This window comes from Macaca fascicularis, chromosome 7 (genome assembly GCF_037993035.2).
Source record: "Macaca fascicularis isolate 582-1 chromosome 7, T2T-MFA8v1.1".
NCBI lineage: Eukaryota > Metazoa > Chordata > Mammalia > Primates > Cercopithecidae > Macaca > Macaca fascicularis.
The window spans coordinates 24,562,068-24,693,750 of NC_088381.1; the positions used below are offsets into that span (position 1 = coordinate 24,562,068).

The 131,683-nt window shown below is 38.2% G+C and overlaps 2 protein-coding genes across 5 annotated transcripts; one reads left to right on the plus strand and one right to left on the minus strand.

Annotated features, from left to right (window-relative positions):
• Positions 1-55,109: 55,109 nt before the first annotated feature.
• SLC24A5 (solute carrier family 24 member 5) lies at positions 55,110-87,982 on the plus strand. The gene is made up of 10 exons (XM_065547583.2): positions 55,110-55,444; positions 57,941-58,134; positions 63,919-64,068; positions 64,756-64,935; positions 76,978-77,270; positions 77,609-77,709; positions 79,384-79,664; positions 81,683-81,889; positions 83,816-83,917; positions 84,704-87,982. Exons 1-10 carry the CDS (start codon positions 55,110-55,112, stop codon positions 85,024-85,026), a joined length of 2,166 nt encoding a protein of 721 aa, XP_065403655.1. The 3' UTR covers positions 85,027-87,982.
• On the minus strand, positions 82,783-120,922 carry MYEF2 (myelin expression factor 2). 4 transcript variants are annotated; one of them, XM_005559474.5, is made up of 17 exons: positions 120,646-120,922; positions 111,181-111,389; positions 109,897-109,949; positions 108,676-108,683; positions 108,488-108,581; positions 102,363-102,554; positions 101,493-101,646; positions 100,887-100,936; positions 100,705-100,768; positions 96,485-96,586; positions 94,929-94,979; positions 94,567-94,635; positions 94,162-94,260; positions 93,794-93,865; positions 91,862-92,070; positions 91,731-91,782; positions 82,783-85,746 (listed from the first exon to the last, which is right to left on the minus strand). In XM_005559474.5, exons 1-17 carry the CDS (start codon positions 120,804-120,806, stop codon positions 85,583-85,585), a joined length of 1,803 nt encoding a protein of 600 aa, XP_005559531.3. In that variant the 5' UTR covers positions 120,807-120,922; the 3' UTR covers positions 82,783-85,582. The 4 variants fall into 4 exon arrangements, with proteins under 4 accessions (XP_005559531.3, XP_005559534.3, XP_073851856.1 ...); XM_005559477.5 differs by lacking the exon at positions 93,794-93,865; XM_073995755.1 differs by lacking the exons at positions 93,794-93,865; positions 108,676-108,683; positions 109,897-109,949; positions 111,181-111,389; positions 120,646-120,922 and having other exon boundaries at positions 108,488-108,582.
• Between the last annotated feature and the right edge of the window lie 10,761 nt (positions 120,923-131,683).

Sequence of the window (131,683 nt, forward strand, 5' to 3'; positions counted from 1 at the left end):
AAGTGATTGAAAGTGGAAGCTTTATGGGGTGATGAAACTGCTCTGTGTCCTGATTGTGATGGTCGTTACACAATCTATACATTTACTGTGTGTTTTAGTTAAAAAAAATAAAATTAATTTTTAACGTATTCAATTTATTCAATAAATACTTAAGTGCCCTCTCTCTTTGAGAAATTAATTGGGATTCCAGCCCTCAAAGTGCTGAAAAACAACAGACAAGAGACAAGAAAATAAATAATCCCAATACACTATGTTTGTCTGCATGGCAAGAAGCTGTGAAAATATGTGGCAGGAGAGTCTAACTCTACCTTGAGCATGGTTTGGGCAGAGAGTGCACCCTAGAGAAAGTGACTGGAAAATTGAATAGTAGTTTTCTAGTTTGGAGAAGCAAGCAAGTGAAACATATTAGAAGGTGTTCCAAATAAAAATGCAAGATAAGGAAACTGAGGCTTGGAGAAGCTGAGCAGCTTACTCAAGATTCTGTACATCTGAAATCGTTCTAAAATCAAAAGTTTATTTAAAAAAAAAAAAAAAGTGTGAGTCAGAGAAACGAACCAACAGCCTACAGCTGAGAGCCATGGAATTATTCCCAGACCTCAATCCTTAGGATATTGACATTTGCCCAGCTGGATTTCAGAATTGCTATTTCTGAAATACCAGTAACTTCTTTATGTCTCCTATGTTCCCTCCTTTTGAATAAGAATGACTATAGCAATTCTCCTATGTTTGTCCTGCCATTGTATGTTGGGTGTGGAGAGCAAGTAGTAATTTGTTTCTGTAGTTTCATAGGTGAAGAACTGTCGTTGAGGGGCTGTATTTAAGGAATGACATCTGAGAAGCCTCATTTTCTCCTATATCTGATTAGATAACAAGATTCTGAATTTCAAGGTCACACTTTAATGGGATGAAACTTCGGAGGAGTCATGATCAGGAATGAATGTATTTTGCTTGTGGGAATGATGTGAATCAGAGGCCAGAGACAAGACTATATAGTCCACCTCCATGATGCCCCCAAGGAACCCACATTTTGTTATTCATACTCTTGTGTAGTCCTCTTCACACTGTACCAGTGTTGATATATATAGTATGCTACCTCCAAGATAGAAGACATAACTTCCATCTTGGGCACTCTTTTGCTCACTCTGGAGGAAGCCAGCGCTGTTCTGTGTGAGCAGCCACTGCAGAGGCTAGCATGGCAAGGAACTAAAGCCTCCACCAACAGCCATGTTCATGATTTTGGATGTAGACCCTCCAACCCAACTGAGTTTCAGATGACTGCATCCCTGGATGTCATCTTAACTGCAGCGCTATGAGTTCCTGTCATGATAACCTAAACAACTCACTTCCTCTTTCCTGGCTCATTGAAACTGCGAGATAATAAATGTTTGTTTTTTCAGGCTGCTACGTTTGGGGTCATTTGTTACAAAAATAGATCATTAAAACACTCACTCTCTATTGCAATCTAAACTCAGCCCTTTGCAAGCAACTCTGAGACTAAGGTGAGCAACTAAGTGCAAGGAAGAAGAGAAAGCTGAGTCAATAACAAATTAGCTGGGAACAGGTAAGGAGGGTAGCAAGGATACACTTAAAGAGAGACTTTCAGCAAATCGTGGATAAGGATCAATCTGTCTGAAGAATCATAATACAAACCTTGTTATAAATTAGGAGCCAGAGAATTCCAAACTGTTTTCCAGAGCTAAAGAGTCCAGTAGAAGGTAGCAGGTAAATTAAATGTAAATAAACGGATACCTCTCCAGTTCTCAAGCTCTAGGCTAATTGAAAACAGCAATAAATTTTTGAGAATAGGATCTTCATCACTGTCAGGGTGAAAACGGAATTCAATTCAAGCCAACAAATATTTAGTGGTCACCGTTTCTGCTGCAGAGGAAGTGCCTGGTGCACTAAGACAGAAATTGGATCATGAGTGGTGTTGCTGAAGAGCATTTAATCACGCCGCAGAACTGCCCCTCACATTGATAATAAAAGTTAGCACCTGGGCACATATACCTGATCACTATAGTCAGGATTAAAAAGATAGAAGTAGGACAAAAAGAGGACAGACAATGGGGGAAGCCAGAATTCAGAAGACCTCAGAAAAAACAGAGACAGAAAGATGTTTCCTATGAAGATGTAGTGCAAGGAAAACCATCAAGATCCTTGAAACAGTGTTTAGGAGGGTTGACTCTAGTGTCTCCAAGAGAAAAAGGTAATAGTTTTATTATCACCATCATCATCATCATCACCGCCACCACCATGATCATCATCACCGCAAACGTTAAATATTCATCTATGTTCTACCAGGTGTTGCTCTAAATGGGTTTCATGAATTAATTTATTTAATCCTCACAATAACCCTATGAGATTAGCTGCAATTATTTTCCTCATTTAAAAATCACTGAAGCATAAAGGCTAAGAAAATGTGTCGAAATCATGGAACTGATAAATGGCAACACTAGGATTCAAATCCAAGCTTTCTAACCCCACAACTGATGCTATGTTGCCTCTCAGCGTGTCAATGTGGGCCACTGGCCTGTGTCCCTGACCACCTGCCCGTCAGAGTGTGAGCTTACATTTTCACCAGAGAAAGCCAAAAGCGAAAGAGTAAAATGGGAAGCAAAAGCTGTGGATCTGTTTTTTCTGCTCAGCAATTCTGAGTGAGATACGTGTGAAGTCCCATATTAAAAATGCCTCTGAGGTCAGCCATGCATGGCCGGCTGCCACAGGACACCCCTGTCCCACTGGCATCTAAAGTTCGCCCCTCCCCATCCTGGGACTCCAGTGAAAAGAAATCTCTTAGAGTGCACCCTTTTCTCAGGCCTCGCTGGGAGACCTGCCATTTGAACTCTGTCCAGACACCCAGGCTTGCCAAGCTGCTCAGACCAATGGCTTTCAGATTGCAATACTTAAGAATTAAAGAATCTTTACTTTTTAAGCTCCATCCCATGCAGGATATCTTGAATAAATAACGTTATAATAATACATATAAGAGAATTGATCATAAAGCAAACTTTATACCTGCATGTATAAACTGATACTAAGAAAAGCAGAAATATAATTACTACTAATAATAAAATAAGTAAAACACAGAATAGGTAACCTGGAAATGTAATAACATATATATATATATATATATATATATATATATATATATATAATCACTCCGCGGAACTGCCCCTCACATTGATAATAAAAGTTAGCACCTGGGCACATATATATATATATATTTGATCTTTTGGCTTCTTGTTTAGGTGATGGTAAAAAGAAATGTTTTTAAATTCTCTTATGTTAGTTATACATTTGTTCTAGTGACCTTAAGGAAGCCTGAAATGGTGCTTCTTTTATCATCGTCTCCTCAATGCTCCAAGTATATGCTGCAGTGCATCCTTACCTCTGTAATTTCATATGTCACCTGCTTGTCTCTTGCGTCAGCCCCCCTCTTAGGTCAGGGGTGGGTAAATATTGTGGGCTTTGTGGTTCATGTCCTCTCTGCCCCAAGTATTCAACTTGGCTGTTGTTGCTCCAAAGCAGCCACAGACAATACATAAAAGAGTAAGCTTGACTGTGTTCCTGTAATACTTTATTTATAAACATTGAAATTTGAATTTCATGTAATTTTCAGATGTTAGGAAATATTATTCTTTTGTGGTTTTGCTCAACCATTTAAAAATGTAAAAGCCCTTCTTAGCTCATAGTTATACAAAAACAGGAAGGGTATGGGACTCGTCTCATGGGCCATACCCTGCTGCCTGCTGACCCTTGCCTTAGACTCTAAGCTGTTTACAGGCTGGAAAAGGTTCTCATTCATCCTGGCACCTTCAGTGCCAAATGTAGTGTCTGTGTCAGAGCAGGAGCTCAATATTCATATCTTAAATAGCAGAATAAAGTAGGTTATAATTCTCCTTTGTGAAGACCTGGGTGAGGATCGCTTAGTTCTTTGCCAATTTAGTTTTTTTTTTTTTAATTCCTATGTTTCTAATAATTGCACCCTAACTTCCACCTCATTTTTGTTATACAGCTTATACCAACATTTGTTTCTTGCCTTTGTAATTGGCTTCTGGTTCATCTTCCTGTTTATTTGCAGAGAATACTTGCTGCTGTACTTCAACTTAGTGTCATTCAGTTTGGACCTAGTGGCTGTATTCTTATGGCCACCTGTGCAGATGTTCTCAGGTAATCTTGTTTTCAAAGATGCATGTGTGTATAATTGGATATTTTAGCCTGGTGGTTCCAGGTCTTAGGGGCCCACCATGAGCAGTGGGAGGTGCCGCCACTATCCTTACATGAACTGATGTCCTTAAACTTATATGGGGTGAGAAGACCAGATACAGACAGGTCAGGTAAAGACGTGATTGCAGGGAGAGGCAATGGAGCTTGAGAAGGTGAATTGTAAGAATTGACTATCTGTACATTGTGATGCTCAAGCAACCTGCACCCTGTGTGCTGGAAAAGGAGCACATTCACAGGAATGATGTAGATCAGTAGCCCCAGGGAACATGGTACCATTCCAGGGGCACCAACATCACATCTTGACAGATTTTCAGCCTCACCAGCGTTGATGCTTTTGACATGCAGACAGGGAAATGGGAGCAAAACTTCAGCTCATAACAGCTACTCTCCACATTAAGGCCCAAGTCTACAGAGCTCTAGCTTGGCTGGCAGAGCAACAGGCAATGACCATAGTTCATCAGCACACTCATGGGAGACACGTAAGCGTTCCCAGGAATACTCAGGGTCAGAGTTTCAGTAACACTTAGTTTCCTAAGTATATATGATCACCTATGTGCATGATTGTGAGCTGTCAGAATATCAACCATAGCACTTGCCTGGTAATACAATAGCTACTCCATCAACATTTGTTGGCAGAGTCACTGAATTCCATCTATGGGCTAGTATTTTGTCTGTTTAATTTATATTGTATCCACCACTAAAACCATGCCTGGCATAACAATGGTACTCAATAAGCATTTGGTGAATGAATTAAAGTCAAGTTTGTGCTTTTCCAGTTTATTTTATTGTTTTCTATAAATGTGATTTATTGAGAATACTTTTTAAAGATGTAAGTAAATTAACAAATCAAGGGAAAAATATTTTTTCCTATTTCCTGATTTATACTTGAAAACATGTGACCACTCTTCCTAATGTCATGCCTATGATCCACTTTCCTTTGAACCTGCAGCTACCATTATCCCCTTGTACAGGAGCTTATAAATTAGACCAGCCTGCTGTGGATAACAGTGCTGACGATGTTTGAATATCCGTTTAATAGCAACTAGTGCTGGCATTTTCTTAATGTGTTTTCTCTTGTAATTCTGACAGCTTTATGAATGCTCCAGTAACTTTCAGCTAAATCATCGCAGAGTTTCAATTTCCATCTTTAAGCCCCACAGATAGATTCGTAACCATATTATGCTAATAAATAACTGCATTTTGGGTGGATGGTGGAAAATGATCTAAACGAATGATAATAATGCAGGTCCTTAAGCCTGAGCTGGGCCTCATTCACTTATTTCCCCTTCGGTGATCAAAGGCATATTAACCAATTAAAAATAAAATTGGTAAATGGTGCTGACATGATTTCATTCTAGCTGTTTACTCTAGAAAGGAGAACATTTCCGGTGAGTCACTGCTCTCCAGGCAGCCTACCACCGTCGAAAGCATGGGGGGAGAGTGGCAGGAATACGTGGGCGGCTGTGTTTCTCAGTGACAGAAAGAAAAAAGGGACTCTCTGCAGTTATTGTTTAGGGAGGTGACTTCACATTTATGGCCCTGGCTACCCTGTGTCTTAATATCTCCCTTTAAAAAAAAAAGAACTCTGACCCTTGTGGGTGCCTTGAAGTATTCTTAAAAAATTCTTAGATGTGTATTATTTACTAGGCTGCCTTCCGTTTATTTTAGAGACACTTGCTTTAAAATGCACTTTTTTATTCCACAGCACTTCAGTGTTTTGGAGCTCTCAGCGTCTCAAATGTCCAATGGGATCAACTCGAAGTTTTCTATTTTTAAGGGATAAAACAACAACAACGACAAGAAGAAACAACAAAGCTTGTTATGAACAACAAAATGTCACATGGATGACTTTCATGAGGATCTTGGATTCCCAGCCTCAGAGTCTATCAGGAAAGCTTTTGACAGGGTTTCAGAATATACTGTGCTTAGTAAAATGAATTTAATCTATCCATCCAGTAAATTACATAACCTCTTTTGTTCCAAGTGCAGTTTACTTACAGAGACTTGCTACACCCTCCAGTCTCCTCACACTGAATCTAGTCAAACCCTGCTCTGCTATTTAAAACGCCACCAGTCCATCAACAAAGATTTATTGAACCTCCAGGGGCACATTCTCGTGCCAGCAAAGAATGCATCTTCAGCGTTGTGGATTGAATAGTGGCCCCTCAAATGATGTTCCTGTTTCCTAATCCCTGGAACCTGTGAATGTGACCTTATTTGGACAAATAAGGTCCAAATTGAATTAAGCTAAGGAGATTGAATTAAGCTAAGGAGCTCAGAAATCATCCTGGACTTAACGTGGGCTCTAAATCCAGTGGCAGGTGTCCTTATAAGAAAAAAGGCAGAGGGAGAGTTCAGACACTGAGACACGCAGGTCAGACAGCCACGTAGACATGGAGGCAGAGATTAGGATTATGCAGTCTTCAGCCAAGGAATGCCTGGAACTACTGGGAACTTAAAGAGACAAGGAAGGATTCTTCCTTGAAGGACTTCAGAGAGAAGAATGTGGTGCAGAAACACCTGGATTTCACCTTCGATCTCCAAAACTGTGAGAAAAGAAATTTCTGTTGTTTTAAGCCACAGATTTGTTACATCAGCTCTAGGGAATGAAAGCCATCAGGTACCAAGTTCAACACCTCATGCTTGGAGATATGTCTGAGATTTGACTCTCCTGGGTTTATTGAAATATATTTTGTTTTGAAAATCAACTCTCCAACTCCAACAACCGTCACCCTACCATGCCCTGCCAAAAAGGAAAAAAAAAAAAAAATCTATTCTTATATTGACTTTAATCATACTAACACATAATGTTACCAAGAGAATTACTGGTAATTTACTGCTGATAATTAAATTGATTAATTGTTCCTCTTACTCTTGGGTGTTCCTTCTTGTCTTCTTATTTAGAATGAAAAAGATCCAGTTGTCATAATAGTTCCAGTTGCTCTTTGAAAGAGAGGGAAGAGCTAGAATGATGAAATAAAAGAGGACAAAAGACTAACTTTGGCCTGGTCCTGGCCTTAACTATTTGAGTTTCCATGAATATATTTTTGAAACTTGGTGATTTCTGTATATTTCCACATATGTCTTGTCACCCACACATTTCATTGTTTCTAAACAGACTTCATAAGGAAAGAAGTGAGATTTCCACCTCTGGGACACTGAGTAATTAAAGTCCTCTTCTCAAGGATATGTTATTGCCAAAAATCAAAGCCCAGCAGTCATGTTTCTGGGCTGGAATGGAGAAATTGCCTCATCAATGACCTATTGACAATTGATTAACAAACTGAGGTGGTTTCTAGGCCCAAAAAGAAACCCAGAATACTGTATAACTAAAAACAACTAAACCACAACTTCTAAACCACTCAATTAGATTTCCAACTGTTATTCTTGACTTCATTAACAAAACAAAACAAAATATTAGCTATAAACAAGGCTCTGCTCAGCCTACACTCTTTGGACAAGACCATGTAACATTCCCCAAGCATGCCCCATGTTCTTGGCCTCCTCACCTTTACTCTCCCAGTTACTCTCACCAGGAACACTCCCCTACTTACCCTACATCTGCCCCTCAGTTCCTTTCCCCACTGAGACCTCCTTTCCATCCCTTAGCTCTTGTTTTGTGTCCCCTTCCTTATTTGGACCCTGTGGTTCTTTTTGGCTCCTCTGATCATCCTCAAACACTGGGATTCCTTGGGGGCTTAAGGCTAGAGAGTGGAGCAGGGGCAGTCTCTTACTCACACCCCATGTTAGGGGCAAGAGAAATAGCTGTGGAGTAAAACAAAGACAAACAAAGCCACTGAGCTATCCGCACAGGGAGGACATGAACCTGGACCCCTTTTCCCTCATCCACACTTTGGGGAGGATACTGAATTAAACATTTGACCATCTCTGATTTTCTTTGCAAAGAAAATAGTGTGGGCCAGCCTGGGGTCTCCTCTAAAGTCCTTTTCCATTTGGAGCAAGGATTGTGTTTTGTTTGCCTTTGTTCCTCTATTTCTTATTCTTACATGAGATACATAGTAAACACTAATAAACGTGTGGGAATACTGAACTAACCTTTCCAGGCCACAGGAATTCCTATATAGAAGCACAGAATGACTTTTTGATACCTCAGCTGTCTTTAATATCCACTCCCCCAAAAATGTCCCCGTCAAGTTGTCAAATCCTGCAGTCTCCCTCAGGACACCCTTGATCTCTCATCTTTTCATTTCTATTCACACTGCCACCATCCTTTTCCTCCCAAGATGTTATGTTGATGGTTTTCCTGGTCTAGAAGGTGTGATTTAGCTTCCTAAAGCATAATTTGTTGTCACATTCACTCATCTGTCTACTAAAGATAGACTCCAGTGGTTCCTACCAGACCAAGTCAACTCAAAGCCCCTTGCCTGTTGGCTAAGGCCTTCCATAGACTTGCCTTGGCCAATTGTTTCAGACTTTTTACTCACTATTCTTTTTCAGAAACCCCAGGCCCTAACCAAACGGAACATTGTTCACTTCCTGAACATGCCAGAAGCTTCCCATCTCCCTACCTCTGCTCCAGCTGGCTCACTGCCCAGTCCTCACCTCCCCTTTCTGGCCACAGGGCCCACCTGTCCTTCAAGGCCAACCACAGGGCTGTCTCTACCTTGAGACCTCCCCAGATGCTGCAGCCGAGGAAGATTTTCTGATCCTTTCATATGTTCTGGATAGCATCTAGACAACTTTTAATTTTCTTATATGAGGGTTGTCTGATCCTATTTAAGAGCCATTCTCTGGGATGGGCCCGCCCAAGCCCAGGCACTGTGTAAGCCATGGCTTGTCTCCTCACTTCACTTGACCTTGTTCCCAACAGCTCCACTCCAAGGCCCCAGGCAAGGTATGTGCTCAGTGAATACTCACTGAATGAAAGAATACATTAAAGTGTAAGTCATACATCTGTTCCTGCACAAAACAGCTTTGATGATCGGCGAAGGAATAGACTCTATACCAAAAAAAGTTAATGACTAGTCCTAAAGGATAGCACCATCACCTGTGCCTTCCCCCTGCCCTCTCCCTGCCCTGGCAGAAAGGACCATGTGGGAGTCCAGAGGACCTTCCCCAGTCATGGCTCCAGGCCTTGGGGGCTTCCCTGCACCACGACAGGGTGCTGAATATCACACTTCAAAAGTCACAATGCATCCTCCCCTGCAACCACTGCCAGCCTTTCATGCTCACCCTTGTTGTAGCAGAGGACAGAGCGAGGCAAGGGTGTCGGGGAGGAAGGCAGGATCTGCTAACAAAGGAGGTCAAACGACCGACCTCAGAGCACGTGTGGTGAGCCCCAGGGGTGGCAAACCCAGCAATGAGAAACACCAGGAATGTCTTCCACTTGGCCAGTTCCTGTGTCTCCAGGGAGGCCTGCCATTTGGGGCTAGGCTCTGGCCCCAAGCTTTGTCTCTGACCTCTGTGTCACCATGGGGCATCTGTGAGTCCAGACTCACAGAACTCTCTCCCACCAGTGGTGAGGGCCACAGTGCCTCAAGTGGAGGGCTGTGCCCAGGAGGCCTGGTTGGGACAGCCAGACTAAAGAGGGTGGTTACGTGGGACTGTTTCAATCCCTGAGCAAAGGCAGCGGGGAAGGGACCCACATCCTGTGTGGGCAGTGATGGTGGAGAGAGTAAAGTGGCAACAGAACCATTCGGGGGAACCGGGCCAGACACAGGGAGAGAGCTTGAACAAGACGTGGAGGGAGGAGGGTCTGCCATGTGACGCAGGCCCAGTAGGTATCAGAGGCTGTGAGGGTAAACACAGTATCTGACCACCGAGGGAATAAGATCGTCTCCTCACTCACAGCCCAGTCATCCCTGGATGAGGAAACACCAGCTGGTCACACAAATCGAAGCTCCCTAGTTTCTCACAACTGGAATCCAGTTTCCAGCTGAAAGGAGATTTCAGGTTGGCTAGGAGACAGGCCTATGGAGAAGTCGCCATCACTAGCTCTGCCGCATGAGAAAAGCTGCCGGATGAGGGGGCACAGGTGGAGAAGGTCTGGCAGAAGGTAAAATGTGTAACATTAGTATATGGCCAGTCTAGGGAGGGCTCACCCGTGGGAGGGGAAGACAGTTTTCGGGCAGCGGGGATAGCTGGGCACAGCCAGGGCACAGGGAAGTCCACGTGTACTCGGAAGACACAGCAATTCCTCACACAAATGTGAGAAAATAGAGGCCTTTCTGGTGGCAGAGTTAGATGTGGCCAGTGGGCAGAGTAGCTGAGAAGAGGCACAGTGGGCCTAAGTGATGGAAGTTTCATCCTAAATTGGATGCCTGAGGAACCATAGACCAGATTTCAGACCTGCTCAGGGCATTTAGTAAAATACAGACTCCCAGGCTCCTACCACAGAGATCTTGATTCAATAGATCTGGGGTTGGGTCTAAGACCTATAAATACCTAGAAGCTTTTGATAGGAAAGAGTCTGGATATATGAGGCCAGGTCAGAAAGCCATCACAGAAAATACAGCAATAGTAGTGGCATTCCTAATAATAATAACTACTAACACCGTCTACTGAACGCAGACTGTGTGCCAAGCACCGTTGTAAACAGGTTAGTGTTACTCATTCGATCCACGCATTAGCCCTATAATTCCCATTTTACAGAGGAGAAAATGGAGGCACAGTGGGGTAAGGCCCTTACCCAAGGAGGACTAGCAGCATCAGATGTGACCCTAGCAAATCTGTCTCCAAAGCCCATGCTTTGAACCCCTTTCTGTTCTGGGAGTTATTCTGCTCCTTGGGGCTGGAGGCCTCTGGCATGACGAGGCCAGGCTTATGCCCTCTCCTTGCAGTGCTCTCCACATTAGCTCACTTCATCCTCTCACTCCCACCCGGCAGGTAGACGAGGAGATCCAGGCTCAGGGAAGTCAGTGGTTGGTCCAGTCACATAGGTGGGAGGTGGTGGAGCCGGACAGCGTCCTCTCCTCTGCTCTACCTTCCCTGTCTATTTGCTGAGGAAAACTAACGCTTCTGCTGGAGAATGTGCAATTTTTTCTTTCTGATGTTAATCTAAATAGGTCCCTTATCTCCTTAGGCCAATTGATTGCACAGGCCTGACAGCAAACAGTCCCAGAATTAAGCAACCAGAATCAAGAGATCAAACCAAACCTTACTTAACTGGGTCAGACACTTCTCCAGTTTCTTAGCTCTCATTTTTATGGTTTCTCCCTCTAGGGCTTCTTGACGATTTCTTCCCATTCAAATATGTCCTGCTGAAATCCTTGGTTTTTCCCTTGGGTTCCTTCCCCTTGTCTCTAAGCTGGATGTTCTCATCTGCTGGCCTCACCCCCACGTCACCATAAGGAATTTTAAACGGAGAGGTAATTCCCTCGGGAATTCAAAATGATCCTCAGTTTATCTTCAGAGCAGCTGTGGAATGAAGGGAGCAACCCAGGGCTTGGGACCAAAAACCCAGTGTTGGGAGCCTGTATAGTGAAAAAGTCGTATCTCAACGCGTCAGGCAAAATGGAAATGCCAACATAAGGGTTGAATAAAACGATGAGTTATATACATTCTCTGTAAGTAGTAAAGCACCATGCAAACACAAGCTATCATTTTCTATAGTCCAACGATCCTCTACAGGGCCAGGCTAGTTTATCAAAAATTAAAACGCTCTTGCTTCTGGGTGGGATATATATGTTGTCTAACCACCTTGCACCTGCCAAGAGAAGGTCACTGGAGTCTAAGTTGAAAGGTCTTACCCGGTGCTCCAGCTGAGGGTCAGAAACCATCTCAACAGTGGAGCAGACCAGAAGGAGACTTTCAAGTACCTTTCTCACAGTTAACCAGTCCTTGAATAGTTAGAGGAGGCTGGGAGGAGTATCATTCTGACCACAAATACGGTAAACTAGAAGACAGATATATTGCTAGGAGAATCTCAAGCCTATCCCCTCCAACAAAGAGATAGGACAAATCCCCCCATTTCATTCCAGTGGCATGTGGGATGCAAAGCCAGAGCACGAATTATGACACTGCTCGGAGCTCCAGCCACTAAACATCAGCACAGGCGGCAATTGGAAAACACCTGTGCCCAGTATGGGTGATGTTTTCGAATGTTTATTAGGCTGGTCTAGGGCTGTTGTTTGCTTCCTAAGAGCAAAATTGTCTCATGAAGTTCTCTGCAATTGCACATATGAGTTCAGAATATGAATATTAATGAAATAAAATGATACACCTTCCACTAAAACTTTATTTGTAGGTTTTATTTTCTGCTTACAGGAACATTGATATTGGTGCTTAGGTCTTTGCTGCATTTAAAGTGCCTCTTTAAAAATCTCATTTGGAGTGAATATTCCATTAATGTTTTGTAGTGTTTGGCTTTGTTCCTTCGTGTCTTGGTTGTGTGCCTCCCCACTTCAAAGGAGGAACAGAAAAAGGGAAAAAGGCAGGCAGAATTCTACCTACTGAGAAGACAATGTACACATTATCAGCCAACAGGACAGAATGAAATGGACAAAGCTCTACCAGATAAATTCTTGTTATGGCAAAGGTGAATCTTGTAGAAAATTTTTATTCTCCCCATGCCCCCCTCCCACTACTAAAAAACAATTCTTTATTTTTAATTATTTTCCATATTTATAAATATGTCTTGTTCCAGAATGAACTTTAGGTAGCTTCAAAGAGTTATTTTGATTAGTTTATTTTGGTAGCTGATGAAACGATCTTTCGAAGTTCACAAATCTTTGGCCAAATGGCTCAAGCTCCTTGGGAGCGGGGTAGGCTGTGAAGTCTCCTCTCAAACCAGTTTTGGTAACCCAGGTCAGACTTGTTCAAGAGCTCCTAAAAATAAAACTGAAATTTGTCTGGAGTTATCCCAGCATTCAGATACAATACTCCATCAACCAGAATCTTTAAGGGAAACCTAATCATGTTGATATGGTTTGGCTGTGTCCCCACCCAAATCTCATCTTGACCTGTAGCTCCCATAATTCCCACATGTCGTGGGAGGGACCCAGTGGGAGGTAACTGAATGATGGGGGCAGGTCTTCTTGTACCGTTCTTGTGATAGTGAGTAAGTCTCACAAGATCTGATGGTTTTATGAAGGGCAGTTCCCCTGCACACGCTCTCTTGTCTGCCACCATGTAAGACATGACTTTGCTCCTCATTCATCTTCCACCATGATTGTGAGGCCTCCCCAGTCATGTGGAACAGTGAGTCAATTGAACCTCTTTCCCTTATAAATTACCCAGTTTCAGATATAACTTTATTAGTAGCATGAGAATAGACTAATACACATGTATTTGTCAGTTCTTTTCACCAGAACTCTTTGGAGGGTTGGGTAGTCTCTCACTAAGCACGTTCTTGCAAGCCCGCAAAGGCAAGAGCTTTAATGGAAGCTGTGCCCTCCCTGAAAGCTATTTGCAAAAAGCCAGGGCAGAGGGGGCAAGAGCTCTCTGCTTCAGGAGGCAGAACATCCTCGCCATGCTCCTGGAGCAGAGAAAAGCCTTGCTCCATCCCCAGCCCTCAAAGGAGTCCATAGGAGCCCCAAGTACACAACCGAGATCTGATGCTTCTAGCTAGCCATACTATACAGTTCTACAGAGAGAAGAAAATGCCCTGGCAGACAGGTTCACACCAGGGTACACTTTGAAGTCAAGGTAGCAGAAATTTTTTCCCTAAGTTCCAATCCTAATAGTTTCACTGAGTACCGGAGTCAATTTGTTTATGCTGCACACTTTCCACTGAGAAGCAGAGAGAAGGTTCAAAGGTAATTCAGTAATAGGCTGGGAGACAGACATGGCTGGTAGCAGTTTCTGCTACTCAGCATGACCATCTTCACAAGTAGCCCAGTCCCTCGGCTAGTCAGAATGTAAAAACCATATGAACCAAAGTTAATAACTTAAAATTGTTGAGAGTGAGGTTCTCGAGGCCACCTCTGTTGCCTCCCTGGACCTTTCAGACATGCTATTGTGTTCTTTTCTATTGCAAAGCCTGTCTAGTGGTGGAGCGGGGAGGTGGAGGCCAGTCACAGAGGAGCTCACTCTCCGGGGGTTCTTCCCCCAGGCACTAGCATACGGTTTCCATGACAAGAGGGACTTGTCTGTGTTGTTCAGAACTAGACCGTGAATAATAGTAGGGTTCTGGCACATAGTAAGCGAGTACTAATATCTGCTGAATAAATGAGTGACTGGAATCTACTATCAAGAGTAACCTAAAAAAAAAACAAAAAACAAACAAACAAAAAAAACAAAAACAAAAAAAAACTGCTCCAGCATACCTTCTGTGGATTCATTTATGATTTTGGACGGAAAATTCCAAGGGCCAGATGATAGAAATCAAGGGAGGCGTGAGTTTGTAGGAGCTGAAATGAACAACCTGAGACAGCCCAGCTGGGCCACCAACTGTGGGTGGCAGTGAGCAAGTAAAGCGAAAGCCACATGGGGTCACCAGGGGAACCCTTATGCATCCGCAATCCCAGGATCTAGGCTCTAGAAGGGAATGTCAAGGTCATCTCCTCCACGCTGTCTCTCAATAGCAGGACTCTGTTTCTGCAGGATTCCTCACAGTAGAATAGGATGCAACAAAGTCCTCGAGGCAGTGTTAAGGCTGCAAATACATAGTAAATGACTGCCGGCCCTACTCCCTGCCTGCCCCACAAATCCTTTCATTTAGGAGTAATATCAGAGGGATGTTGTTGGTGGGATATTTGATTTATTCATTCAGTGAATACTTACTGAGTCCAAGTATTCTAAGGATACAAACATGATAAAAACCTAAGTTCTAGCCTCCAGGACGGAGACAGCACTTGTTTTTGTAAAGCTCATCACAGCTTACAAAGTACTTTATTCTATCATATGGCCACATTCAAAGTTGCTAGCAAAACTGCTTTGAGGTATAGTCTGTTGAACAAACTTCTTTAAGATGGGATTTGGGGGTAGAGAGAGAGTGGCTTCCTCCTGGTGTTCCAAACCTTAATCACCCATTGTACCTCAAAGTTCCCAGAGAAAGGGCAGCAATCATTAGTCATACTCTATCCCCAAGTTCCTCCTTTTTGCCTTAATCCTTTGGATCAATAATATAATTACTGCTCTTGTCTGAAGGTCTTAAAATTTCTATTTTTCTTGTTGATTGCCAGTCAATTTTTAAAGTTTATTTTTAGCTTAATGATTTTTGTAGAGAGATTTTCTTGTTCACTGGAGATTTTTGGTTTTATGGATTTAAAGAAGCAAAGTAATATCATTTTACTTGATTTTCTTTTGTGGCTTACAAATCTTAACTTGACAGTGTTTGCCAAAGGTGAGCTTCTTTGAGTGTATCTGTTCCAATAACTTGTATTTCCTTGAAGTTATGAGAGATAGCTACAAAGAATAGAATTCAGTTCTGAAATAATAAGTTGGGAGTTTGAGAAAATGAGGGCAGTTCCAGGAGTAAGTATGGACATAGATGTCATGAGGAGGATTAAGGCATAGTAGGAAAAACACAGTTTGGTTTGACTCCCAACTTTGTGACCTTGGGTAGGTCATATACCTCTGCTGAATATATTTCTCATTTGCTCAGTAAGAAAATGATGCCAGCCTGTATTAGTCCATTTTCATGCTGCTAATAAAGACATACCAGAGACTGGGCAATTTACAAAAGAAAGAGGTTTAATTTGACTTACAGTTCCGTGTGGCTAGGGAAGCCTCACAATCATGGCAGAAGGCAAGGAAGAGCAAGTCATGTCTTACATGGATGGCAGCAGGCAAAGAGAGAGAGCTTGTGTAGGGGAACTCCTCTTTTTAAAACCATCAATCTCATGAGACTTAATTCACTATCATCAGAACAGCTCGGGAAAGATTTGCCCCTGTGATTCAATTACCTCCCACTGGGTCCCTCTCACAACATGTGGGAATTCAAGATGAGATTTGGGTGGGGACACAGCCAAACCATATCACAGACTAACAGGGGTGTTTTAGGATAGGATTCTCAGTATTGTATGAAGCACTGGATGTCTTGCTAGCAGTGGCTCTCACAGCAGGGAACTGTGTGGCATGTGAGAACAAGCTGCATGGATGGTGTACCAGGCCCTGATGTTCATGGAAAGGCTTTCTTCATGGGGTTATTGGTATCCCCAGCTGTGGTCATCCTAATGTGAACAAGCCTCTGGCATTTCATGAAGACTGAGGCGAGGATGTTATGTAGAGGGCCTTGAGGTTTATCTTAGCTTCAGAGAACTCATAAGAACCTTAAAGACCAAGAAGCTTATATTAGTCTGTTTTGTGTTGCTATAAAGGAATACCTGATACTGGATAATTTCTAAAGAAAAGAGGTTCATTTGGCTCACAGTTCTGCAGGCTGTACAAGCATGGCACCAGCATCTGATCAGCTTCTGGTGAGGCCTCAGGAAACTTACAATCAAAGCAGAAGTTGAAGGGCGAGCAGGTGTGGCACATGGCAAGAGAGGGAGAAAGAAGGGAGGTCTCAGAGTCTTTTTATGAGACAACCAGACCTCATGTGAACTTATTACTGCAGGGAGAGCACCAAGCCATTCACCAGGGATCTGCCCCCATGACCCAAACAACCCGCCTCCAACACTGGGGATTATATTTCCACATGAGATTTGGTGGCAGGAAACATCCAAACTACATCAAAGCCCACTAGGTAAGTAAGGTCAGCTGTCTGCAGAAGGGCTGGAACCTGACATTGAACTCATGTGACCCAGAGCTGTTTCCACTTTGTGTGCCTGCTCCCTTCTCTTCCTCAGCCTCCAAACCAGGTGAGAAGGCGGAACTGCCTCCCAGATCTACATTTGCCTCTGATGTTTTAAGCGCCCCATGTGGGCTGTCAGCTCACACAACTCCCACGGAAACCTCTCAGCACATTTTGGGAAAATCCAGGGAGCACGGTCTATACTGACAACTATAACAGGGATTTTCACCAACCCTCACATTGCACTTGGCCCTGCTTGGCATGAAAGTCAGTTTGAGTTCAACCTACTGCTGCTGGCTGCTTCTTAGCTCCCACGTAACTATGCCAGGGCCCTGCTTCTGGTTCTGGGATGCTCCTCCCCATCCCAGTCCCAGGCCAAAGCACCCTTTCCACAGTGCCTTCACCCCCAGCCACGAATTTACCCTGGGAATTCTTCAAATAGAATCTCTTCCAATTTTCCCAGTTGTGACAAGTCTGAATATATTTTGGAAAGAGGTTTCTTTATTTTTTTTTCATTTTGCTCCAACCTTCTCTTTGGACACCAGGAAGTTTTTTTTTTTTTTTTTTTTTTTTTCCTTCTCCTGAAGACATCTGAGTAGGTTGAGGATTTACTCACCTCTTCCCAGCCCCAATCTTTACAGTCTTTTTTTTTTTTTTAACTTATTCACATTTCCTGCTCTTGTCTTCCAGATTATAATTATCTCACCATCTCAAAAAAACCAGGTCTAGGAAATTCTGGGTAGAATTTTCTTGTATTTTTAACACCTGATGTTAAAGCCTTTTTTTAATTTATAACACCACCTTTGACCTTTCACTTCCCCATCACTTATCTTCAGCATCTTTTCATCTTAGGATGCCTGGAGACACAATGGGAGACCTGTCAATCAGATGTAGTCAGGCACAATGCAAACCACTTTACTTCAGGGAGCAGATTCTAGAAGGGAAAACTCTATGTACATGACAGTACATAAATCACAGTTCTTCATTACCTGAAAGCATGGGCTTTGAGTCTATTTTATCCTCATGTTCTACTCTTATTTCCACCTTCTCCCAGCCTGTCCCCCACTCCATTCTCCTATAACCACCTCTCTATCCTCAGCCACAGCATAGCATCTGTCATAACTCTGTAGGTCAGTGGGGTGTGCAGTCCTCCCCATCTGGTTTTTCTGTGTCTTATTAAATTGAGGCTACGCTGCACTCTAAGTCACCCTGCTGTTGGGAGGAGAGATACTTACCTTGTTCTCTTCAGACTCCTTCCTGGGTTCCTTCAAACTCTAGATGTTCAGCCTCCTCTCCACCCTCCAAACTGTTCATCTTGTCTCCTGCAGACATCCTTTGTCTTGTGATCACTCTTGATCATCCCCGCAGGCATAGTTACATCAACTGGCTTTCAGCTCCCAGCCTCTCAAAAATGCCTTTCTTATTCTTTGTCTCTGCCCCACTTTAGGGAGGACATTTTTTTCTCCGGCCCATAATCGAGGTCAGGGCCGGCACATAGGCGCTTTGAGCCTATTTCGAAAAGTGGCCCCTCTGGGAAGGCAGAGTCTTGGCAAGAGGAACAAGGACTGGATTTCAAGCTATACCTTCCACCAGTATAGGCATCTAACCTACATCACTACACACAGAAGTCCTGCCCAAGACAAAGACTTTGAATTTTAGACAAGAAAGAGATAGTAGAAAGTGGAGTCCTCAAGAAGTTGAGTTATTTTCCCAAAGTAATATGTCAGTTAAGGGGCTGACACAGAACTAAAACCTATGGCTCATGAATCCCAGTCCGGGGCTTGAGTATCTGCAAACACAGGTGATAAGCCTTCTCTCCCTGCATTGCTAGCCATCAATTTGCATGCTAAACTCACATTTAAATTAACTGAGGTTGGCTGGGTGTGGTGGCTCACACCTGTAATCCTAGCACTTTGGGAGGCCAAGGTGAGTGGATCACTTGAGCTCAGGAGTTCAAGACCAGCCTGGGCAACACGGTGAAACCCCATCTCTACTAAAAATACAAAAATTAGCTGGGCATGGTGGTGCACGCATGTAATCCCAGCTACTCAGGAAACTGAGGCACAAGAATTGCTTGAACCTGGGAAGCAGAGCTTGCAGTAAGCCAAGATCATGCCATTGCACTCTAGCCTGGGCAACAGAGCCAGACCTTGTCTCAAAAAATAAAATAAAATTAATTAATTAACTGAGGTCTCTGTCACTGTCAGATTCAAGTATACTTAGCAGAAAAAGTTGAGGAGTGGAATTTCCAAGATTCCCATATATAGATTACACCCACCACATCTCTGGGCCAGCCCAACTAATCCCCATGGAATAATTCTGAGGAAGGGAGTTTTCGTTTTGTTTTGTTTTTGTACCGGAGGAAGAGAGAGGAAAATGAAGAAAGAAAGGGGGAAATGGAAGAATAGAGAGGAATGAATTTTCATTTCCTTTTTGAGTTAATTTTGTTATAAATATAAAACAACCTCCCATTTATTTTAACCCAATTTAGTATCAATTTGCTGTTAGGAAAACAAATATCTGAACTGATATCGCTCTATGTTCTTTTCCTAAGTCAAAACATCTGTCTTTGTTTTGAGGTTTGGGATTTTTTTTTCTTGTTTTTCTTTTTCCTTTCTTTTTTTATGGTCCTCAAGACAGCCACCCCAATGCCACAGTGTCATTAACCCAGCTGCAGCTTTGATTCTGCGGGCTCTTTACTGCAGCTCCCACAGCTGTTGCCAGCTCATCATCCTACCCTGCAGAGAGGTCAGCGGAAGCCATAACTCATGGGCTGTGGCATCTGAAGAGATACTAGGGAGCCATCATCCAGGCTTTCAGAATGGGCAAGAAATCTAAATGCTGAGAACTTTGCTGTGGCCAGGAATCAGAAAGGAGTATGCCTCTTGACCGTGTCGCTTGAGGAATCTCCTTTCCAATGGCCCAATAGAAAGAGGAAGGCTGAGGTATCTTTACAGCTGGAAAACTGGATTCTCTTAATACAAATCACAGGAGCACCTGCTGGGTACCCAGTACCGTGCTGGCTGCTCTACCCACATTATCGCTCATTATTTTCCTTATTGTCTTAAGATGAGGCTAAGAGAAAGAAAGTGGTTTACCTCCAGTCACATCACCAACAAGAGATAGTTTCACCTAAGGTGAACTTGTTAGAGGTGAATTAAGGCTGAAAAGGACCGAGAAAGGGGGGTGGGTCATTAGGAAATGAAAGACAAGAAGAAAAGAGGGAAAATGATTCCACTCACCATTAGGTTAGAGTTAGGTGCTGAGACATCAGTCCTTTAATAACTTGAACTTGACTTCCATTTTGTTCCCCGGTGCCCAGTTGAGATTCAAATGTCCCATGGCTCTTTTTGAAATCAAACTCTGGTGTGGCATCGGGTCAACTGAAGTCAAACAGCTACCGCTGTGCCCATGGCTTGCTCCTTAGAACCAAAATTGTTCACATCTACTGTGTCCAGTGTTGCACTAGCATTTCAGCTCCTTTCTCCTTCCCACTCTTCAGGGAAGAGATCATTTCTCATTTGGGAACTGTTGCCTTTTAGCCTGAGGTTTTATTCCAAATTGATTTAGATCTCTCTGGCCACCCAGGACAGAAAGGTGAACTCCTTATTTTTAGCTCACCCAGACCATCCACTCACTTTGCAGTAATATTGTCCTCTGGGTCTGTGCTAAGGGATCACTTAAGAAAATGCTGCTTCAGTAATGAAGCCCTTTGATAAGAATTTAAGATGGATCCTTATTATAACTAACTTGACCTCATAGCCCATAAAATGGTGGTAAGATTTCAATAGAGCCCTAATTCTTTCTGTAAAAGGAAAACAAGAAGCAATTAGAAAAGAAAATAGTCTTGTTTATCTCCTAGATTCCAACAAAGACACTACGTAAGTCAAGTATCAGGACAGGATTACCAACCGATTCACTGATCCTGGGAGTACTTATTGACTCTCTGGCATGCACAAAGTTTTCTAATGAAAACATCAGGAGATTACAGTCATGATGAACGGAAACCCTTAAGGGAAGTTTGAAGAAAAATATCTCGTCCTTACTAGGCTTTTTGGGGGGTGTTAATTTTGCTGAGTAGGCTTTTTACCCTTGCTGGAGAGAGATTGGAGAGGAAAGGAGATGAGGAAGTGGGCAAACATACTGCCCCATGTAGAAATTTGACTGTCTTGCTATATGATTTATGATAGACCTTCACTTCTAATGACTACCTCACAAAACTTTGAGAATATCTATGTTTTCATCAATGTGGTAAGGGTTTGTGTTTTTCTCATGGGGATAATGCATTGAAATATTATGTTGACAGAGGCTGTTAAAAAGGGCCCAGCCAGCTGGGCACGGTGACTCACGCCTGTAATCCCAGCACTTTGGGAGGTTGAGGTGGGCAGATCACCTGAGGTTGGGAGTTCGAGACAAGCTTAGCCAACATGGAGAAACCCTGTCTGTACTAAAAATAAAAAAATTAGCTGGGCATGGTGACGCATGCCTGTAATCCCAACTACTCGGGAGGCTAAGACAGGAGAATCGCTTGAACCCAGGAGGCAGAAGTTGCAGTGAGCCAAGATCGTGCTACTACACTCCAGCCTGGGCAACAAGAGCAAAACTCCATTAAAATAAAATAAAATAAAATAAAATAAAATAAAATAAAATAAAGGCCCAGCCACATGAGTATTGCACAAAATAAAATAGATCTGGTTCCTGACTTCAGGGAACTTACGATTAGGTAGAATTGGTTAAGCAATTAAAAAATAGCACTGGTTCAGGAAAGACCTTTGTGAGGACCCAAGTTAGGTCTTTTGCAGTCAAAGCAGTTCAGAGGAGAGCTGTAGAGCAAGAATCTGACATTGCTGAATTTATACCATAAGGGACACCTCAGCACTGTATTTTATTGCCCCATCTGGTAAAGTTGGAGGCGTGGGGTGGGAGGGGGGACGAATAGAGGAATAGGGTAAAGATGTCTGTGTTGCATCGTATTGGATATGACCTGGAAAATGTATGGTTGTAAAAGCAATAGAGGATAACTCACCATAACCTTGGGATGGGGAGGACTTTTAAGCATTATACCAAAGCTAGAAATAATAAAGGAAAAGATCGATTCATTTGACAACGATATCACACATAAACACACACAAACCCACACTTAAAATAAGTTAAACAAACAAACAGAAAGACAAACCGGAAAAAAAATTTGCAACATATGTCACAGATCATCATTTTTTAAAATTGCTTTAAGATTGCCTTGATTTTGCACTTGGATTCTTACCAAGCGCTACTCTGCATCAATATAACAACAATTTATTCAAATCATTAATAAAAAGGTACACACCTGAGAAACTATCATCAATCAGTGGCAACAACAAAGACATGATAATTAAATGCAATGTGAGATCCTGGACTGCATCCCAAACAGGAAAAGAACATAAGCCCCAGTAAGAAAATAGACAAAGGATATGTAGAGATAATTCAAAAGAACAGATAAATAGAAATGAAAGTGGTCAATGAAATATGAAAAGATATTCAACCTTAGCAATTATCAAAGAAAGGAAAAATTTTACATATGTAATACATACTTTAAATTATATATACTATGTACAACATAATATATATTAAACACACACATATACAATCACTTTGGATTGGCAATGACAAAATTGACCAATGATATCCATTTCTGATAGTGGTATCAATCGGTAAAATCACAAAATGATCTGCTCTTCTTTATGTCTGCTTTGACTATCCTGGTCCAAGCTATGTATCACAGTCTGCAATTCGGACTACTTTAAGCTACTACCATCTGTCACTTGGACTGCTGCAATACCCTCCTACCTTGTCAACCTGTCTTCATTCTTGCCTCTGTTCATCAGTTCTCTCTACTCAGCTGAATTTATCCTTTTGAAATACAAATATGATCCCTAAACCTTGCTTTTACCTCTCCTTGCTGTTAGAAAAACAGTAAGATCTTTAACAAGACCTACAAATCTGTCTATGGTATGCTCCCTACACATGTCTCCGGCCTCATCTTGCACCACACGTTGCGTCATTTCCACTCCAGCCATCCCAGCCTTCTTCAGCTCCCTGTCCAGCCACATTTATACAGGCACTGAATGAACACCTCTTAACTCCCATTAGTTTAGTTATCTCCTATGTCACCTTTGGGCCTTACCTGAAATGTCACTTCCACCAGGAAGTCATCCTTGAATTCACAACTAGATCAAATCCCTTTTGTTTGATTTGGCACAGGGACAGAGATCACATCTGGTGTTGCTCTTCATTGCAGCCTAAATATCTAGCATATAGTTCCTGGCACATGTTATGTTCTCAATAAATATTGTTGAGTGAATTCTGAATCCAGAGATCAGTTTGGAAACATACATCAACATTTTAAATATGCATATTCTTTGACCCAGATATCTACTTCAGGAAATTTATTTTTCCTTTATTCTTCTATGCACCCACACCCGCACACCACACACATGTACATGTATGGGGATGAGCCCTGAGATTTTCCACTTTTTAAAGTATGTGCATATTACATGCTTTAATATCAGAAAATATATGAATATATTTTTATTCTTGGAAGAAAATACAAGTTAATCATTTGGCAAAAAGGATCATGTCAAGTTAGAGGAGGTGGCTATTTTCAGCTGGGGATGGGGAATCGTGTGGAGTTCTAAGATGTCTTCAGAAAGAGGTGGCCTATAAGGCGGGTTAGTATTCACACAGATGAAGAAGAGGGGAAAGGCTGGAGAGAGGACCAGCCAGGCAGCAGGATCAGCACAAAGAGAGATATGGAGATGGAAAAGTGCAGGACAAACAGTGTGGTCATTTGGCCTGAGTGTAGGGAGTACAGAGGGAAGCAAGACGCGAGAAAGAAAAGGCAGGCTGGGGCCGGATTACAAAAACTTTCATCGCTGGCAGAAATCAACTGGGAGGCTTCAAGCAGAGGGTAAGCATGGCAGCCTCCATGCTTGTGATTGTTTTCATTTCTTTTTTGAGTTGATAAAGCATACTATTACACTTAGTGCTGCAGCAAACATCTTTAGATTTCTTCAGACATAAGTATAAATAGAAATGTAGGAGAAATTCCCAAACGTGCAATTGATACATGAAAGGGTATGCACATTTAAAATTTTGATGATATTCAAAAATTTCCCTCTTTAGAGGTTGTTCTGTTTACATAACTAAATATATATGTATGGGCCGGGTGTGGTGACTCACACCTGTAATCCCAGCACTTTGGAAGGCCTAGGTGAGCGGATCACCTGAGGTCAGAAGCTCAAGACCAGCCTGACCAACATGGCAAAACCCAGTCTCTACCAAAAAATACAAAAATCATCTGGGCATGGTGGTGCATGCGTATAATCCCAGCTACTCAGGAAGCTGAGGTAGGAGAATCACTTGAATCCGGAAGGTGGAGGTTGCAGTGAGCTGAAATCATGCCACTGCACTCCAGCCTGAGTGACAGACTGAGATCCTGTCTCAAAAAAAAAAAAAAAAAAAAAAAAAAAAAAAAAAAAAAAATTATGAATGCCTGTTTCTTCATAATCTTGTCAAAAATAGGTGACTGAAAATACATTTTAATCATCTTTGGCTACAAGGTCAAAAATACAGTTTTAATTTACAATTGCTTATTGTGTGGAGCCTAGGCGTGTTTTCAGATATCTAAATACCATTTGTGTTTCTTTTTGTGAGCTATTGGCTCATGTACTTTGCTAATTTTTCTATTAGGGTTTCGATCTTTTTTTCTATTGATTTGTAGAAGTTCTTTATATTTTAACAAATTAAGCCCTCTGTCTGACATGTTTGTTACAAATATTTTTGCCTGTTCAGAATTTGACTTTATTTATAGTATTTTCTATCATGCAGAAATGTTTGATTTTAATCATGCTTAGAAAGGCTATCTCTATGCCATGATCATTTTAAAAATTTCAATTATTTTCCTAGAACTTTGATAGTTTAATTTTCATGTTGCTATTCCATCTGGCACTCACTTTGGTATGGAGAGTGAGGAGAGATACAACTTTATTATTTTCCAGATGGCTCCCCAATTGTCCCAGCACTATTTATTGCATTGTAAAAATTTTCCCCACTGATGAAGATTCACAACATCTAGGAAATATTAAATCCTTTTAAGTATTGGTGTCAATTTGATTCTGTTATGTCTATTCTACTTGTTTATTCATGTACAGTTATTAAGCTATATTAATGGCCAACATTTTATAATAATTTCAATATCTATTTGGGCTAGTTCTCTCTTTTTAGTCCTCTTTTTCAGAACTTTCTTGGATATTCTAGTATACTTATTTTTCCATCAGAACTCTCAAATCAGCTTGCCTGGTTACAGAAAAATTTTTTTTAAAACCTGCTGCTATTTTTATTGGGGCCTCACTAAATTTATAATTTAAGGAGGTTTGCAGCTTTATAATAACTCATACTCCTGGCCTTTCCATTTACAAAGTCTTTTTGTATGTTTCACATCTGAAATTTTCCCTCACATTGATCTCATGGGTGGCATACTATATCAGGATTATTGGTTAGATAGGAGAAGAACATCCCATACAAGGGGATGGTTAGTTAGGAGAACACTTCCCAGGCAAGATGTCATGAGCAACAGAGCCACATGAAGGCAGCAGAACCCAAAACAGCATCATATTTTAATTATTGGAAACTGGAAGCAAGGGAGAAAAAAGGAATCAAAACCTTCTCTAAGGTTTTGAGCTTAAGGGATGGGAAGTCTCGGGGGTAGTATTATCAGAAAAGGGAAACAAGGAGAAGAACCAAATTGTGAGCAGGATGATGAGGTATTGGGTTTAGGAAGTATTGGCCCCCTAGTTACAGCAGATCCAGGTGGCAATGTCCATCAAGCAGGTGGAAATGAGTGTCTGAAAATACAGACATGGACTCAGAAGGCAAACCTACTGGGTGAGAGTCAAAGCTTTTCAGAGGTAGTGCGAGGGTAACTACAGAGAGGAGAACAAAGGTGGGACCTTGGAGACACCTTTGTTTGAGAAGAAGAAAAAAGAAGAGCTGGTAAAGGAGTTAGGATATGAACAAGAGTAGTGGAAGAAATAGGCCACAGTAGGACCGGCATGGTGACTCAAGCCTGTAATCCCAGCACTTTGGGAGGCCAGTGCGGGTGGATCACCTGAGATTGAGAGTTCGAGACCAGCCTGACCAACATGGAGAAACCCTGTCTCTACTAAAAATACAAAATTAGCCAGATGTGGTGGTGCATGCCTGTAATCCCAGTTACTCAGGAGGCTGAAGCAGGAGAATCACTTGAACCTGGGAGGCGGAGGTTTCGGAGGATCCGAGATCACGGCATTGCACTCCAGCCTGGGCAACAAAAGCGAAATTCTGTCTCAAAAAAAAAAAAAAAAAAAAAGAAGAAGAGAAAAAGAAGAAATAGGCCAGAGCAGAGTCAGAAGAGAAGACAAAAGCAGTAAATGGAGCATTGCTGCATTGCCCATTCACAAAATGCTCAGACACTTGCATTGGAGACTAGCCATCTGGGGCTCACTCTTGACCCCATCACTCAGGAGTTACACAACTCAGGACATGTTAATTAAGCTCTCTGAGCCCTAGTTTCTTCATTTGGAAAATGGAGATAACCATAGTACCTCTCTCAAAGGGCCGTTGTAATGATTAAAAGAGATAACCTCTGCAAAGACAGCACATGCTCAGAAACACCAGCTCCCTCACCAGCAGAGCTGCAGAATTTCAAATGTCAGAATTTCTGATTGTTCTACACTGGAGTTGCCTCACTGTGAAGGAGCGAATGGTCAACAACGGTCAGAGGTATCAAGGAAGCTCACAATTGGCAGTTAGGAGAAGATAGGTGAGCCGGTAGGGAATTTTGTCTTTGGAACAATGGACACAAAAACCAGATTCTGAGAGGCTGAGAAGCAAGTGGCTTATTCTCTCCTATAGACTCTGTCCTTGCTGTCCCCTCAGCTTACTTCTGTATGTATCCTTCCGAAATTTCTTTCTGTGTATGCAAACAAATATTACACGGATTTAAAAGGTAGTGCACTATCCAATCTGTTCTACACTTGACTTTCGCTAACGAATGTCTTGGAGGCCTTTCCAGCTTATGGTTGCATTATAAGTTTGTCCTCTATTGATAAACATTTGGGTTGTTTCCAATCTCCTACTTTTATAAATAAGGATGAAATGATTAACCACGTACACATGTTATTTCATGCAGCAGTCTATCTGTAGGATAAATTCCCCAACGTGAAGTTGCTGCAGGACAAAATCTTAATGCAACCTAAAAAGAGAATCAACTCCTACAAATACAAAAACCAAGTCTATAATTCTTCCGTGAGGTGTCCAGTGTAGCACAGGAACAGATAACTAAAAATCCCTACAGGAAAGATATTTCTTACTTCCTCTCTTTATAAAAACAGAAAGCAAACCCAAACACCCATGATGAATGTAGATTTCACTCTTCATTTAATGTGCTTTGCTCCAGATGTTACAGAAATCATTGAGTTTGATGTACTCTGTTATAATTTTTATTCACAATGCTGTTCAAAGTCTTTTGAATAACCTTAGGGAGATGTGTGAGTTTTTCAGGAAAATCAATAGACAGTAACCTGAGTTGGAGACGGTTACAATGGCAACTTGAGGGCCATTTTATGATCACATGACCTCAGTAATCATATATTTCTAAATTGAATTATTGAGTTAGTGGTTGGCAGACATGCAAGCTTTGATTCATATGGTTCCCCACTCCTTTCCTGGCTGTTTCCAGCACTTTGACCCCAAAAGCCACTGCATAACCCTCACTTTGTAACAAGGAGCCTCTTCTTCCAGGACACTGAAAGCACTAGGCCAGCCAGTATGCTTATGGCCACTGGGAGTGAAGACTTGCCACTTCAATTGCATTGGGTGGAAGAGCTAGAAAAGAATTAAGAGCCAGGAGGTGGCCTATTCTCCTTATTTCTGACATCAGTCATTTCCTTCTAGATGATTCTGACAGTAAGAGAGCTGAGTTTCCCAGGGGAGCTCCATCCCAGGTCACGTCCTCATAAAGTAGAATGAGTTGCCCTTCCACAGTCCACCCTAAGGACAAACCCTACAGGCTGAGCAGAAGTCCAGCCCAGACACCCCAAAAGAGACTACAGGGGGCCCTGTGCCCATGAGGGATTTGAAAAAAAGAAGATAGCCAAGTGGGTGAAAGTACAAAAATACCGGAGTCTTGTGCTTTGTAGTATTTCTTATCAAATTGAGTAGTAGTGATAATAATAGCAAAATTTAGAAATATTGGCCCACAAGAAAGAAGCAGCAGGGAGCTAAGCCAGCAAAGTTGGAGGCAGCTTACACTGTAGTGCTGAAGATGGTGCCACCTGGTGAAGATTCAGGGAGACAGCACAGGGTTAAACAAAAAAAGCTCAAGAAACTCCAGCAAGCTAGGGGAGCCTGGAGAAAAGACATCAGAAATCGAAGTGCAGCTGCTCTTTTTTGCTGTTTAAATCATTATATATTAGCTGCAAATTTAGTTTGTTGGCCAACACTCAAAAGTGACATATGGCCAATAAAAGGTTTGGTGGAGTTTTCCATCTGCTGTTCAACTTCACCATGGCTTCCACACATACAGCTCAGTATCAGAGGAGGCTGCACTTCAGAATCCTCTCGTGAGCTGTATGCAAGCCATTAAATGGGCACTACTCTAAGCCATTGTATGTCACCAACCCTACAGAATGTTCGACGGGCTGATGTGCATGTTCTCTGAACTCTGTTCCACTCTCAGATCCAAGTGCCTTCCAGGATCCATAGAACAAAAAGTGCCTGAACGGATAAGTCCTCTGGAATATTGCAGGTGGGGATGCCAGAAGTTCTACAAGTGGAGTTCTGAGGCATTAGCTGGATGCTCAGCAAAAAGCTTGTGAGAGGCAACTACACTCTGGGCGCTCATTAAAACCCGAGCCAAATGCAAAGGAATTGGCAGGTGCCAGCAGCTCTATTTTAGAAACTGTATCCATTGGCATGAAAATGCAAAGGGAAGAGGTTTATTTTCCTGGCTCTGGATTGTTCATTTCACCCACCTTGGAACTAGCATTGCCTGCAATTTAACAAGTCAAGGCTGGGTAGTCCAGTTTGCACTCAGTTTTCAACCGTCAGTCAGCCTGTATGCTCCCTGTAAATGTCATCCGCTGCCCTCTGCAGCCAGAATTCAGAGGCACATCAATGGGCTTGCTGCACTTTTGTTTTTATAGCCACACTGCAATGGAGAACACATTTTTACCACAAAAACTTGGAATGAGAAGTATCCAGCTACTCAAGAGTAGTCTAATCCTTTTCTAATCGTTGCGTTCTTTAAAAAGAATTGGAAGATCAATAATATCCACAAGTGATTTCTTTGTTCAAGTAAAAGAACAAAAACTGTCCCAAAAGGTGATTTCACTATAACCCAGACGGATCCTAGCAGGAGAAATGATGATTCATAGTGCCATATTTGCTTGCATTCTGCATGGTGCTGTCATTTCTCCTGCCTATTCTGCACCTGTCAGAAATACACTGCCAGAGGCAGAGTGAGATTCTGGGCTAGACTCAAAGAATGCCTGTCGCTGACTCGTTTTGAATTTGTTGGCAAAGAGATGGTAGAAGGGCAGGAGGGATACAGGAACAGAAAGGAGACTTTTGAAATACGACATAGGAGTTGATGTAAAAAATAAAAAGTCCGTAAGTCTGTGAGGAGTGGCACAAATTATAACAATGAATCATTTGCACAGAAATGGGCCCTCAGTTCTGACAGACAACAAGGATTTAGGAAGATGGATTCCTCCTGGGTTCAGCAAGAAGCCAAGGCGAGGAGGCCAGTGGCGCTTGGGGTTTGGCAGAGAGTCACAGACTCTTCCTCCAATGTGCTGACTTGGCAAAAACTCAGTCCTCAAGGAGCCAGCCTCTCTGGAGACTATAATTTTTTTAACCCATGAGCATTTGAGGGAAAATTTAATCTGTCTGCCTCTGACTCATTTACACTTAACTCATCAAAAAGTTGTTTTGCTTTGTGCTTATTTGATGGTCAGTAAGTTAAAGTATAGTTTAGAAACAGCCTCAGGTCCTGGAAAAAGACCCAAACCAAGACCCGAGACTCAGACCCAGCTCCTGCTTTGATTGCAAAAGGTGGGGGGTTATTTCCTTGGATAACACTTCAGGGAATGCGGTCTCTACATTTTAACCTTTTCCCCTTGCTCCCATCACTCAGTACATAAGCACACAAACTCCAACTCACACTCACACTCACACACACCCACTCAGCTAAGGAACTGAGTCTTGTCAGAGGTCAATGGGACAGGGTGCCTGAATGTCTCTGTTGGCCATGGTAACCCTGCTATTATCATAATAATGGTCAAGGCACATCATCCTTAACCATGAACTTAAAGGCGCAGCTTCTGGAAGTAAATTGCCTTGGGTTCAAGTCCTGCCCCTGCCCTTTTCTTGCTGTATTACCTTAGGCAAGTTACTTAATCCATCTGGGCTTCAGTTTTCTCATTTGTAAAATGTGGATAATGATCAGAGTACCCATTTCACAAATGGCAAGGCTTAGAAGCATCGACTCACAGGTAGTGCTGAGCACAGTCACTGCATGGGGTGAATACTTCCTCAGGGCCTACACAAGATCTATGAACTTTACTGTTTCTTCTCAGGTGGATCAAACACCCATATGACACCTGTATGTGCCACTTCAGATCCTCTCAGTCTCACCTGACTTCTGCCCCCGTGGTCACTGCAGTGACCAGCTCTTCATGGTCTCTGAGCAGCTTTACACAGGTGCAATATGGCAGCACTCACTGCATGCCTGTGCTGTGTGCCTCTCACCTCTGCAAAGGCCCCTCTGTTGCCTTTGGTTGAGTTCTCCCAGGAGTAGATGGCAAGATAAGAATTTGGAGGTAATCCTAGGAACATTGATAAGGGTCTAGGGAAGGGAGACAAGGTGAGAAGAAAGACAACAAAGGCTGTGTTTATGAGCCAGTTGTTGCAGTGGATAACTGGGACTCGATCCCATTCGATGTCTCTGTGAGACTACACAGCACATGTTTCAAGGTTAGTTCACCCAAGGGACAAAGGCATTGGCATATTTAAGCACCCACTCTCAACTCCCAGGACGGTTAACTCCATGGCATGTGGGCCTGTCATGAACCTGCGACCAATGAAAGCCTCAAGCAGAGAGCTGCAGGTGCTGCCCTAGAGAGTCAAGGCATGTGTGGAAATAGGGAGGGCTGAGGACCCGAAAAGAGCAAAAACCAGCTGCACCTGTGCTGATGAGTCTTGGGACTTTGAAGGACCCCACTCAGGGTCTGTGTATGCAGCTGGGAAACCCAAGAGAAGTAAGAATTTGTGGCTCAGAACTTTCAGAGGCTGGTGGGAAAAAAACAGGAGCTGATGGATACATTCTTCTCCTTTTCTGTCCTTAGGGTAGACTGTCCTGAGGCCCAGTTTATATACCTTCATGGAGAATGATCTCATGAGATGATACAATCCATCTTACTTAGAGAAGGCTAGCTCTCCAATCCATCCTAATCGCTCCTCTCTTCCTCCCTGCCTCATTCCCCTCAGTCCTCATGCCTGCTCCCTGGAATTAAGTTGTACCAATAAGCCATGGCCTCCAGCTTTGCTGACTAAGTCAACATAATTAATTTCTTATTACAGTACTCCCCTCTTACCCATGGTTTCTCTTCCCATGGTTTCAGTTACTTACCATCAATTGTGGACCAAAAATGTTAAATGAAAATTTCCAGAACTAAACAATTCATAAGTTTTGAATTGCGCATCATTCTAGTATTATGATGAAACCTCCCATCATCCTGCTCTGTGCCACCTGGGATGTGAATCATCCCTTTATCCAGGTATCCATGCGGCATAGGCTTCCACCCATTAGTCACTTAGTAGCCATCTCAGTTTTCAGGTGAAAAAACATAGTATATATATGGTTCGGTACTCTCCTCAGTTTCAGGCATCCACTGGTAGTTCCCCCTTCAGCTAAGGGGGAACTACTGTAATCCCAAATGTCCATCACTGTACCAACTTCAAAGAAACTGGATCTTCTTAGGGTGGTGAGAGGCACAATGTGAACTATCAAGTCATGTAGGCACCTTTAAGAAGATAAGATCTCAGCTGGGCTCGGTGGCCATGCCTGTAATCCCAGCACTTTGGGAGGCCAAGGCAGGCGGATCACAAGGTCAGGAGATCGAGACCATCCTGGCTAACATGGTGAAACCGCGTCTCTATTAAAAATACAAAAAATTAGCCAGGCATGGTGGTGGGCTCCTATAGTCCCAGCTACTCGGGAGGCTGAGGCAGGAGAATGGCTTAAACCCAGGAGGCGGAGCTTGCAGTGAGCCAAGATCACGCCACTCCAGCCTGAGCGACAAAGCAAGACTCCATCTCAAACAAACAAACAAAAAAAGAAGATAAGATCTCTTGAGTCATCCAGGAGATAATAAGAGACCCCAGAACTTGGGTATCCTTAAGGGAAATACAGCTCCTAGAGAGAAGGATCCACAAATGCAAGACCCCTGCTTCCCCCAAATCAGAGAAAGTAGAACTCAAGGAGGAGCCAAGGGTTTGTATTGAGTGGCTTCCTGAAATGGTGCTGAAGGCAGCATCTCTCAGCCTAGATATTTGATCTTGTCCATAATAATCCCACATCACCCCTGCCCTAACCAGGGAAGAATAAAGATTGCATGATGGACAGTGGTCTTTCGCAAAAATATAATCAAGAAGCCGATACTGCAGTTAACTTCAAGGGTTGCAAGACTAATTTCAGTTTTTATTATTTTGAACATATTTTGAAGGAGAATTGAAGTGCCTTCTTTGACGCGAAATCCATATCTGGTGAAAGAAACAATTCTCAAGAAACATAGCTGTCCTGTGCCTGTGGCATGGAGGCATGGTCCCTGCCTGACTGCTCACTTCTGCCGGCACAGAGCTGACACCTCCACCCCAGCTGGGGCTGCCCCATTGCTTTCACGTCAGGAAGCACTCTCTGCAAAATGAATAATACATCACTTTGTTTCTGTGAGGACACTTGTCACTCTTTCCCTTGCCAAAGTGCAAATGAATATTCAGTGAGGATTGTCACCCCCGCTGCCCACTGTGAACAGACAGGGTCAGTAATGACCCGTGTGATGTGATTTCAGAATGTGCCTCCTGCCCAGAGTCTACCCACAGGAAGGCACCTGAAACCTGCAGAAAAGGAAATTGGCATTTATTGAGCGTCTATGCACCAAGTTCTGCACTAGAAGCTCTCTCTGGATTAACTGAGAAATCAGCAGTTTTTCTGTGAGACCCAGGCAGCAAATGTTTTATGCTTTGTGGTTTCTGTCCTAATTGCTCCACTCTGCCTTGCTAGTGCCAAAGCAGCCCTAGATAATAAATACACCAATGGGCGTGGCTGTGTTCTCATAAAACTTTATTTACCAAAACAGGATTTAGCCAGCAAGCCATAGTCCGCTGACCCCTGGGTTAGCTTACGTTGCCTTCATAAGGACTCATGGGTGGTAAGCATTGTCCTTGTGCAGTTTCTCTTCAAGTGCAGTCACTCTTGAGAGAAATTACTCAGCAAATCCCAAACATCTTAGTATGATTTAATTCATCGTTTGCTCTTCTAGAGATGAGAAGCGGAGAAAGAAGGAGAAACAGCTCTTCAGAGTAAACACAAACGTCAAAAGATAGGGAAAAAAAGGCAGAGGGAGAGAAGGGGCAGGGTGACTTAGGGTAGGGTGAATGAATCTAGGATGGGAAGGAGGGAGAACCTTAAGGACAATTTGTTACAAGGCCATGTCATCCCATCTTTAACCAGTATCACATCACAGTAAAAACACCGTCTGGGGAATCAACTGCTTTGTTAAAACTAGCTCTGCTTCTGACAGGTGGCGAGACCTTGGATAACTTATTAATCTTGGGCACCAGTCTTCTCACCTGTCAAGTGGGGATTCATAAGATTGAAGTGAAGATTAAATGAGATAATTCATGGAAAGGGCTTGGCAAAGTGCCTGGAATGATCTGACCACTCATTAAGGTCAGCTGTTTCTACTGTTGTTGTATTACTGTAAGCTATAATGAGCCCACGAAAGTCATGGCTCTCAGAATGCAAATGCCAACTATAAATTCATAAACGCTCTTAGTGCAGAGTCTATAGGTCCCTTCTCCCTTATAATAAGAAACGTACCAGTGAGTCAACCGGACTGTCTGGACTAATAATGAATCGTAAACAGCAACACACACTCAGCACAGAATATGTCCCCTCTATACACCTGGAATCCACCAATCATTGCCCCTAAAGGTTTCCCGTCCCCAGCTCCACACCCTAAATGTATTGTGTGTTAGGAGTTGATCACTAATGCTACAGAGGTTGCTTCTGTGGTCAAATCTGGATGCTGCAGCTTGTTTTTCCAGTCATTTATTTTACCCATGCATTCGGAAAGGCTTGTTGAGGCTTGAGTAGAAACACAAGAAAGTGTACAAATTAAATAAAATACAGTGCTCAGGGTACATAAGACTAATTGCTTTCTAATTCTCTCCATTTGTACGAAGCCTGAGACTCTCTTCACAGCTCTTGACCCTAAGGGGCCAACATACGACAAGAGCATTTAAGATGGGGAATTAAGTTTCCAGGCAAAATGTAGCCAGCGCCAGAAAAACAGAAAAATGAGAATTGGAAATTCAATGCTTCCTGGGCTGAAAATGCTCATTTATTGTGGAGCCCTGCTGGTCTCATCAATCCTTCCCAGCCTTTGAGGATCCATACACGCCTTGCCTCCTGTGAGAAGGAAGCGTGAACTCACAGCTGCAGCCTCTACTGACTTCTGGCTCTTCTCATTGCCTGCAGAACAAATGGCTCTCGGTCACTGATGCACACTGGAGTAATCTAGGGTGCTTTAACAAAAAGCCCAGAGACTCCACCCAAAATTCTGACTTGCTTAGTCTGGGTAGAACTGGATGTCAGAATAGATTTCAATTTTTTTTTTTTTTTTTTTTTGAGACTGAGTCTCATTCTGTTGCCCTGGCAGGAGTGCAATGGCACAATCTCAGCTCACTGCAACCTCTGCTTCCCAGTTTCAAGTAATTGTCCTGCCTCAGCCTTCTGAGTAGCTGGGATTACAGGAGCGTACCACCGTACCCAGTAATCTTTGCACTTTTAGTAGAGATGGGGTTTTATCATGTTGGCCAGGCTGGTCCTGAACTCCTGACCACAAGTAATCCACCCCCTCGGTCTCCCAAAGTTCTGGGATTACAAGTGTGAGCCACCGCACTCGGCTGCTTTTAATTTTTTAATGAAATAAAATACATGTTAAAAAAAAAAAGGGGGGGGCACATAAGTGTTCAATCCAATATATTTTCAAAATGACACACATCCATGTAACTGGCACATAGATTGAGAGATAGAAGGTTACCACCACCCCAAAGTCTCCCTCATGTACCCTTCCAGACACCGTTCCTCCCAGGGGAACTATCCTGACTTCTAATAGCATACACGAATTGTGTCTGTCTTTGTATTTGATATGAATGGAATCATACAACATGACTTTTTTATACTTAAGCAAGTTTAAAATTTTTAGAATAGTTTTAGAATTACAGGAGTGCAGAGAGTACAGAGAGTACCGTATACCCTGTCCCACGTTCCCCTATTGTTAACATCTTACATTACTATGGCACATTAAAGAGTGACCTGCTTCTATCTAGTTTCTTTCACTCAACATTATACTTAAGAGATTTATCTACACTTATTTATCTAATTTATCTACATTATTGTGTGTAGTTGTCAGTCTTTCATCCTCATTGCTGAATGGTGCTCCATTATGTGAATAATCCATAATTATTTATCCTTCCTACTGTTGATGTGCACTTGGAGAGTTTCCAGTTTGGGGCTCTTACAAATAGTACTACTAGTATGAACATTCTAGTAGGCATCTGTATTTTTAAAAAGCTCTCCAGGGATGCTAATGTACAGCCAGAACCGGAAGTCACTAATATTAATGTAGGCAAAATAGTTCATTCCACCTTGGGTTGCTGTCCTGTCATTTCATATCCCTCAGCCTTTGTCTTCCCTGGGGCTCTTGTGCTCCCCACAGTGTGTGGTACAGTGCTGAAGATGAAGGAGGTCTTCAACCAACAGCTGTTTCTTGATGAATGCATTGATCACGCTTTCATATTTCCCATCAGCCTTTGTTCTGGGTCTGGGCAGCCCATTCCTGGGCAGCAGCATCTCTCCCACTGCTGGAGTAGGCTGTCCAGCACCCATTTTTACTGCATCTGGCCCCACAGAGCTCTTCTCCAAAACAGGCATCCTCGTGATGCACTTGAAAGAGCAAACCCTGAGTACAAATGGAATGGACACAGCATGCACAATGAGCCCGGATCAACAAGGTAGCTATTTAGTGGCCCTTTGTCATTCTTCCTTTGTATATTGATTGTTTCTTTGTTCACTTTTCCAATAGGCATTTTATCCTTTTCTTACTGACTTTAAAATTGTAGCTTTTCATATATAAGAAAGTTAACTTCTTTTTTTCCTGTCCTATATGTTGTAATTATTTTCAGAAAACCCTACATCCAGGCCTTCCTCCCCCTTCCCTCATCTTCCTCGGTGCCCATACAAAGGTCTGTGTTGTACCTGGCACCATGAACATCTCAGATCTCAGCAGCGCATCGACCCTGACGTCTGCTGGTAAATGTGACTGTGCCACTGCTGGGTTTATCTCTATCTTCTTTCCTGGGGCCACTTTCACAAACTGCCATTAACTGCGTGGCTTAAAACAGCAGAAATGTAATCATTCAAGTTCAGAAGGCCAGAAGTTCAAAACTGAGATGCTGAGAGACAAGCCAGTTGCCTTCTTCTGGAGGCTGTCAGAAAGAAACTATCCCACGCCTCTCTCCCAGCTTCTGGTGGTTCCCGGCAATTGCTGCCCTTCCTAGGCTGTAGACGCATCTCTCCAGTCTCTGCCTCCGTCTTCACAACACCTTCCTCTCTGCGTACCTTCATCTGCGTGATGATTAATTTTGTGTGTCAACTTGGCTAGTCCGCATTGCTCAGACATTTGGTGAGACATGATCTGGATGTTCCTGTGAGGGTGTTTTCGGATAAGAGTAGCATTTTCAGTGGGGGACCTTGAGTAAAGCAGATTGCCCTCCATAAGGGTGGGTGGGCCTCATCCAATCAAATGGAGGCCTTAATAGAACAAAAGACCGCCCTCCCTCAAAGAGGAAATTCTTCCAGCAAGTGGTCTTTCCCCTTGAACAGCAACATTTGCTCTTCTCTTCCATAGGTGTCCAGCTGGTTGGCCCATCCTGCATATTGCAGACTTGCCAGCCTCCATAATTGTGCAAGCCAATTTCTTCAAATATATCTTTATTTATACATACTTCTCATTAGCGCTGTGTCTCTGGAGAACCCTGACTGGCATAATCTCTGTGTACCTGCACCTCTTCTTATAAAGACACCAGTTGTTAGATTTAGGGTCGACACCAATCTAGTATGACCTTATCTTAACTAATTACATCTGCAAAGACCCATTTCCAAATAAGGTCACATTCTGAGCTGCTGGATGGGCATGAATGAGGGGGTGGGGCTCTATCCAACCCGTACAATCTACATTGCTTGGAGTTACTGAATTGTAGACGCAGCCCCAGGATCTTAGTGCATCCTAGCACTATTTCCCTTTTCTTATGAATCTTGGAGATGTCATGGCCTCAAGAAGTAGAGGCTGCTTACCTCTCAGACTTCCAGCACCAGCCTGGTCCTCCTTTTTCAGCCATTTCAGGTTGAACATGTCGGTCTCAGGTATAATTGTTACCTTTGAGTTAGACCCTTCCTGACTATGCTGCCTAAACCCAGGATGGTTCCATTTATTCAAGTGTTTACTAAGTCATCAAACATTTAATGGGTTAAGCACTGAATTCCTGAGGACGTGAGTATGATTTCTAGGCTCGGGTGGTCTAGGTGTGAGTTCTAGTTCTAGCCTGTTTAGTTGTGTGATCTTGGATTTGTTATTTGGACTCTCCCTACCATAAAACATTGTTATAAATATTAAGCAACAAAATGTCATAGAATGGCACCTGGCAATAAACTCTAACTACAGATAGCTATTATCCAGTAAATAGGTGAGATGTGGTCCACACCAATGGCCCTCTTTGACCCACTTCTTTGGCCTCCTGGTTTGAATACCACACATTCCTCTCCTCTTCACAACCCTCCCATGGCCACTCATCACCTCCAGAATAAGATCTAGCCTGCTCAGTTTGGCAATGAAGGTTCTGGCCTATCTAGTCCCCACAGACTACCTTTCCAAACTCTTCTGCCACAGGAAGAACCTTTACACATCTGTGATTTACATACCCTGCAAGCTGCAATACTCACCATTCCAAATCATAGAGTGCATGTTAGGCCACTAGGCTTTTGTTCATTTTCTTCACTTTGCATAAAAGTTTCTTCTTTCTCCTACAGTTATTCATTTCCATGCTTAGCTCAATTTTGCCACCATTTTAATGTATTCCTATTTCTCCCAACAATTTTAATTTCTTTTTATCCTCAAGTCCACATCATTTTTTTATACTTATTTAGCACTTACTTTATTCTGTATCATCTGACAATTGCTCAGTTTTCTGTCTGTTTCCCCTAAGACAGGAAGCTGCTTGAGGGCAGAACTCGCATTTGATCTCCCTCCACCTCTCTGTCATGTGCTAGGCATGCAGTAGGTGATCAGTAAAGGTTTGTGGTCAATTGAAAGGGCCACACAAGCTCTGGTTGCTGCATGCCAGCTTGATGTCTGCTCTAAGCTTCTCACTCATCTTTTTAAAATTTCTGTTGCATGCACTTCCTAAAATTTTCTGGAGCACCTTCTCTAAACATTTCTTCTCATACAGCTGTATCCCCACCTGCACTACCAGGAAGGAGCTGAACACCTCGCCATTGCCACCTTGGTCACATGCCCTGCTGGGTGGGGCTGAGTCACACCAGCACAGGTCAGAAGGGGTGAGTCAGCTACACTGCAGAGCTCCAACATGGAACATCTCATCTTGGCCCGCGACATTGCCCTTGTGCCTACGTTATTGTACCAACACGTTTCCAGCCTACTTAGGATATGGAAAATCTACCTGTAAATGGCAATCTTCACCTGCCTAATCACAGAGATCAACTGAATTCTTAACTCAAGGATCTGAAAACACAGAAACAGCTAAGACATAGCAGATAATCCCAAAGTGCCTGAGTTCCAGTCCCCAAACAGATGGTCATGCTCCCGGGTAGCATTAGCAGAATGGCTACATATATTTCTTAAGTCCAACGTACAGGAAGACAACTGACATTAAAATTCTTTATGTCTTTGTTGACAGATGATAAAGGATTTATCTTAATTATATTCCTGAATTCTTGGTGCATCAACATTTAGGACTCCTAGCCAGTAAGCATGGTAGAAACAGACAACCCTGACTTCTGTCTTCAAACCGTGCTCCACGCTGTGAGCATGGATGTCATTCTCAACTCTGACCACATCTCTTTACTGATTCAGATGATCTAAGTGAGATGCGGTCCACACCAACGGCCCTCCTTGCCCCACTTCTCTGGCCTCCTGGTTTGCATACCACACATTTCTCTCCTCTTGACAACCCTGCCGTGTTTCATACAAGGCCCCATTCGTGCAAGGCCCAGGTTCCCTCTAGAGAAATGAGTCACTCCGTGTTGCTCACGCGCACCTTCACCATACCCCTACACTGTCCACTGTGCAAACATGCAGGGATCTGTCCCTCTTCCAGTCCTTCACTCTTGCTATTCCTCTGCCTATACTGCCATCTTCTCTTGTTCCACTGGAAAATGTAGTGAATATATATATATCACATTGCAATGAATCAGAACTAAAACCTATTGTAGACTTTGGGCGAGGCAGATAGAAACAAGTCATGAGAAAAATGTTTCAAACAAGTCATGAGAAAAATTCATGACCTGTGGGCATGGAAAAGCATCAATGAAGTCTGGGAACTCATCCTATAACAGCCTCCTATCTTCCCCTTCTTTATGCTGCTAAAAGCGAGGTTGCAGCTCAATCCCGCTGGTGATGGGTGACAGAGGCTGAACCACACATGATGCCTTCAGTAATTACTCATCATCGGGCTCAGTCACGAACTCCTGATTTATTAGTATCGGCAACCAAATGTCCCAATCAGATTCCAAGCTCATCTGAGGGCTGTCACCAAAGCTTTGCTAACATAAAACAGGACTTTATGAAGCAACCAATTTGAGTTTTCAAAATTGGATTTTAAAAATTAATCGGCACAACACACAACCCTGATTCTTAACTCTTCTCTCATCCTCATCCATCTTCGACTGCCCACCATCCTTGCCCCTCCCTGAGCCTCTCAGCATCCCTATTCCCACCTTCCTCTTTATCTTATCCTTAATGGAGTAAGGATCAAAGTATTGGTAAAGAAAGAACTGGTACTTGGGAGGAGGAGGAGTGCAATGTTGCACTGTTCATGGGAATTATATGATAACTTTTTTAAGGAGAAAGTTTAATGGCTTGTTTTTTGGTTTCACCTGAATCAAGACATCACGTGACACAAGAAAAGGCATGTAATTGCTGTGGCTAGTGGATGGGGGTCAGAGAGACTCTTACTTTTGGTATAGCTGATTAATACCTTTTGCATTGTGTATTGTGTCATAATTATCTTTTAGCCAAAGCATGAATGAGTTTTCTTTAAGGTCTTGTATGTCCTTAGCAGACCCATTGCACTGTGGTCCCAGAGAATAATGCACACCTACTCCAAGAGGGTGCAAGGTTAAAATCCTCATTAATTCCAGAGTTTTTTTAGAGATTTAAATTTGAAGGCTACCTTAAAAGTGTTCTCTCCTTCTAAGTATTAGAGGTGAAGTCTAGAATTGGCTGTGAACTTGTAAATAACAGTAACACAGGATATAGGTTCAATATCACTCCTGAAGTTATCAAAATACATGTCTGAGAAGCAAAGGCATATTTAGGGATGCAAGCTCATGTTTTCTGATTGGTGAATAAATATTGCAGTCCTGTAACTCAACACACAGCCAACAATCTTGTAATAGTGGAGTTTCTTGGCTTATTTATTTCTCAGAAAATAAACCAGCAAAATACAACATACTGCAAATTTGTTTCATTTACTCTCTTCAGTCAACTCCAGGCAAATTGTAAGAACGTTACTCTTTTTTAGGCTATCAATAGTTTTTCCATAAGAAAGCTATTTAAATTTATTATTGATTTTTTTTAATGTCACTGTCTAGCCAACACCCTATTGATGGCAGAGAATAAAAGAGAAAATATCTGGGGAAATGTAAGACATGAATTTTCTAGGTATAGCCATTGCTTTTGTTTTAATCTGGTTTATTAAATTATCTTCTGATGCAAGTAAACTAAGCAAAATCTCCATTACCCACCAGAACACCAAGAAGCTACCAGAAATTCACTATACACAAATCCTCTATACCTATATTTCTGCTCTTTTCTCCTGAAATCAGTCAATGTGGCATAAGAATTTAGCTTTGGGGCTCTGGAATCTGACTTCAATGCTACACTAACTAGTAGATAATAACCTTGGTCAATTTTCTTAACTTTTCTGCCTGTTTCCACATCTATAAAATAGGGCTAACAGCTATATCTCTCTCATGGGGTAGTTATGTAGAATAAATAAGATAATGCATTATAAAGATCTTGGCAGCAAATGAGCACTCAATAAATATCAGCTATTGTGTTTAGATAGTAATACAGTAGACTGATTCATTGCTAATCTGTCTGGGACCTTCTCTATTTCACCATTGCCTCACAGATGATCAGTTCACGGAAGGCAAGTTTCTATTGAACACCATGTCCCCCGCATTTCACTGCCTCATTCTGCCTTGTAGTTTCCCCCTATCTGGTGTTGTCTTTGTCTCTCTGTGCTGCTAAAACAAAATACCTGAGACTGAATAATTTTTAAAACAGAAATTTATTTCTTATGTTCTGGAAGCTGGGAAGTCCAAAATCAAGGCACCAACAGAGTTGATCAACCTTTGCTCCCAAGGCAATTTCTTCTTGCTACTTCCTCACATGGCCCAAGGTGACCCTAGCTAGTTCCCTGAAGCCCTTTTACAAGGCATTAATCTCATGGAGGGTGTGGGGCCCTCAAGACTTAACACCTCCTGAAGACCCCTCCTCTTATTATCACATTGGGTTTTAGGTTCCAACATATGAATTTTAGAAGGACACAAACATTCAAACCATAGCAGGTATCCAGCAATAGCAGAACAGCCTGGAGACATTACCTCTTTTTCTACACCCTTTTCTGCCCTGCTCACTGATACTGCTTTTAAGCACAGGCAGAATAGTGTAGACCAGTGCAGGTTGATTTCAAGGGATAAAGGAGGTCTCAAACCTCCCCTTGTCCCCAATCATTCCTGATACCTGGGAAATGCCTAGACTTACATCACTGGTTCAGTTAAATCTTCAGTTTAAAGGAATGAAAAGGAGAAAGGAAATGAAATTAAAATTCTCCAAAAAAGAAATGGAGCACAATTTTACCTTGTTCTGAAGCATCCCAAACTTGGACTTAAGATGTGATGGAAAAATATGGCAGATTGTATTGGCTGTGGGATATCTTCAGAATCAACTTCAGAGGCTTTCGTTTCAATAATTCATCAAAAATAGACATCTGGATAACCCCTTCTCCTTCTGCCTACCCATTATTTAAAACTATTGTACAAATATTCTATCCAGGAATAAACTCTTCCTTCTTTAAGTGCCCATAATGCCTTATAACTTGAGTCTAGCCCCTGTTAACTCCTGCCTTATTTTAAGTTTATTCATGTGTTATTGTTGTTGTTGACTATGTTGCAGCTTTTGCACTGGGCCAGCAGAAACCTGAGGTCAGGTCTCCTGCCTTTATTTCTCATGCTCCATTTGGAATCCATGTTCATTTTCATGTTGTGTCATCCTTGTGGCTCCAGCCTGCATTAACAGCCCCCTTTGTTGCATGAGCAACAACCATTAGAGACCCATACTTGTAGTGACTGAGACACAGTGACATTATACCACAACCTCAGAAACCACGACATAAACCAAGAAACAATCAACTCCATAGTTTTTAATAGTGCCACTAGAAATAGACTGTCTGCTGCTAAGTACAGGGAAACAGTTACAGCTGGAGCTGCTACAGAGGGGAGGGATGATGTTTAATAATGTGATAGAGGAAATCTCGTGATACTACAGAAAGTGATGATCTATTCTTAGCTTCAACCTGCATCTGACTTTTCCTACATAAAGGGGTAACAAACTCCATCAATAATCACAGCCCTTAAAATTTCAGCTTCTGGCCCTCAAATTACTAATCCTCACAGATTAGGGCCACAATCTATTCTTAGAGCCACAAAACTCAGCGATCTACATGACCATAGGCAACATGATGGAGGGATACTGAAAGGAAACCAAGTCTTCTAAAGAATATAACTGATGGACTCAGGGTCATTGACATCAGAGCCAGAAACATTATTTTCTTTTTATCAACTTAAATCTGCCTAACCTCTCATGTTATTCGGGCCTGGGGACACATGGCCTCTCAGACTTTATTCCAGTCTCTTTCTCCGCCAATATCCAGAAGATTTACAAAGAACCTGGAAAATAGGAACAGGTCCTCATTTCTATAATGGCTTCTTCTGGCGTCTTTAAGGCTTAGCATCTCAAGGTTTAATGTGATTCCTTGAAGTCAGACTACCCCAAAGCAGAAAGCCTAACCCTACTTGCCCAGCTGCCCATTAGTCTTTGCCCCTCGAGGTGCCCTCCCAGGGCACTGCTGGGGAGCAGGGCCTGGGCTGGCCTTCAGACCCTACTGAGTGTCCCCTGTTCTCCAGGGTGCACCCTTTATCACTCTTCCTGCCCAATACCACCTGTCTGATTAGCTCAATACTTTATAAAGCACTGATGGACTTTGGCCCTCAGGCAGCTTCTCCTCTCTACCCTACAAAAATTTCCAGAAAAAAAAAATATAAACAAATTTGTTTCCCATCTGCAACAAGGAAGAAGGCGGGAAAACAGAGACATACATACACCAATAAATATCTCAATCCTTTTTTCTTCCATAAACAAAGACTCCGTAATAAAAATATAGCAGGATACAGATATCCCAGGGCAGATCAGACCTCTTCAGATAAAAAGCAATGTGAGACATGCAATCAAGAAACCAGTTTGGACCAGAACTAGTTCGATAAAAGGTGATCTCAAAGTTCTTGGTGAGGAAGCGAAAAGAGAAAAGGGCTGGATCTGCTGCATATCTTTCCTTTCCAACTTGAAGTTTATACATCAGAACAGTGGTGTTTCCATTCCTTCTCCATGAAACATTACCATCTTCAAAAAACCAAGTTACAGAACCCTTCCTACACGTGTTAGAAACAGACACAAGCTTTGGGTGACACCCACTTGAACATCAGAGTCAAAATAGCAGGCACAACCAGAAAAGCAACTCCTGCTGAGAGGACTCGCTTACCCCCAGATTATTTCCATCTGTGTGTGCAGAATGTGAAAATCGCACAGCTTTTGAAAGGGAATCCAGGTGTCCGGGGGAAACTTTTGTGCAGCATAGATGATTTAAAAAGTAGCAGAGGCTTTGATCCAGTTTATTATACCACTCAGTTACTAAGGAAATGGAAATTCTGGAAGTTGGCCAGTCACGTTTAATCCAACGATGTGTACTTTCCAAAAAGTAGTAGAGATAAGCCGAGCTTATCTTCCCCATCACAGAAACAGCCTACACAAGGAAGAAGTTTCCCAACCATAATATTTGGTTCCAAAACTTTACCTCTTCTCCCCCTAGTTGTTGGCCTTGAATGGAACAATAGAAGCATTGTAAATAGGTGTGGTGAAGAGGCAGCCAGCCAGTCTGCACACACAGAGAAAAGATACGTAGCTTTATTTTGCACCAGTAATCTAGTAAAATACGCTTATTATTAAACAAAAAAACCCTAAAAATTAAATAGATAAGCCAATAGTAGAAATTAAGAATTGCTTACTATCACCTGTTAATAACCACTATTAATATCTTGGTATATATTTGTCCAGACTTTTTTCATGCAGACACATAAATAACATATATATACCTAATTTTTATAAGAACAGGGTCATTATACATAGTGTTTTCTAACCTACTTTTTAATTTAGAAATATATTTCTATATAAACAAATAAACTTCTATTTAATCATTTTTATATCTACAGAGCACTCTACTATACCACAATTATTTTATTAGAAAATATAGGTCATCTTTAGTTTTTATGTGATTAATAATGCTACAATGAATGAATATAATCTAAATGTATTTCTGGCTATTATCTCAGGACAAATTCTTTCAAAAGGAATTTGAGGTCAAAGCTGTTCGGATTTCATAGGTTGTTTTGATGTGAATTTCCAAATCGCCCTTCAGAAGAGCTGTTCCAGCTTGGACTCCCTGTGCAGTGTGAGCGTCCACGGCATTCCTCTTAATACTGTGCCACGAACTCTCACTGGCAGACCCAACTGTTTATGACTGTAAGAATCTGAGGCCCCTGCATTTCTATCATTCTGCACACAAGCACATCTTTGGAACAAAATGTTTATATATATACTTGTTCAACCAAAACAAAAATCCTCAGGAGATTCTCATTTGGCAACAACCCCTAAATCACATTAGTTTTTAAAATCTAATTTAACCAAGTCAGCATCTGAGTCTCAGGGTTTTTTGTTGGCTAGAGGTTCTCTAAGGTCCCTTCTTTTAGAAAAATCCATGGTTTCATTTCACAGACCTCATCTGGGCCAGCCTCCTCTCCAGCCATCCCTCCTCCATTTCCCTTTAAGACATCTTCATATTGCTGTGCTGTTTTCTGAATTAGTTAGGCCATTCCTGAATTCTGAGTCTTGGACACACTATCCCCACAATCTTAAACCATTAACTTTATTTCCTTTCCTGTCTGCTTATCCTTGAAGGTCCACCCCAATAGCACCTTCTCTGGGACACCTTTGTGGATTCCCCAGCATTCACTCTGTTTTTCCCACCTCACCCCATTTATGTCTCTTTTGAAATGCTTATAACACTGAATGCAATGATCTTGTTCACGTCCGTGTCTCCCATGAGACCATGTGTTCTCTGTATCTCCTGGCTTAAGAATTCCATGATGCATATTAAAGATGCTTCATAAGTACTTGATAAATGTGCAAATGAGCAAGTGAATGAACAGGTGACTCCATCTGTGATGTCTCCAAAAGTTAAGAGATTTACTCAAACCTACATCAACTTGAAGACTGTCATTTTGTACATCTAAGGGCCAGGGTTTCTTCTGGGCCTTATCCCAAATCCAGGCTCCTCTCAGTAGAATACTCTTCTCTCCTTTTTATGAACAAACACCTACTACCAGTTCTCATCCCTGGACTGGGGAAGAAGGTGATTAAACCCAGTTCATACACACGGTGCCATGGAACCTGGTACTATCTACCATCCATATTTTGGATATCTATGGAGAGAGGGAAAGGTTACAGAAATTCTAGTCAAACAAGGGGGGCTGGAAAATGTTAAGGAGACAGAGTCTTTGTACTCCTTTCTAGGAGCAACTACACATGGGAAGACAGGAGATTAAAGGGAGAAGTGCATTTCCGCTTCTGTTAACCTTATCATGTAGGACTCAGGCTGAGGACACAATGTGAATTACCCTTAAACAATGTGAGTATTTAGAAGTTCTTAACACTGCACCACACAGTTCCAAAAGACACTCCCCTCCCACTGTTTTTACCCAACAAAACAGAGCCTCAGCTGTTTTTCACATTTGATCTAAGCAAATACGTGTTTATCTATTTGCTGTGAAGTTGCAACCCAGCCACACTGCAGTGGCCACAGCAAGACCACCACTGAACATTCGTGGGCAGCAAGCCCTGACCTTGGTAGCTGAAATTCCAGGAGTTGGGGTCATGCATTCAGATCTGCCCTCCAGGCTTGCGGTGGAATTAGCTCAGAACACCGAGGCTGTGAAGTACAGTAGCTGAAAGTGAAAGTTCTAAAGTTTGACAGCCCTAGGTTTGAATTATAGCTCCACCGTTTTCTGTTTGTGTAACTCTTGGCAAGTTACTTAGTCTTTTTTGAGTTCACATTACCTCTTTTATAAGATGTCTTACTCTCTCTTACTGCGTGCAAGTCTCTTCTCAAATGTCACCTCCTCAGAGAGGCACTTCCAGACCACCCTGTCTAAAATGGTGCTTCCTGTCACTATCCATCATCTCCTGTCTTGCTTAACACTCCTCTGGGTATTTATTACTACCAATATTCTGTAAGATTGTTTGTTTGCTCATTGTCCTTCATTGGTAGGAAATCATCAAGAAAACAAGCAATTTGTCTCACCCATTCTAGAAGAGTGGTCAACACATAAATAATAGCAATTCAATGAGTGAATGGGAATAGCTATTGCATCTATTATTTGATTACTATGAGGATGGAATAAATAATGCACAAAATGTTTAGCATGTTTCTTAGCATATTAGAAGCCCACAATGTCAGATAGCTAGTAGTTCTAATAATACTTACAAATATTCTAGTATCAGAATTATTTTTTAAAAATCTAATTGTGAAAATACGACTTCATCCATTACCAGAGTTATTTTGTAAAATTCTAATAGTGAAAATATGACTTGATATGGTCTTATTTTATATAGTCTTTAATAAATAACCCAGCTTCTCACAAGAAGGAATTTGAGGCAGCTTCTGAAAATACATAAAGCGACCTGTACCAACATAATTTAAACCATTCTAGAAGATTTTAACGGTCGTTGATAAAATTTTAATACATTTTGTTTGCTTATTCATATATCTCATGGTAAATTCAATTAACAGTCTTTTTCTCCTTATATACAATACTACATGAGTTAAGTGATCAAAACTTGGAGAAAGAAGTGTGCCGTCGTCCCTGACCAAATTACAAGCAATGATGTGGTCTCCACGCTACTGGTGGGAGAGCCATTGCTGAGCTGTACCCATGTATCTTTCTCTGTCCTTGCAGGCTTTGCATTTGTATTTGCTGAAAACAACTCTTGTAAGATATAGTAGGTGTTCTCAACCAGGGTTCTGGAATAACTGTTCCTATCATGACAGCACTTAATGGGCTTATTCAAGGTATTTAATGACTCTCAAATGTCATGTATGGTAGAGCTCACAGCTGTAATATGTTTCTTCTGTTTTTTCCTTTTATTTCATTTCCACCATGTAGATTTTGTGTCCGGTATTCCTGTGTGGTTAGTCCTACAGAATTTCACTTGTCTTCCCATTTCTATGAATCATTCTCTGTCTGCAGTGGCTTCTGTCCATATTTGCATTTTGATCCCTGCTTTGTCACTGCATTTGCATTTTTAGAAGGTTTCCCAAGTCTTTAACTCATAATTTAGTTATGCTTACATTTCTTAAATTATTTGGCTAAGCAAATACATGTTCAAAAAAATTCATGAAGTTTCTTGATTAAATTAATAAGGCTCAGATAGGTTGCCTTTAATTGATAAATTCTCAGAAATACTTTACTTCTTGTAAGCAATTTTGTGCCTCATGTTTAGTCTAAAATAGGTGACATGTTTAACATTATATGTTGTAGAAATTCTAAACTTAGCTGAAAAAGATTAGCTTAATAAATCCTCAGAAACATATATTATTTATAAATGGTCATAATCTGAATTTTACTATTATGATTTATAAAACAATAAGCTTGCATTTCACATGATCACCAGAAGCTTGCACTAGAAGCTTGCACCAGCTGACATGATCAAGAGAAAATCTCACCCAGCTGAACTTCAGAGAAACATACTTTAGCATTAAATTCTGGGGAAAGATTCTAGAATGAAAAAGGAAACATGAGAAGAAATTACCAAGATGAGGAAGCCAGGACAATCAGATAAAGCAACGGGTAGAATTATTCCTAAGAAATAGATATCCTATTTTTCTACATATTTGCTAAGGTTGAGCTGGGGCCATAAATCTGGCTCTTCCGGTCAAAGCAAAGAGGAAAACATATTTACTTATGAGAGTTACAAAAAAGTATCAGTTCACTTAGGAGAGTCACAGGTCTCCCTAGCAATGAAACCCTAGAAAAATTTCCATTGTGGGTCCTAATGAAGGGAATATTGTGTAAGGGAGTGAACTACTTCCTCAGCTACCTCCTATATTAAATACCAAGGAGACATAAACAGGAGAGCTTCTTACAGCATCCACAGCAGCAGTAAACGTTACTACCCACAAGGCAGCTCACAAAAAGTGGTCCATACGGAGTCAAGACAATGGAGTCCCAGAGTGCAGCTCTCAATTCAGGAATAACTCGTAAAATTTTAAAAAGAATGGAGCTACTTGTTCATTCAGTAAATATTTATTGAGTATTTGTGTGAGTCAGGTACTGTGCTGGGCATTAGGGAGGGAGCAGTGACAAGATAAATGTAGTTTCTTCCTGCAGAGAATAACAGGCTTGTTGGAAAGATGAGCCAACAACCACAAAACATTGAGATGTGTGCACAATGAGAGGACCTCTAAACCCCGGGCTTGCAGGTCCTTGAATGTCTCATGCCCAGTTGCTTTTCCCTTCACTTCATTGTAGCCAATCTGTTCTTGCTATCACAAACTACCCTGTTAGTACTGCAATCAGCACCACCTCTGGAATCTGTTTCAGAAAACCCCATCTCTGACCCATACCTCCTCTCCTAGCTCCAGCTCCCTGACAGAGTTGTCAGCCTCACCGGTATCCCCAAACCAACAACCACTTGCTCATTATCTAGCCGCCAGCTCCTGCTTTTATTTTCCTTCTTACTTATTTAGATCACAGGGCTTATCATCCCAATCACCTCCTTGAAAACGTCCTCTCCTCCTTGACTCCTCTCTCTTCTGTCACATCTGCCTGGAATAAAACCAAGCCTGACTGAGTCCAGTTTATCCACACCTGCATTTGAAAAACTGAGTATTACTGGGGGGAAACACAAACACGATCCTGCGGACCAGATGCACTTTAAACCCACAGTGGAAATCTGAACAAAACACTCAACACTTCCTTTACGTTTCCCTAGTTAATTAGCCTCTCCAGCCTCGAAATGATTATCTTATATCTTCTGTAGTCTCTCTCCTCAAACCTCCTTCAAATATAAATTAAATATTTTTAAATGTTTTTTATGATTAGAAAAATAGAAACCATCAGATAAGTACGTATGCATCTTCCTCCCCACCAAATCCATAAGTCTCCTTTATCTATATCTCTCTTCCTGCCCCTGTTTCAGTGGGAAAAGCAGAGTTCATCCAACAAATGCCACTTCCCCTTGAGGCTCTGGAACCCTGAGCCCCAGCACCTCAAGGATTTCCTCTCTCTTTGCTGCATGTTCAATCTCTTTCTTGTTATGAATCATTCCCATCAATGCATAAACATACTGTAAGGTTTAACATGGTAAAAATAAACACAAACAAACAAAAACCAACTCTCTCACTCAATATTTCCCCTCCAGCTGCTATTCAATTTTTCTTTCACATACAGTAAAAAAAAAAAAAAAAAAAAAAAATTAATTAATTAATTTCCACTTCTAAGAGTTTACTCCAATTTCACATCTACCCACAGGACTCCACTGAAACTTCTCTGAAAGACACCCATGATCTCCGTGCTGGCAAATGTTAGGGGATGTTTCATATTTCATCTTAACCCCTAACTGCTCCATCCTTTAAAGCCACCCACCTTCTACTCTGGAAATACCATGTTCCTCTGGTTTTCCTTCTACCTCAGTGACCCCGTTTCTGAAATTCATTTACCAGCTCCTCCTTGCCTGCCTGGCTGCACCTCTGATCTCTGGACCCCTATATTCAACTGCCCACTTGACACACAGATGTCGGAAGGACAATGGGCTGTAGGGTGGCAAGAGAGACGACAAGGGACAAGTTAGGAGGCTATTGCAGAACTCTGGGCAACAAATGATGGTGGTGATGGATATGGAGAGGAGTGAGTTAACTCAAGAGAAGTTCAGGAAGCAGAGTTATCAGGACTCAGTGATTGATGGATGCTGTGAGGGAAGGGAGAAGGAGGAGTCAAGGGTGACAACCTAGGTGGCATCATTCACTGAGATTGGAAACGGGGAAGAAAAACGGGCCACATATAATACATCCTTTAGAAATGTTCCAGAAACATAGTTTCTCCCAACTGAACTTTTAAGAGGTTTTATTCCCCTGCAAACAAAACAAAAAAACTGATATGTAGATACTGCCCATCAAGGTCCACACACTCCTTGTCTTCCACCGGTACAGGGACCATGTTTCTTTGCCCAGCACTCTGTCTCCAGCGCTAGCACTGCATCTGGTATACAGCAGGTGCTCTATGAATAGTTACTCAGTAACTGAAAACCTAGTTAGCAACCCCTTATGAACAGTTAGGGACTGCACCAGAATGGGTGCCTCTTACTTAACTTCCCTGTGCCTCTCCTTCCTCATATATAAAATGAGAATATTAGTGACGACTTTCTCCTAAAGTTGTTATGGGAATTAAATATCATAATAAATGTAAATGCTTAGAGCAGTGCATTCTCAAAAGAGCTATTTTGATTAACAATATACATTTTTAGGAAACTTCTACTCTGCCATGCAGAAGAGCCAAATGACTTTCATGATTTTTTTTTTTTAACAGAAAACTGTGGGTCTTCAGGAGAGTAAGACTTGAGACTTTGCTGAAACTTGTGAGCTCTGCTTCAGTCTCCTGGGTGCCAAGACCTGGTCTCTCTATGAAGTTCAGTGTCTGAGAGATGCTACTGCCATGGCAGCCCCCGTTCGTGTTTATCTTGGTGACCTATCCTCTGCAGAGGAAGCCAAGTCTGCTAAAGGGGTGGGTGCTGTGCGGACACTCAACGTTGCAGTTAAATCACATCCCTTAAGAAGGAAACCTAAAGTGGCTACTCATTTGAGGTTCTCCAGTGGCCACACCAATGATATGAGTGTGATTCCACATGCAGGACAATTTAATGGCTGTGCAGTCATGCTCAAAAGGGAAGCACAGAAGGCGCAGAAGGACAGCCTGCCCTTGAAATGAAACCTCTCGTTCCCTTTGGATCCAGAAGGAAAATCTCATTGGAAAGATCCTCCTGAGCCACAAAAATAAGCACATGCCTCAAAAGGAGGGCAGAAAGCCCAGGACACGAGGCGGGGGTCGCTGAGATAGAAAGATTATAGCTAGAAAACAGCCAATCCCACCATCATAGCTGCTACCTCATCCCTTCCACACTTCCCAGCCCCCATACTACGCAGAACAGCAGGCTCTGCTGAGGGAGACTAAGAGGCGGCCAGTCCAGTGCTCAGTACGCTGCCGCAGTGCTCTGCCATCAACCAGCATTTGCCTGGTGCTCTGGAGTTTACAAAACTCTTTCATAGAGATACAATGGAGATAATGTTTTCAAAATGCCTTCCAACTTTTTTTTTTTCATTTCCTTTTGCCCTACGGCTACCCACGCATTGAATCAATGGTATTCATTGCTTCAAGTAAAGGCCAAAGGCAGCCTAGAACAAAGGAGTCATTCCTGAACTTCAAGTGTCAAATGCAATTTTTTTCCGTCTATCCATAGAGGACAACAGTTTTGAAAGCCAAGATTTGTTGAAGGAAAAAAAAAGCATTTTCTAAAATCTAAAACTCACTGTTTACATATCAAGAGTAAAGTTTGGAAGTCTGAGCATAGAACTGTACCAGGCTACTGGGCAGGCTGAGCCTATCAGGGAGATGAAATCACTGAAGATAGAGATCTTCAAAGGCTGTCACTGAGATGGAGTTGGGAGTATAAGATATTTATTGGACTCAGCAACTGTGAGAGGGAGCAGGATCGGGAAGTAGGAGAAGTCAAACTTCAAAGTTAAGTCCAACAAAGCCTCAGCTAAACCAGAGGGCAGCTCCGAAATGAGTATTAGCCACTAGAGCCGTGTGTCGGGCTGAAATGGCCAGGCTTTGATGTCCCTGCCTTACCTGGACATGAGCTGCCCTGTGAACCTCTTGCCCTCAGGTGAGGTGGCTCCCTGCTGCTGAGGAGTGCGTGAAGGGCTGCGAGCTGGCACTCGCAGCAGCTGGGGTGACATTCCTTCCTGAAGGGGGATCTGGGAGGCCCATGTCCATATAGACCACAGTGACCTAATAGTTTCAGAAAGAACTGGAAAACGAGGGAGAGAAAGGCAAAGGGGGAGATTTGTGTATCCTCACGTTCTAGAAAAAAGTAATATAGTTCTAATTCCTTGGGCATATCTAAAACAGTAGCCCAGCAGGCCAGAACACAAGGACCCTTTTCACAAATACTTCTGCAGGTCATGCACTCAACAGACAGACTTGCTAGGAATGGCCATGGTCCCAGTCCCAGGAACAGTCTTGGACCGCATGGGCATGATGTACTAAGCCACTCAGATTACAATGGCCAGTCTTTATGGTCAATTCTGCTCCTTGTTCTCTAGCCCCATACCAGCACCCCCATCCTCTGCAACAACAGCTGCAACAACAACAGAGATACGACAACCTCCCTCTCTGATTGCTAAGGAAGGACTTCAAAGCACATTGAGTAATTTGCATGTCTTATCCCAGGACAGAGAGAATTATAATAAAGCATTCTTTGGCTTTTTCTCTTCAAGACCAGAGTCTTGTATGTTCAGTTCTTTGGCTTTTGAGTTCCAAACTTATAGGAGAACTTCTAAGCCCAGCAAATTTTGAAGCATCCCTGATGAATTCCTTCATCCTGATTATTTATAGTAAAAGAGGCATTAATCTCCCCACACAGGGATGGCAGCCTTCACATAGCAGACTAAGGAAAAATGATGGTGCTAACTCAGACCCTGAGGGGTTTATTATATTAAAGTGAAGGAAATAAATCTCCAAATTCTATTGTATTTGAGTCAGGACCCCTCCACTTCTTGTTCTCACTGGCCACCCCCTCTGATGAAACAGAGCTAGAGGAGAAAATGACAAAGCCAAGCAAGAGGCAGGCCTTTTTCCGGACCACTCCTTAAACCACCACATACTAAAACACTCAGGGAAGGCTTTTATTCAAACTCTGAGAACAAAGGCAGAGTAAGGCAAGCACAAACGAAGTAAGAGCAACAAGCACCCAAGAGCAAAGGCTGAACATCCAATTCCATTCTGTGTAAATATAGCTAATGAAAATGTCTTATCTGTTAATTTTTTCCCCAGCCGATGGCCTGCCCAATGCATTCTGTTTCATTGAGAGTGAAGGACTCTGCCAAGTTCTACTAACATAAAATGTGCTCTCATACAGTTATAGGACAGAGAGAAAAGGGGTTTATATTTTTGTCTTTTATCACACAGCCTAAAAAGCATATGGTATTATCCACATTGACTGTTTCAGAAAGAATGGGGAGGAAGAATTTAACCCAGATTTGCAAGCTCTAAAATTATTTCCACTCTAAAATATTGTTTATTTTAAATAATATTGGATCTACAAAACTTGACTACTGCCAACATAATTTAAACTCCCCCTTAGTATTTAGAGGACTAGAATATGCCTTCCAGTGAAGGAAATAAAAAGCATAACTTTGAGAAGACAGTGAAGGCCTCCTAGGAACTAAAAATGTTTTAGACAATTTTCACGGCATTGGAGCAATACAGCAGTTAAATTAGACCAAATCTGAACTGAGTCGAAAATTACGAATGTTCACTCATACACTAAACCAGTGCTCAACCCCAGTTTTAGTGCCTAACTTGAGTCTGGGAAAGGACAAGGGTCTGGGGAATTTGGCAGGTGCCTTGTGAATGTGTGAACCATCGAGTGAAATGCCATTCAACACTCAGTCATGGATGTGACTCCAGTTAGAAACTCAAGTGATGGTTAGAGACAAAAAAAAAAAAAATGAGACTCAGTAGATGAGCTGAAAGCTCTTAGTCAAGCTGATGCCCACACTGGTGTCCTGCTCCAGGATCCCGAGGGAAAGCCGCCCGTGGGACACCAGCAACTGAGGCAATGAAGGCTCCACATAACAATGCATTTACATTCAAAATCCACTCTGCATTTCGTTCTTAGCAATCACTCACTCACCTTGCTAAGGGTTACCCATGAGATCTGACTCTGCAATGTTTAGATTGCAAAAGGTAACTGCAAAACATGAACGTTTTTTTCTGCATGTGTATTATGTATTCCAGTAAAAAATTAAAAAATAAACAACTAATATTGACAAGCTGGAGTCAGAGTACGGGATAGCTCAAGCCATCTGCTTCCTTTCCCTGCCTTAGTCTTCGTAGTGATCAGGGACGCCTATGGAAGCCTTCACACCGAGGGATGGGGGAGCAGACAATGAAGCGCAAGGGTGGTCAACGTTGCGAACTCCTCACTCAGCCGCAGAGAGTCAGGATGCCTTTTCCAAGGACAGATTTCACAGGCCTCCTAACACTACATTGGCCTGTGTTCCCTTCAGGGGAAGTGGGGAAAGCCCAACCTGTGTGGAAGCATCAGCAGGTGGAGCTGAAGAGCTAATGGAGCTGCTGAGTAAGGGGACAGCTCAGACAAGTGCTTCGAGAGAGAACCGGGCAGATGGCCTTTTGGATGAGATAGAAAGGCAAATGTACGAAAAACCCTGCGGAGTCCTAATAAGGTAAGCAAGCAACAATAAGGAAGGGGCTCCAGGTCGGAGAGAATAATTATTCTGATAAACTGCTAATCACAGACAACCTGCAGACATCCTGTTTCCAAATACCTCATTCACATGTAGGCCCCAGTCACAGGACCTGACCTGCATACCTTATCTGCGTGTAGCCCCTCCAATATGACCCCATAAAACTTCCCTCCAGCCCCTGTCTCTTTGCAGACAGCCCCTTCTCTGCTGTGCTGCCTTGCAATGTATCTTTGAATTTTATCAAATCTGCCTCTTTTTTTTTTTTTTTTTTTTTTACCTATAACTGTCCTGGTAAATTCTTTTACCACCCACAACGGCGGCCCCAGCCAGTCACACCCTCAACAAACTCAGTGTGTTATTACAGGGTCCTGTGGATGTTATCAAATAAAATTCAAGGTGGACTAGCTTATCTACTTTATACATTCATTCAATAATGTTTATTAGATACCCACCATGTGCCTGGCACTGTGTTGTACACTGGAAGTGCTGTAGGAAATTAGGTAGACATGATTTCACGCTCTCATGAAACAGATTCTGAGGAGTTGGCTCAGCTTAGTAGTTAAGGATATTCATAGGCCCTTTGGCTTTAGACAGACCTTTGTCGACATCCTGCCTCTGTCACTTAGAAGCTATGGATCCTCAGATCTTGGGTAACTGACTCAATCAATCATCTATAAAGCAGGGCTTATAGATGGGCTTATAGAACTACACCCCAGTAGTTCTCCGCCCTCCTGAAATCACATAGGAATTTTTTAAAACATCTATCTCTGAGCCATCTTTATAGATTGTGATTCAATTGGTCTGGGTAAGTACCAAATCATCAGTAATTTTAAAAGCCACCAGACACATCCGGTGAGCAGCCAGTGAGAACTACATTAGGGTCAGTGGGGGAACTGCACTGAATAGTGTACGTGAATACCTTGTGCTTAGTAAACATGTTAGCTTTGTTTCCCAAACATCACAGCTGCTGTCTAGCTCAGAGGAATCAGAAGTCCAGATATATGGGGAAGACTGTTAACCTGAAGCTGGTCCATGAGCAAGTAAGAGCTGAAGATCTTTCTGATGGTTTTTCCCTACGGGGAAAAAATGACTGCCCATCTATAACTTGATTACAGCTCAATAACCACCGCTGTGTTGATTTTAATGGGTAAGCTTATTTGGCTATTTCAAGAGATGGCTTATGCATTGATTTATTTAAATTTCCATTTTTAGTATAAGCCATTCAGTGCTTAATATTGTTTCATACTAGCAAATGTTAATGAGGAGTAGAATTAAGAACATATCTTAGAATCATATCTGGCCCAGACCTTTCATTTTACAAATGAGAACAAGGAAGCCGTAAGAAGTGAAGTGACTTTTCCAAGATCAAACATCCAACAGGTGCAAAGTTTTGTTTCATTTGGTCTCAGCACAAACTTGTATAACAATTTAGCTATATGCAACTTTACATAATACAGATGTTCTTTGATTTATGGTAGAGTTATGTCCCGATATATCCATCTTAAAAAACAAAACAAAACAAAAAACTGTCCTTTTTGTATAGTTCTTTTAAAGAAACACATATGTTTACCAAAATGTTTAAGTAAATGAAAAGTCATAATTATAAAAAAGAAAATAGGCCGGGCGCGGTGGCTCAAGCCTGTAATCCCAGCACTTTGGGAGGCCGAGACGGGCGGATCACGAGGTCAGGAGATCAAGACCATCCTGGCTAACACGGTGAAACCCCGTCTCTACTAAAAAATACAAAAAAACTAGCCGGGCGAGGTGGCAGGCGCCTGTAGTCCCAGCTACTCGAGAGGCTGAGGCAGGAGAATGGTGTAAACTCGGGCGGCGGAGCTTGCAGTGAGCTGAGATCCGGCCACTGCACTCCAGCTTGGGCGACAGAGCGAGACTCCGTCTCAAAAAAAAAAAAAAAAAAAAAAAAGAAAATATAAGCCAAAATGCAGAAGGGCTCCCTACTGGTTGTATTAGAGTCTTCACAAAGCAAATCACATGTACAATGTACTAAAATAATTTTCTGATTAAAGAATACGTCTATGAATGCTTTTGGTTAAAAACAAAAAGCTTTTTGAAGATGGAGACAGCAGTTACATGGTTTTCGAATCTCTCCAAATCCCTACATAGAAATAGACAAAGCAACTAGATAGCAAATCCAAAGACTCACAGACAAGAGTTATAATTATGTCAAGCTATCCCTATGAAACTCAGATACAAATGAGTGGGGACGAACTATCATGATGACACCAACTATGCATGGTATCAGCTTCTATGAGAGAGAAGTACAGGAAGGGCACAGGGAATCTGACTGACCTGAGAACTGGAGACCCCAAAATACACAACAGGTATTTGTTAAAGTGCCATAAGATCATTCAAGAACAATAGCTACAACTCTAAAAGGTTTGGCTCGTTCCAACAGCAGGTGAATATAGAGGTCATAGTAAGGTCTGACCCACATGAACTCTCAAAACTGTTCAGCAAGAGCTCCTGTCAGCACAGGGCCCAGTGCATGGAGGTCTTGAACTACACATTGAAACTGCTACCCATGGCGGAAAAGCTAAGCAGGACAGAGGCATTTGAGAATAAAGGGAAAGAGAAGATCCAGATAAACGCAGGCATGGAGGACTGTGTCAGGAAACCTCAGAAAGCAAGTCATGTTATTTTTGAACACTGTAAGAAACAATAAAAGAGGGAGCTCTGCGAATTGAGAAAAGCCATAGTGATAACACTTGCTTCTAAAAGTTCAAGAAAAATTAATTTTCTATAAAAATGAGAAAAGAAAGGCATAGAGGTCAAAGCCCACATAAAGTTATTGTAAGAATAAAAGAGCTAGGCATGGTGGCTCACACCTGTAATACCAGCACTTTTGGAGGCTGAGACAGGTGGATTACCTGAGGTCAAGAGTTTGAGATCAGCCTGACCTACATGGTGAAACCCCGTCTGTACTAAAAATACAAGAATTAGCCAGGCATGGTGGCGTGCACACCTGTAGTCCCAGCTACTCGGGAGGCTGAGGCACGAGAATCGCTTGAACCTGGAAAGTGGAGGTTGCGGTGAGCCAAGATGGTGCCACTGCACTCCAGCCTGGGTGACAGAGTGAGACTCTGTCTCAATAAAAATGAGTAAATAAAAAAAAAAAAAGATAAGAAGAAGTAGAATTACATCCCTTCAGACAATAGAAGTGTACCAGGAAGACGTGTCCACAGAAGAGATCAAAATTGCAACCTTCTAAAATCTAAAAAATTAAAAAAAAGTGTGAAGGAAATCATACAGAACATAAAGAACAACCTAAATCAGAAGTAGAAACAAAAACCTCAGAAATTAGGTAGTAGGACTCTGATAAGAATAAAGAATAAAAGAATAAAGAATAAAGGATAAAAGCCATCTCAAAAATTAATATCAAGCTACAAAGAACGCAAGAGCTATAAACACAACAGATAATGTCTTCAGAGATAGAAAGGAAAAAGCATGAAAAATTTTTAAGTCAAAAAAGAAATTGGAAAGAGAGATAAAGAGGATTTGTAACCAAGTTACAATATCGAAGATACTCAAAAAATGTCCAACATAGAAATAGTGGAAGTCTTTGGAACAAGAAATCCAGAGAAAGAGAGCAGAACAAATACTAAGGACTACAATTCAAGAAAACACTCCTGAAATAAAAGGATTTGAAATTACTTAGTGAAAGAGCACACTACAGACCTAAGAACGCTGACCTACAATGACCCACACTATGATATATTCTAGTAAAATTACTGAAGTTTAAGAGAAAAAAAAATCCTTTGGGTATCTAGAAAAAAAGGGCAAGTGGCTTGTAAAGAAAAAAATTAGATAATTACTGACTTGTCAGTAACAATGTTTTATGGTAGAAAAAACCAGAGTAACATATTTAAGATATTCAAAGGAAAAAATGCAAGCCAATGATTTTACATCCAGCAGAGCTGAGTCTCAAGTACAGAGATCATTGACAAATTGTTATCAACATGACAGAACTCAAGCAATATTGTTCCCAGAGGCCCTTCCCAGCAATCTACTAGAAAATAAGTTGCAGGTATCAAAATATCTAGAGAAAAAACAGCCTAAGGACTGATGGCAAGCATTAAACACATAGTTACTGATAGAACCATGGCAAAATGTGGGTTAAAGCGGAGAAGCAGTAGATGTAATGACTATATGCTGCAGCAATGTACAGAGATTATAGCTCTTAAAAGAATAGAGGGAGAATGGAAGAGCATATGCACAAATGTTTAACTCTTCTCGGTATTTATATTGGATGTGGTGGTATCAATATTGTTATTTCACACTGGTATATAGGTAATGGTACCACATATAGGTATATAGGTAATATGGTACCATTACCTATATACCAGTGTGAAATAACAATATTGATGAATTATAAATTATAATTATAAAATCATAAATTAAAAAATTTTGGATATTCCTATTTTGTCATCTCCTGTGTTTTGGGGAACCACAACGTGTGGTATGAAAGAAAGGGGACACATAGTTAGTATAGAAAAAGTTCAGATTAAAATAAAAAGTTGTCATCACGAATTTGAATGCCAAGTATCAGTAATAGCTCAGGATGTATTTTATTAAGAGGTAGGAATGTGTGTTTGTGTGTCTGTGTGTGTGTTCGTGTGTGTGTCCGAGAGAGAGAGACTGAGATTTAGAGACGATAACCAACCCAGTTTCAATGAGCACCTCTAGCAACCCAGATTCTTAGACCGCAGTCTTGAAATACACTCCACTTTAAAAAAATAAAGATTTTGGAGAAATGGATGATTTCATATATAAGATGAGCCTGGAACATCTTTTTATACCAGGTAGTGAGGAAGCTATCAAAGATGATTAAGATCATGTCAAAGATGCTCAGAAATCACGCTGAAGGGGCTCCTACTGGCTAATGATGAGACAATTTGAGCTTCAACATGGATAATAATTGCAATTGATTGGAACCCATCAAATATATTTAAATATATTAATTCATAATAACTTAATCTAATTGGTTATTTATGGAGGAAAATAGGGAACCAATTTATTGTTTTGAAAACCTATAAATAAAGAGAAAGAATCAGAAACCGGATACCCCTGGGTATTCAAAGAGTAGATGATCGAAATCATCTCTTTGTAAAATATTCACACTGATGAATGAAGAATAAATTAGAATTAGAATGCCACCTGTGATGGTTAATACTGAGTGTCAACTTGATTAAATTGAAGGATACAAAGTATTGATCCTGAGCGTGTCTGTGAGGGTGTTGCCAAAGGAAAGTAACATTTATTTGAATCAGTGGGCTGGGAAAGGCAGACCCACCCTTAATCTGGGTGGGCACCATCTAATCAGCTGCCAGTGAATATAAAGCAGGCAGAAAAGCATGAAAAGACTAGACTGGCTTAGCCTCCCAGACCACATCTTTCTCCAGTGCTCGCTGCTTCCTGCCTTCAAACACTGGACTCCAAGTTCTTCAGCTTTGGTACTCGGACTGGCTTCCTTGCTCCTCAGCTTACAGATGGCCTCTTGTGGGACTTTGTGATCATGTGAGTTAATACTACCTAATAAACTCCATATATACATACACACATATATATATGTTACAGATATAGACATATAGGTATATATCCTATTAGTTCTGTCCCTCTAGAGGACCATGAGTAATACACCACCCTTTCGCAAGTCCCAAAGAATTAATGGGAGTTAATTAACGGGAGTAATGAGCACGAGTGGCTGCTCACATTACAGAAGAGAGACGAGCAGACACAGCGTGCTTCCTGTAAACAAACACATCGCCACCTATAGCCTTGCCAGAGGGATAGGACTGAGTCTGATCAAGCCTCTGCATCCAGCTACCAGCTTACAAAAACATAGAAGACGGGAACATACTGAGCTATATCACAAGGACACATCATCAAAACCAAAACTGTAGGAGACTCTACAGATCAAATGCCCTGGGCTTTTCCCGGAGACAAGTTATAAGAAACAGAAGACAAAAAAAGGGGAGACCTATAGATTAAAAGAAAGTTAAAAGATACCTTTTTAAGGCAAAATTAAGTTATAGCATCCTAAAGATGCACTCAGTTAGATCACAGACTATTAAAACTACACACATGAAGAAGTGATTGCAAGTCAGGAGAGTGGTTACTTTCAGAGAAAGGGAGGAGAGGAGACTGAGGCTCACAAAGGGGCTTCTAGGGTGGCTGGCAAATTTCTATTTCTTGACCTTGGATGTTTACAAGGGTGTTCATCTTATAAAAATAATAATGAAATAATAAACCATTCATTTATGTAGCTTTATCTGTGTGTTATTTTACAAGAAAAAGATCTTTAAGATGCTTTTGCAAAATGGAGAATGTGTGTAAAGCAAATCTAATTCATCTCCTAAATTGTCTTTTCTTGGTAAATCCATGTTTAAATGGTAATTTGCTTAGACCAAGCATGTTCTGGCAATGTGTTTTCAAGATCATTGCAATGTAATCAATCTGCAAACGTTGATGGAGAACCAACTGTGTGCAAGGCACTTCTGCTGTTCCATTGCAATTGGCTTGTACCTTCAGACACTTGCTCTCTCTCTTGAATTAGTTGACAATGTGTATTGGAAGTTTTCACTTTGGGTTTGAGCTTTTTATATTATTGGAATTTTATTTGTTGATGATGTTTTATGAATTGATTGAAGTACTGTGTGTTGAAGAGGAGAGGCTCACAAGACACTTCCACTCAGCACAAAACTAAATGACCTCTTCCCTTAGTCTTAGCTAGCTGGCACCTAGGCCACTCTCCAGTGATCAGGGTGCTGCTTCCTGCGAGTGTAGACAGCTGGGACTCTGCTTGTTGAGAATCTGCTCTATACTGGGCTATGCTTTGGTGACTCTTTATCCCAGCCTCACAATCACATCATACATCTGAATATCTAGTTCCTAGAAATGACGGTTTCGGAGAGGTTTATAAGGGATGCCCATTCCCAGCAAAACAAAGGAGGGTTTGAGACTTGTTTCCGACCCAAGATCACAGACATCAGGAAGCAACTTACTCTGTTCTGTCAGATAGAGCTGGTGTCTAAATAGAGAACTTACCAAGCATATCAATCTTTGAGTTTTTTCTGCAAAGCAAAGGAACCATGAAAGTTGCAAAACTACAAAAATTTTTATGGAAAAAAACACTTCTATTTCAATAGAAAAAGAAAGAAAGAAAAGAAAGAAAGAAAGAAAAGAAAGAAAGAAAGAAAAGAAAGAAAGAAAGAAAGAAAGAAAGAAAGAAAGAAAGAAAGAAAGAAAGAAAGAAAGAAAGAAAGAAAGAAAGAAACAAACAAAGAAAGAAAGAAACAAAGAAAGAAACAAAGAAAGAAAGAAAGAAGAAAACAGGAAAAGGAGGAGGAAAGGAAGGAAAGAAGGAAGAAAGGAAGGAAGGAAGGGAGGGAGGGAGGGAGGGAAAGGGAGAGAAAGAGAAACAAACAAAACAAAGAAAAAGAAAGGAAGGAAGGAAGAAAGACATCAGCCAGGGGTCATTCTAAGCAAATTATTTGCGTTCATTTTTGTAAGTCTTACCACAACCCAAATACAGGTGATCCCTGTTTTACAGATAGTGGAACAGTGCAGCAGAAAGGTTAAATAACTTGCCAAAAGTCAAGTAAGTTAGTAAGTAGCAGTGCTAGGGCTCAAACCATGTGGTCTGGTTTCATAACCTGTGTTATTAGCTATAGGTTACTACACTGCCAAAAGTTCTAAATATCTTGGCAAGCCTCATAAATGTTAGAGTAGGGAAGATAGTAGTCTATATTTAAACAGTACCTGCTATGTCAACTTTGCATTTTAGATAGCTCCCTCTGGCAGAAAACACAGTCTATCAATGATCAAATAGCATCCACTCCGTCTCAACAATTCTTGAAACTGTCGGCTACTCTCCATCCCCATTGCCACTGCCTTAGTTCAAGCCACTATCATTTCTCAGCTAGATCATTGCAGTGACGTCCTAACTGGCCTTTCTCCCTTTGGCCCTAACTGAAGATGAAGATGAGAGGCTAAAACAGACATATGAAAGGATGCCACGCTAGCCAAAGCATGTACATATATTAATATCAACCCCAACAACTTCTAGGAGAAAGGGCTGGAGAGAAATGGGAAGCAGTTGCAAACCCAACTTTTTACAAATCTAGAGAAAGTCAAAAGCAGAGCCAGTATGAAGTCGTTAAATAAAACCACGCATTTTCATAAAGTACAAGCTGCCTTAATCTGCCCTTAGAGACTGTAGGCCATGGAAATAGCGATAGACAATGGTTGTCGGCTCTCCTCCATCTCCTCCGGCCTTCCTGGAGACTGGGTCTCCTGATCAGGGAAGCTTGGCTGGCTGCACTCACCCTTTCTCCCGTGCTGGCCTTGCTGAGATGTGCCCTGGGCAGGGTATTGGGCAGGAAGGAGACTCCTCACATGATCCAGCTTAATCCTCCTCTTCTCCCTTCCTGAAGCTGCACACTGCGGTAAGAGCACAGCAGAAATGCAGACGAAAAGGGGCCATACATGGGCAAGAAGGGCTCTGCTGCTCGGCATCCTGTGGGCCACTGCACGTCTGCCTGTCCCAGGGGCCTCCCTGCCCCAGCGTCTCCCAAGGGCCACAGGTAGGTGGACACTGGGGTCAGTTACCTCTGCTGCAGCAGCAGCTGCTGCTGCTACCACATGCAGATGAAGGGGCAAAAACAGGAAAATTCTCAATGGGCTCGCTTTTACTTTTGCTTCTGAATTTTAGCATTTAAAAAGATATCAAACACTTTTGATCCTTCAAATAAGTTCTTAAATATACTCCAAAGTAATTCACAGAGATCATAGTAGGCCAAGTCTCCAGTTTTTATTCTTGGAGACTTTTTGGTGAAAAAAAAAACTTTCATCTTAGAAATTCTCTCTGCAACAGCGGATGATTTTTTGCAGGCCTGTGAACAATTTAAGCTCTGCAATGAGAAAACGGAATTGTACAGATAATAGAAATCTTCATGTATCAGAGATACAGTTTCTACTTGGGGAGGACAGATTCAGAAATAAAAACAAGGAGGAGTGTTCTCATGATTTCCTCTTTTTAATTCTTCACCATCATCAACATATTTCATGAAGATATCTCTTTTCAGTCCCCCAAAAAATTTTTTTAAAACTCTACAACTGTGGTATATTCAGAAGCGCTTTATACATTTTCAGTGAGTTCTTAAAATTCCACCCTGTTACCCCACACTTACAGATTTCTTAAGGAAGCTCTCTGTGGGCTTGAAATGTGTGACTCCAAACTCTTCAAACTTTCACCTCCTTTTCCTTAACAGGAAATAGCACCCAATGTGTTATTTCTCCATCATCAGAGTTTCCCGAAGGGTTTTTCACGAGACAAGAGCGCAGAGACGGAGGCATCATAATCTATTTCCTAATTATCGTTTACATGTTCATGGCCATATCTATTGTCTGTGATGAGTACTTCCTACCCTCCCTGGAAATCATCAGTGAATGTAAGTGGCTGGGAAGTTCCCCTGTAACCTTCTGGAAGAGTGTGCCACACAGATATGACTGTCTTTGAAACAGCTCAGCAGCTGTCCTGTACTTCTCGACTGGTTGCAGAGCACCAGCTTCTGTGTTGTGGGCTCCCGTGTCTTAAGGAACTGGCCGAGTGTGGTTTCTCTTGGTAGTTAATGTGAATCAGAGTTTCTTTAAATTAGAACCCAGCAGTTATTATTTTCCTGCCTATTTCCAGAAATCTCTAGTTTGTCTACTGCCTGCATGTTTGTTATAAGAACTGTTCCAAGATTTCACTTGTATGTACTTTGTGTGTGCTCCTAATACAATGAAACTCCTAATATTTGCCATTTTATACTTCAAAAAACTGTTTTTTAATTTTTACTCTAAGCTCACTATAACTTTGTTTATAAAGAGGTAAGTGATAAACAAATGCAATTAAGGACCACCGTCCCCATCTTCCTTTCCCAGCATCCTACCATTAAGGAAATTAATTGATATTTAAGAACCAATAAACAAATAGATGAATAAGTCCTGCATCCTAAGTGACCTCAGGCGTCAGATACCTGTAAATTCAGTTATTAAAAATTAAGAGCTCCGTTTTTTGTTTCTGAAAATAAGATCAGCCAGTCCAAGCCTCTGAGCTCTGTTCCTTCAGCAGTCTATGTTGCCCAGAATTCTGAGCATAGACCTTCAATGGTACACTGGTCCCTAATACCAGGATAGCAGTTATGTTTCGTACCATATGAGCAAAAGTGTGTTTCTAGACTTGGTCTCATGGTTGGTTATTTATTTGATTGAGCATGCTCACATTACAGCAAAAAGCAATGTCAAAGTTAAGGATTGGATTTCCTATTGCATATTCACAAGACTACACAGAAACAGCAGCACCCTCAACCTCCACCCACCCCGCAACACACACACATCGCTGCCATTTCTTGATAAAGGGAAAGAAGATGAATGTAAACTCTCCCCTTTCCCATCACCCCACCCCCAACCCCTGCTGAATGACATAAAGCACCTTTACTCCCTTGTTCGCTGCAGTATACTAGTGTCTGCAGGATCTAAAACAGTAACTGGTGATAGCAGAGGCACTCAACACCTATCTGTGTAATGAAAAACTATATATATATAAGAGATTAGCCTAATTTATTATAATGTTTCTTAAGTAGATACAAACATATACTTTTATCTTGACATTACATCCTACATAGACATTGATTTTTCTTTAACAAAGATTAAATTAACAGTTTTACTTAGATTAATGAAATACAAGAAAAATAGAGAAAAATAGAAGAGAAAGATGAAACCACCCATATTTCCATCACCCTGAGATCTACACAGTTACCATTTGGTATATTTTCTTTAAATCTTTTGAATCTTGCTTTATATGCAGTTTGGGATCTTTCTTTTTTCTCACATAATATTTTATTATGCACATTTTTCCATATCATTAAACATTCTTCAAAAACATTATTTTTAATGATATCATGATAGTCCATGATTCTATAAATGATTTGAGCATCTGACACTGGTTTTTACACGTAGTAGGCACCCAGTAGATATTTATCATAAAATTTTAAACTATTACTCTCATTGGACATTTGGCCTGTTTTAAGTTTTTTGTGTTAATGTCATCCCTGTAATTGTATAAAATCTTTGCATACTTCTCTGATCATTTCCTGATTAAGAGGTAGAGATGTGGATATTTTAAGTCTTATGATATATATTTGCAAAAGGCATCCCACAAAAGGTGTGCCTACTTACACCTCCTTAATGTATAGCAGCCCCCATTCCAGAAAACCATGAAAAATATGTGAAATATCCTTAGTTGCTTTAAACATTATTTTATAAAATTTGTATTTATCTTATTATTCATGAGGGTCAATATTTTATATGTTTATTGAATTTTGTGGTTTTGCTTTTGTATTTTTTTATTCTATCAGGGGTATTCTGTCTTTTTCTTATTGATTTTCTAGACTTTAAAAATATACAAGGATATTAACCCTTTTTCTAGTATTACTTCGTATCATATGCTTTTTCATGGTTTGTTGTTTTTGCATTTTGTGTTTATCACATTGAAGTTTGAAGTTTAAATATTTTAAGTAAATTTGTAAATTTTTTCCTTTATGATTCTCCTTTTGGTTTTATAACTAGAAAGACATTTTTATCCATAGGTCATAAAAATCATCATATTCTATTCTACATGCATGATTTTTTTTACATTTATTTATTTCTTCCACTAAGAATCTGTCTTGCTATAGAATGTAATGTTATTTTTTCCAAAAGTTGATCAATTTTCATACACGAAGTTCTTATATAGATGTAGATCTGTCTCTATGCTCCCAACTCTATTCTAATAACCTTTTTGTTCATTCTTATGCCAATACTGCGCTTTAAATTAGAAAAATGTAAAAAACTAAAAATTAAAAAATTAAAAATGCTAATCATATAAAACATAGAAATTTAAATTGTAAGGAATTATTTCCATTTCCAATGACTTAACTGAACAGTGACATGACTGAAAAATTAAATCTATCAAGAATTTTATTTATAAAAATTTATCTTGGGAGAAGTAAAAAATAAATAAAAAACATTTCTAACCCTGTAGAAAACACTACTGCATTAAAATTTAGATTATGACTTCAAAATAATGTTCATTAAGTGACTTAATATGTCTAAATGACTTCCAATGTGCTCCTTGTGAAATTACTTTGAAACATCACCTGCAAACACGCATTTCTCAAGTGAGTCTCTCAGGCTCTGAAATACAGTAGTTCTTACAGATTTGTGATTGATGAATATCCATGCCACAGCCAAATCTTCAGCTGTTAAAAATTGACCCTCATCTTGAGCATTGAAAATACTGGCAACAAAATGAGATAGAAATAGTGCTAGCTCAATTCATTTTTAAATACTTATAAATTAATTCTCTTTTCAAGGTCTACCATGGTCTTATCTAAATTATGACATCAGCAATAAAAAACAATTTTCCTGAAATTTGTTTACATCTGCAGAAACGGACTTCAAAAGTCTGCAAGTGCTTTGCCTTTCCCCAGTTTCTTGATGAGCACTGAGTCATAATAGTTCCACCCATTTTGTCAACTAATAGTTATTAACATAACCCTCAAAACAGTTTACTTAAGTATTCCACAATGTACTACAGTGTTATTTTTTTATCAGTTACTTATGATACAATTATAGATGAAAGATATATATCTTATAATAATATAATACATGGTTTATATAATGTATATAACATTATATATGTGTGTGTATATATATATATGGTTTCACTTAGTCTTCTCAAAAACCTTACAAAATAGGGACTAACGTTTGGGTTTTACTGATGAGGAAGCCAAGGCTGGGAGGGTAAGTAATTTCTCATGACCGCACAGCCACACAGAGAAAGTCCTGATCTCTCTAATGCCAAAACTCAAGCATGATCTCAACTGCTACATGATAGAACTTTACACATCCTTGTTTGAGATTCACTACCAGAACATAGATGTTTCAGAACTGTTCTATTTGAACCATCTTACAAGAAATTTTCCTCTCGAGAGCACTGAAAATTTTGACAAAAAATATCAAATACCCACAGTTACTATGGAAGAAGTATATTACAAAATAAAGAGAATACATTGGATTATTCACAAAAATCATTTTGGACCTTTGGCAACCTATACGTGATTGTAAATCAATGCTATAGACACTTATCCATAATAAGTTCCCAGGCCTGAAGATTATGAGATCATAATATAGGACTGTGGAACTTAATCATCATAGATGAGGTTATAATGTCTTGTGGGGTATGTTTACTGAGTTCCAACCTAGAATACAGTGGAAGGATTGGCAGGCCCCTGTCCCACCCCAGTCCCATTCACTCCTCATTTGGCCAACAGCAGGATCTTTAGCAAGGTGAAGACTAGAAGAGGCTCAGGATTGTCATCTCCGTGCAAGGATGAGCTGGAAGCTGTAGGGGGCAGAGCCTCTTGCTGGTGTTCTGGCAGGGCCCCCGCTCAGTCAAACCAGTGCTCTTTCTCTTTCAGACCTACATATGTTGGTCTTGGTCTCCTACAGCTGCCTCCACCAGAGGCTTCCAGCAAGGATTTTTCTTCCTTCACCTTGCTCTGCTCATGATCATAAAAGTCACACACCCTCTCCTCTACCCTCGAACACTGGAAAAGCTGGAAAAGCATGTATCTCTACTAGGCAACCTCAGACACTTCACCACCATCTTAACTGTATGGAGCCAATAAAAGAAAATGCTGTTGCTATGTCCCCTTCCTCCAATCCTATCTTCTTTTTCTTTCCATTTAGGTTCTATAGGAAAAGAAGCTAATAATTCTCTGAACACAGAGGGCTGAAATGAAATTAGTCGGTGTTATAGAGGGGAAACAAAGGTATCACCCTCTAGTCGTCCAGGGCATTTCACATTTGCAGAAAAGCCTTGGCTTCTGTGCTGGGAAACAGAATGGAGATTCCGGGAAAAGAGTTAAAGATGTGTTCAGAAAAGCAGCATTATCCAAGCCCAAGTTAGAGCTAAAGGAGCTAGAGGCAATGGAGTGAGGAATAAACCTAAGGAGAGCTTCCTCATCCCCAACCAGTTGTGCTACTCTAGAATGTTACCAGGATGGATACCCTGAGGGGTGTGTATGAGAGAGAGGAAGAGAGACAGAGACACAGTGAGAGAGGAATCCAAATGACTAAGCAAAACGAGGCAGCCTTTGTCGTCTCTGATCATTCATGTAAGCCTGACTTAGAAACCTGTGCCTAAGATTCCCTTGCTTAGTTTGCGAACTTAGTTATGTCACTTTGTAGTCATATCTGGTATTGTTTACTTGGGGCTTTTTCCACTTTTTTCTATCTCTATATTGATATAGTTGCTGAATGGTCTATGACAAATGCTGAGAATCCCCGGACAGCTGGAGAGCAAGGACACAGCCATCATATGCTCTAGTGCCACACTCCTGTAGAGAGACAATTGAAAGTGTCCACCCTGGAGCCAGACAGCCTAGGTTCAAATCCCAGCTCTGCCATTTGCTAGCACTGTGACCTTGAGCAAAGTTCCTAACTTCCCTCTGCCTCTGTTACCTCAGCTGTGAAACAGGATGATTACAACTTTCAGTTCACAGCGTTGTGTGACAAGTGCATGAAGAAACACAAGTGAACTGCTTACACAAGTATGTAGCACATAGAAAACTTTCAGTGAATGTTCATTGTTACATAAGAACAGACTACAGAGGTTAGAATCCTTTACTCAGGAAAGATGAAAGTGGAGATGGGGAATACCAAAGCCTATTTAAGTATTTTTGGAGCAAATAACCAAATCTACGGTGCAGCTGCTAGAACCTGAACACCAAATTTAAGGTAAATAAAAGTAAGGTCTATTTGACAAGGTAGGAAGTAAGGTTATTAAAACAGTTATTTTATCTAATAAGCCATGTGACAACTTTAAACTACCTTAAATATCTCTGGAATATTCTGTTTAGGCCGGGAGCAGTGGCTCACGCCTATAATCCCAGTGCTTTGGGAGGCAAAGGTGGGTGGATCACTTGAGCCCAGGAGTTTGAGACCAGCCCGGCCAACATGGTAAAACCCCGTTTCCACAAAAATACAAATATTATCCGGGTGTGGTGGCAGGCACCTGGCCTGTAATCCCAGCTCCTCAGGAGGCTGAAGCAGGAGAATCGCTTAAACCCAGGTGGCAGAGTTTGCAGTGAGCTGAGTCCGTGCCACTGCACTCCAGCCTGGGCGACAGAGCGAGATTCCATCTCAAAATAAATAAATACATAAAAATTAAAATTTAAAAATATTCTGTTTAAAGTTCCTTTTATTTCATTTACATTAGCATCTATACCATTTTACTTCATCTTTTATTGTTTAAAAAGTCACTTTTAAACATAATTTAAATTTAAAGAATTTAAATATAAGCCAATATATAATACACATTAAAAATATAATATAAACTATATTCACTTAAAGACCAAATAGGACCAGTATGTCTACTCTCTTTAAGCAGTTTAATTTTAGAAACACAAAAGCTGATATAAAATGAAAACAAAATATCCTTTTGGTATGTAATGGGGATCTCAGAGGTATTGAACCACTGTTCTAAGCAGCTTTCTTCATATTTTTCCAAATTATATACATAGAAAACTCTGAGAACTCCTTAAGATTGGTCACTTGATAGAGTCCAAATTCCACAGTGAGCCAGCTACGAAACTTTAAAAAAAAAATTTATGCTAATATACCATTCAATTAGATATAACCTCTCTACCACACTGATACCTTTGAATTACAACACATCTTACATGAAAATGATCATAATAAGGTTTTGGGGAAATATACTTAAATATTTACTTTTTATTTCAAAAAATTTTCACTTACTCTGCTTTGGACTAATATTTGCTTATGTTCTACTTTATGTTTCAGAAATAGGCAATAAGAAAGAAATGCAAGTTTTAATTCCAGGTAGAATTGTTTCTAAATTGAAAAAATTGGGATTCAAATAATTCTGTGAGTATGGCATTTGGATAGCCTACAGTTTCAGGGGATTGTTTGATTTTTAATCCTCATGAAATTTACAGAAGCAAAAGCTTTACTAAAGAACAAAGAATCTAAGAATAGTGCTTCCTCCCTGCTACACACTCATTCTCCTAAGAGCATTTCATCCTCTTTGTTGGTCTTTTTTCTCTGATCTAAATTGTGGTCCCTTTGGATTGCATCTAAATCTATACCAGGCATATAGATCTAAATAAGTGCTAAGTACTCAGTATTTTACCAAGATGCTATTGCAGGAACAAGCAATAATAATAAAGTTATGTATTATCTCTTTACTTTGCCCACATGGATAGCTGAAAGGGCAGCTTCTTGGTGTCAAAAAGATCTAGGTTCCCTTCCCACCTCTGCATTTATTACCTGTGTGGCCTTGGGAAAGTTATGGAACAAACAATGAAGTAATTGTTAGGTTTGGAGGTAAAGTGTCTTGTATAAAAGAAGTATGTTTCATATGATAGGCTAAGGGCAGGTGGAAATCCACTGTAATATTATAGCTGTTAGATTGGGGATAGGGAGAGTCTTTTTCAGTGGAATCGGGCCTTTAAAAGCATTATAGGTTTCAGAATTCATTCTTTCATTGCTCAGAATATGAGTTGGTAAATTAAGGTAATCAAGTTATCTTATTTCTTGTTAAAAACATCCCAGAGCATACACATGCAGTCATGTATTCCTGACTGTCAGTAACTATTTCTCCCCTCTAGGCATTTATTCCATTCAAAATATTTCTAGGAATGCCTTTGAAATTAATTTCAGAACCAGTTTTGCAAATCATAAAAGAGACATCAGTTTGCTGTTGCACTTCGTTTTGGACCCTAAATTGTATGACTCAGCATGACTACTCACCATAGTTGCTAGAGTTGGATCTGATAGACTTTTGATTGTTTCTAAAACTCTAATCCATTCACAAAGCACAAAAGTTTGCAGACTTTTTAAAATGATGCCAGAGGACACCAAATTGCATAGCCTATGGCTGTAACTATATTAAAATGTGCACTGTGAAAAGGACTAGATACATTAAAATGATAGCAGTGGTTAAAATACAATGATAAAAGTATTCCTCTATTTTTCCCCTTCATTGTCTAAATTTTGGTAATGTAGACTTGGGGTTGGGGGGTAGGTATTATAAAAGAAATTTAATTAAAAATAAAAAAGTGGTATACAGTCTTAAAACAGAATTCACATTCTACAACTTTGAGTAAAGATCGAAAAAAATAGATAATACCTTAGATTGTGTAGTCTGATCCTCCATTTCACAGACGGCAAAATGAGGCTTGTCTAAATAAGTTAAGTCTCATATCAAGTTACTGGCAGGGCTGATTCCAGGTCTTAGTTTTGGTTTAATATTCTTCCTACTATATCATATTTCCAGAAGGAGATTTTCAAAAACCATTATAAACTTTCTAACATGGCATCACAGAAAAGAACACATTTAAGAAAAAGTCTGATGAATTTTCATAATCAGCTCATTACCATGAAGTTGTGCTTTATATAAACAATGTGTTGGTACCTAAAACTATAGAGAAAACTCAAGTTGAACATTTCTGCTATATCTTCCAGGATATGTGATTATTCCTTTAGAGTAATAGAGGAAAAAAAGAATAATAGCTGTGGGAGGAAAAAACTAGAAAAATTTATCTTTAATAATAAACTATAGCAGAAAGAAATTTTACCCAAAAGGTCAAGGAAGACAAAGCCAGTCTATTCTAAAGTTCAGAGGTATAAAACATTTTATAAAATATTCTTAGAACATTAAGATATAATTTGTTAAAATACCTTTAAGTTTTATCCATCCTTCTATACAAAATCTTTCCTTTCATAATTTGAGTGCAGTGAATAGGAACAAGCTTTATTCTTACTGCCTTTTGAGACTGAAACTTTTCTAAAGAACCACCTATTGTCCTACCTTGAGACTGAGTTTTCTAATGAAGCATTCTTCAGCTAATGCTAAACAAAGATTGTTCAGTATTCAGCTGCACTGTTGGGGCAGTTATTTTATGATAAGGCATTCCGTTCTTTTTCAATTTCTTCCACATATTATCTAGCCCTGATTTGATTTGGAAAGACAATTCATGGTAATATCCCAGCAGCACGAAATCTATAAATTCTCTAGAATGTGCTAGAAAACTTCCAAATAACTATTTTTTCCACCAGGAAAAAACAGAATGAGGGTGATTATGGTGCCAGTGCCACAACGTGTAAACAAAAAAGATTCAATCACCCACCATGTTATAATTGGCCTAAGTGCCATTCTTATATCAGGTTCCTGTGGTAAAATAAAAACAGCGTCGGGCTTAGAATCAACAAGCTCAGGGTTTATGCCCTAACTCCCAACATTTAAGATCCTTGCAATCCATGTGACATTATTTTACCTCCTGGGCCTGTTTATCTGTAAAATGGAATACCACCACTCATATATCATGATAGTTGATATTAAATTATGTATATGGGAGTGCATTGTACACCATGAATATATTATTTACTTCATTTCTAAAATGAAAAACAGTTAATTACAGAGCCATCTCCTTTATCTTTTTGTTCTATGTTTTAAATATTATGGTCAGTTGTACACATCAGAATTGTAATAAGAATATAGTATAGATGTGTGTCTATACATATATACACATACTGGTTAGAGTGATTATATATATGCATGTATATGTGTATATGTATGTAATAACTCTGATCAGGAAAAGAAATACTAGGAAATATGCTATGGTTTGGGTATTTGTCCACTCCAAACCTCATGTTGAAATCTGATCCCAAATGTTGGAGGTGGGGAGTAATGGGAGGTGTTTAGATCATGGGGGTTAATCCTTTCCTAGGGGGTGAGTTCTCCCTCTTTAGTTCCTTTAGAGAGCTGGTTGTTTAAAAGAGCCTGGCACCACCCACCTCTCTCTCTTACTTCCTCTCTCACCATGTGATCTCTGCACACACCAGTTCCCCCTTTATCTTCCACCATAAGTGAAAGCAGCCTGAGGCCCTCACCAGATGCCCAATCTTGAACTTTTCCAGTCAGAAGAATCATGAGCCAAATAAACCCTTTTTTCTTTATAAACTACCCAGTCTCAGGTATTCCTTTATACAACACCAAAAGCACTAGGATACAATGTAAACTACACAAATCATTTATTTCTCACCCTTCACTAGTCACTGCAGGTAGATGTTCAGCAAGCAACATGACCAAAGGCAGCCCCAAGGGATAAAATTAATGACTGGAGCTGGTATCATCAGCAGACAGTATATGGATGACAGATTTCTAAGTACTTCCCACATCTTTCAAAATGAAAGCCAAAGTCCTTACTAGGATCCACAAGACCTTACATGATCTGCCTATTACCTTTAATCTCATCACCTACTGCTTTCCCTTGACACTGTTCATTCTAGACATGCATGTCTTCTGTTTCTACACCACACAGGCTAGCCTCTACCTCAGAACCTTTGCAGTCATTAATTCTGCATAGAATACTTTTAGCCCAGGTAGACAAGTGACTTGTTCCTCATTTCAAAGTCTTTAGTTACCTTCTCAATTAAGTCCTTTCTGGTTATCCAATCTAAAATTTCAATCCTTCCTCTCGGACATTTTTCTCTCTCTCCCCTCCCTGCCTTTACTCTTTGCAACTTATCTCTAACATCATACCTATTTTCCTTATCTTATCTGCTTTCCCTTATTAAAAGGAAAGCTCTGTGAGAGCAGGAATGTTTGTCTGTTTTGCTCACTGCCATATTACTAGCACATTAAAAAGGCATCTGGCATATAGTAGGTACTCAGTAAATGCAACAAATAAATGAACCACCAGCTGACTTAACTATCACCCCAAAACTAGTGGCTAAAAACAACAACTACTTTCCACGGTTTTGGGTGTTTACTGAGCTACTCTCGGTAGTTCTCGCTCAGGGTCTTTTGTGCAGCTATGGTCAGAGGATAGAGCTAGAATCATCCGAGAGCTCACTCTCTCACATGTCTGGTGCCTAGGCTGTGAAGTTTCAAACTCTGGGGACTGAAACAGCAGCAATTCCTTAGACATCTCTATTTCTACATGGGCTTTTCATGAGGTTTCTCCAGTATGGGGGTTTCAACAAAGTAGCAGGACTTACCATGTCGTAGCTTAAGGGATGTTCTGTGATTACACTAAGGAAGTTGTATCACCTTTTATGTAGGGGATTAAAGGGTTCTGGAAATCTATGTGGAGCAGAAAAATACCATAACTATTGCTGTAGTATACAATCTGCCACACCAAGAAACCATAAAGGAATCAATAAGCTCAAATGCAATCCCAGCAGACTAGAAAACAAGGTCCACCTGAGTGCAGGCAACAGGTGGTCCCAGAGACAAGAATAAGAAGGAAATACCAACCACCTGTGACAAGGACGCAAGCACACCAGAGTTCGAGTATCTGGGAAGACTGAAGGTATAGTAAATGACAATAAACGTCAACAAAGAGTTGCCATCAAGTCTTGAAAACCCAAATTCTAGTTCTGACTTTGATACTTTGTGACCTAGGGTAGATAGTTTAATGTATGGCATGCTACCTCTATTGGCTAGTTTTTCGTTTATCAGTAAAGCCTGGTTGGAGATTATTTCTTATGCAAACCTATCTCGGCCTAAGGCTTTCTCTGTTCCTTCCCATGGTAGGTCCCTTGGCCCTAAAATTCAAAGGACAAAAAATTTCTTAAGACTCTCATCTTGTCAGTCACTAAAGTTTATGAACTTGCATGCTTGTAAGCCTGGTGGATAGACACAAACTATTTGTAGTATTACAGTATTTTTTTATATTCCTATTCTAGAGGAAAATTTTAATAGATCCATGTTTTAAATCAATAGACTATACAATATTAAATCTAGTTAAGTAATTTCCCTCATTTGTAATTAGACAAGGTTGAAACCATAAATTTTTTAGAATATCTGTGTTTTCTTGTGACTATAAGCCAAATTCAGCTACATTCAAATCATCAAAAATTCTCTGCATGGCAAACTGAAAAATCCCAGCCAAAGCCTCCCATATTCTGAATAATATTTTACACAAAGTTCCTATACCAGAAAATTTGAATGGACGGTTGAAATAACTTAACAGATGTGTGAACAAGCTCCGTTCAGCTGCATTACACATCTAAAAAACTACTATCTTTTTTTTCTTCTTTGAAGTTGGGTTAGGATTTCCAAATTATCTTAATTTTCAAAGTCATGCTGTTGCTACTCACCTACAAGCCCTCCGGCTATAAACGCTTTTCTGGGTTCCAAATAACCCTGTATTTGGCACTCAGGATACTCCCTTTAGTCTCCTGGCCTTCCCTCACCCTTTCTATAGAAGGATTAAGTAATGAAGTCATAAAGAAGCAACTAGACTCTTAATCTGTGTATTTTATTTTTCTAGTTTAAGTAAATATTAGTGGTTTTATTGAAGCTGTAGCTTTGAGTATCTATTGTGTTTAGTGGTAAAGACATACTCTTTCACTTTATTAGGCCTAACAATCATTTCATTTATGTTCAGCCCTTGGATTGTCTCAGGATGTTGCAGGCGCAACTTTCATGGCAGTGGGTAGCTCAGCTCCTGAATTAGTTACTGCCTTCCTAGGTAAATATTGCTCCTTATACTTTTTGCTTACTCAGTGTGATTTTTATTTTCTTCAAGTTAACACTAACTTAGCTGCTACTATCTTGCACATAGGTGTATTTATCACAAAGGGAGATATTGGCATTAGCACCATTCTTGGATCTGCAATTTATAATCTCCTTGGCATCTGTGCTGCCTGTGGCTTGCTATCTAACATGGTATGTAACAAAACCATTCAACAAAATGTATTGTCTTAAAAAAATTCTAAAGATAACTGTTCGTCATCTGGGATGGACAACAGGGCACTAATAATATGTGCAATCAAATTTATTAATCAGTAGAAAAACAACATGTATTCAATTTAATGTTAATCCACAAATAGCTCTTGGTCAGATTTATGAAAGTTCATGTGTTAGAACACAATTTTACATTTTTTTCTCTAAGCAATATGCAAAAGATAACAATATTTAACTACAAATATATAAACAATTTTAGTATTACACTAAGGATTGTACTTGAAGTTACAATGTAATGGAAATAACTTATCATATTACAGGTTTCAACACTATCATGTTGGCCCCTATTCAGAGACTGTGCAGCGTATGCAATTAGTGTAGCAGCGGTTCTTGGTATAATATATGACAACCAAATTTACTGGTAAGCTTGAAAATAATTCTTATGTAAAAATTAGAGATTTTATGAATTTCTGTTGGTTCAGTAATATTTTTTTCAGAAATATTATTTCATATAATCTGCCACTTCTATACCATATTCCAACAGGTCTCTGAGTTAACCTTATCACAATTGCTGATTGTGTTCTTCTCACTAGTTTGCAATTTCTTTTTAGTCACTTCACAGTCTCCTTTTTTCTCTCACTAGTCACTGGAGACCATCACTTTTCCTTCTCCCCACTGGCTGCCTATTCAGTAAGTTTCCCAACTTCTGTTGTCCATTAAAGCCACAACAGTTGACTTTTTCTTCTGCTGGGTTACCGCTCACCTTGCCTTGGTTAGAAGTGATCATGGTCACAAAAGACTGGAGAAGGATGGTAGAGGAAGTAAAAGAAGTCTTTTTAAATTCCTCCAAACTTCTGATGCTCAGAGAAACTATAGCCTTCCTCTAAGAACCAACAATGCTTAGCTTTTAATATTAAAAACTGTTTGCTTTCCCTGTAATCTCTCTGCCTAGCTGGTCCAAGAAAATGAAAAATGTGGTGACTGAGTGGACAGGGACAAACTTTTTCAACTAGTAAGTAGCAGGCACCCACTAGGTTCTTATCACTATGCTAGATATCATAAGGGATAATGAAATGCAAAACACAGCTACACAGGTTACACATTGCATAACTTCCAGAGGACACCAGAAAAATACGCAAAAAAAAAAATGTAATGGTGTCCATCTGGAGAACCACAACTTTGCAGTACAGCATAATATCTGCTATCAAGAAACTTCAAACCTAGCCAGAAGCATAATTTCTAAACTAATCATCCTGTCTTCTAGTCTGTCTCCCTAAGACACTGTGTTGGTAGAGTAGAAATCCTTCTAGAATTCAGCAGTTGTCTGTAAGGGACAGTGGCTGTGAAAGTATCCAAGATAATGTTTCCTCAATTAGAGATATCAGAAGATGTAGCAGACAGAGATTCACTGGCTATAAAAGGTAAATGCAAGGTTCAAATGTGATGGCATTAGCTAACTGCCAGAGTACAGGGAAACAGTTCTTGGTTCCCAGGGTATAATTTTATATTTTAGAACATCTTGTTTTCTTGTGACTATAAGCCAAATTCAGCTACATTCAAATCATTAAAAATGATGACAAACTGAAAAATCCCAGCCAAAGCCTCCCATATTCTGAATAATATTTTACACAAAGTTCCTATATTAGAAAACTTGAACAGTTAAAATAACTTAACAGTTACTATATTATTTTATAATTATTATGTATTTTGGGGAATGTATTATGCCAATGAGCTGAGGTAGAAAATGTTCACCACTATATATTAATTTTACATTTATTTTGAAAATCTCCAATTATCATTTTCATTGCATTTTTATACCTACCATTTGGAAGGAATCCACAAGTAAAAATGAGTTTGTTGATCTTTTTTTAAAAAAAAAAAAAAAAAACATAGAAGTGTCCGGCTTTTATCAATAAACTTATAATGCTATAACCAAGTTTGGAAAAATCTACAAAACAGAAAATATCTAGAAATGTTTGATTGTTCTATGGCTACTTTTGTTAGAAAATCATTCAATCAATACTGCCCAAAAGCTATCAACTCTAAAATGACTTTCACTTTTAATTTAAAAACACAAATTTCTCTTAATTTATAGGTATGAAGGAACTTTACTGCTTTTGATATATGGATTATATGTTTTGGTGCTGTGTTTTGACATTAAAATTAACCAATATATTATAAAGAAATGCAGTCCTTGCTGCACCTGTCTTGCCAAAGCTATGGAAAGAAGTGAACAACAGCTACTAATGGGATGGGAAGATGAAGGTCAACCATTCATTCGTCGGCAATCAAGAACTGATAGTGGAATATTTTATGAAGATTCTGGCTACTCTCAGCTCTCTATAAGTTTACATGGTCTTAGTCAGGTTTCTGAAGGTAATCACTAAATCTTGCCCATTATTAAGTCTATTCACAAAAGAAAAACTTTAAAATTTCATTTCAATTCAGCAAGTATGGTGTGCTTTTTATGCAAAAAAGACTGTGAAGACTCAGAAATGATAAAGACTAAGTCCCTACTTTTAAGGAATTTCCAGTATCATAGGAAATACAAAATAGCTAAAATATAAACGTTAAGTAAGTACCATAAAAAGAGAAAGAAATGAAGTGTGACTGTGGTTCACAAATGGGACAGTGTCAAAATGTGGTGAGGACAGATAGGAGATTTTCACAGAGAAGGGAGCATTTAAATTGGGCCTTGCTTGACAGGAAAGATTTTAACTATGACATGATGTTATGACCAATAAGTAACAGCTACTGAGGTCTTTATTTCATAAATGATGCAGAGATAAAACACATAGAGCACAGTATATGCATAGTAAGGAAGAAGAGGAAAGGTAGAAAGGAATAGGATAAGAAGAATCTTAAATGCTATTCTAAGAATCTTGGAAGGTTTCTGAGGAGAGAAATTGTTAGAACTGTTATCTTAGTAATGTTACCCTAAGCGATGTTTACCAAACTAAAATATGAAGTAAGAGACAAGGAGGTCTGTAAGAGGCTGTTACAGCAGCTGATGTGTTTACTAGGTGCCTAGACCAAGTGAAAGCGGTGGGAATAAATGAGAACAGATGTGAGACTACATGAAGGAAGCATCACCAAGACTATATGGGGCCAGAAAAAGGAACAAAGACAACTCCTATGTTTTAATCTTGACTGAGAACATGGGAACACCACATATTAAAACTGGGAACTCAGGAACAGGGGCTGGTTTGGAAGAAAGAAGAGAAGCATTTGAGGTTTGCCATTGTTTAAAGCAGTAGCAAAACATTTAGGTAACTATGTTCAGTAGGAAGTCAAATTCAGCTATGGTCAGAATTATAAGTTCATGGGTTACCTTTTTATAAAGTGGTTGTCCAAAACAGATTCTAATTTTAATTAAGCCTTTAGGAGGGTACTTATTCTAATGTACTACTTAAACTTTTAGAACATGACTTTTCCCCCTTTTTACAAAAATTTTAGCTTCTCCTCTTTCAGGTGTAAGAGGTACACATCTCTAAATTAAGCTTACAATAAGAAACGCAAAAAAAAAAAAAAAATCCAAATTCTTTGATTATGTTGAAATTATATCCAATATTACTTAATGGCACATTGGTTGAAACTTGACCAACTTTTTATGAGTTGTTGTACTAGCATTCGTTTTGACATAATTTGATCCAATTATTACATTATTTTGTAAATGCCATACAAATTTTGAACAATTTTAAAGTAAATTCTAATTTTTATCCAATATATTATCATTATCCTTCTACTAAATTAAATTGAATAAAGTAATATACTCAGTTTTCATAAATTATATTTTAGATGATATACTACCTCCTATTTTAAGGTTCTTTCTATGAACTGTGGTAAAGTCTGAATTTAATAAATAACATAGTAATGAAATAGGGCAAAAAAAAAAAAACTTCCAATAAGAATTAGGATATGCAACTTAATAAAAAAAATTATGCTATCATTATTTTATATTCTCTAAGTATACATTATCTGGTACATAGAGCAGGCAGAAGCATCATCAATATTGTGAAGTGGAGACAACTGGAGTAGCCAAGTTAGAAGCCAGGTTAATCCCTTAAGCAAAAAGTTACTGAAGACAATCCACATGAGATGTCCAACTGACACTTCATAAACACTATCTATAATATATTTAGCGAATGGTCCAAGACATTTTGATAGCTTTAAGGCCCCAAATAAAGAAGTGCTGAGTATCACATCTTACATTGTCTGTCCTCAAGTTTCAATTAGTTTCTTTCACCAGCAATATCAGTAATGAGGTACTCAAATGTTTTAAACAGCCTTTTAAAAACTGATACAGCTAATTTATTTCAATATAGCTTTCTAAATAGGCATCACTTAATTAGCCATTTGAGAAAACTCAAAAGTGTTTAATTTTTCCACAACAGATCCACCAAGTGTTTTCAACATGCCTGAAGCAGACTTAAAAAGAATTTTTTGGGTATTATCCCTTCCTATTATTACATTACTTTTTCTAACCACACCAGATTGTAGAACAAAGTTTTGGAAAAACTACTTTGTAATAACCTTTTCCATGTCTGCAATATGGATATCTGCATTTACATATATCCTGGTTTGGATGGTCACAATAACTGGTATGTATTTTAAGTACAATAGCACAACTTGAAAATTTTCATATATGAACGAATTGCATATGTTCACTCAAAGTAGTCTAGCTACACAGCAAATTTCTTTTCAGCAAGACTGAAGATTAGTACCATTTACAAAATGATTAAGTATTACTATAACAAGATCATTTGGGTTTGTGAGTTGCATATTATATATAAACTGTATTTTCCACTGTTATTCAGCCTGGGGTACAATTCAAGAGATCTTATAAATGAAATCAAATTCATAGGATGTCTTTTTATTATGCTAATAATTTAATCACATTCCATGGGATCCACAATACTCTTTATATTGAATTCCATTCCATAATGGAAAAAAAAAAAAAAAAAAAAGCAAGGAGCTCTATTTTTGGGAAAACAATGGGTGCTCACTGCTTAACCGGATTATATTTTATTTGACTTTTCAACATGACACTACAAACATACTATGAAATGAGTGAAAAGGGTATAAAAGTTTTATTCTAGGTTTCTACCACCTTCATGATTAAGACTTAACTAACTACTGCTGCTTGGCCATAATCCACTATAGTCTCTAAACAAAAAAACTATAAACAAAGACAAAAATAATCTGTAATTTCTCCTACAAAGGTTAACCCAAATTAACTTATAGTAGAGGTGAACAAACTACTGCCTGTGTGCCAAAATAACCCAGCTTGTTTTTATTAGTAAGGTTTTACATATTATCTATGATTGCTTTCACACTACATTTGCAAAGCTGAGTAACTGCAACAGAAATCATACAGCCTGCAAAGCCTAAATAATTAATATCTGGCCCCTCACAGACACAAAAATTTGTTGACCCTTGACTTTTCCCAAATTAGTGTAAGTCTTAGAATAGTATGCCAGCAAAAAGCAGATTATTTCTTCCTTTTTTAATGAGAAAAATGAAAAAGTCCAATTAGCTTGCATATTATATCTATCCAAATTCACTCAGCCAGAACACACTTGATATTAGGAAAATAAAAAGAGAGCAAAAATCATGTAATAGATCACAGAACAGCCCCCCAAGATTATAACTATTAGTGTTATTTATGCACGTATGAATTCTAGCAAAGCCAGTAATAGAAATTAACCAATTCCAATTCCAGTATCAATATGTAAGCATGCAATAAATAAGCTACTTTCTAATTAAGTTATTTTAATTGGCATTTTAAGAAAAAGAAAAAAAGATGCTAAACCAAGTTTTCAATTACAACATTAAAAGAACAGTTACATATGTTTTAACTTTTTTTAACTTCTCTCTGGTTCTGTTTCTGAGAATAAATACATTTCTGATCAATGTTGACCTGACATCAAATTTAATAGAAGTATTAATAAATTGGGACCATATGTTAGACTCAAGTAGAAAACAAACAGGTTTTGTTTTCCTGAGAGATTAATGAATGTTCCCCCTCCCCACCCTGCCAAAGCCCACTAAATTAAGGTATATCACTAAAGTAGAATGTAATAAATGATATATATACATGTTAACACATTTATAGCTTAAAGATAGCTATAATTAATTTGCTTAACTCTAATTTAATAAAATTTTTTAAGAAAGAAAAACAGGAATGATCACTCTCATTAGCAAATATTCAGCACAGCCCTGATGAGATAATGGTGGACATAAACATCTTCCGTAAGAATATCAAACAGGAAAATTTCTCAGTGGCAGAATTTTGGCTGTTACATACATCTTTAGATTGTCATTAAAAATCTGTGCTACCTGGGTTACCCAAATTACCAGCCTGATTCAAATATGTTGCTAGCTAAAAAACTAAGCAAGCACATATTGGCTCTGAATTCTAAATCTGCCTATTTTATTTTTGTTCAGGAAGGAAATACCCAAAATAACTGCAAAAGATGGTTAGTGACTCTTTAAGATTTGTAACCTGAAGTATCTGTTTATTACAGGGGAAACACTAGAAATTCCAGATACAGTAATGGGCCTTACTTTATTAGCAGCAGGAACAAGCATACCAGACACAATTACAAGCGTGTTGGTCGCAAGAAAAGGTAAGAACTAAGTCCCTTAAGCTGCAATGGTCATTCTACATGGCTAGAATGAGTAAAAGTAGCTTTAAAAATGTTTACTTCCGGCCGGGTGTGGTGGCTCACGCCTGTAATCCCAACACTTTGGGAGGCCGAGGCGGGTGGATCACAAGGTCAGGAGTTTGAGACCAGCCTGACCAACATGGTAAAACCCCATCTCTATTAAAAATTAAAAAATTAGCCCAGCATGGTGGCATGCGCCTGTAATCCCAGCTACTCAGGAGGCTGAGGCAGGAGAATTGTTTGAATCCAGGAGGTGGAGGTTGCAGTGAGCCAAGATCGCGCCACGGCACTCCAGCCTGGGCAACAGAGCAAGACTCAGTCTCAAAAAAAAAAAAAAAAAAAGTTTACTTCCTCAGTAACATACTTTGAAGGGGAAAAAAAAAGTGACTCAAGAGGAAGAGTTTACTATTTAATAGCAGGTTAATTTCACACAATCTAATCCCCCAAATAATATTCATTTGAAATGTGCATTAAATAGTAATGGACCATGTTAAATTACAATGAAAAGCAACAAGTAAGCTAGATACCTTATTGAAAAATGGTTTAATAAATATAATTAAATAAATGTTAAGACTTTAAATACTAACCCAAGAAAAATTTAAAAATACAAATTCAGTAAGACTTTTGCTCTAACAATTTTCCAAAATGAATCAACAACAAAAAAGTATCCAGTGTTTCTTTTCTTATGAAGATTAATAAAATACAGTATTGGTAAGCACATTTTAACAATATGCTTTTCTTTTGTAGGGAAAGGAGATATGGCTATGTCTAACATCGTGGGATCCAATGTGTTTGATATGTTGTGCCTTGGTATTCCATGGTTTATTAAAACTGCATTTATAAATGGATCAGCTCCTATAGAAGTAAACAGCAGAGGACTAACTTACACAACCATCTCTCTCAACGTTTCAATTATTTTTCTTTTTTTAGCAGTTCACTTCAATGGCTGGAAACTAGACAGAAAGTTGGGAATAGTCTGCCTATTATCATACTTGGGACTTGCTACATTATCAGTTCTATATGAACTTGGAATTATTGGAAATAATAAAATAAGGGGCTGTGGAGGTTGATATTATTAACAGTGTTATGCAGAAAATATGAATGGCAGGGAGGGGCAGAGAGAAAAATCAATTTCTTCATTTAAATCAAATTTTTTAAATCCTGAACCTTAGAATCTAAAACTTACAGTAATTTAAAACCAACCAAAATCATATCCTAATTTTTCTGAGCCCTTTCTTTTCATGAAGAATTACATATTATAAAACAGAAGTTTTGGGGCACAAAAAATCTGTTTTACCATACAATAAGTTGACAAAAACTGGAGAAACTAGAACAAACAAATCCAACTATGTAGTACTGAAAACAACAAGAAAATGGCTTATTTCATTAAAAACAGTATAACCATTCATTTAAACTGAATGACCAGACTTGCTGTCTTTAAAAACCCAAACTTGAGATTAACAAAAATTACAGTATATTTTTAACATTATACTGTTAAAAGCTGGTGGGAGTTTTAAAAGTTCATTTTTACAGCTTTTGTAAGCATACAATATTACTTAAAAAAAAATGACTTTACTAGGAGATTCAGCAAAACAGATGTAGGAATGTTCCAACCATGGCTTGAAATTATGCATTACGATCCAAGCGGACATCAATTTCTCTGCCACTGATTTTTATGCCATTCATTATTCTGCAGGCTTTTTCTGCTGATTCTGGGGAGTCAAATCTGACTGTCCCACAGCCTTTTGACTTTCCATTCTCCATTTTTATTTCTGCAAACATTACATGACCTGTAAAATAAAAGTTACAGAATTACTAGTCAGTTATTAAATGAGTTCTATTTCACTTTATAGGTTTGAAATTCCTCATAGCCAATTATGATAATTTGATTAAAAACATCATTTTTTTAAATAACAAATAATATAAGCATTATATTTGGAGTAAAATACAATTCATATAAAGTAATAAATATATACATATTAGAATATACAAAATTGGAATCAGGAAAGATTTTCCTAGGATTTAATGTATTTTATTTATGTTAAATCCCTAATTCCTGAGGTTAACTGTATAAGCAATAAGTCAAGCTAGCACAAAATGCCACCAACTCACCATGCCCTATGACAAACTTACACATTTATACAAAATTATTTTTAGAATAAATGGTTGCTTACTGCCCAGTCTCCCTAATCTCTCTCTCTTCCTTCCCTTTTATCCTCATTTCACTCCTTTATCCCCTGCAAACAAGTGCAACTGACCAGAAATCTAATTTCTATCAGGCTACAAAGGGCCCCACTAATTCTGCTTGCAACCACAGTGCCAAAGCCATTTATTCAATACCACAATTTGAGCTCAAAGTCTAAGAATGGCACCAAATATGCTACAGAAATAGTCACGGGAAAAGATAGCATAGATTTAAATCAATAAAGGTAAAAACAGTGATGTCAAGGAGAATCTCAGAGAAGCTTCAGGAAAGAGGAAGAAAACCAGAAACCTGTCCTTATGTAGTTATATCATTGCTAACTCTAGAGACTGGTATCTGAAGTAAATCAATACCATTTATCAAAATACAAAGTGGCCACAAGAATTCATCACTACAACAGAACACTTTTGAGAGTAAAAGGGGAGTTATCAATAATTACACATAAGTAACAGATGTAAAGTGAGACTATCCCCAGGCAAACTGGAATACATGGTCACTCAATCCAAACAGGTCATAAATTTAGGGTGTGACTACTTACCAAAATATTTCCCTCCCCACTAGATGTACATGTCAAAACAAATCAAGTTAGAAGACTTTAAATATTATAGTTGCCAGATCACTATGGGCTAATTTTAGTCTGGCAACCAAATCAGACAGCCAGACATATTTAGCTCTATAAAGGGAGGAGGAAAAAAAGGAGAAAGGTAAAAACAAGAGGGCCTGTCAAAAAACTGCATAAGCCCTTTCCAGAAGGTAAGATCAAATTTTAATATCAATCCATAAGGAATATTTTTTTCTGTGGAAATCTAGATCTCTTACCTATAACATGATGGACTACTTTATACTTTCACTTTTTCATCCACTCCCTATTACTGCATTTCTTTTTGAAAACCACTGGTAGTCAACTGCTCACCTACTAAACACTAATTAAATGGTCTAAGATAATACATATCATACTGAGACAAAACCAGTATCTTGTTACACATGCCAGATAGTCTTTAAATGTGTTCTGAAAAGTTATAAAATAGGCTAATCTCCAGAGAAATTACATGATAATAGTTAAAGTAGATCCAAATTAATATTCAGCCCACAACTGGAACGAAATGGGGAAAAAAAGCAAAAACACAGCAATCACACTTTCTAATAAGCATCATAAAATGAAACTGGAAAACACATTTTAAAACAATTTAAAGATAAATGCAGCACAATTTCCAGAGTCCTCTTAATATCTTGAATGCTGGTACCTGAAAAAAAGCAAGTTTAATTAAAGAAGCTCTTAGTAAAGGACAGCACCTTACAGTTATTTTGAAAAGAACTGTGGAGGATTTTCAAGGACTTTTAAGGTTAAAGGTTCTTCCTTACCCTAATTTTACCTAAAAATGTAGTTTTTCTTAAGTATCCCATCATAGGTTTATTAGCAATAGTAAAGTTCACCTAAGCAAGAAATCTTCTTCAAAACCTCAATGGAAAATATGTCACTATTTCTTGCATAATCTGTCTCTCAATCTTTCGGGACAGTTTCTCTTCTTTGTGTTTCTCTTAAATTGTCTCTTTCAGTTTAGAAATCAGCACTCAGACCTCCAAATTCCTGACCTCGCAATGACCTAAAAAATTTTCTAGTTGACAAGATCCCTCAGCTAAGATACCTGAACTTTCTTACAGTTCTGATGTTCAAGCTATATGGACAGTAGCCCATAAATATTTGTTTCATGGTTAGACTGCTCCCCCAAAAAGAATCCCAGCAGGACAGAACCAAAAACAGTTATAAATTTTCTAAGTTTCTTCCTGATCCTATAAAAACAGCAACTAAAATATTTTCTTTTCTAAAGATAAATAATTCAGGAGAAAAAAATTAGTTTCAAATAGCTGATTAAAATCAGACCTGCCTGACTTTTTATATGCTCTGAGAACTTCCTCAACTAAGTTAAATATCTAATAATCTTGTGCGATTCCAAGAAAACAAAAACAGTACTGCTATTTTGGCAACAGCACAGGACAAAATAGTATGCCACGAGAAATCAATTATCACAGAATAATCAAACATATTGCTGTTACATATACTAGTAATAAAAAGATTCGTCCCACAGTAAAAGAAACCTTTCTGTTTTATTTAACCCAGCCTATTGACATCTTGTGGGGTATATTTTGGGATATGCTGGTAAAAAAACACATGTAAAAATAGACCAAATTAAAGAATGTTCAATAAAATCTACTGCCTACATGAAGCTGTTAACACAACCATGGATGAAAAAAGGAAAATCACACATTCTACCATAAGAAAACATAATAAGGATATAAGGAATAGAAAAGAAAAGTTTTCTGTTGTTTCTTTACAAACGAAAGATAATGCCTATCAATGAATGCTCATCATATATCATTTGTACTATTACTGCATTTTTACTCTTAAGTTATTCTAAAGTCCCCTCAAAATGCTTGAAGCAGCAAGTACTTTAATCAATAAAATCTACCATAAGCCTTCATTTTCCATGCAGTTAACAAGCACACTGATGTAGAAATACTACATAATGGAAATCTGTGAAACAAAGTTATATCTGTTTATATGGTTTATAGCAAGAATAATTGAAAATGGGTTTTCCTTGTGCTGAAGTTCTAAAATGTTATAGTCTTGCATCATACTGATCCAGAAGGCCAGAATGCAGTTAAAGTATACAGATGACATGGGAGCACATTTAAAAGACTATGCCCATTTGACCCCATTAGTACAAACGGAAATGATGTGGGGTCCAATACTAAATAGGTTAATTTATTTATACTCAGCCTTTTTGAAAATGCATCTCTCTGAGGAATTATACAAGGCAAGATAAAAAGAAAGATCTCTTTTGCTACAGGAAAGACGTGTATCTTACCAGCTAGGGTCAAAAACATTACCTTCAGGGGCTTGATGGAATTAGAAAATAGCAGTTACATTCACTTACTTCTCATCTTGTTATATTTGGAAAGATATGAAAGCAATCTTTTCTAAATTACAAAGGTTGAGAAAATGTTCTATTGAGGTAATATAACCCATAAAATAACATTTACTCAGCCTTTGTAATTACTCCATCGAAAACAGTTAATCACTAGAGATAATTTATAAGCAGAGGGGTTGCCAGTGGTACCCTTTACTGACAGACATTGTTTATGGGCGATGCATGGAGTACTACTAGATTTTTACTAAGAAGCAAGCAAGAGAATATACTTACTCTCTTTGGGCTTACAAGAAGAAGAATAACAACAGAAGACTGCCTTTTACTGCCCAAGAGGCCATTACTGGCTTGCAGCATGTTAAACAGAAATGTCTCATACTAAGAAAAAGATTTATAAATAAGTGACATGGCAGAAAAATGGATGGTTCAGTTCATACTAGCTAGATAATCTGTATAGTTGTCAATAGCTGGACACTTAATTCTGTATTATCATAACTTTCTTTCCCATCAATGTAGTTCAAGGTTAAAAATAAGGGAGATATAGGGAATTGTGTAAATATGGTATTATCTTAATATAAAATCTAAGAGTCAGAGACTTTTACAAAAGAATTGATAAAACAAAAAATCATTAATCTTAAAATATAATTATAATCAAAAAAGGATTATAAGGATAGAGCTAAAATAGCAAAGCAAAGAATAATAATTTAACCATTATTTTATATGGCTAAAATACTGTAAAAATTTTCTATGTAGAGTAGAATGCTTTTTCCATTCAAAAAATGTCTTGCAATTGCTGATGTCCTCAGGTCATCAGGCCACTCCAACCAGAAGCCCACCAAAGACTTGAAGTTTGCTGCAAGCCTTGCTCATATCTAACCTCGAAAGGAAAGCAGACTACAAAGAATAAAGAACAGTCAACTCAACATTGGTCACCTTTTCATTGTCATTTCTTTGTCCTGCTTTTCTCTTTATCTTGCTAAGTTTCATTTCTACTTTTAACATAATGTCATATCTCATTTGGAGATTTTTTTTCACTGAAACAACATCAACAGAGATTATACTTGCTGCCACTGCTTGTCATTTGATGTATTTCACTAAGACCCTATATACATTCTTTCCTCTGTAGTCTACAGGATTCATGGCCAGACACTGCTGCCAGACACTGCTTACTCATTCTGGTAGATCTGCTCACTCCTGCAAAGACCAATACCTCAATGCCACTTTACTATTTTGCTTTCTCTTAATGGTGACTATCAACTAGTTAACTTGTTTTCAACAACTTTTTCTTGAATTTTTGATTAGTGCAAAATAAAAGGATGATCAAGAAAGAGAGTCAACAGAATATCCTAGACAAATTCATGTTGTATGTTCTTTGAGGGCATCTGACTTTTTTCACCTTCAAAATTCTAGTGCCTAGCAGACTGCCAAAAATATGTTTGTGGATTTAATGAATAAATTACTGAATAAATGAACATCTACCCAGAATGCTTAACTTATAAACTTTTCATAAACTCTTACTATATGTACAGAGGCAACAAAAGGAGCTAAGATAAAAAGACAGTTCTTGCCTTCAAGAGTTTCCATGTAGGATGGAAGAAAACTTGAACAAATAACTATTAATATAAATAAAAGCTACAAAGGAGTAGACATAAAGAAATATGAGATAATATTATCTCTGTAGCGGCTACAAAGGTTATTTTGTGACAGAACACTAAACCTATTCCTTCAAGACCTCACAAATTATCTATATGCTACCTGACCTCAGAAATTATATATATGTTACCTTATGTAACTTCCTATTGTGACTACAGTCTCTGAGATTCCATGCAATAGCAGAAAAATATTAATACTAGCAAAAAATATTTTACTTTATATCACTCACATGAATTCTCCCATTATTGCAAAAGAAACAAAAAGTGAGAATTTAGTCAATTAAGATATTTTATAACAAAAGTAAGTATGGTATATAAAAAGTTCTTTTTTAAAATAAACCACCTAATCTTCCACAAACTTATGGAACACATTAAGGTTGTATAAGTAGTATCATTATGGTTAAGAACAGTTTATAAAAGAATAAGAAGGGCAACCAAAATGTACCCATGTCCAAGGCATTCCTGGCAGTGGGTTGTATGCTACCACCTAGGTTTCCTGTGTTGGGAAGGAATACAGTGTATGTAGAATGGGTCTCACCTATTAACTCCCTTATCAATTGGACATCAGCATCTCAGTTGGTTATGCTGACAAAGCACTATATATAGTGCAGTGGCACTATACTATAAACAAGGAAATAAATATACCACTCATTAATGTTTCTCACGAGAAAAAAAATTTTAATGCAAACAATCTTTTTAAAATGAGGTAATAAAACAAGTCCTATCTTTATTAACAGAAAAACAATAATATGATATATCCTAAACCTTGTTACCTAAACCTTGTTATTACCTAGTAGTAACAGCACTGTTCTAAGTCAAAAGATAGTGAAATAATTCATTTATTTGAAGTGGAATTAGACCTGGCCCACTATCAAGACTATCCAGGAATAGGCATCTGGACAGGCAAAGGTCTAAACACAGCGTATAAAAGTTTAAAACCAATTTTCCTCCATAATCAATATCAACATATCTGCAGTCATTTGCATACTTACCACACTGACTGAATTTCTCTTTTAGTTTCTGCCAAGTCAAGTCAAAAGGTAGCTAGAATGAAAAGAGGTATTAGTAACACATATACAAGAAAAAAAAGAATTTCAATTATCCTTAATATTTATTTGCTTACATTTCTGACAAATATCTGGTTGCCTTTGGAGCCTATTCTCTCTCTCATTCCGCTTCCCATTGGACCCGATAAAAATCCTCGATCCATATCGATGCTCCTTTCCAGTATAGCTCCTATACCTGGTCCCATTCTATCAAAGCTGGAACTCATCCGGTCCAGTCCCATCCCCATTCCTCCAGTCACACTGTTCATGCCACCCATTCCACCACCTGGATTTTCAAGAAAGGACAGGGGGATTTGGGAATTTTGTGTTTTTGTTTCAAAAACATAAGGAAAAGGAGAAGAGGAGAAAGGAGGAAAAGAAGAGGAGATAATCATTTTTGAGAAAGAAGGGGGAAAATTAATTTGTTTATATAATTAAATAATATACAAACATAAAATTATTTTCATACAGATAACATAACTTTCCAAAGAACAGATTTGCTTCAGTATATATTTAGTTAGCTGAGAAATTCTAGCCACTGTATAAATATATTATACATATATAACTGTATAAAATTATATTCTGATCATTAAATATATAAATATATAAATCCTCTACCAATCACTGCTTCCAATAACATGACAGTTGTTCTTATCCTTATTTTTATTTTCCAATATCAAGCATAATAATTGCTAGAGTAAAGATACACAGAGATAAATTCAAATTATTACAACTCTAGCACTCAAGCCGCTCTCACCGTACTCTCCTACAAATATTCCTTTCCTACCTTATCTTTCACCTCAGCATCTTCACCTCTGTTTCCCAGTTTTTATTCTCATGGTAATTCAATAATCATAGCAAAACATAACTTTTAATCTCAATATTATTCAGAACTTGTCAAGGGAACAAAAAATGCTATCACTCCCCGTTAGCCAGAGCTTAAGAATTTAGCTCCAAACTCATACCTACGTCATTCTTATGCACTGACTCGATTTCTTGTCCTTTTCACTTACTCCCATCTTACTCATTATCAAACCTTTTGTCTTGTACGTAATATCCCCAAACATGGAAATTCTAAAAATCAACATCACCCTCAAATTGGCTTTTTGTGAATAACCAATATAAAATCAGGGAAACAGAAGTACAGACACTGAGCTAAAAGAGCTAAAAGAAGTTAGGACTAACAGGAAATGGCTGAGGCTAAAAGATGATGGAAGGAAGAATAAAATGAGGAGCAAGATACAATGGAAGTAGATGTCTTCAGCTGACAGGATTTTAGAATTTACTCTTAGAATAGTTTAAATAGGTTGTATGTTGTTTGTGAAATTTCATCAATTAAAGGAAGTCAATAAAGTATGGAGAGCTCACAGACATGTCCCAGTAAGCAAAAGAGGTTAAAAAAATAATAATAAATACTCCATGTATTCAGGCTTAATGTAAGACCTAAAAGGTAGTAGTGGAAATGGACGGATGGGAGATTCGGCATTCCCCAGTGTTGCAACTACTCTTGATGCTATTACGGGAAAGGTTCAAGAGGAAAAGAAATAAGTACCTCTTTCAACCTTAGCCTGACTCAAGTTCAGGAGATGCCTAAGAGTGTTATATCTGCATTTACCAAAAGACACAGATGTTTACAAACAAAATAAGCTAGTCACTAATAGCTATTATAGAAAATAAGAAAGGAAACAAAGTTGGTGCTAAAGCAAAACTTGTTCCTGACACATGATCAGAGAAATCCCCAGATTCCCTAGTTGGAAAGAAGGTTCTTGGACTGGCCATTAACACACAGTTTAGAAATATCAAAGAAGTAAAATTCAAACAGTTAATTTAGAAATTTCAAACAATAACCAAACAGAAAGGCTTCACTCAATTATCAAGATTTCTCAAATTATAGCAAGACACATTAACATATAAGAACAAAGTATTACTATACTACAATAACTACTCTTGCAAAGTCTTTGCAAGCACTCAAATATTACTGAATAAATTCTAGTAAAATTTAAACCTACTTATTCCAGATCCTACTGGACCCATGTTAGAAGCTCCTATTCTTCCTGCAAACCCTCCAATCATTGCACTGCCTAAACAAGGATGGAAAGATAATATACTAATTAATTTAAATAATCATACTTTAAAATTCCCAAGGTACTATGTGCTCTGATTTACAATAATTGAAAAGCATAAAGTCTTCTGAAAATAGAGTTCAAATATGTAAGATGTTGAAAAAGAGAGCTAGCATATTAAAATCTTTAAAGTGTTTTCTTCAGTAGTAAATTGTATAAAACATTATGATTTTCTGATTTTTCACAAAAAAAGAGAAACCAAATTTCAAAAATTATAGCCTACAAAAAGAAAAGAAGTATGCAGCCAGCCCTACCAAGTCTACCAAAGGAATCTCCAAAGCCTCGATTTATTCCAATATCACCACGTCCAAAATCTCGCTCCATGCTACTAGTCATGGCACCACGGTACAACTCTGAAAAAATTGTGCAACAAATTAACCTTTTTCAAATATATCAATGCAGGACGAAAACATTCAGGAATGTATCTAAATTATAAAAAGACAGCATAAGTCACAAAAACAAAACAGTCTGTCATTTACCCAATTTACCTCACATGCCACACATATCATCCCCATTCCCACCAGGCCTGTCCTTATATCCTAGTGCCTACATGCCTTCCGAAGACATTTTTAGCACCCATTCCTAAGTTATAGGGGGGAAACTTTAATAATAGGGAAAACTAAATGTGCCCACACTTCCCACTGCATACATTTACCTACCTCCCATTCGGCCAACTCCTCCAAATCCTCCCATGCTATTCATTGCTTCCAGACCACCAAACCCTATTCCTATGGAATAAAGATTAATTTTGAGATCCAACTGTCAGTGATGTAGCTGAAAGGTACATTTTGTAAATGTTAAGTCTCACCAGTAAGCTCTACATCCACCCTACCTTGTGCAGCTACTTCTTAACACATCACCTTCCTTTAAGTATGTACCAGGCTCAATTTCTGCTAGCAGCCTTTAGAACATGAGCCAACAATAAACCATGACTTTTTTTTTTCATGGAATTCTCAACACAGTTTCTAGTTTATTAAAAATGGTGATGGGTACATACAAAAAAACAAATCTTTATACATACCTCCTCCAATTCTATTCATTCCTCCAAAACCTGGACCATCCATTCCCATACCTCAAATAAAATACACAGTATGTACTTTAAGTATATTTTACTTTTATGACTAAAAGATGATATAATGCATTATAGCAAAATAGATACCACTGGTATAACCACAATGAAACACTAGAGAAGCAGTAAGGTATAGGAGGCATGGTTTAAAGTGCTATGCCATAGCAGCTGCCTAATCATGAGTCTTCAAAAAGGTCTCTTTGAACATTTATTAGACAAGAAAGCGAAATTCACTAGTAACCCCACAACATTCAGTTAGAGAATATCTAGAACTAGGTAATCATTCACTTTTTTTCCACAATAAACACAGAAATATTACTATCAATGATTTTTTTCCAGCATAGACACAGAAATATCATTACAGCAGATTTAGAGATCAGGCCAGAATGTAAGGACTCTCTAAACATGGCAGTTAAAAGGAGCAGTAAAAATTTTAAAAATATAAATAGTATGATTTAGGAGAGGGTAGGTAGGTGTGAAAGTCTAAGGCTAAGGGAGGAAACTTGTTTGGATCAGAATGATTATGATAATGAGCCTCATAATTTAAAGTGTGACTACAGCATCTCGGCAAAAATAGGAATCTGATAGCATTTATTAGTCCATCAATTAAGCCAGTAATTCAAGAAGTATGGTCCAGGGACTCTTTAGGGTTCAATAGGTCAAAACTACTTAAGTCACCAAACACCACTAAGACATTATTTGACGTTTTACCCTCACTTTCTTGAGTTTAAGGTGTCATTTTCCAAAGACTACATGATATACAATATCACAAAAAACTAAATGCAGAAACAGATATAACAGCAATATTAAGTCAAACATTAAAAAAATGTGTGGAAAGGTAAAACAATGCCACTCTCCTCACCAATTTCTTTTTTGCATTGAAAAACAGTTTATTTTCTTAAAGCTTTTAAGTATGAGTTTACCATGTAATGAGTTTATCATTTTTTAATATGTAATTTTTTTAATTTCTAATTTTTCATTTATAATACAGTAAATACTGGTAATTATAACTAAATAAACAAAGCATTTTTGGGTTCTCAACAAATTTTAAGATATAAAAGGGTCCTAACATCAAAGTTTAAAAACCAGTCTCTAAAAATGAACTGAGAGTTCTTCCAGGTAAGCAGCCAACTAACTAACTGAAAAGCTACCTTCCCAACTGGATAAACAAACTTCAGTTGCCTATGATATGGTAGCATTTCAGCTACTCCATAAATACTGTACATACATGATATATTCTCCTTCTGCCTTAAAGACATTTCAAAATCCAAAGTGCTAAAAGGCTAGCTACAACACAGCTGGCCCCAAAGAAACTCTCCCGACTTCTGCCTATCTCTTTCATGTCAGCTGTGCTCAAGGTTTCATCCCTTTTTCAGAATCAAGTGACATCATAAATATCTAACTATTAATTAGAGTCCTTTAAACATTATTACAGACCACATCAATGGAGGCTTTATTAGCTAGCATATGTATCATTTAAAAAGAAAAAAAAAAGTTAGAATACTCACCACCTGGACCTAAATTTCCCATTACTCCACCTATGTTCAACTGGCTGGCACTAATAGGCTGTCCACCCGGACCAAGTCCCATCCCAATGCCTCCAAGACCACCTAAAACAAAAATGAGAACAATTATTACCAAGATCCATATATGATTAACTAATTGGCAATAAACTTTTTTAAAGAGGTATATACCTGTAGTAGTATCTCTACAATTTCTGCAAATTTTCAAGTAAGAGCACTGGTTCTTGTTTTTATCTAGAAAGTAGCACACTGAAGCCTGACTATAAAACCATTTATTAATGAGAAGTGTTTTATGAAATAAAACATGATATACTATAAAGTGCACCTTATACCCCACTTAAAGGTGCACTGAAAGGAATAATAAAACACCTAGAGGATTTTGAGTAATATCTTATCACCTTATATACGGCACACATATCTGAAAATGAGCATCTTGTCCAAATTTGTAGACCCACTTAAAATTTCATAATTACTTTTTAAATGGCTCAAATCAAACTAAAAAGTCAATAACCATGAAAGTATAACACTGAATAAGGCAAATATTACATTACCTAGTTTTCTCATTGATATAAATATTTATTTGTATTTAATGGCACCTTAAGTGTTTCCACATCTATTATCCATAAAAGAGGAAATTTTTGAGACCTTAGGTTACTTCCATAATGACATGGAGCTGATTTTAAAACTTGGGTCTTTGTTGTCAAACTGCACAACAAAGACCAAAGTCTTAAAATCAGCTACAAGGACAGATTACTTATAAAGAAAGGACGATTCAACAAATAGCTGACTTTAATAGCAACAGTGTAAACATGAAGACTATAGAATACTTTCAAAGTGCTTAGAGAAAATAATTATCAATCTTAAACTATACAACAAGTTAAACTATCTTTGAAGACATTTAAAAACCAAAATTGAGAGAATTTACAAATAAAAGATCCTCACTTAAAAGAGCTTCTAACATTCATGCTTCAGAGGAAAAAAATCAGTGCCAGAGTCCATAAAAGCAGAGGAGTGATGACACAAGAAAATGGTAAATAACATTGTCTAATTTGCAGGACAGAAAAAAAAATAGTACAGAACTAATAATACAGAACTAAAACGCTGAGCAATGATAGTATAATTCAGTAGGAAAGTGACTGCATCGAAAGGTCAGTCTACTATTACATAAAAGAATAATTATATTAACTTCAGGCTTCATAGAAATATTAAAATATCCAGAACAATCCACGATAGGAGAAAAATAAGTATTTGTAAGACAGAAAAATAAGACACAAAATAATATAATAGAAATTAATCCAAATGAACCAATACATGTGAAGAAACTGAACTCTTCAATTTCATGGGCAAAAAAAACTATCGAAGTGAGTTTTTTAAAAAGTCTATCTAAGCCCAGCAATAACACCGTTTATAAGGGGTGTGCCTAAAACAGTAAAAAAATAGGAAAAATGTGCCAGGCAAGTACAAAACAAAATAAAGCTGCCATACTTACATTAAAATTAGACCAAAGACTCAAAGTAATTACTAGAGAAAAAAATCACCCTATAAAATTTTTGATTCACTAGGAAAATATATCAACTCTAATCTAGATGTACCTACTAAGCTAGCTTAAAAATATTTAAGTAAAAACAAGAAAAAGTAGACAAATCCACTATTCTACTGGGCAATTTTACTAGACACATAAGATAATAAAATAAAGTGTTACAGCAGAAAAAATTATTAGTAAGGATCTAAGACAACTAAAATGATTAACAAACTTGATTTGATTAACATATATAGATCACCGCACTCACCAACTATACCCAGAATACTAAGAAAAATGTGCCATAGGGTAGGCCATCCATAAGTCCAAATTAATTCCAAAGAATCACACTCACATATAAACCATGTTCTCTGACTACATTGAAATGAAAAAGTACAAAGAAAAAAAAAAACCTCATACATTTGGAAATTGAAAACTTCTATTTTCAAATAATATATGGCTCAATAAGAAATCATAATGGTGATTTTTTTTTTTTTTTTTTTTTTTTGGAGACAGAGTCTCCCTCTGTCACCCAGGCTGGAGTGCAGTGGCACAATCTCAGCTCACTGTAACCTCTGCCTCCCAGGTTCAAGCAATTCTCCTGCCTTAGTTTCCTGAGTAGCTGAGACTACAGGCATGCGCCACCGTGCCTGGCTACTTTTTTTTTGTATTTTTAGTAGCGACGGGGTTTTGCCATGTTGGCCAGGCTGATCTCAAACTCCTTATCTCAAGTGATCCACCCGCCTCAGCCTCCCAAAGTGCTGGGATTACAGGTGTGAGCCACCATGCCCAGCCCATAATGGTAATTTTTAAATACTCTAAAAACTGACCCATCATAAAAATGCTCCATAGCAAAACCCATGTAGTAACTTTATAGTCATAACTGCTTATATTAGAAAGGAAAAGCTACCAATTTGAAGTAAGCATTCAACTTAAGGAGTTAGGACAAAAACAAACTAAACCCCAATAAAGAGAAGGAAAAAAATAATAAGGCTAAGAGCAGAAATTAAAAATACAAAACATTCAAATTCAGTTATTTGAATACACCATTAAAACTGACAAATTTCTAACAAAATTAACCAAGAAAAAAATAAAAATTGTAAACATGCAGAATTTTTAAAACAGAACCACAGATGTAGCAAAAACTTAGAGATAATTTTATGCCAAAATATTTGAAAATGAACAAAAATAGAAAAAATCCTTAGAAAAATAGAAATTACAAAAATTGACTCAAAAAACGATAGAAAATATAAGCCATCAATAGTTAAAAACTTCCCAGAAACAACAGATGAAAGCCAGTTTTACACATAATTTCTAGCAAATATAAAGAGAACATATAATTCTGATAAAAAAGAGCAAATACTTTCCAACTTAACACACAATGACTAAAATTTAAAATAATCTAAAAAACAGAAAAATGTACAAAATGTGGTATCAGCAGTTAAAATGAAGAAACTAGAGCTACATCTATCAACATAAATGAATCTCAAAAATAATTTTAAACAAAAAAAGCAAGTTACATAATACATTATGATATCACTCAAACAAAATTTTAAATCCAACAAAACAATTCCCTATGTTTATGGATGTACAAATGTGCAGTCAAATTATTAAAACCTAAATGATAAATACTCTATCCATAAGTTGTTTCCTCTAGGTAAGGCATAAGTTGAAAGATGGGCAAGGGAGATGGGGAAGCTCCATTTTACCTGTAAAATTTTTTATTTTAAAGAAAAAAATCTACAACAAATATGGCATATAACTATATGAGTAATTTTACTTTTGTCTGTATATTTAAGATTTCTTATAAGAATACTTTAAAAACCAGAGAAGACGCAGTGAAATAGTAAAAACAATAGCTAATATTTACTGAGTGTTTATGCAAAACGATTCTAAGTGCTTTACATATATTAATTCACGTAATACTCATGTCAACCCCATGAAGTAGACACCATTATTATCCCCACTTTTCAAAGGAGGCACTGAGACACATAATACAATGAGTATATTACACTGTTATAGTCATTTGGAAAACAATTTGATAACACTAACCCATGAGAACTGTAAATCTACTTCAGAATATCTGTTTGAAGGAAGTACCCAAAAACATTACAAAGATTTGGGAACAAAAAGGCATGTGTTACTCTGTGGTTACTCAAAAGGAAATAAAAGTTAAAACACCTAAAATACAGAACAGCGAAATAGTTATGGAACATCTATATGTTAGACTATTATACTACCAATAAAAATATTTGAAAATAATTTTCAACATGAGAAAATGCTTGTACTCTAATGTTAAACAAAAAATAATTCAAAATTATTTTTGTTCCCAACTATGTAAAAAATATACATAGAAGGCTGGAAGAAAATACACAAAAATGTTACAATGAGGTTACCCACAGATTAGAGAGGCGAAATTAGAGAGGACTTTTTTTCCTTCAAGTGTATACATTTACCAAACATTCTAGAATGTATTGCTGATCAGTTAGGAAAAGTTACCAAAAAGAAAACAAAAATGGCACACAACAGTCTTCCTAATCAATAGCGCCAAACTATCTTCATAACTCCAAACTAATCCCAAATTGTGAGAAACTACGATGTAGGCACAAAAACAAAGTTTTGCTTAGCATATAATAAAACAAACCCAAAAAACCCTATGTTGTTTCTCATAATAGCTTTTACTTACGTGGTAATTGTGGTGTTTTACTATCATGTGAACGGTACTCTTCATGAGGAACAGACTTGTCATCCTAATTGTGAGAAAGTTTATAATATGGTTAACATATTACCAGAAAGAACTGTAACGTAGAAGAGAGCCAATAAAAGATTTGAAGAGGTTGGAAGTTGAAGTGATATACAGGAACTCACCATTTTCACATGCATAGGTCTATCAAATAAAAACTGCCCATTGAACATAGCTATTGGTTCAGTCAAGGAAAGCCAGTTAAGATAACTATAAAATTATACCAGAACACAAACTAATTTTTAATAATCTTACAGTCCAACTATCTCTGATATTTTAATTAACATCTTTAATACTTATTGGTATTAGCCACTCAAAAACTTTACTCAAAAAAATATTCAATTCTTTGCTTTATGGTTTTATTTCATCAATAAGAGGTATTTTTAATTCAACCATTGAAAAAAGTAAACTTGTAAGACTTCGCTTAAAGTAAATTCATTAATATACAATGGATTACACAATTGTTAAATGCATGTATACAATTAATTGCAGTAGGAAGAGAGAAAAGAAAAAACTTCGTTATCAGCCCTGTACAATATGGCTTATTCAAGTTTTAAGAGTGACTTTAATACTTAGACCTAGTAAGGGTTTTATTTGCTGGAGACTAAAGTCTAACACACATCTCTAAGCCAGGCAACCTTAAATTCAATTACCCCCGCCAAAAAAAAAAGGTGGTATTATGCTTCTTCATAACCACCTCATAACCAATGCTGAAATGTAAATCAGGATACAAATTGCTTGAACTGCTTCAATTGCTTGCTCAAAAGTGACAGTGCCCATTCCTCTGCTCTTGCCGTCTTTGTCTTCTTTAATATCTGCCCGCTTCACAGTTCCAGCTATGCTGAACACTTCCTTTAGCTTCTTCCAACCAACTTTGAAGTCAAGCTTAACATAAAATTGTATCGTTACATACCTAATAAATCCCTCTCCCCATCTGCAAATACAAAAGAATCTTTTCTAAACTCTTAAAACCATAAAGAACTATAATTCCAGCTCAACAATATATCGATAATGTTCAAATTTAAAAACATCTTCAGTTGTTTAAAATCATTTAAGCTACATCTACATTGTTCCTTATCCTTTTTTTAATTTCCAAAATCATCTCTCAAACTGCTCAAACCTGTTTTTTACATTTGAAACTTGCACATCTATTTTTACCAAGAGAAATCCAGATTTTGAAAAGTATTGTTTTCACTGACTTTCAAATGCTTAGAACAAATGACAAACCAACTATGACATGCATATTCACAAATATCAAGGCTACAAAAAAGAAATCCATTTACCAATATAAACCAAAACACATATAATTTCAAGAACTGCTTGAATGTGTATAAATTGCACAGTTCTGTGTTTAAAAAATCCAAATAGTTGTATTTAAACTCTAACCTTGTGTGTCTGTGTGTGTGTGTGTGTGTGTGTATATATATACGCATGTATATACATCAACTGATTTTGAGTTTACAATAATTACTATTTCACTTACTTTAGTTAAAAATAAAAAATAAAAATAAGCAAAATGTTTTATAAACCTATAACACATTTATTTAATCAAATTATCTATCTATCTGAATGACAAGTTTTAGACTAAAGCTTGAACTTACATTGGCAACAAAAATTGTGGAACCAAGTCTACCGGCCTGCAAATTACTGATGACTTCAGGAGGAATGTTTGGATTATTGAGAATGGAAGGTGGTAAATTCATCAACCCTGATCCCATATCAGGGACATGTCCTCCTGGAAATGATCCTCCTGTTCGCTGCAATGCCCTACGAGCATTTTCTCCATCAGGATCCTGTAACACACATTGAATGTTAAATTCCACTAAATACATCAGTTCTATATAATTAAAATAACAACTTAAATTCTACAGTAGCTATCCCTTCTGACTCAAATTATTGACCCTCTTGAAGAGTGAGCTTTTTTTCTCATCCAGAGAATTGAGTCCCATAAAAACCTGTGGATAGACAAAAGATTTCAGCCTCTAGAGATGCCAGTTAAATATTTTTTTCCAATCACTAAAGCCACTTAAGAACTTGAAATTAGTTTAATTTTGCTCTCACACTAGGGTACAAGTACACATACAATTAACTCAAAGAAGAGCGAAATACTCACTGTGACTTTTCTTTCCAAAATGTAGGAATGGTGAATTCTCACTACTGGATGCCCAATGGAATGCCAAACTCAGACTAATTCAAAGCTTTTCAATAGTGGAACAGACTGTTATAAAACCCAAATACTAGGGTAGAGGACAGGATGGTCGATTGTAATCTGTAAATTTTATTCCTGAACAAAATACAATTACCCACCTTCTAAACTCTTACCTTCTTCAACAATGATTATAACCTGAGATGGAGGAGGGGAGAGATAAAGGAGGGCTAAATGTCCAAGTGAGAAATTACATTAAACATTGTTTTTTGTTAGGTTCATTAATTTTGTAAGAGAAACACCCTACCCTTTAAACAAAACCAAACACGCACACACACATGCACTCACACAAACATAAATGTCCTTCTCACACTCACCCCAGTAGGTGCAATACTAAAAAACTAAAATGAGTAAACAAAAACCACATAAACACACTGATAGACTATCATCTGCAATGCCAAATGATTATGTTAAAGGCAATCATCATCATCACTTCTCCATCTTTAGGCTAAGATGAAGTGTAAAGGCAACCACCAAATCTACTTTGCTGGCCTCAGTCTGGGAATACAGTACTAAAAAAGGAAGTTGGGTGACTTTAATAAATTCTCTAGGATGGATGGAGAATAAAAGGTGAAAAGGTAGATGAAATAATAAAACCATTCTGGCTTCCAACATACTTCTTCACTACCAAGGAATAAAAAGGATTACAAAAGAAAAAAAATGTATCAAATAATACTTCAAAACATGTTAATAAATAATAAATTCTTTAGGTCCAAGGATTCAAAAAGAGTTTGTAAAAATACATAATTTAGGATAGTGGCTACCTATGGGGAAGAAAGATAACTCAGAAGAGAAGATGTTTCCTGAACTAGTATAGTAAGCTATTTCGGTTGTCTGTGCTTGTAAGATTAACAAGATGTATTGCTGTACTGATCTTTTATACACATATATATATGACAGAAATATACACACATACAATACATGCATGCATATATAAAACATATATAAAATAAAATGTATATAAAACAAACCACCTACTATATAACACGACTTCTACTCTTCTTTTCCCCTTGCTGTCAGTCTGCTGGTTACTGACTGCTATTGCTTTTGGAGGGCCTACAGTAGCAGTTTATAACCGCTACTATTCTGCATTTAATTAAATGAAACAAAAAATGTAATTCTAAAGTCTGTTAAGGAACATTGGAAATACACCTTCCTTTGACTTTCCTCAGTAGCAGTTCTAAGCATTCATTCCACCCACACCTCTATAAATCAGATATCCCAGGAAAGGGACTGCCAAAGTGACATTAATCCAAAAAAGTCAACTGAATAAATCCCTCATCATTTAGCTGGGCCAAATTTAGCCTTTTTTTTTTCTCTTAAAAAAAGTTAAAAATGGTGGCATCCTCTTTCAACTTGGATTATATAACTGCAGGGTCTCTGAAATATTGCTGAGGATCTACAGTACGCTGAAACTTAAAAGAACACAATAACATGGCTTTGATAGTTAGCATCCAACAAACTTTTTTTTCCAATAAAAGAAAAGACACTAAGAATCTGTAGTACTATTCCTTTGAAGAGAAATAGAAAACAGAAAACAGAAAATTGTCAGCTCTGTGCAAAAGTAAATGCAGTTTTTGCCATTATTTTAATTCCAAGCTTTTTTTAAAAAAAAGGTGACACAAATCACAACAGTCAAAATTTTTCTATACATTCCTGCTAATAACTTTTTAAATAATAAACCCCCAGACGTAAACAGGACTAGAATAATTTGGAAGCAAACTCAAATAAAGGGATCTGGGATACATGTTATATGTTGGTAGCATGGCCTTTAATCTCAAGCTATTATCTCACACTCAGGAACAAGAGACTCTTGGACAGGAATAACAATCATTATTACTACAGCTAACATTTATTATGTAGTTAAAATATCTTGAGCACTGTGCTTAGTGCTTTGTATAATGGTAATACCACAAGTATAATAAATAGCCAACACTAAATGGTTTACATATATTAACTCTTCGAGTCCTGATAGCACTACAAGGTAGGTGCCATTATTACTCCCATCTTAGTAATACGAAAACAAAGGAGAAAGTTTAAGTAATTTATCCTGAGTTAGAGAGGTTCTCTGATGCCAGAGCTTTTTACCATGTATCTCATTTAATCCTCATAAAAAATCCTATTGGGTAAATAAAAGCACATTTCGTTTTATTGTGCTTCACTTTACTGCACTTTGCAGATATTGCACTTGTTGTAAACTGAAGGTCTGTGACAACCCCGTGTCCAGCAAGCCTATCAGCACCATTTCCCCAACATGTGCTCACTTTGTGTCTCTGTATCACATTTTGGTAATTCATGCAATATCTCAACCTTCTTCATTATTATCTGTCATGGTGATCTGTGATTAGTGATCTTTGATCTTTGATCTTTGATGTTTTAATTGTTTTGGTACACCATCAACTGTGCCTAAATAAAACAGAGAACTTAATCAATAAATGTTCTGACTGCTCCACCCACCAGCCGTTCCCCATCTCTCTCCTTCGCCTCGGGCCTCCCTATTCCGAGACACAATAATATTGAAATTAGGTCAATTAATAATCCTAAAATGGCATCTAAGTGTTCAAGTAAAAGAAAGAGTTGCAAGTCTCTCACTTTAAATCAAAAGCTAGACATGATTAAGCTTAGTGAGGAAGGCATGTCAAAAGTTCAGACGGGTGAAAAGCCTGGCCTGAAGGAAACAAAAGTGCTACTCCAGTGAACACATGAATGATCAGAAAGTGAAACAGCCTTAATGCTGTTTCAAAAACAGGTAAAAACACAAAATTTAAGATACTTGTTACTTTTGGGGAAGAAGGATAACACAACAGAAAAGATGCTTCTTGAACTATTAAGATACTTCACTTGTTTGTGCTTACAACATTTCAGTGGTCTGAAAGTTTCGGTGGTTTAACAGAAGATCAAAGCAGCCTTATCATTCCCTTAAGCCAAAGCCTAATCCAGAGTAAGGCCTTAACTCTCTTCAATTCTATGAAGGCTGAGAGAGGTGAGAAAGTTGCAGAAGAAAAGTTTGAAGCTGGTTCATGAGATTTAAGGAAAGAAGCCATCTCTACAACATAGAAGTACAAGTGAAGCAGCAAGTGCCGATGTAGAAGCTGCAGCAAGTTATGCAGAAGACCTAGCTAAGATCATTGACGAGATAGCTACATTAAACAATAGATTTTCAGTGTAGATGAAACAGTCTTCTATAGAAAGAAGATGCCATCTAGGACTTTCAGAGTTAGAAGGGAGAAGTCAGTGTTTGGCTTCAAAGCTTCAAAGGGCACACTGACTCTTCTATTAGGGGCTAACGCAACTGGTAACCTTAAGTTGACTTGAAGTCAATGCTCATTTACCATTCTGAAAATCCTAGGGCCCTTAATAATTAGGCTAAATCTACTCTGTCTGTGCTCTATAAATGAAATAACAAAGCCTGGATGACAGCACATCTGTTTATAGAATAGTTGGCTGAATATTTTAAGCCCACTGTTGAGACCTCTTGCTCAAAAAAAAAAAAAATCCTTTCAAAATATTACTGCTCATTGACAATGTACTTGTCACCCAAGAGTGCAAAAGAAGATATACAAGAAGACTAACATTGTTTGCAGGCCTATTAACACAATATCCATTCTGTAACCCATGAATCAAGAAATAATTTTAACTTTCAAGTCTCATTATTTAAGAAATATAATTCATAAGGCTATTGCTGTCATAGACAGTGATTCCTCTGATAGATCTGGGCAAAGTAAACTAAAAACCTTCTGAAAAGAATGCACCATTCTAGATGTTATTAAGAATATCTGTGATTCATAAGGCCAAAATATCAATACTAACAGGAGTTTGGAATAAATGGATTCTAATCCCAATGGATGACTTTAGGGCTTCAAGACTTAAATGGTGAACATAACTGAAAGAGCAAGAAAACTAGAACTAGAAGTGGATCCTGCAGATGTGACTAAATTGCTGCAACCTCATGATAAAACCTAAACAAATTAGGAGTTGCTTCTCGTATGAGCAAAGAAAGTCATTTCTTGAGATGGAATCTACACCTGGTGAATATACTATGGACACTGTTGAAATGGCAACAAAGGATTTAGAATATTACATAAATTTAGTTGATAAAGCAGCAGCAGGTTTGAGAGGACTGACTTCAATTTTGAAGGAAGTTCTACCATGGGTAAAATGTTATCAAACAGCATCACATGCTTCAGAGAAATCTTTTATGAAAGGAAGAGTCAATTGATACAGCAAACTTCACTGTTCTTATTTTAAGAAATCATGACAGCCACCCCAAACTTTAGCAACCACCACCCTGATCAGTCAGCAGCCATTAGCACTGAGGCAAGACTCTCCACCAGCAAAAAGATTACAATGAAAGCTCAAATGATCACTAGCATTTTCAGCAATAAAGCATTTTTTAATTAAGGCATGTATATTGTGCTTTTAGACATAATGCTATTGCTTTAAATAGAATATAGTATAGTATAAACGTAACTTTTATGGGTACTGCAAAACCAAAACATACATGTGACACACTTTATTGTTTTATTTGCTTTACTGCAGTAGTCTGGAACCAAACCTGCAATAGCTCCAAGGTATGTCTCTATTATCAGTAGTACTACTACAATCACTTAGTTTAGAGAATTAAGTAGCATGTCCAGACACCCACTAGAAAGTGATAAAGCCAGGAACCAAATCATTACTGTACAATTAAATAGTATACAATTAAATGTTGACAGTACTGCTCTACAACCAATGATTAGCATCAGTATTAGTACAAAATCTTCAGGGTCCCAAAGTTACACTATTTATCTCTTTTAACAGATTTTAGCAAGTATATGTATGTAACAGGTCTGTAATCAAACTATTAAGATTAACAATACAAAATAAAGGAACCCATGAAGATGAGGGATATTCAAGCCAATCATTCTCAAGGTTAAACTGTAAATGTTTTGTTTGTATCTTCTAGTCATTTTTTGTCTACCTATTTACACTGCTACAATTTTGTACAAAGAAAAGACATGCCCATTTTAGGGGATTCCAACTTCTAGTTATAAATTTCACTAATAGAGTTATAATTTTTTCTTAAATTTTAATCTAGTAGTTTCCAAGTAACTCTGATAAAAAGTGAATATCAATTTTATTCAAATCCGTAACATATTTGCATCAAGTGACCTTTAATTATCAATTACAAGGATGTTATATTTCTCAAATTAAATAACAAAATCTAAAAATTGAAAATGTCTGTACCAAATAAACTCAGCACCTAAAGTTTATCCCCTTTGAATTTCTAGGTCCTCAAATTTATAAAAATTATGTGCTTTTATTTTTAACAACTTGAAACAAATCAAGTATATAGGATAACTGCTTAAAAGCAAATATAAAATCATGTACAAGTAAAACTATCATCAATATATAATGCTTTAATAAACACCTATGCTTTAAAAAAAGTTGTAGTCAGGCAAATATATTACCAAATTGAAAATCCAAGGAAAGCATGTCTTTATAGTCAAATGTTTAAATTCTAAATATAAGAAATCTTACCTCTTTAATATTTAGGGGTCTTCCACTAAGATCATATTTGTTCATAGTTTCTAGGGCTTTCTTTACAAATTCTTCATCTTTGAATTCAACCACACTTAACAAGGAAAAAATTTATAGGAAATGTTTACGTGCTAATTTTTTTCCAAAGTTTAATTTAATTTAAGATACTCGAAGAAAAAATTTCTTACCCACAACCCTATATCCAGGTAGATTTGTCAAAATATGCAAAAGAAAAAAAGTTTTAGATCAGTACATGAATAATCAGTTCTAACATTTCAATCATTAAGGCAATTAATAATATGGTAGAATCACTTCACCTTTTATATCTCCAGAACATAATAGGCGAGGGACCACAAATTTTCTCTAAGTTTTTTAATATATCTATTAAAAATAGTAGAATCTAATATGTAACAATCTTGGAGCACAGTTTTTACTTTTAGGTGACTTTTCATTAAGTTAAAACTAATGTCACTGCACAAATTAAATCAACAGTAATTCAACGAAATAACTAAAGGCTCCAATATACCTATCCTTCTATAGTTACAAATATTTTCAAAAGATGTATTATCTACGACATATTTTTCAATTCTATTAAAATCAAAATAGTGAATATTAATTTTATTTTTAACAAGTTCTCTATTAGATTAAAACTGGCTGCACATTTAACAGCACCCAGTTGGAAGTATGTAAAAATCACCTATAAACTAGTAATAAATTAATTTGGAGAGTTATTTTAAAAAATAATTCCCTGTGATTGCCATTCAAAGTCCCATTGGAATGTAATGACAAAGTTTTTATTCATCATGCACCCAGCTGGTTTTACTAACATAATTAAACATTGCTAAGAGTTTTCCATTGTATTCTTCAGTATATTGCATTCTTGTTGCTAAAAATCAAAATATACTATCAACCAATTCCTTCTATGTCAATGCAATCGTAAATGTCATTCATACCAATTGGTCAGAGCACTGCCTCTTATGTAGTCCTGCAGGCTACCAAATTGAGCTTTTCAGTAAAATTTCAAAAATACATTCTGAACTAACACCTTTAAGCTATAGTCCCCTCAAAAAACTCAGGAATATTATCAATTCAGTGACTTTTAAAGTATCCTTGAAGACATCAAAATACAACAAAAAAATCCTATGCTAAAATCTTATTGGCTAAGAAGAAGTATTACCTTAGAGCATTGGAAAAGTGAATGCCCTTTTTGAGTGTTTACAAAACCCATCCCTTCCAGGCAGCGAGGTTTGTATAAGTGTCAGACTTGCTGGTATAGAGCCTCAAATCTTGTATAATAAAGTAAAACAAAATGAAACTTAAGTTTCCAAAAACTGGTACAAGTATTATACAAAAAGTAAACTGCTGAGGAACTTTTAAACCTCAAGCAGATTATTGCCCACAGCACTTACCCTTGATTTTCCTTCCGCATCCTTAAAGAGCTCCACGTATGTAACCTCACCAACTACATAAGACATACAAAAGGAAGATACCAAGAAACAATACATTTAAACACCAGTATCTTGCTTTACTGCACACCTGTGCACAACTCTACAGAGAAGCACCTATTATTCACCAACAATCAAAACCAGACCAACATACCTCCTATCAATGGCTATGTAAATTTAACTAATTTTCAGAAATGTACATCATCCACATTCTCTAAAAAAAGGCTAACAACCATATTAACCTAATTCATACTACAGATCATATTTTGGCCAGCATGATATAGTTGGTGAACAAATGCACATATACATACAAATGGTCCCTTAACCTATCATATTAAAAAACATCAACATTAGCACTTTTCAAATAACTTTGGTCAGCCTACACACAACAGCTGTTTTAAGGTGACTTTCTACCTGAATGTCTTCAATCATGTTTGCCATCAGTAAACTAAATTTACAAATCATGCTTCACAGCAAGCCACACACTTTCTAAATAAAGTCAATGAATAAAACCAATCAAATAGTTGTCACCTTACAACAGACACACCAATGCAATTTTTTAAAAAAAAATTTAATAGAAGAGATCAGCCTCAAAGCCAAGTACATAGTTTGCAGGACTGTTGAAACTCAATTTTTCAAGAGATAACAAAACTAACTTTTACAAGATCAAGTATTGAAATTATTTTTCCCCAAAACCAACCATGTATATAAGATGAAGGTTTTCAGATTATTCTGAAAACAAAACTGCAACAGCAGTAATGCAATTTTAATTTAGAACTGCAAAGACAGCATCATGGCAGTCATGACAATGCAAACAAAATAAATTCCACAGCCAGATTCCAGACTCCACCAAGATAATAACAAAACAGCTTTTGGAAAAAAAATAAATAATCAGACCTTATTATTCATTCTTTAACACGCTAAATGTATTACTTAACTGATGCAATAGCCCTTTTAAAATCTATAAAAACTTCAACTAGACAAAGCAATCACTTTAACAAAATTCTTGGTGGCATGCATATGCTGGCTCGCTACTATCCCACTAAAATGGCAAAAAGAAAAATATCCATACTACCTTGTAATGAAATTGTGTCAAGTGAAAGAAGAGGAAAAGATTAATTCACATGTCAAGAAATAAAAATCAATTTTTTGAGTCTGCGTGGCTCAGAGGAATAAAAATGTTTGTGTAGTTCCCTCCCCTGTCTATATGAAGATTATCCAACAGTGGGTTATTTCAGAGATAGTTACCTTTCTCTCTCATTAGATCTTTAATAGCTTGCCATTTCATGTCATATGGGATGTTGCTAATGAAAACTCTATTACGATTTGGACCCTTCTTTTCTCCAGTGCTCGAATTCTTGTCTTTTGAATACGGATGAAATCTATTGGCCTTCTTACTTCCTGTAGATTTTTCCTTTAAGTCAGATTTCTCTTCTTTCGCTGACTCATCATTCTCCCTTTGAATTAAAAAAAAAAAAAATCAAACAAACAAAAACCCTCAGTTGTGCTTAAAAGAATGGAAGTCTATATTAAATAAATATTTCATATTTATCACTTCACAAAACTCTCCACTAAGCTAGACCTCAGCAAAGTAGCTGGAGAATCAGCCTGAGAGCTTTGAAATTATCCGGTGCTATTTCAAAGCAAGAGTTTGGCTTCTCATTTAACAGTCCTCATTCTTTTTTCCACATTAAATAGCTGTAAGCATCCAAACAATCACCCAGTTTTTCCCACCACACTACTTAATTAATAAATGCTATTAGACTGGAACAGAGGGAAGAGCAGATAATTTTACTTCTAAGGTATCTAAAACTGCCACCTTTGATGGAGAATTAACTTTCTGGGCATCATTAAAAACTTTTTTAAAAAATTAATTTACACAATGATACTCTGAAAAAAGTTCATCTCTTAAAGGTTAATAGTTTCTTCTCAGAACTTTCTCCTCCCTTAATTAGAAGCATAATTAAAATACAAAGTTATGTCTATAATTCCACATCTATATATGTATATACTCACATTAAGACTCTCAAACTTTCTTCTATTCCCAATTTTCATCAACATAGAAAGCTTATAAAGTATCCTAATATTTTATGTTACATTTTAACCTATAAACTAGAATACGGTACTTCATCAAATTACACAGTTTCATTAATATTACCTACAATGGGTAATGTAGGACAGGAGCAGTACCTAAAAGCAACATAAGCCAAAATTTTATAAACCTGATTTTTTTTTTTTTTTTTTTTTTGAGACAGAGTTTCGCTCTGTCGCCCAGGGGTGGAGTGCAGTGGCGCGATCTTGGCTCACTGCAGCCTCCGCCTCCCAAGTTCAAGCAATTCTCTGCCTCAGCCTCCTGAGCAGCTGGGATTACAGGTGCCCACCACCACACCCAGCTAATTTTTTGTATTTTTAGTAGAGACAGAGTTTCACCATCTTGGCCAGGCTGATCTTGATCTCGTGACCTCATGATCCACCGGCTTCGCCTCCCAAAGTGCTGGGATTACAGGCGTGAGCCACTGCGCCCAGCCAAACCTGATTTTTAATGAGGCCTTAACTAGAAAAAAAAGTAATTTATAACACTGTAATCACAGTGCAACTCTATGATGTCATATGCCAACCATCCAAAAGATTCAGGCATACACTTAAACCCTATAGATAAAAATTTGGATTTATATTTTAAAATGCAATTTACTTTTAAAAACAAGTCTTTTTTACAGAACAAACAATAGGGTTTTTTTTTTGTTGTTTTTTGTTGTTGGTTTTTGGTCACCCCGGCTGGAGTACAGTGGCAAGATCTCGGCTCACTGCAATCTCCGCCTCCTGGGTTCAAGGAATTCTCCTTCCTCAGCCTCCCAAGTAACTGGAATTACAGGTGTCTGCAACCACACCCAGGTAATTTTTACATTTTTAGTAGAGACGGGGTTTCAACATGTAGGAAAGGCTGGTCTCAAACTTCTGACCTCAGGTGATCCACCCACCTCAGTCTCCCAAAGTGATCAGATTACAGGTGTGAGCTACTGTGCCTGGCCAATAGATTTCTTATTTAAATAACTAAGTCAATAATCTAGTCAATTTAAAACTATTTTAATAACAAAACTTCAATTTTAAAGCATTTTTTCACAAACATTACTAATAATATCACTGCGGATAACACCTAGGAATCTAAATTTTTTTAAAGCTTTCTGATTATTCTGACAACAAATCAAGTTTCATAAGCCAGGCTCTAAAGTATCTTCCAAGCCCAGCAATTCTGGTGATCCATACATTGCAATGCTCCTCACATACCTCTAACTGCAGTCATTTGTTACATAATATACGGAGCTTCTTGAACACTACTCTTCTTTGTAGGTAACACAGCCATAAATATAGTATGCAAACCCTATAAGAACAAAAACTATCTGCTTTGGTATCACCAGCACCTCGCACAGAGACTGCATATAACACTGTGCTATAATTTTTGAATGAATTAACAGTCAATTAAGAATCCATACTCATCTGAGCACAGATGTTGCCAGAAAAACTGCCAGAATAAAGACAGAGACATTTGGACCAAACTTGCTTTGCCATTTTTTTTTTAAGACCTTGAAAGGGACATCTTCACTATCAAACATATTCTTTCATCAGAAATGGCATGGCCTAGGGGGGAGTCTTCTCAACTGCCTAAATCTAGAAAGTACCTACCTGTCTGAACAGAGTGACACTTTTGAAAATGGCAGCAAGCAGCCAAAAGGCACAAAGGCCTTTTCTCTGGTTTCTGGGTACCACAGATAGAAGAACAAACCTTTCTTTTCAATTCCCCAAAGGGCCTGTTTACTTAACAGGCTTAGATGAATTCAATGAATGTTTGTAAAGTAACTGAGACTCTATTCAGTAAACAGATATCTATATAGTCTCTAGATTAATACCCCTTCCCCTGCCTATTTTCTTCCTGGATTAAACCAATTGTGAAAATTACACAAAGTTCTGAAGTACTTACAATGTTGTATTCTTGACTTGGGTGGGGTTACATAGATTAAATATTTGCTTACAACAATCTGAAAATTCCATTAAAAGCAGTAACATTATACATAGTATCTTCTTTTAAAAATTTACTCAAAGATGATCAAAGAAAGTAATTTCTTCATTTTCCCAAATAAGAAGCATCTTAAAAATACTGCTAAACTGCTTGTCTACAATGTATGAACTAAAATTTACCTTAAGTTTCTTCCCAGTGTGTAACAAAAAAAGAAAAAAAAATCTATAAAAGGCATAACAGTTTAGAGGCTACAGGAATGATCTATTAAGAAACTGAGCCATAATTATATAATTTCTGAACTATTTCCAAGTCATAAATACTTTGGAAGAGAAAGTAAAAATATATGTGAAAACTATTAAGGAAATGATGCTACGTAATTCCAAAATATTGGTACTACATCCAGAATTCCATGTACTAAATTCCCAAACTGTTCATTTAGACAACCACTCCCACAATGTACTTAAAATAAAAACTCTAAAATAGTCATAAAAATGTTATCTATTCTTAAAATTGAACTATGCGTATCTAAATTATAACATAAATTTCTGGAAAAAATCAACCTCCAACATCAAAAGAAGAAACATAGTTTTAATGTACGATTTTAAAAGTATACTGGTATAGTATCAGATCCAGTACTAATCCCAGTTCCAGAGGAAAACTACCAGAGGGCAGTTCAGGGCAATAAATGCCTACATTAAGAAAAACGACCAACCTCCAGGCCAGGTGTGGTGGCTCACACCTATAATCCCAAGCACTTTGGGAGGCCAAGGCAGGTGGATCACTTAAGGTCAGGAGTTCGAGATGAGCCTGGCCAACATGGTGAAACTCCATCTCTACTAAAAACACAAACATTAGCCAGGGATAGTGATGCATGCCTATAATCCCAGCTGCTCAGGACGCTGAGGCAGGAGAATCACCTGAACCCAGGAGGCAGAGGCTGCAGTGAGCCGAGGTTGCACCATTGCACTTTTTTTATTTTTTATTTTATTTTATTTTTTTTTTTGAGACAGAGCAAGACTCCATCTCAAAAAAAAAAAGAATAAAGATCTCCAACAACCTAACTTCACACCTCAAGGAACTAGAAAAAAGAACTAAGTCCAAAGTTAGTAGAAAGAAGAAAATAACGAAAATCAGGGCAAAAATAAATGAAATATACTAGAAAAACAATAGAAAAGGTCAATAAAACTAAAAGTTGGTTTTTGAAAGATAAGCAAAACTGACAAAGATTAAGCTAGATTAAGGGGGGGGAACAATCAGAAATCAAAGAGGGAAAATAGAAAAATACATAAAGAAATCAAAGAGGAGACTTTATAACAGATACCACAGAAATACAGAGAATTATAAGAAACTACTATTAACAATTATATACCAACAAATTGGATAACTTAGAAGAAATTAATAAATTCCTGGAAATATACAACTCACCAAGGCTGAATCACGAAAAATTAGAAAATCTGAACTGTCCAATAACAAGGGAGATAGTAGTCAGTAATCAAAAATCTCCCAGGAAAGAAAAGCCCAGGACCTGACAGCTTCACTGGTAAATTCTATCAAACATTTAAGAACTAATACCAATCCCTCTCAAACTCTTCCAAAAAACCAAATATGAGGAAACTCTTTCAAATCATTTTATAAGGCCAGATTACCCTGATAACAAAGCCAGACAAGGATCCTACAAGAAAAGAAAATTACGGGCACTATCCCTGATAAACACAGATGTAAAAATTCTCAACAAAATACTAGCAAACTAAATTCAACAGCACATTAAAAGGATTATACACCATAATCAAATAGTACCTATCCCAGGGATGCAAGGATGACAAACATAAATCAGTAAATGTTATACACCATATTAACAGAATGAAGGATTTTTAAAAAATCAAAGATCATCTCAATAGATCCAGGAAAAGCATTTGACAAAACTCAATATCCTTTCAAGATAAACACTCTCAACAAATTTAGTATAGAAGGAATGTTCCTCAACACAATAAAGATCATATATGACAACCCCATAGCTAATGTCATACTCAACAGTGAAAATTTGAAGGTTTTACTTCTAAGAGCAGGAAAAAGAGAAGATGCCTATGCTCACCACTTCTATTCAACATTGTACTGAAGGTCACAGCCAGAGCAATAGGCAAATAAAAGACATAAAAGACAACCAAATTGGAGAGAAAGAAGTAAAATCATCTCTGTTTGTAGAAGATGTGATCTTACATAGAAAATTATTCAGAGAAAAATTTAAAGACACCACCAAAAAAACTATTAGAACAAATTCAGAAAAGTTATAGGATACAAAGTCAACATTCAAAAATCCATTGCATATCTACATACTAATAATAATGAACTATCCAAAAAATTAATTAAGAACACAATCTCATTTAAAATAGCACCAGAAAGAATAAAATACCTAGAAATAAATTTAACCAAGAAAGCTAAAGAGCTATACACTGAAAAACTACCAATGATAAAATTGAAAATAATACAAATGAAAGATACTCCATGTTCATAGATGAGAGGAATTAATATTGTCAAAATTGTCCTTCCTACCCAAAATGACCTATAAATTCAATGTGATCTCTATCAAAATTCTAACAGCATTTTTCACAGAAACAGATATATTCCTGAAATCCGTATGAACCATAAAAGATCTCAAATGGCTAAAGCAATCTTGAACAAGAAGAAAAAGATAAAAACATCACACTACCTGATTCAAGTTATATTACAAATCTACAGTAATCAAAACAATATGGTACTGGCACAAAAACAAGACAGAGACCAATGGAACATAACAGAACACTCAAAAATACATCCCCAAGGATATGGTAAACTAATCTTTGACAAAGGCACCAAAAATATACAATGGTGAAAGGACAGTCTCTTCAAAAAATGGTATTGGGAGAACTAGATATTCACATACAAAACGAAATGAAAATGGATTAAAAATTTAAACATAACACCTAAAACCCTGTAACTCCCAGAAGAAAACACAAGAGAAAAGCTCCATGACCTTGGTCTTGGCAATGATTGGTTTTTTTTTTTTTTATATGACACCAAAAGCACAGACAACACAAACAAAAGTAACAATTGGGACTACAACAAAGTAAAAAGTTACTGCACAGCAAAGGAAACAATCAACGAAATAAAAAGGCAACCTAAGAAACGAGAGGAAACATTTGCAAACCATATATCCAATAAGGGATTAATATCAAAAATGTATAAGGAACTCATACAACTCAATAGCAACCCAATTAAGAAATGAGAAATGGATCCGAATAGATATTTTTCCAAAGAAGACACACCAATGGCCAAAAGATACATGAAAAAGTGCTCAATATCACTAATCATCAGAGAAATACAACTCAAAACCACAATGCAATATCACTTCATCCCTGTTAGAATGACTTATCAAAAAGTCAAAAGATAGCAAGTGTTGCTGAGGATGTATAGAAAGAACGCTTAGATACTGCTGGTGGGAATGCATATTGGTACAGCCATTATGGAAAACAGCATCAAGGGTCCCCAAAAAATTAAAAACAGAACTACCATATGATTCATCAATGCTATTTCTGGGTATACATCCAAGGAAAATGAAATCACTATCTCAAAGAGATATCTGCATTCCCATGTTCACTGCATCATCCACAATACCCAAGATATGGAAATGACTTAAGTGTCCACTGACAGATAAACGGTTAAGGAAACATGATATATATTATATTTTGTGTTTACACAACACATCCACACTGGAATATTATTATTTAGCCTTACAAAAAGAACAAAATCTTGCCATTTGCAACAACAGAGATAAACCTAGATGACATTATGCTATGTGAAAAAAGACCCAGAAAGACAAATACTGCATGATCTCACTCACACACAGACTCTAAAAAAAGTCAAACTCAGAAGCAGCATGTAGAAGGGTGTTTACCAGAGGTGGAGGGCAGCAGGGGATGGGGAAATGTTCTAAGGGCACAAACTTTCAGTTATAAGATGGGTAAGTTCTGTAGATCTAAGGCACAGTATAGTGACTATATTTAACATATTTACTGTATACTTGAAATTTGCTTAAAGAGTAGATCTTAAGTATTTTCAACACCAAAAAATATGGTAATTATGTGAGGTAACAGATATGTTAATTAGCTTGATTGTGGTACTCATTTCACAATTTATTTGTACAACAAAACATCACATTGTACACTTCAAAATATACAATTTTTGTCAATTTACCTCAATAAAGCTTGGGAGAACAGTTCTAGTCTTTACTCCTAATAAAAATCACTCAACTAAAGAACACATTACTTTGCTCCAATGCTTAAAATTTTATAGTACCCTAATATAACTCTCAATCTCTACCTACTCCAAAGTTATACTTAATTACACATGAATAATAAAGTTATGATAATACTGCTCTTTTCCCACCTATTCACTTTTAAGAAAAGGGGAGCCAGTATACCATTTGGCATTAAATAAAGAAGACTATAGTTGGAAAACGGATCTTTTCTAAAGGTGTGAACATGTAAACTAAATTCCCTGTATATGAGTTTCATAAGCATAAAAGTTCACTTCTGCATTTCTTCCACAAATATTTACTAGGCCTTAAGAATACAAAGAAGAATAAGACATAGTGGTCTCCCACACTCAAAAACTATGGATTAACCTCAGCAAATATTATTTCAATCCTGATGACAAGCAGTACTCTGTTCGATTCCAACCAATATATAATTTGGGGCAATATCATGATAATTTTTATAATCAACAATGAATTATTTTTATTAAAAGCATATGGTAATCAACTCAAGGTTTATGTATTGGGGTTGTCATCCACTCCTACTAGTCCACGAAGTCAAATAAAAAGGTCTAGGTCGCTACTCAGTTTGAATGACTCATGCTGGATCATCACATATGTTCTTACGGAGTAGACAGTAAGTGAAATCCCTGAGAGTAAAACTGAACTCGATTCAACTTCTGGGAAAAAGAGAAAGGGATAGAGGTGAATTATAAGCAATGTGAAAATAATCTATATTTACTAGTAATATTTCTTCACTTCTTCACCTTATATTTTTCTCTTCCTAAGTGAGAAAAGGATTCTTTCTCCACCTTTCTCCTCTCTCTTTTTCCTGTCTTGCTAAATCATGATGAGACTTTAGAAGGGATTAGAGAATCTGATGGAGGTTTAGATACCAAACTTCGCTATATCAACACTAATCATACCCAAGTATAGGAGGGCTTCTCTCTGTAATTCAAGGCTGCACTTTTTGTTCAGGAGAAAAGGTGGCATGTATACTCGTGTTTAGATATGAATAGCACATATTTTTCAGCTTATCATTCCGCTGGTTTTAATTTCTATTTTTAATGCCAAATTCTCGAAAGCCCACATTTTGGCAAGCATGGTAGAAAGCGCTTCATTCACTTTCTAGTTCCTCAGTTACTGAGGTGCACCACTCTTCATCCAGGAACAAACTCCACTAAGTTCCAATCTCTTACACCTGCACCTCTATTCTCCTAGAAGATGCTGCCGCTCCTTTTCAAACTCATTTGAGAGCAAGAGTGTCAAAGAGCTGGGGAGAGCTACCCTCATCTTATCTGCCACCAACTTTTACACAGACTGGTCCAGGTCTTACCATACCATTTCAAACATTCTTCTACAAAGGTCAGACAGACCTTTCCCTTGCCTATTTTACTGTGAGCATATGTCTATTGCCTTCTGCTCTGAGGCATAACAGAGAAGGAAAAGGATGTTTTCACTACATTATTAACATACTTTCAACTTCAGGTTTAAGGAGGTAGGCATATGAAAGTAAGCGCTTAACTTCATATCCTCCCACAAGACAAGAACAAAGGGGAGCATAACATTTCCCTAGAACCAGAAATTATTATGGATTGGGGTCAACTAAATTATTTATAGGCACTGGTGACAGCTGCGACCTTAAAAGTTTTCCTTCATTTAGGAAAAAAAAAAAAAATCTTAACCATCTATGATACCAAACTTAAGATAATCATACACTGAGTTAAAATATATATATATACTCTCCACAGCTGACGCACACTACCCAGTGGGAAGGGAAGCCACGCACATCGCACATTTCCCTTTTGAAAGTACGTCTAGCCAATTCAAGAGTAACACAATACATACAGTCTAACAGCACATTATTAAACTTCCTCTCGGTATAAATCAGTTTAAAAATGAACACACACTTTAGAAAACAACAAAACACTAAACTTGTGAAGCTCAGAAAGAAGCCAGAGATATTCCTTTTAAATACGTTCTTGGTGGTTAGGAGGAAATGTCCGATGATGTCATCCCTAGATACTCCCTAGTGATGAACACTAACTACTGGTCCTTAAAGGGGGACCATTTTCCTGCAAACCGTGGCGGTCGCTGAGCTTTGCTCAAAGGTTCTTTAACCAAAGTCAGGGAAGAGGGGAGTCCGCTGTCTCGGGCTAGAAATCAGGGAGGAGCTCTGGTCCCCAGGCCCCCAGCCTCGGCTCCCGGGACCGCAGGCGGCCAGGCCTGGGGCGGGCGGGGAAGGGCCTGGGAGCGGCCCAGCTGCACCTGCTCCTCAGGCAGCCGATGGCCCGGGGGCGGGCCGGGGCCTGGTGGCGGTTATCCCCCATCAAGGCCCAGCCTGGCCTCTGGCCCCCGGCCGACTCCCCGCCCCCCACCTCGCCCCGGTTCCCGGAGGAAAAGACAATACATTTTAACGCCATTGGAGCTGCTGCTGTGCTGCGGCTGCTGCTTCTCCGCCTCCGGGGGGTGCGGCTCTCGCCGCTGCTCGCCCGGCGGCTCCGCGGGCTGCAGGTGCGGGCTGTCGCCACCAGTGGCCCCGGGCACCTCGGCCTTGTTGGCGTCCGCCATCCCGCCGCCGCTGCCTCCGCCTCGGCCGCCTGAGCTGAGGGGCTCCGAGCGCGACAATGGCGGCTGCCGGGGAAGCGGTAACGGATCCCGATTTGAAAAGGCCCCGAGCGCTCAGTAACCCGGATCTCGCGAGAACCGGTCGAGCCTGGGCGACTGGGAGATGGTGTGTGCCGGGTGCGGGGGGTGGGAGTGCGGGGGGGAGGGGAGCCATGGGAGCGGGGGTCAGGGCCGCTGTTGCAGTCGACCCTACACCTGCCTGGGAGGGCTGCACCAGTCCTGAAAGCCCCCGGTGGTGGTGCCATGTCTGCCCACCAGCCCGCCTGTCGCTTGGCACCAGTGGAGTCTTCGCTTGCAAAGCGGGATTAGACACCAAAGCCCTAACACCCAGACTGTTCAATTCATTCCAGGTAGGGACAGTTAAAGAACACACCACTAAGCATCTTTACAGACTTCTTGCAAGTCCTCAGACTCCCTTTAGAAATCCTTTGAATGAAGCAAATATAAGTCTCTTGCCATTTCAATGCCTAGGCACCCTTCGGACATTCCATAAAGAGTTATTGATGACTGATTGCGATTCACCAAAATGAATGACTTTGAATTTCTTTGAGAAGTATTTGTTCTTAGGGGTGAGGATTTTCCAGGAACTCAGCTATCAGCTTAGTAAGAGAAGACTGCAGTTTTTCTCTGGACATCAATCAATGTGGGGAATCTATAATTATAAAATATCGTCTACTAGATGGGCTAATAACGGATATTTGAGGTTTTGATTGTTTATTGTATATTGATGGAAATTCTATGTGAAATAGTTCTACACTCTCAAATTTAATTGCCATATGGAGTTTTAAAATATAGTCGTAGATTTTTCCCCCTAAGTATGAAAAGGAAACCCGTTAAATTTAATCAATTCCTAACTCTTGAGTACTATAATATTTCACATTGACATAACCTTTTTCAGCTGAAAAGTTTAAAAGCCTTCCCAAATGTTTTTTTTTTTTCCATAAAGAAGCAAACATGTACAGTTTACTTACTTTGCAGAATATCATACACACATCGGTGGTAAAGTTATAGTTAGAAAGTAATACTCAAATAACATAATTTCATCTTCGGCTTTTCAATGTGTAGTTTCCTACCCTCTACCGAAAAATACCAAGTTCAGCTACTTCATCTCACACACACACACACACACACACACACACAATCAGAACATTTTAATGATGAGAATGCTATTGTAGTTGCTGTATAAATTGTCATTCAACTCTGAGACATAAGATTTATAATCGCAGAAAGGGCATTCAATTGTGATAGACAAAATATGGGTTAAAACCCCAGCTCTGCCTCTTTTTGCCCATAACTCCCTGGGCAAGTCACCTCATTTCTCAGTCTCTCTACAATAAACAAGGATAGCAATACCGACCTTATAGGATTGAGGTGAGGATTAAGAGAAAGCACTTTATGCTATATGAACATAATGTAATATCACAATTCTCTATCTCCCTAAGCTTAGCAGGGTTTTAGTCAAAGACAAGCCAAGTGATTTTTTCCCACAGCACTAAATTATAAGTACTTTCAAAATAGTCGTCATTCTGTTATTCTTTTGCTATAGTTGAACTTGGTGATGAAAATTGAACCCCACCATCACTAGTACTATATATTCTTGCAAAAATCCTTTAATCAACTCAATGCAAGGTTTTCTTAAGAGGCCTTTATGCTTCAAACAGAGTAGTAGGTACATGAGGAATACAAAAATGAGTACAGCCCTGTTGGGAGAGGACTAATATAAAAAGTACTATTTGAGTGCTATAATACAAATAAAAGCAAAGTATCATTAAAACATTATTTACAAAAACAGGAGACTGTCCCACATGCCTTAGTTTGCCAATGAAAATATTCCATTAAAATATTTATCTTGATTACTGAGTTTTAAATTTTGTACCCAAGACAAACGCCTCACCCGCTGTAGCTTAGCCCTAGTCCTGATAAAGAGCAGAGGTTAATTCCTACTGAGGGAATTGTAATTGGTGAGGGCCTCATAAAAGAGCTGGATCTTAAAAGACAAGGAATTAAGGCAACTTCTGAGGGGAGGAGAATGATTAATCTTTACCATTCCATCTGACTGCTCGATAGATTGATCTTTCCTTCCTTTCTTGCTGTTAATTGCAAAAGATAAAGAAGAAAACTATTAATGTTCTGTTGCTGAATCCCATTTCTGTATTTTCCTGTCTTCCTCTCTACTATTTTGTTTTCTTTTTTTTGTTTTGTTTTGTTTTTTTGAGACGGAGTCTCGCTCTGTCGCCCAGGCTGGAGTGTAGTGGCACTGTCTTGGCTCACTGCAAGCTCCGCCTCCCAAGTTCACGCCATTCTCCTGCCTCAGCCTCCCTAGTAGCTGGGACTACAGGCACCCGCCACTATGCCTGACTAATTTTTTGTATTTTTAGTAGAGATGAGGTTTCACCGTGTTAGCCAGGATGGTCTTGATATCCTGACCTTGTGATCTGCCTGCCTCGACCTCCCAAAGTGCTGGGATTACAGGCGTGAGCCACAGCGCCTGGCCTTGGTTTTATTTTTTATTTATTTATTTATCTATTTTTTAGTGCATGTAGGTACCTTGAAAAATTCTTAAGTAATGCTCAAATTCTTATTTTCACATGATTCACATTGCAAAAGCATTATTCTGTGCAATTGCACAAAATATATTACTGGTACTTCATATAATCACTTAGTTTTCTTTCTTACAAATTAGAATGCATGTTTATGTGTGTGTACATGGTGGGGGTAGGGGAAAGCTATTACACATATCTAGACATTTAATCCTAGAAATCACAAAATATTTTCAATTAATGCCTTAATATATGTATCATTTAGGAATTGTGTTCATCTGCTAGTAACAATAACTAGAAATAATAGTGTCTTAAGCACGATATACATTTTTACTCTCTTAAGTAAAATAAATGCAGAAGGAGCATCCCAGAGGATATATAGTAGCTTCACAGTCATCATGGAGTCAGGTTCCTGCTACCTTAATCTTTCACCATCCTAGTGTAAGGCTTCCATTCTTAAGGTTGCCCTATGACCCAAGATGGCTGCTGGAGATCAAGGAAACTTGTCTGCACTGTAGGTCAGAAGGAGTCTGGAAAAGAAGGGCCTATCCAGAAGTCTTACACAACACTTCCACTTATAGGCGAGAACTTAGTCACATGACACACTCAGCTGTGGGGAAGGTTGGCAAGTAATTTGTGGGCTGGGCTTACTGCCCAGGGTTCTGTTACCAATGAAGAAGAGAATGGAGTGGCATTCTTCTTTTTTTTAAATTTATTTTGTCTTTAAGAATTAAAAGGCAAAGACCAACAATATGAAGTAAAACAAAAAGTATAGTATAATTTTTAAGTCAATTTGCTTCACTATATAAATTAAATTGCTGGATTTGAAGGCGTGAAGTTTCTAAACTTTACAAAGTAAAAAGTTATTTCTTTAAAGCTTAAAAAGAAATTCATAACTTTTTAAAATACTGTGGGTTATATCTGAAATCTACATATGTATTTCCCTTTTTATAAAAAGTTCATCCTGTGATGAAAATGTGGACATTGGTTACTATCGAATACAAAGTAAAGTTTAATCTTTTTCTGACAATTAACTACTTACCATTCTCTTTCTCTTTTCCTCCTCCTTTCTCTCTCTCTCCCTCCCTATCTCTCTGTCACCCCCCATACACCCTCATTACACCACAGCTCTGCTTACTTTAGGAGTCCATTTTTTTTTAGCATTTAGCATTCCAAAAATACATCCTATAGAAAGGTCTCTACCAGCTAGCTAAGTGAAGTTTAGAATTAAGACAAATATCTGAATAATCCAGGCAGAAACTCCACTTTTACCTCAATTATTCAAATAATTCAGATAATATCAAGGGTTTTGGTAGACTTCCTTAGATAATTGTTTTATTTTTCAACTTAACAATCCTAGGGTAATTGTCTAATGACAGAATTACTTTTGATTTTTGTAAGCAATATTGGGGCATATTTTTTCTTTGAAGACTAAAGACCTACGTAATTCCCAGATCTTTGAGTCTCAATTTTTAACCATTTTCTAATTTCTTAACTTAAATCACCCTGAGTTTTCCTCAATCTCACTCCAGTAACTCTATCAAAAGATAGATCAGAAGAGCAAATTCTCAGGAGCTCTGCCCTACATTCCTTCCTATAGGCATAGCCACTCCCTCCTGTTTAATGATGCCATGAATTGAGCTTACTCTATCCAAAGCCATGGATATTATATGGCAATGTTTTTAAATATCCTCAGTTTAGTATCTTAATTCAATTTTTTTTAAGATGGAGTCTCAGTCTGTTGCCCAGGCTGGAGTGCAGTGGCACGATCTCAGCTCACTGCAACCTCCGCCTCCCGGGTTCAAGTGATTCTCCTCCCTCAGCCTCCTGAGTAGCTGGGATGACAGGTGCACACTACAGCACCCGGCTAGTTTTTATATTTTTAGTAGAGACAGGGTTTCACCATGTTGGCCAGGCTGGTCTTGAACTCCTGACCTCAGGTGATCCACCCACCTTGGCCTCCCAAAGTTCTGGGATTACAGTCATAAGCCACCACATGCAGCCCTAACTCGGTATTAATGAAATGATTGTTTCATATCAGAAATTGTCTTCAATTTAAATAATTGCCCTTTTTAGGCACATCATTCTTAATTTTCAATTACAACATTTGGAAGAGAAAATCAAATTCTTAGTGTGATGAATTATAAGGTTCAGTCCACATGCTTGCATATTTGAAGATAGTCCTATAAATGATGATGACAGAGATAACTGACATAATCTATCTTCCTCTTCTTATTTGGCGATAGAAAATTTTTATTTATGGTAGCTGTGAATAGTACTGAAAGCCCACATTTCCTAGCCTCACTTGCAGCTACATGCACCCATGTGACTATGTTCTGGCCAATAAGATATAAACAGAAATGTTATAAGGACCATACAGAAGTTTCCTTAGAAGAAACTGACTTAGCCGGAAGAATGGCCCTTTTGTCCTCTACTGCCTCCTCCTGCTGCTAACTTGAAATGGAGCAATGATGTCTGTAAACAACAACAACCCTCCTAGACCATGAATTGGAAGCTAACTGCTAAGAATGGTGGAACAGATACGTGAAATTCAGATCTCTGATGACCATTAAGCCACAATAACAACCGTGACATTCCTACCCCTAGACTCATTTTCAAGAGGAAGAAATACATTTCTATCCTGATCAATTGCTGCTATTTGGTCGCTTTCTATTAAACACAGCTGAACACAATCCTGATGACTGTTTTTAATTTAAATGACTTATTGCCTTCAATAGTTTTTCTACATGTGGTTACAAAAACACTACTTTAAAAGTGTTTTTCTGAAGACATCATTTATATTGGCTTTTGTTTTCTCTTTTGCTTTATGCTGTAGAGCACTGAAAGCTGTTTTTAATATGATTTTCATTCTCCCTTTTTAATTTTACTAGTAGAACCACGATTTTGTTTAGGGTAGCAGTATGCCCACCTGAAATACCGGGAGTGACGATAGGCACAGTTCTATCGAATTAGTTATAAGGAGTAGTGCAACAGGGATTTTCAGAGGGTTTTTACTTTCCTAATAAGCTCTTTGCCTACCTGCCTTCTTGTGAGGCTAAAGGGTGAAGTATCCATCTTGAAACCAAGAGTCAACATGTGTGAATACAAATGCCACGAGCTAAGGAAGACAGGTGAGAAAGACAGGAAACTAAAACATTGATGGCCTCATAAAGTCACTGGACAAGCCCTGGACTACCCACATCCAAACTTCTTCGTGTTTAGGGTGAAAAATTACCTCCATTGCCTTTAGGCATTGCCACTGCTTTTCTGTCTGTGGTCCTCCATTTAATGAAACTAAACAGAATCCAAAAATTGTTTTTGGATTACAGCCCTTTTCCTCAAGGGTCACACCATTCCTGATGGCTGCTTATGAGCCTAGTTTGTTGAAAGCTATGATTTTTCAGTAGTATACTAATGTGATATTTTTTCATGGTGTATTGCAAAATGGTAGATTGAAGTGATTTCATGTCATATTTCAATTCACAAACTGTTTAAACATGCAGAATATATATATGTGTGTATATGCAAAATGCAGTATGTATATAAACAAGATATATTTCCCTGATTTTCATTTCTAGCTATTTTTATCAGTCAGGAAAAGAAAGCTTTTCATTCAGTCAAGCTCTATAGATGTTTCCTCTAGGAAAGGATTTAATGCACAAAGTCTTAGAGGCTTATATAGCAATTAGTAAGGCTGAGAGGGCAAAGGTCCAGGAGCTATTACTGCAGTTTGAAATATTAGGAAGAGCATGAGTCACAAGGAACCATGGCCAATGATCCCTCTGACCTGTAACAACAAGATAAGTCTCAAGACTTCCTTGTGTCCAGAATCTGCTGACTTAACATCCCATCTGCCATTTGCTATACCCACAAAGTTACCTGCAGCCACTACTGAAGTTGATGACTTCTCTTTCCCTTCCTCTTTGCAAATTTTGTAACAGTGCCTCTCCTTGGTAGAATTTAGGTTGGAATACTATTAGCAATAGAATTTAAGAAATGTCTCATAGGAGAGAGAACTTAGAAGGGCAAAAACGATGCTGAGTGTCAATAGGTAATATTTGGCACAGTTTCTAAACCATTTGGCATGCTTTCTGAGGTACTCACGTATAAAGGAGGCAGTTATCTTATGTGTGCAGTCGTGCTGTAAAAAATAAAATCAGATCAAATGTTTTAAAATGTGTAAATTCAACATAGGAAACAACAACTTACAAACTGAGAGATCTCAAACCGAAAATGGTAAGTGGAAGCTCAGAGGCATGGCATTATAGGCTGGCTTATAAAGCAAAAATGAAGCTTTAACTTTTACGGTGATTTGTCATTACCGTGGAGATTTTCAGACAACAGATTGGTTTAAAAATCATCATCTTATACCATTTCTGGAAAACAACTTAAGTTTTACTTTGAATTGTCAGAGGTATTTACAAGAAATAACCTAAGTTACTCTTCCATGGCCTAACTGGTTTTGTCTGCTCAGAGGATTCTCAAACCTGGTCTCCATTTTGTTTTGTTTTAAGAATCCATTCATTCATTGTGTGTGTTAGATTTAAAAATGCCTGAACTTCTAAATAAGATAATGTAAACATACTTGTGACTTATCTTATTCTCTTGACTCCATTAACAAATCTCAATTGTGAGTTCCTTGCAATATCATTCAGGCTACTAAAGAGACTGCATGGTAATACTGTCAGTCTAGATGCTCTGACAGTCCCAATGTCACACAGCAAATGTAGGCTTGCGTAAGTGTCCATGTGCATCAAACCAGATTTCTGCATCAGAACTCTGAATATTTCTGGAAACTAGTATCAACAACATTTCTGAAAAATCAAACCTTATTCTTCCCAAGTGCCTTTGCTTTGAGCACTGTCTAAAGTCCTGGGGACAGTCACATAAGAACTACTGTAGAACTACTGTAGACTAAAACATTATTACAATTCATCAGTCCTCAGAACATTAGGCTTATATTTTCTCCTCAAAAATCTTCATATTTGTAAGTACTGTTTTAGATAATAGTCACTAACTTCAATTTATTTTATATTGACTTTTAGGTAGTATTGAAAAAGAAGGCCCCTCCTTAGTTCTTTCTGATTGTCTCCTATAGTTACCTAAAGTGTCTTCGCATCTCACCAGATAAACATTCCTTCAGTTTAGCTTTGCTTAAAATGAGAGGTGTGGCTTTTATTTGGCTAGCCTAGTTTTAGAAATCTGATACCAAGTATGCAAGTGTTTATTCTTTAACAATACACAGAACCCTGAAAAAGGAAAATAACTCACATTCTATAAAATCATACATTAAAAATAACTGACAACTTAAGAAAATTGAAAGATAAGCCACAGACTAGAGTAAAATCTTTGCAAAACACATATCTAATAAAGAACTTATATCCAAAATATATAAAGAACTCTTAAAACTCAACAATAAGAGCACAAGCAACCCAATTAAAGAGTGGAAAAATCTGAACAGGCACGTAACAAAGAAGATATGCAAGTGAAAAATAAGCATATGAAATTATCATTAACATCAGATGTCCTGGGAGTTCAAAATTGGGATGATAATGAGAAACCACTGTATATTATTGGAATGGCTAAAATCCAAAACACTGACAACACTAGATGCTGAAGAGGTATGGAGCAACAGGAACTCTTACTCATTACTGGTGGAAATACAAAATGGTGCAGCCACTTTGGAAGACAGTATGGCAATTTCTTACACAGCTAAATATAGTCTTACCATACAATCCAACAATCATGCTCTTAGTTATTTGCTGAAACGAATCGAAAACTTATGTCCACACAAAAGCCTGCACACAAATGTTTATAGTATCTTTATTCATAATTGCCAAAAATTGGAAGTAACCAAGATATCTTTCAACAGGTGTATAGATAAATAAACTGTGGTATATCTATACAATGAAATATTATTGAACAATAAAAAATAAATGAGCTATCAAGCCATGAAGGAAGCTTACATGCATGTTGTTAAATGAAAGAACATGCATTCTTCATTTAAAAGTCATGAAGGAAGCTTACATGCATGTTGTTAAATGAAAGAAGCCAGTTTGAAAGGGCAACAGAGTCTATATGACTCTATACATACATTCTGGAAAAGACAAAACTACAAGACAGTTTTCAGATCAATGGATTCCAGGGGTTTATGAGGGGAAGAGGAAGGGATAAATAGAGGATATTTAGAAATGTGAAACTATTCTGCTTGAAAATATAATGGTGAACATATGACATTATAGACTCTTCAAAAATCATAGAACTGACCAACACAAAGAATGAACTCTAGTGTAAACTGTGGACTTAATTAATAATAATGTAACAAAATTGTTTTATCAATTGTTAACAAATGTATCACACTAATGTAAGATGTTAATAACAAATGAAACTGTGAGAAAAGGGGTGGGAGATATACAGGAACTTTCTGTACTTTCTGACTTTTCTGTAATCCTGAAACTGCTCTAAAAAAATTAAGTCTATTCAATAACAAAAGTAACTGGCAAGATTTAGGGAAAATTTTATGTTGGAGAAAAAAGTGTAAAACTTACATAACATCACAACCATAGCACTGCAAAAACATTTACAAAGCTAAGAAAATGCTAGCACAATTAAAAATAAAAGTTACGATTTATATTTCAATATATTTAGAACTTCACAAATTTGTTTGAGTTAAGAAAGAATGATGGGATAAATAAAACAAAGGTTGAGTTACAAAAACAAGGACAAATGCACAATGATCAGGAAGAATTGTGCAATAAGCATTTTCAAGACCGAGCATGTGGTCAAATTAAGCCAAGAGGAAAAAGGAGGAGTGAATGGGTGTTGTATATAGGACTACTTTCCTCCACAGCTTACTACCTTCAGCTGTGTTAGTGGACTTAGAGTGCAACTGCTTTTACTTCGTAATCAAAACATTAATGTACTAGTGCAAATCATGTATAAAACAATTGATTTCCACATTCCATTGACATTCCTATTTGCCAATTATTTTTAACTGAGTCCTATTACAGAAGCATACATTATGATAGAAAAGAAAACTGCTCTTGTTTCTCTATCTTTAGCAGAACAAAATAACTTAAGCTAATCTCTATACATTATACCATAGTTATGGCTCACACATTCGTGGAGATTGTACCCAAGGTACCCTCTCATACTCATTAGATTCAACAGTAAATATAGTAGAGGGCTTAAAGTACACTTTAAATGAAACAATTGAAGGCTTATGGGCAGTAAAACTAAAAGCAATTAAATGAAACTTCATTTAAATAGATCACTCGGAACTGAAACATTTAGTACATTTTTCTTTGCAGAAAAGTTTACCAGAAAACATAGCATCTCATTTTCAATGGGACTCATCAACCAGACCAGCATTAGATCATTAACTACACTAAAGTGTCATCATGCTCAGTTCACTTAGGAGTCCACATACTTAGATCATTTCTTCACTGTTGACAAAATCCCACACAGTCATTTTCTAATCAAATCTAATTATCCTATTACTGTACTCTCTAATCCTATTTCAGCACATTCAGCCTTGGCTTACTTTTGAGATATCAGATGGTAAAAATGACCTAAAGAAAGATTTCCAAGGGGGAAAAAAATAGAAAGCTAATGGGGTAGCTTTAAAATATGTAGGAGTTGGCCGGGCGCAGTGGCTCACGCCTGTGATCCCAGCATTTTGGTAGGCCAAGGTGGGCAGATCACGAGGTCAGGAGTTCAAGACCAGCCTGACCAACATGCCAAAACCCTGAAATACCAAAAAAAAAAAAAAAAAAAAATTAACCAGGAGCAGTGGCATGTGCTTGTAATCCCAGTTACTTAGGAGGCTGAGGCAGGAGAATCACTTGAATCCAGGAGGCGGAGGTTGCAGTAAGCAGAGATCGAGCCACTGCACTCCAGCCCGGGCGACAGAGGGAGACTCCATCTCAAAAAAAAAAAAAAAAAAAAAAAAAAAAAAAAAAAAAAGTAGGAGTTTAAGCCATTCAATACTTAGTTGTAAAAAAGGGAATGAGATCATGTACCATTCATGTACAGCAGATTTTTTGGTAGGCTCTTTGGATTACCTTGGGATTATAAAAATGAACTTCCAGAGATCCATGAATACCTGAGCTGTGAGCAAAACATCTGTATATATGTATTTTTAGGAAGAGGGCATATATTTCTTAGTGAAATTTCAAAATCATTTTTATTCCTCCCCTCAAAACAATTATTAAAACTGTGTATGTAGACAAAAAAGACATGGGTAGATAAAAATAGCATTCAAATACACAGGAATTCATT

Excerpts from the sequence above, each read along its gene's own strand:
- MYEF2 (XM_005559474.5), bottom strand. The coding sequence starts at position 120,806 with ATGGCGGACGCCAACAAGGCCGAGGTGCCCGGGGCCACTGGTGGCGAC. Across the intron at positions 111,390-120,645 it reads AGCTCCAATGGCGTTAAAAT|GGAGAATGATGAGTCAGCGA; the intron begins GTATTGTCTTTT and ends TTTAATTCAAAG. Across the intron at positions 94,261-94,566 it reads AGGAGTTGGCCGAATGGGAG|AGTTGTACCGTGGTGCCATG; the intron begins GTAGGTAAATGT and ends CAATTTTTTCAG.
- SLC24A5 (XM_065547583.2), top strand. The coding sequence starts at position 55,110 with ATGGAAGCCTTCACACCGAGGGATGGGGGAGCAGACAATGAAGCGCAA. Across the intron at positions 77,271-77,608 it reads GTGGCTTGCTATCTAACATG|GTTTCAACACTATCATGTTG; the intron begins GTATGTAACAAA and ends ATCATATTACAG. Across the intron at positions 83,918-84,703 it reads CGTGTTGGTCGCAAGAAAAG|GGAAAGGAGATATGGCTATG; the intron begins GTAAGAACTAAG and ends TTTCTTTTGTAG.